The sequence below is a fragment of the Struthio camelus genome, chromosome 2 (assembly GCF_040807025.1).
Source record: "Struthio camelus isolate bStrCam1 chromosome 2, bStrCam1.hap1, whole genome shotgun sequence".
Lineage (NCBI taxonomy): Eukaryota > Metazoa > Chordata > Aves > Struthioniformes > Struthionidae > Struthio > Struthio camelus.
The window spans coordinates 6,568,754-6,712,450 of NC_090943.1; the positions used below are offsets into that span (position 1 = coordinate 6,568,754).

The following is a 143,697-nucleotide window of genomic DNA, read 5'->3' on the forward strand; positions in this document are numbered from 1 at the left end:
TCTGGGTGCTCGTGGAGATGATAGCATTTAGCATGTGGTTAGGGAGCACCCTGATGTTCACTACAGCGCAAACTGCACTGCAGAGCCCTTCCTGCTGCCAGCATCATCTGGAGGAGCCGGGTCACCCAGCCCAGCCTGGGTCCTTGCCAGCTCCCAGCAAAGCTCCAGGCCTGAGAGTCTCCAAGAGGCTGGCACGTTTGGTATCTGTGTAATACCCCAGGAGAGGAAAGCCTCACTCCCCTGGATGGCCCAGGCTGGGAATCCTGCTGTTGACTCAGCCCTGGGGAATGAATAGTGCTGCTTCAGACTTTAGAAACTCTCTCTAGCAAAAACCCAGCGCTGATGGGCTCTGGAGAGAGCTGCTGCAACAAGGAAGTGCATGGTGGCAAATGCACAGGCAAGTGATCTGATTCTTCTCATAGCAATCCCTCCCACCCAGGACCGGAACATCATCTTTCATCTCCTTCTACCAAGACCACCATCGTCTGGGCTGAAGCTGGCATAAGGAGCAGGTCGGACAGTTTGACACTGGGACAGCCCCAAGCAAGGAGCACAGCTTTTTGATATGCTGCAGGCCCCGGCGCTCTGGAGACTGCCTTAACAGGGATGAGAGTAGCTGTACAGTTTGCTGGCTGGGGAGAAGGGAAAGGCCATCAGAAAGGAAGTGATCAATGGAGGTAACTTGTCACACACACACAAAAAAGTAACTTGGCTGTTCTTCTTGTTTGTCATTAATTGCATCCATGGCTGTTACAGACCTGGTCTCAGGGTAGCTTTGAAGCTGAATGCCAACTTGAAAGGGTACTTCAGACAAGTTCAGGGATGCTGGGCCACGCAGCATGTTTTGACCACGTGTGCGTGGGGATGGAGGATTTGGGAAGAAAACAGCTTCTAGTCTCCAATGCATGTTCCTTAGGTAGCAAACACAATATGCCACGGCCAGAAGACGTTGCCCACGTGGCTTTATATGGCTAGTATTAAAATACACCAGGGAAGGGAGCTTTTGCCTGAAAATCTGCATAGATTTTATGCAGCTGGTGTGGCAACAGGAAAACTGGGCTAGGAGGGGCTAGCAGACATTGTTAAATGTCTAGTTAGGCTGATTCCAGAGGGGTGCGTCCTCAGATGCAGTCAGAGCACGGTTCATTCATCCTAACGTAGACATCTGAAAAACGGCAACTGAGCCATGTCCTTTCAAGTGTGAGCTTTTTCTCCATTGAGTATAAAGTGAGTTGAGAGTGACTGGCTCAGTGGTAGCAGCTGACATGTAAACATCTAAAACTGAGAGATGGAGCTCATCCAAACCAACTGCAACGTAGTGCAGAGACAGCTAAGCTTACGTTTAACTGACCATTGTGGACAATGGCAGAGGCCTGATGCAGCTGCGAGGTACTCTTTGGCCCAGGGAGAGTATGGCACAAAGGCAGCGTCGGATATTTTGTGATAAGTCCTGCTGCTAGGTCCTGGAGGAGCTAACTCAGTGGGGCACCTCCAGAGATACTCTCCTCCATTAACCCAAGCTGGGGATTCGTAGGACATCAACAGGAGCAGTTTTCTGCCCCTAACTATTTGAGCTCACAATTAAGACAAGATAACTGACTATCTGGTTGCTTTGAACTAGGCAAAATCCTAGCTCGGGAATAACAGTGGTTTAAATGCCAGAGCCCTCCAGCCAGTTATAACCACCTTTCTGCTGTTCTCCCCGTCCTGCCCCACTCATGGTTTGTGTGAGCACTCCTCATCTGCTCCAGTGCAAAGTCATCCAGCCTCACTCACATAAAGTTGGATTGGGCCAAGTCCCCTGATTTTTGCACTGTGAAGGGGGCTTACATGTCCTTTCAGCATGGCTCATGCAGACCTACTGCTGAAAGAAGACGGAGAGGGGCCCTTGCCCCCCTGAGAGCAGAGGCTGAGCCTGTTGGGTGATGGCTAGTGCCAGCCTAAGGGGGGAGCTGAATGAAGATCCTGCCTTTAGGATCATCAAAAGGAGCCAACCAACAAAGCAAATGTTTGATCTTAGTAGCCAGGACTTGCATGAGAAAAGTGGTGCCAGTCAATGGTTGCTGCATCCCCAGGAAAGATGAGACTTCTGCTTCCAGCTAAATATTTTTATTTCACTCTTCCATCATTCACCAGCTGGAGGGACCCAGATCCATTTCAGAGCACCCTAGGCTCTATGGGTCCCCATGTCCCTCTTTCCTTGCCATTAGGAACTATCAGAGCCCACATGGTGGCACTGCGACCCAGCGTCCTGGACTGTCACTATTGCTCTCCAAGGGGGCAGGTTGTGATGGGCAGCTGCTGGGTGCTGGGAGGCACAAATCTGGCAGCTGGCCTGATAGACGACAGCTCAGCCCTATCTACACAGGCCCTGAGCCATGCTCAGCAGCATGGTAGCTAGCAGGACTCTCATTGTCATGCTTGCCAGGCCTTTGTTTCACCGTGACACCAACCTCTCTAGGGTTTGGCTTTGCCTCCATCAATGTTGCCAGTGCAAGAGTCACTTCTTCTTCATGCCGCAGGTGACAAAAGGCACCTGCTGGATTCAGCGGCTGATCAGGTCATGTGCCCTGCTCCTTCAGCTGCCACTATGAGATGGGAGTTAGCTTGAGGAGGATGAAGGTCCTACCCACCAAATAACCAGAGGGCCAAGCAATTTTCAGAGAGAACGAGAGGGTCTCTGTGGACAATCCTTGCTCCATCACTCAGAGGATCCGCCATCATACTCTGCCCGTGACTGGAACCAGCATTGTTCTGCATCTCTGGGTCCAGCTTGGAGTCCGTGGTGAAACTCTTCAATCATATGCAGGAGCAGTGAGACCAAATCCAATGATCCCATGAGCCACTCTAACAGAACAATGGCTGGCCCCAGCGTTCAGCCTCAGCCAGATGTCCTCACACATTATGTATGGCCACCAGCTGATTTTTCAGATAAAGACAGCAGTGTTTCAAAAAATTCTGTGCCCTGGGAGAAATCAGCTGCTTTCTACCCCTGGGCTTGGCGTCCCCAGACTGCCACCCCCTTCCCCCAGGGAGATGTTCTGATGGGGCTCCCCTTCACCGCCCTACTGTCTGTTGAGGAGCAATTCTTTGTCCTTGTCGTGTTCTCAGTCGCTCCACCGTAGACATCTGTAGCAACAAAGGGGCTGTTTGCAGTTGGGCTGGCTTCGGGAGGCAGTGACTAATAGATCACCTGACACTGAAGCCGGGGACCTTTTGCAACTTCTGCAGCAGATAGGACTACAGATCATTCCAGACGAATGGAGCCCTAAGTAGTTACAATTCATATGAATTAATCAAGCTGTTCTCTGCCATGTACATCACTTAAATCACTAAAGCGCTCCTACTGGCATCACTTGGTGGCGGTCTATTTTCATGGCAGGGAGCCTTTCTGTAGTGCAGCGGAGAGCTCTCTTCCACCCTCCCATCCTAACTCAGGACGGAGAGAGGAATGTTAAGTGAAGGTGCTGACTTAGTGTATGCTGTATTTCTCCTCCTGCCGCCCTGCCGTGCTTACCCCGCAGAGCTCGGAATAAGCTCTTGTGCAAAGCATACCATTAGCACTTCGTGCAGAAAAGCCAGGGAATGCAGCTAAATAGAGACCAAGCTGCCTCCAAAGAAAAATCCCAACAAAAACAACACCCTCTCCCGTCCAGTTGTCGTAGGATATATTGTTAAGTGTGAGGTGGAAAGAATAGAGAGTGTGTGTGGGGGGGGTACCTCTTCCTATACCTTGGTGTGAGGAAGCAACCTGGCAGGAGGGTAGATTTTCCTTTTACCAGCAACTTCCGCTAAAATGGAGAGAGCTGCAGGGATGTTTGTGCGCAGAGTTGAGGCAGCAACATGAAGCAAAGATATGCAGGACTTGTTTTTGCCCATAGCCCTTTCCAGCCCTTTCCTCTTTCTCATCTCAAGTCAGCCTTGTTTGTAAGGAGCATGCTGTCACTACCAGGGATAGCTCTGGATCCCTCCAAAACGCTGACCTGACTGTCTCTTCAAGCCTAGGTGAGCTGGAAGTCACCCTAAGATCAGCTTTGCAGGTAAGTTGTTCCATGAGACTCAAGTGTTAGTTGTAGCCCCAGCAAAGCAAAGAGGAGGTCATTCAGCTGTCCATCCTTTCAGGGCAGGTTGAGCCGAGGTCCATCTCTTCCTGCTTGTCCCAGGGCAGCGTTCCTGAAGACCAGCCTGTATGGGCTGTGCTCAGCCCCCTGCATTGTCCCCAGCTGCAGGTCTCTCCCGCTGCTTATTGCTGTGTAGCAATACAGGTCTTAAGTTTTATCAGCGACTGCAGGAAAATGGGAATGCCCCAGTGCTTAGTCTGTTGTTATTGGGGAGATCACAACACAGTGCAGAGGGACCGAAGATACTCAGGGGTGCACTGCCACAGAATGACCACCTCCCAGTCATTCTGGAAACCCCCGGCAAAATACAAATGGCCACCCTCATACCCCCAGTGCTGTGTTACTGGGAGATCACCAACCTCATGACCAAGCAATCAGATGGACTGTGGGTCCACTCCTTAATTCTGTTCAGTGCAAAATCACCTAGATTTCCTTGGTTACTTTGGGTGGCTGCTTAAGGTAACCCAGGAGATGTTGTTAAAGACACACATGTGATGCAGTCCAGGTGTCAGCTGTGAGGTTCAGCACCCTTCTGTGGAGCGGGTAGCCAACTGTATAGTTGATAACACTTTAATGCCTCCCAGCTATGTGTGCACACAAACATCTATCTCTGCCTGATCTATTCTGCATCTCAAAGATCTAAATCCTTGGGAAAGGCATTGCATTAACGTGAGTATATTATTTCTGGTCCTCAAGATATTTCTGAGGTCTTTGCTCAGCTCTAAATGGTGCAGAATAAAAATACCTTTAGATGCCAGTGTGGGAGGCTCTTCATAATCTCCTGAGAAAGATCTTATCCTGCAACCTAATGGCAGCATCAGAAGCATTCCCAAGCATCAGACCCTTGATCCTGCAGTGAAAGTTGCACAAGATGCATCTATATGCAAGACCCAAGGTGTCCTTCAGGGTGACACATACTTTGCCACAAAAGGCTTTAAATCTTTAGTGGGAAAGTGCACTTTGTTCCTCTCTGCATGCACAGTAAAAGGCTTTAAATAATAGCTGTTCATGTGGCCCTGAAAGAGGTTGCCATGTGGCTGAACTCTATAAATCTGGGCATTTGCTGAATTGACTTTGCCAAGAAACATGCTACAGCTGAAAAATGAGCTGCAGAGATAAGGTAGTGGTGACTTGCAAATGTCATGATGTTGCTGCTCTGCAGAGAGTTTTGTTCCACATTTAAAAATCAGATGAAAGCCCACCAGACTGGATAGGAGGCTTTTGGGTGGCTAAAAGAATGGCTGGATGAAGCCCAACCTCTCTCAGTATGTCAGAACAGGATAGGCTTTGACTCAGTCACTGGGAGAGGAGAAGAGCTGAATTATTTATCATCCACTATCCCAGTCAACTGCCATGATTCCAATCTCTCTTGCTGGTTGGTCTGAGAGCAGAGGGTGGCTGTTGTCTCATTTCCAAAACTGATAAACATGACTTTTTTTTTTTTTCTTGATCTGCTGGTGTAATTAAACTGCTCTTGTTTTGCCAGTAGCATTCCCTTATGCAACGCTGTCTGTACCAGTATATCTTTATTCAGGAACAAGCAAACCTCTAAATGGCTCCTTTTTTGTTGTTGTTTTTTAACTACAATATTTATTCATAGGAGGAAGCAAGTCAATAACTAGGGGAGTTTAAATTTGAGTCTTCCCTTTTGAAGACACAATTTCCCAAGTAAATGAGCACTAAGAGCCATCCAGTGCGTTGGCTCTGTTTGCAATCCAACAATGAGCAGCCTCCCCATGCACCTCTGAAGCCAAAGGAGCGGCTGCGCACCTAGATGTCTACATGAGGACAACTGTATTGAAGCCGTCGGCTTCTACGTTTGGTGAGCTGAACAGTCCTGACTTCATTGATGGTACTGACTATATCTGCATTTACTATACTGTGAACTTTACTTGCAGGTGGACACATATATTTGGGTACCCAAATGTAAGTGTCTTAACCTGGGAGCTGATGGGTGCTGCCATTAGTGCTTTGAGGCAGACCGTCTGTCCTGCTCCTTTGCTTCCTGGCCCTCAGGTGATGCTGAGGGTACAACCCAAGCACATCTTCTGGAGAGGTTTTCCTTGGTACTAGACACTCCAGAATCGCCTGTATCCTGAGCTTGATTCACAGTTGCTCCTGGCACAAGAGTATGGGTTTAGGCAAGAAAACAGGAGACCTTAGTAATTATATGAGTAAACCGATGTCCCCACTGAAGTCAACTGGCAAGAAACAGTCCATGTGCATTTTATTAAATTCCGCCAGCATCCAAAGCAGGTAGTTGCAAACTGCCTTTTGGGAATGGATCTTTCCCAGGAATTTTTTGGGACAGCGCTCATTGATGTGAACCTAAATACGCTAGGGACTGTGCTAATGTTCTAAAAGTAGGGCTCATCAAGATCCAGTAGCAGGGAACATTTCCTGACACTAATTTACTAGCACAGATGTGGCCAGAAGTGGAAAGAGCCCTATCTTTTCCTCCCCTTCTGCTTGGCATGTCCTCCATTTCATATCCACAGAGGAGCTATTCAAGTTCTAGTTCACTTCTTTTCTATCTCTCATGTGATGTGGTAGAATATTTACAATTTCATTTCCTTATGTCCTTCTATCTGCATATAGCTCCTGAATGCAAACTGTGTATATTTTTCAGTTAGACAAAATGAAACTTTTCCAATAGAAGACTACGAGAAAAAAAAACTTGGAAGAATCTGCCAAGAAGGCATGCAATCAGCATGGAAATGATGCAAACTCACAGCCAGGTATTTTAACTGCTAGTTCTTTCTTTCAGTGCTATTTGAACCCCTTGGCATGAAAAGGTACATACAAGTTGGATACATATAACTTTTTAACCAATGATGTGGTGCATGTTTGCAGCTCTGAGACCATAGCCCGTTAGTGTTCCCTGAAACCTCCATCCTTGGTCCATGAACAGGCACATTCTGGAAACCAAACAGTGATGGACCAGGAAGCTGAGAGTGAAGGTAGTGCAGGGCAAACTGTTTATCTTGAGTGGGAAAAAGGGAGATCCTGTAATGTAGAAAAAAGCCCCTCCATCTATTTTCCAGGATTTCAGACGGTTTAGGACATGGTTCTAAGTCTCTCTGTTCAATGATAGATTCACAGCATGTGACCGTTTTTTAAACGCTTAGTGGATGATTTTAGCAGCCAAAATGTGCCCAATGTTCCAGTAAAATAACCTTCTTCATTTCCAGCCAGAACCTTTTATTTCTCTATAAATATTGACAGGAAGGGTGACTCAAATGATAACCGTATCCAGGTTTCTTCACCACGGTATTACTGCTTTGGATCCAACTGTGGTCACTTCTTGCCATCACATTGTTTTTATTTTTGTAGCAAAAAATGTGGTGGGCCAGGCATGCTTCTTACACATTATCATATTATCAGTGAGCCAGGAGTTGGTGCGACAGTACAGAGTTCTTTGAGTTCCCTTTAACTGAATATGTTGGCTTTTAGACTTCAGAAAAATGCTCTATTATGGTTGGGCATCTTTTTATAGAAATTGTTGCATTTATTTGTGCTAATTGTTTTTCTCCCCTGTGATGTGGAAATCTTGAAAATATTCATGCTCATGGCTACAGAGTTCTGCTAATAAACTGGATTTATTGAGTCTTAACTTACACCATCTCTCTCCTTCGTTTTCACAAATACTAAGAGACTACCGTCGTGTAGGAGTGGAAAGTTACTTCTGTGTATGTTTGTGAGACCATTCACAAGAGGAACCTGATTTACAAATAACCTTCACAGCAAGCATTGCTGTCAAAACGGGGCTGTATATCAGTTTCTGTCTTTTCCTTCCCGCATGGTATACAACAGACCCAGTCCCGGTTTCCAGTGAGATCACTTACATGAAGTGAAGAAGATGCAACGCGAGACAGCCTGAAGGGCCCAGGGACATGCTGGGAGAGAGGATGTGTTTTTCCAGAGGTTTCCTTGCAAATTCGAGTTGCTGTTAATTGACATTTCCAAATAAAAAGGAAAAGAGTCATCAGAATATTGCCATCCAGATACAGTGTGGATATATTAGCGACGCCAGGGCCGCTCCAGAGACAGAACTACTCTGTGCAAGGACCATGTCTGTACAACGCTGATCAGCTGGATGAAAGATGGTTTCAGTCTACACGGCCACCACCTTCCCTTGTGGTTTTGGAGGAGAACTTAAATAGATTGTTTTTCTACAGGAAAGGTGTTTGCTACAGGGCTGCCCTCCCCTTCCCCCTTCCCCTTCCCACGAACATATTTAGCTCTAAATCTTCAGGCCGTGATGAGTGACAGTTGTGTTTTGTGGCCAAACAGCTTCCCTCTTTCAAATGAAACAACTTTTGAAAACAAAGCACAACAGGAAAAAGCTGGCCTTTTCAGGGCAGGTCTTCCAAGACCACCGCTTCTTTCTCTCCTGTACCTCTGACAACAGGACACAATTATGCCTATAGCAAAGGTCCAAGTCGTCGTTACTCAGAATAACCTTCTCTCTTTCTCACCTTCAATAGCTTTGTTTCTGGTTTAGAAAGGAAACAGGGTGTGCGAAAGGCTGAAAATGCTATATTTCAAGTGGCCTAATGCAACATATATTTGAGTATCAAACTCGATGTCCAGTAGATCTTATTATTTCTATCCTCCTACACAACACGGAACAGACACCTCTAGTCCAGAAATCTTTGCATCAGTTGTTTAACATCTGGTTGAACCACAACATTTTGTGTCGGAACATATCAGTCTTCATTTAAAGCCTTTGCGTGATGGAGAATGCTCTGTATGTATAGATATATTGTTGCAACGGTTCATCACCTTTGCCACTGGGAGATGTGTACATAATTTCTAGCCTGAATTGACTGGATTCATCTTACCTAAATGGAGGTGTTTACAGAGCAGCCGTCTGCTTCAGGATGAGAGGCATCTCACCCTACAGTCCATTGACTGTATTGGCTAGATATTTGTTGACAACACAGGGGCCTGGCGTAACTAAACTGAGATGTAGTTCTCTACACTTAGTCATATGAATCCTGCTTGTCATGCCTAACTGCAACTTAATTGCTAGCTGTTGTTAGCCCCTTTTCTACTGCCCATCATCAGAAATCTCTGCCCCCACATAGCAGTTGCAGCCCAGAATCAAGTCATTTCTTATTTTCCTGGATAAACTGAAGGGATTGAGCTTTTTAATTCTTTTCCAGAACTGTCATGACTGGAGTTTTTCCCTGAATTCTTGCTGATTTAGAAACATCCTTTGTGAAGAAAAGATTCCTGGACTGGTCCTGCTAGTGTGCAGGTAGGGCAATGTGCACTGCCCCGGACACCACCTAAATTTTTCCCCCTTATTACACACACAGATTTAATGCACCATACTGGGAACTCATGTTGTTTCTGCACCCTTTGGATAAGTCGTGACTGCCTAGATCCTTTCCAGGAACAATCCTCTCCCCCATCCTTCAGTGCAATATATATTGACCTCACACTGAGCTGGATCGTTCATACAAGCCTCAGTCTGCCAAGTAGTCTTCATTGGTCTATGTAGTTATCTGATATCCTGTTTCTTTTCTACCTGTTTACTTAATGTTGCCAACACCTTGAATCAGAAATGATTCATTTTTAAGCCTTTCCTTGCATTCTTGCTCAAGTCACCAAGAGAAGGGGCCCAAGGATAAATCCTACCTTCTGTAAGTACTCCCGAGGAATAAAAAAATCACCAGTTTAAATGAACTGTTGTGATCTATCACAAACCAGTTCCCTACTTCAATACAAATCATATTCGCTGCATGGATATGGGTGCTGTCACATGTGACGGAACTGAATAACTACTGGAGTCTGAGCACTTTATGACAACAACTACTTTTATCTTCTGGCTTTATGATTTCACTCTTGAACTGACTGATGATACTTCTAAGATTGTTTTAATCCCACACCTTCATGTTAATTGTGTCCCCAGCTTTTACTTCTTGCCTAGGTGCCCTCAGCACTGGTGTCTCCACAACTTTACTTGGGATCAGTGTCAGCCTGACCAACCTAGAGCTACTACATGTTCACATTCAGGTGCTGCAAAAGACTAAGGTTTGCTAGACTCTCTCATCCTGTGGAGGATATATTATTCATTATGGACAAACATACAAGCCTCAGGGCCAAACTAAAATTACTGTACGATGAGCCCTATTCAACAAAGTGTGTAAGCCAATGGAGCCTTTAAATAGAAGGACTCTGCAGGGGATTTCATGGAGCATAACACTGCGCGGGCAGGAACAGCAGGGTTCATCTCACACAGCCCTAGATGTGTCCAGCAGTAGATGTCTGTGGCTTAGCTGTGCTTCTCACTGGACAGAAAAAGGCACTTCTATATGTTTATTCAAGACATGTTCTGGTATCAAAGCCTGAAAGTAAACTTGCATCATACAAGCATTGTTAGCACATCTTTTCGTTGGAGAAAAGAATGTAAGAGCAGGCATAGATCCATCTAGTCCCGTGTCTCTGGCAGTGGCCAAAAGTGAAGTTCTAAGGAACGATGTTAAAAATAGAGCAATCCAGGATGATACTTCTCCACAGTGTTCTCCCAGTCGTCTCCATGTGCCGCCCAGAGACTTCCCGAGGTGGACTGATTTCTATGTTCGTAGTGACAACACCTAATATTTTATAATTTATCCTTTTATCTCACAGGAACTTGTGCGGTTTCCTCTTGAACTTCTATACACTTCTGGTATGCACAGTGTCCTGTGACAAGGTGATCCACAGCTCAGCTCCACATGGGTGAAAAACTTCCTCCTGCTTGTTTCGAACCCATCTCCTGCTTCTTCCATTTGATGCCCCCTAATTCTTGTCCTGGAAGAAACTATGATCAGTTCTTATTTGCCTTCCCTATTTCCTTTATGTTTTACTTTGTGGCTGCTTCTGGACAGGCAAAAAGCCAGGCTGAAAGCCAGGCTGAAGCAAAAGGACTTGACTGTGAAGGGAATTTGATATGTCCACATGTTCTGCTATCCTTCAGAGACAGTCCACAGAGGAGACCAGAAGAGGAAGGATTAATTTGCACTCTCCCTTCCCCCCCGCCCCAGCCCACTGCCCATGTGTAGACATTTGCCCCAGAGTGTGTCTAATATCCTCCAGTCATACTCTACCGGACCAGGTTGTTTTGACAGAGAGACTCATATGAAGCAAGCGGCAAAAGCCATGCAGTGAGAAAATAAAAAAGCTTTTCAGGGTCCCCACACTGAGTATCTGCTGCATAACACACACAAACAACCACAGATCCTATCAAGCTGGCCCGTTCACTGAGTGGTGCATGGCTGTCCTCTTCTATCAGCAATGTGCAAACAGCAGTTGTTGGGATTATAGATTGCTTTATTTTGATAAGTAATCTCCAGATCTCTGCACAGCAAAAGGTCATGAATTCTTGACTTCTTAATAAGAAACATGGCTGCAAACGTTACTGTGCAAACAGAGCCGAAAGCTCTGGTGACTTTAGCATGCTGCTCCAAATGGGGGAGCTGCAATGAGACTAGCTCTGGAACAACGAAAGTCTTGGTGACATCCAAGTTTGTTTCTTCTCCAAGAATGGCACATGCAGATTCCCGGGGAGAAATTCATGTGCTCTAACAGTGGATGCTCTAACCGTGGTGGGAAGGCTGGGAGCTGTTGCCACCTTTTACCTGTGAAATCCAGGAGGTAATCTTCCCCTCTGCTTTCTGAGATCTCTAGTTTGTGTCTTCTGTGTCAGCTGCAGCTGGATCGAGATGAAATGCAGGGCAAGGGCAAGCACTTTAGTGTCTTGGCATTTTGAGGGTTGATTTGACAGGAGATGCTAAACTTTTAGCTCCAGTTTGCAGTAAGCCACGCCGTGGAGATGAATTAGCGTTTATAGAATGTGTTAGAAAAGATCTATGAAGATTTAGGGCCACTCCCAGTTGTCCTGTAAGGAGGATGGCTTGGATGTAATACTAGTTAGCTTCAGAGAGCAGTATCTGGTGTGCTGGAAAGATTCCCATTGACTATTGAGTGGTCTGGGGCAGGCCTAGCGATCTCCCGAGAGCAGTTGGGGTAATTCCGTGGGATAAGTTGCAGAAGGGCGTCTGAGGACTCTCCATTACTCAGCTTGCCTTTTTTACCAGCATCCCTGAACAAAAGGAAAAAAAAAAAAGGAAGATGTTAAATGGCACGTGTGCAGCCAGAAGTGCAGATCCCTGGAAAGGGAAGCTGGCTGTGAAGAGGTACAGCTAGGGTAGAGGAGAAGGGCAGAGGAGTCATTGATCCAAGCCTGATCCTCTGTAGGACAAACAAAGTCTGGCCTAGAAGCCCATTATCACCTCACCACAGCAGCTCCTTACCTGGGTAGGAAATGCAATTCAGAGGTGATTACACCAGAGTAGCAGTTAGGCAGCAGTATTAAAAAGGAAAAATATACTCAGGAAAACCAAAGCTTTGGAAAGTTTCAGGCTGAGTCCGTCTTGCTGTCCCACTAACCATTGCTCCATAGGGGGCAAGGAGGCTCAGCCTGCCCTAACTCTGGCCCATCCTGGCATGGTCTCCATGCTAAGTATGCAAGTTTTCCTCCTCCTCTGGAGTGATGTCTGGTGGAGCAGCACCTGGTCTGTCTCCTGGCTCCTTTGGCAAAGCTGTCTAGCTGCCTAATGACTCAGCCTCAGAAGCAAGTCCTTGTCCTAGGTGTTTCCTTCTTTTATAGGCAGCGTTAGCAACAAGAACTTGATCGAATCCCCATCTCTCTTATAAAGCCTAATTTAATGCCTAGCATTTCTCAAGAGCAGTTACTGTTGATGGCTCTTAAACTTTCTTTTGTAATGTTAAAAGATTTACAGGGTTCACATCCATATGTTCAAATGGCAATAATATTTGAGCTGAAGATCAGTTCAAGTCAAGACTCAGATTCAGATTCTTTTTGACACTATGAAACATGTTTTCTTCATGAGCTGGAATGAAAAATAAATATTTTTGTCATTAGGCAGAGGTAAGCTTACCTCAGGATATTTTTCTTTTGGAATTTAGACAGCTTTAGTGCAAATTCTGGAATTTTGTTTTGAAATGTATTCTGCTATTGATGTATATTATACGTATGTTATTTTATTATATCTCAACCTTAATGGCATCGATCTCTTAATTTTTGTTTCGGGAAACGTTCAGGAAATTTTTTTACTGTAAAAGAAGCTATGTTTCAGTTAGTCCAAAGCAGCTGATTCTCCTAGGAATTCTTTCATGGAAGAGCAAAGAACCATGAGGAAAAGGGCTGTGTGTTGTTTAAAATGTTCCTCTTTGGAAAAACACACTTCCACGTCTGTGTGCGTGTACGTGTACGGATCTACGCAAGGTGTCTGTCATGCATGGGCCTAGGTGTGATCGGAGGAGAGCTAACAACTGCAGATCTGCTGCAGATTTTAGATTTTGCATGGATTCCTGTTGGAACTAAGCACTAGCCCAGGATGGCGTGTTTTTTCATTCGTTTGCTTATGTCACAACGCCTTTTTCCCCAGAGAGCAGTGGGGCGAGCAGAGAAGAGTTACCGTGGTGAGCAGTGAGGACACGCAGCAGCTTTCAACAAAACATGGCCAACTCTTTCTCCCCAAACATACCAGATTGCAGATAAGTCAGAAAGGGGAATCTGAGGAGCCAGATGCTCAGTTTCTTTGCATGGCTGCGAACACCGGCTGTTTGGCCTTGGGTGCATCACTCCTCTCTCTGTGCTTTGGTTGATAACGTTGCTTCAGAAGCGCTCCATATGCCGGAGGAGGAAGAGAGATGGGGATTTAAGCATGCCTTAGCATGGCTGCAGACCCTGGCAGCCAGTCCCATATGTCCCTGCTGGAAATACCAACTTACCTTGCGTTCTTCCAGGCTGTAGCTCTTGTTGGAGTCTGAAACTCACCAGAAAAAGAGGCAGAAAAGAAAAAACTAAGTAACCTTATTTTTAAAACAAGGCAAAACGATGATTGTCTCTCCTGATTGATGCTGACTTCCCAGTGACTGCTCCCTGCCCCCTCCCCGGTACAGCCCCCTGCGAGCTGTCAGATCAGACTAGATGATGCTTAGAGACGGAGGGGAAGAAAAGAAAAAGAGAGAAAGAATTTCACCAGCCAGCTTACGATATTCTCGTGTGAGGCGGGGGGGGGCTGGTGTCAGATATTGTACCACTCCCTCAGGAGCCAAACCATGGCCCCAGATAGGAACAATTCTTTAACAACGGCACAAGCTGAGCGCCTGTAAGTTTGTATTTGAATTAGAGCATGAGTGGGGAGCTGGCAGAAAACAGGAGGGGGAGCGGGGAGTGGCAGATAATTTATGAGTAAGATCTTCAAAAGAGCTCTGTTCCCATTCAGGACAATGGGAGCTACTGGGGGCTTCGCATACTCTTACCAATCTGGTCACGTAAGCACAAACTCCCTGATTTGGTTTATGAAGAATACCCTTCAGTTTGACACTGACCTCTAAAACAAATAGAGTATTACGGAGCGCTGATGCCCCATTCATCACTGGGTGACAATGGGAGCCAGGGCCCGCAAGTGAACAGCATTTCATTCAGGCACAGACTGAATCACTCCTAAACACTCATTGCATCCCCACTGGTACCAGCTCCGTGCTGCCATGCGGGTGCACGTCTGTGCCCATCTGCAGCGGTGGGGGCTGCATGCTCCCGGGAAGCCTCACGATGCTGGAGCGGGAACAGGGGAACCCATTCCCTTCCTTGGATGAACGCAGCTGCTCCCGCCGAACAGCACGCTGTCACGCTGCACTGCAGTGCAGGCTGGCTGGGACAACCCAGTAAGAGCTAGGGGATAGGAGGGAAGGGCAGGTCCAGGCCACCAGCTCCCCCAGAAGTGTCCTACTTTCCAGGTTGCATATCCTCACTCTGGGCTAAGTCACAGGGCAATGTTTTTTTGGAGTGAAAAAGATGCCTGAGAGGCTGTGGAGACAGCGTCCCTCTGTGCAGTAGTAGAGGAAACTAAGAACTGGGATCAGGGAAATGACCACCAGAAGTGAGCGCAATACAGCTGCGGTGAAGGACAATGGAGGACAAGGAGACAGGAGAACAGTGATGGGCAGCGGGGCTTGAGGCATAGCCAGGCACGCCATGCCACTGCCAGAGGGTTATACACCTGCAGACAGACCACAGTAGGGGGCACTAACAGCTCCATAACCAACTTTGGTGGCTTCCCTGTTGCACCCAGCAGCTCCAGGATGAGTTTCCCCTAGATATTTCTGCTGCCCACAGCTGTCTCTGCTGCTATGCCTGAACACAGTGATGGAGGAGAGGGCTCGTTACAGGAGAAAAACCAGTGTCAGAGGCTTCAAAGGTGCAAGGAGCCATTTGACGGACCCCTATAGAGAACAGGGGCAGTGGAAAGCTTTATTCCCCGTCCGTAGCCAGGCTGGTCTGCGTGCTAAAGCATGAAGCTGCATATGCTCACTTTGGGTTTTTTTTTCACTCACATTCTCCATCAGTGGTTAATTCCTCACAAACGGGCCTTGGAGTATCTGGTAATTGCATTTGCTGGCCACATACCTAGATCACAAAAGCCATCACAGTTCTACATATGTTCTTCACGAGAACCTCTGCAAAGGACCAAAGTGAATATGCAACCAGTCACTTTCATGTGCAGATATTTGCATGAAGTGTGCAATTACTGAGATTCCTGTATATGTACAGATGTGTGTGTGTGTGTGTGTGCGTGTGTGTTCACACTTTTAACAAGCCCAATTTTTTCTAGGCAGGCATCAGGCTTGAGAGAAATGCTCCCACACATTTTTGGAGGGTGTTGTTTCAGGGACTAATCCTGCCAGTGACTTGCCTTTCTGAGAAAGTGGTCTTGCACTGGTGCCTGAAAGATTGTTATGTGCAACATTATCTTTCAACAGACATCTGTGTTAACAACTGAAATGAAATGATGGCACATTAAAAACTTTACAGCGCTGTTGCAAAACACTTGCCAAAAAAACCCTGAGCTGCTGCTGTAGGTTACTCTGAATTATGCCTGAAAATAGCATATCCAATGTTACTTGGAAGCAGACACAAGGTCTCTAGCAAATCTAATTATCTCCTGGAAAATAAAACACCAATTCCTGCGTGAAAGGCTCAGGGGTGAGTGTAGTCATTGTCCCAGCATTTGGAGGAATAATACATGGATTTGTGATTTCTGTAGGTCGTGAAATCACAGTGCCCTTGCCAAATGTACAGTTGTCTGATCATGTGAAGATCACCCACCTAATGTTGGCTTGGCCTGCAAGGGATCTCAAATACAGCAAGCAAGGGCAGCATTGTGAGAATTCATGTCTTGATTTCCCAGCTCACTGCTCAGAGATGGACAGTTTTACAAGTATGACATGACTCAGAGGTAGGCTTGTCCTCACCTAACACGAGTCATTTAGTCCACCCTAGTTGTTGCAGCACTTGTGATATTGGTAGGTGAAACCAGTATCTTCCTGCTCCTCTGAGCTGTTTGCGGGACGTATCTGTCTCCAGAGATGGTACAGTGAGGCTGGGTGGCAAGTTCAGCTGGCTGGAGGTAGGGGAGACAGGACGCTGGGATCCCTGGGGATGTCCATCAAATAAAATGATGAAAGGATGGCTCTCTTTTTTAGTAAGAATGTAAGAATAGCCATGCTGAGTCAGACGAAGCCCCGTGTCCTCTCTCCTACAGTGGCAAAGTGTGTCTTGCCTAGGCTGAGACGTAAAACAGGGTAAATGCCTATTTGTCTGAGTGCTCTCTTAAGTCCCAGCCACTTCCCCGAGCCAAATACGGTTTCTGCATATTTACTAGGCTGTCATGGGATTTCTCTTTCATAATTTGTCTAGGGTCTCCTGGTTCTAAGCGGACTCTCATCTACCCCTTCCTATGACAAGGCATACCATAGCGTTACTACCCATTGCGTGAAGACCCATCTCCCTTGGCTTGTTCTGAACCTGGATTCTCCTATGTTCATCCGATCTTCCTAAAAGCACGTTTGTTGTGCCCCAAAAATCTGTCTGAAGATGGAAAGACATCTGATGAATCCGGGCAAATGGGATTGTGTTTAAAAGTGTCTGTGGTTAATCACGTAGGGAGCAGACCTACAGGATTTCCTGAAGAACTTCCAGAAAGGTATTCATGCAACTAAGATTTGCACTGTCTTCTGGAGATGCCTGTTGGCTCCAGCAGGAACCTAAGGTGATTATTATCTCAGGCCAGGCAGCAGGAACTGATATATAGTGGGATGGACCTAGTCCTTCATGTTCAGAGGTACCGGTTGGTTTAGAGAACCTGATCAGTGAATACTCAGACCTATGGGAATACATACTAAGATGTGTCATTGTATAACAAAGGTATGCAAAAAAACATGCAAAGATTTGCATGAATTCCTGTTTCAGTTGAGTTTATGTGTGGATCAGCTCTATAGAAGCTGAAAGGACACTGGATGGACGTAGACCACTGCTGAAATGAATGCAAGGCATCCAGCACATATTCCAGCACATTACAGGCTCTTTGAACTGATCAGCCTGCAGGCTGAGTATGGCAACATCTCAGGGCTAGGAGGAGAGGACCCAGGACTTACAAAAAGCCTGTGATATGTTGCAACGGCAATTGGGAACAAGACAAGACATGTACAACACCTGAAAGGACACTGTGTACCTGTACTTTGGCAATGGAATCCGGCCACAGCTATGACAGATGACATGAGTGGAATTCAGCTCTAAGGCTGTAACATCTGCATGAAGATGTCTATATGCACGTGGAGATCTAGGGCAGAAGTGTCTATTTGACAATGACTGTAAGCCATTCGAAATGCCTTGCAGCACCCCACCTGGGCCACAGCTGCCCCCCCTAGGAGACAGGGATGTCCCACAGCCTTGTGTCATATCTGCTAGCCCTGTGCAGGCCTCAGATACATCCAGTCTCTGATCGGAAATGGCACTAGCTGCAAGTTTCTGGGATTTGAATTTCACCTCGTGTCAGTGGAGTTCAGAGATGGCTTAGCTGGTGTCTACCTTGGGATGAGCTGAACAGCTCACTGTGAGCTTCTTGGCTGTACTGGCTCTTCTCTCACTGCAAGGGGAGTTTAGGCACCATCTCACATGTAGATGCATAGGTATAGGTGCCTAAATTTAATCTGTGAATACCTTAATCTGTGAGAGTTGTTGCTAGTCTCAGCAGTAGCAAGAACCATGAGCTCCACCTTCAGAGGTGATAGCAACACATATAGCTCACAGCTGGGGCAAAGCTGCACCAGAGAGGACACAATACCTCGGGGAAGGGGATTTCATACTGGGGCTTGTGAACACTTTGTGCTTAACAGATCACCCACTTTGCAGACATACCTCCAAAAAGAGTTTCAACCACAAAACCCAGAGAAGGTTCCTAATTCACTTTGCCCTTTCAAAATCTCACGCAAAAAGCACATATTGTACTACACTAGCCAAAATTTTATTTCCCAGAGGTTTCCTGAGGTTTTTATGATAAACTGTGCTAAGAAGAACCCTAGTGGGAAAGATGGGGTCTGGCCGAGTGAATTGGCAAACCACTGCTGTCCTTGCAGGCTTTGCTATCAACACCTATGGGAGCGAGACTTCTCCTCCAAACACCTAATGTGTGTCAAGACTCCAGCTGATGAGCGCGACCTGGTAACATGGTGGAGGGCAACACTGTCTCTGTGGTGAATATTCAGAATGTTATGCTTTTACAAAATTCAGAGTATTGTCTGATGTTCTCTGACTTGAGCCCAGAAGTTCATGCAATCCAAACTGTCTGCTAAGGGGCTTGCAAATGCTGTATTTGTTTGCTCTGTGTCATGTGTATGTTTTACACTCACTCTTTGCTGATAGTGTGTCCGGACCATCTCCTGGCCTCTGACCTATTTTATATTAACAAAGCCGTGGCTTCAAACTTAATCCCTTGACAAAATTTCTTGAGTCCTCCTATTTTTTGGCTTGTGCACCAAAGGCTCAGTTTAACCTTTTGCAATAACGAAACACTCCCTGGGATAATGCCTGAAGTCTCCGCCTGGTTAGCAATTATTTAAATACTCTGTTATGAATAGGATCAAAGCCTTCTCTTATTGAAACACTTCATTCCTGATGCCAGAAGTTGTCACCGCATGACAAATGGATTGCCTGTTCTCTTCTCACAAGTGTGCTCTAACCAGACAGGGCTGGGCAGCCTGTGGGACAGGGAGTTTAATTAATAACAATATTTAATTTCTACAATGAAACACTTAGAGCAGAATGAATATTGCAGCAGCCGCTGCGGTGCAGACAACGCATCTGCCTCCAGTCGCGAGCGTAAAGCAACCGGGCGCTCGTGAAGAACGACTCCATCAGCAAAAAGCGGCGCCGCGTGTACCACGTCGTGCCTAAGTGTGAGCTCAATCACAAACGTCTCCGAGAGTTGCCTGAAATATTTCAGTCAGGTCAATTTTTCTCAGTTACTTAGCAGCGCAAGTGTCATAGTTCCTCCAGCTGATAGTAGCTATGGAAACCGTGACATCACCGCAGACATAGCGATACATAAAAATTCAAATGGCTGGGGACTGGTTGCTAGGAGAGCTCAGCTCAGGAAAGTCATTGGGCAGGCAGCCAAGGGACTGGAGTCTGCTGAACATGCTGTACTTTACCCTGGTGATTTCGCCCCCCTCCCCCTTTTTCCCTTTTCACATGCAAACCTTTCCCCCCCCTCCTTCTCTATATTCACTCTTAAATTATCTCAGAAATTTCAACAATGGACTAATGAGCTGGTATAATAGCCACCCATTACCACAATGTGTGCAGGGTCATGAAAGAAAACCACATACTGTACTTGCAAGCAAAGAAAAGCCACCATCAGCCGTCTTCTGAGCGCTCAGGTTATTATAAACCTGCATTTTGGATCACTTTTGGACAAAGATTTTCCACTAAACTTTATGTATATATAATTTAACGGAAAATCTCTGACCAAAAATCATCAGAAATGAAGGTAATTTGAACCCAGGACTGGGAGTAACCTCTGTAGTGAGTAAAACCTCATATTGAAACCAGCCTGAATTTGAGAAGTAGAGTGATTTCCAACAGTCTGAGTCACAACTGTTTTCTGAAGAGCTGGAGCTTCTCAGCTGGCAGTTTTGTACCACTGGTGGTCAAGGGAAACAAGTGAGGCGAGTCTCATAGTGAATGGTGTTGGTTTTGTTTAGACCAAAATTGTTTTATTAGACCAAAATAGTTAGAAAATACAACAGCCAAGTTTTCAGGTATGCAAACCCTTCTGCAGTCTCTGAGAAGATTTGATGAAGCAGCTTGTATGTTCCTTCCAGTGTTGTTGGTTGGCCTAATACAGCATCTTGCACACGGATCTGGTTACATGCAGGTACGTGCATCTCACCTACTGGTAACTTCAATAAACACACACCTAAGATGTCCATGCTTCTATGCAATAGATCTAGGTAGGGGTCCAGGTTTAAATTTGTGTTCGTGTGTGCATGTATATAAATACATACATACACATATAAATTTATTTTTTTCTCCAGAAAGAAGTGTAACTTGCAGAGAAAGTTGCCCAGGTAAATTTCCACGTGACCACCCAAGCACAAATGAATGAGGAGATCTTAATAAAGGCAATATTCATACTGAATGAGGTTGGTAACTGACCAAACAGTGAAGTCACATTTGGGAGCTTAAAGCCTAGGAATTACTCATTGAAATTATTTGGTTAATTGATAGAGGGTTTTTTTCCCAGAAACTGGATGTGCAAAATTGTTAAGAGTGTAAACTGAGAAGGAAATAGGAAAAAAAAATTGTTGAATAACTTATTTATTAAGAAAGCCTGGTTCTTGAGAAATACATAAACACTCAGCACACCCCAGCCATCCACATCAACCCAGACACAACCTGCGGGTGCACATGAACATCACATGAAAATGAAAATAGTTTCATTTATGTAAAGTGTGTTGTGACTTCTTGAACAGCTAGTGTATTCTACCCCTGAGGTAACTGCAATTTAACTTACTGACATTTGTTGAGTATACAAGATAATGTATTTTAAAGGCTGAGGAATTCTTGACCAAGAGAAGAAAAGTCAAAAAGAAGTATTCTGTTATGAAAGGACATTTACCATTAGTGTAGTGCACCAATTAATGTGCATTTCACTTCCTTCCCTGTATTCAGACCCCACTCAAGGAGCTTTCCTTGTCCTGCTGCAGCAGATCCTGCTTGCTTGGCTTTACAGATTCCCTAGTTCACTGAACCGAGTGTTAAATCTCCACGGATTTGGATACCTTGTTCACACATTGACACCTGAACCCGGACATCTTCATTTGCTGTTATGACTCTCACCATTGCTGAAAACTGCCTCCAACAGGACTGCACACTACTGCCCCTCCAGGAGCTGCACAGCACCATTACGATGCTGGTTTACTGACACATTTCTGGTTCAACATATCAACCATAATGGAGGAAGAATAAATATGAGCAGGATCAGACCTGGTTTGGAGAACTTTTGTAACCAAAAAACTTCTCAAGCACCCCACTGCAAGAGGTCATGCTGTGCAATAGGGTGCCAGGCAGAGATGTCCAAGCTAGCAGTGCTATCTGGAGACATGTCCCAGCAGCCGAGGCACCTGGGAATAGTCCTGGGTCCTGGACTCAGCTGAGGCACAGCAACATACTGAATAATCTAGATGGGTCAGGGCCCTGGAGCCACGTTGCTCCATCTACTTAGGGGACCCCTCTACTTAGAGGACCTCTACTAGGCTCTCCTGCATAATGCACGGCGTGTATGTGATCTTAGTTTCCATGTCCCTAAACTGAACTGGCACTGAAGAGCAAGTGAAGGGCTTTATGTTCTGGCCATTGCTGATTCCCGGGTCAATCAGTGCCTCTAGCTAAAATATATGAGTTGCAGATATCTTTCATCCGCACACTGTATCACTTGAACTCTGATAAAAGCTGGTTAGCACCAATGCTCCATGAACTTTTCCATTTATTATGAAGATACTACATTTGTTGGTACATTGAGCAATATTATTCCAACTATTCCATTGATTTCCTATAAGCTTTGGATCACATTCCCAAAAACTGGGTAGGACACATAGTGATGAATCTGGAAGGAAGCTGGAAACACATGGTTACCCCTGGTTTAAACAAACGTTTTCTTGTACAAACTGTGGCAGTAGAGGCAATTGGTGATTTTCTGCTCTGGGGTCCCCTGCAGGACTAAATTATTCAAAATAAGACGGAAGATTGTACAGATATAATTGCAAGCTTTGGGTCACTTGATCAGGATAAGGACAGAGATAATGGTGCATCCAAGGCATATGTGAAGAGGCATGTAGATCTGGGAGGGATCTGAAATAAGAGACTTCAGATTCCTGTGGACCATCCAGACTACTCCATCAATGCAACAGGGTGGAAAGTTGATTTAAATTGCCTGCACTAAGGCGAAAGTCATGGCAATATAAAACCGAGCTAGTTAAGTCATCAGTGTGCTAACAGCATCTTATGAGATGTGCTCGGTACAAGTGCAAGTGTAACTGAGGGCAGCGTGGAGAAGGTTATAATATGCCATGGAGGTTGTAGCTCCAACCTGATTATCACTGGTTGTGCTGTCCTCTGAGATCAAAGTGAGTCTGACAGTCATGGAAATAGGGAACTGGGTCTAGACTGGCCATGGGTAGGCCGAGTTGTATGTTCACTGGGTATCTTCTCATCAGTTCGTATTGTTTCTGCATCACTTTTTGGAAAGAAGTTGAGAAAGACTTGAAAATCGTTGCCGTTCTTTTTCCAGTGCAGGCAATAGTACATTTGCCGTCATCTTCCAGTGGCAGGAAGAATAAACAATCCAGGTTCTGAGCTAGAGTGAAGATTTTCAATTGAACTTCACAGACTTCCCTTTGCTCAACGTAGTGCTTCTAGTGCATTGAGCACGGTCAACCTAACAACATTTTTTTCCCCTGCTTAAGTTGATGGTTGCAAGGGTAACTCTCTTCCAGTTTGGCTGAAAGGCATGTGTATCTCTGTAGGACCAAACTACTGTTTGTCTAGCTTATCTTTAGGGGACGTGAAATATTTTGGACAAGCCGCTACCTATTCGACTGCCGTTTCTGCATAATGACTAAGAATTATTCTTTAGGTATGTTGATGGAAAACAAAAAAATTTAACCACCAGCATCTTCTAATTAGCATAGCTGTAACAGGATTTGAACTTGCCTCCTCTAAAATAAGGTAGCCATTTTACTATCCATCAGGATACAGAATCTTTGGCTACCTTCCAAGGGGATTTAAAGGCATTAAATTAGCTACAGGAGGGTTCCACTATTGTTCCCTAAATGTAATGGGAATGGATTGAAATTTACAAAGGGAAAAAGGTAATAACTTAAAAATTGAACATAAGGGCTATAAGGTCCAAAATGGGTTCCCTTGGATTGTCATACAAAACTTCATGAAAAGTGGAGCTCCTGCTGTTTTATGCTTTTCTCGAATGACTAAAAAAGGTTGTTTAAAGGTGATTTTTTTTTTTTTTTTTTTTGCAAATTAATTGCTTGTGGCTTTCTTGGATCTTACAGCATATAAAGAAGGCCTCACTGTGGTTTCCAATGACTATGTCATGAAGTTCCCCCCCCCCCCTTCTTTTCTCACCAAAATCATACACATAAATAGAAGTGTTGGTGAAGATGTTGAGAGAGCTGTTAATGCCCCAGGTCTGTCAGGTCTTAAGCACGTAGGGTACAAATCATACCTGGCTCCAGTCTCCTGCCCAGATTTCATGCATTTGCCCCTTTTTCACACATCCCATGGCCACATGAAGACACTTGGCCCAGTACGTATTATGTTCCCAAGCCACGTGAGCTCTGTGGGTTGCAGGGACGTGATGCTTTGATCTACTAGTGTGAGCTGGGCTGGTAAAGAAAAAGTGTCTTCTCCCAGGGGTCCTTTTAGACCAGAAAAAGCATTATCCTCTTCCATTTTCCGCCCCTGGCCACAAAATGGGAACGATCCACTGTGGCCTTTGTGGCATCGTAAAGTGTGTTTTACTTCAGGAGCTGGTAGGGCCCAGGGTTTGCTGGTTTTATTGTATTGGTGCCAAAGCATAGCTTTACCAGGTCCATGTGATGGAGTTGAACCTTCCCCATGCCAGATCACATGGGCAGGCAGGCCTGGCACATGGAGGCTCCAGCTCCAGCACGGCTCCATAGCTTCCTGCCTTTGTTGGTAGCCCCAGAACCGGTAGTTTGGCTGATCGCTCAGCAGGCACCTGAGACAACGAGCTGCAAAGGATGGGAGCTACCAAGGGCATTTAGCCTCTCTTGTCTTCTCCACCAGGAAATCCAAGGATGCAACTAAAGTGAAATCCCAGCAATCATCTCAGCTGCCAGCGCAGAAACGCCGCAGTGCCCAGTAACTCCTTGCTGGGGATCCAGGTCAAAAGAAAGCGCTAATCTTGGTGTATTTCTCTTGCAACTAGATTTTTCTTTCTGAATTTTAGCCCTTTCACTCCAGATAACTCCCTTTCCAAAACACATGCCGCTCTCGTCTTTTCCAGCTATGTGATCTCATTCATCACCTCCCTCCCTTCCTCTGCAAGATAACAATTTGTTATTGTTGTTATTATTATTATTAGCTTCACATCATTACAACATCCCTTCTGCGTTTGTTCTGACTTTTGCCGTTCTTGTCAAATAAGCAGTTGAATTATGCTACGTCCTAGGTCTCGCCCGTCTCTCTCGCTATTTCTCTTTATTCAGCCCTCCTCACTGGCTTTCTTCATTCCTCTAAACCTTGCTTTGTTCAAACTGAATTGCCTCCTACTTCTTCACTCCTGGTCTGATTTTGATGATGTAATATAAAACCCAGGTCTCCTGGGGTGGCTAAACTGATATGAAGAGCACCATACTAGTTTATTGGTGAGAGTGCTTGTGGAATGCCTGTGGGGAAAAAGGAGTTATGCAGGCAACTGCTGCTGTGGCTTCAATAGTGCATCAGGCCCCAGGAGAATTTTTGAAGGGTATAGTAATTTAAGGCTTATAGGAAAGCAGAAAAGAGCAAGATGGGTTTACTAAAGGTAAACCTCAGAGCTTACTTGCATAAGATAAGGATGTTTACAGAAAAGTTGTGCATTGGAGCTAATCTCTTTGGGCACAGGTGTATTTGCTGTTCTGAAGGATACTGTGAGATGCCAACATTAATCTGGTTATCCATGGCCAGTACTGGGCTAAGTCTTCTACTCCCGTAAAAAAAAGGTGGATGAGGGGAGCTGAGTAAGGAATACGGAGCTTTTTCTCAGTGTATGTAAAGTCTTTGTTCTGCTGTTTGGCAGGGACAGAGTTTCATCTTGTTGAGCAACCTTCTGCAAATGGGCTGTTTAAAAATATGTGTTCTTCTCAACAAAAATTTGAATGATTTTCATTTTCGGCTTAAATTCCAAGAGGAGGAAAGAACAGATACAAATATGTTATTAATTACTATGTTGCTGCCATATATCAACATATATCTAAATGGCACAATCCAAGCTGAAATTTCAAAAGTAGGTCATTTCTTAACACAGAAGAAAACAAACTGCTTTTGGGAAGTTTCAACCAGATCTCTTGGTCTCTGGCACAAGGACTTGGTATTTGCAGAGAGCAAAGGGTGTGAAGTTGGCACACTTTCCAAAGAAAACTGCTGGCAGTTGGCAGGGCTGGAGATGTGCTCTGCAACAGACTCTTTACTCATCAAAGACGAGCTTCTACCATTTACTCCCCCGGCTCATAAATCATTAGCTGTAGATGGGTGGAGGGGAAGGAATATGTTTTAGCTTTTAGCAGAACCTTTATGGGGAAATTATCAGTCAGATAAGAAATGGCAGAGGATCAGATTAAAGGCTGTATTCAGAAGACTTTCAACGGCATTGCAGTTCAAAAGAGCAATTCGGACACCGTGCTAGTACAACCTCCCCACCCCATCCCCCATGCAGGCTGGGGAGAAGGGTTTGTGTCTTAGATCCTCTAATTCAGTATTTAACAGCACTTGCTTTTCTCTATTGACTGGGTAGAGAACCAGCACGTGGTAGCCTTATCTAACAGCACGTCCCAGTTGCTCATTGCTTTCTTGAATTTTGATCCCATACTCTGAGAGTAAGTGATCTGGACCATTTACTTCGATGAGCCAAGTGGTAGGAGACTCAGTGTGATCCAGAACAAGATGAGTCCAACCTGGAAATCGGTAGACACAGATTTTCTTCTGGTGTCTCCCAAGGGCCATTTGGGCTGCCTTTTCACCTCCCTTTCTCCAGTTTCCCCAACAGTAGTGAGAAGTGCAATGCTCCCAAGACACTTTCATATGTAACAGGGACACAGGGAAAAAAGTCTCCCCATAGTCATGTCGATTTGACATGGGTGCTATGTCATGTCACCAGCAGCAGGTGAGTAGACATAGTGAAGCCATCAGCCTATCCCCTTGCATTTAAATCGTCCCTCTCCCAACACCTTCACATGGGCCTTTTCCAAACTCACGTTACTGGTGTGAAACTCAGGGAAAGCAGCAGTTTTTGGAGAGAAAGCCTGGGATGATTTCACTTTGAAAAGTGTTTCAATCAGCAGCCAAATAGACTTTTACTGAGTATTCAGCATTTTCCTTTTCAAACAGAAATAAATGGCAAAATTCCCATGATCTTCAAAGGGAAAATGCTGCCTGGAGTCCTTATGTAATGTATTACTATTAGATGGAAGTACTTTCTGGGCTCTGGTTTTGGTGAGATTCAGAGTTTTATTTTTAACTGCTATGCTTTATTCTATTTTATTTTGGCCTTGCAAAAGTCTTTTCAGGGAAAGAAGTAAAATCTGGTCCAGGATAGTTTAAACTATGCTTCTATCCATAGTAGGAAAATGCAGAGATTTGGATCAAACCATGCTTCTGAACACAGAGCAGGGAAAGGATGGGTGGTGATGAACGGAGCTAGATTTGCAGCACTGATTCTGATTTTGGAAATAATCCCCTCCAAATGTTGCAGTTTGAATCTCTCCTAAAAGTCAGAGGTGAGTTTGCTTGGGAAGAAGCAAGCGAGAGAAAATCTAAAGACTAAAGACTGCATGTGATGATTAGCTGAAGACATCCTGGGAGGAAGGGGGAATGCAGGCGACTGCAGTGCTATCTGGTATGGCAGCAGCTGCAGATGATGTGGTAAGGGGCTGGCTGAGCAGCAACTTGTGTGATCAGGTCTGAATCCAGCTCTCACGAAACCACCAGTTCATGACTGCCAGGTTGCCTGACGACCAGCGTGCAAGTGAGGGACCTGTGGGCGCTCCAGGAGCCAACAGCTGCATCCATAGCTGGCTGCCTTCCCCCAGGTCATTCTCACCTGGTTATATATTTCATTGCAAACTTGAACTGCAGACCAAGATCCTCGAAGGGGATGCCAGCAACTGTGGGCTGATTTATGAGCTGCTGTCAGATACAGTACAATAGAAGGAGGTTTGCAAGCTTCCCGGGGAGACCAGGTGGCTCTGAGGAAACCTGAAGAAGCCTCTCTAAGTCAGGACTGTTGGTGGTAAGTGCCCTTGGCTAGTTACAGCTTGGGAAATTGTACTTTCTGCAGCTGAACATCTGAAGGAACCTGAGACCGGGAGGAAGTGGATGGGAGGTGATTCTTCACGACCCCGTCTCTAAGAGACAGGAGCTAGATTGCTGGGGGCAAGTTATTCCTTCATTGTCTGAACATTAACAACAGCAGTGTTGTAGCTGGCCCAGTAGTTCGAGTTAGGAGCTGTGACCATGTTCAACCGTATGAATAGAAAACAAAGAAATCACGTGCATTTTGAGACACAGGGGTAAATACAGTGAACAGATGTGAGAAGGAAGGTGAAAAGAAATGCTGCGATAGCTCCTCCCACTTTCCTTTGAAGCACCTGTTTTAAAAGTAGTGCACGATCTGAGAACCACTCTAACATAGCAATTTCTTTGTGCATGGCCCAACATTAACTCGCTTCCCCGGGTCAGCAGTCCAGGAGGAGTATGTGCAGTGTGCAAAGCAGAGGAAGGGGCAGAAGCCCCATGCTTGGATCTCCGCTTAAGTCTTTCTAGAGCAGAACAGATATCTGGTGCCACGCATCTTGGGCACCCTCATAACCGGAGAAGAGATGCTCACCGCTCATCTCACCCTGAATCTAAAACAGTTTGGATGAACAGTGTCCTAAAAGGGCCTGTTTCTCTTTACTGACTACAGTGATGGGTCAGAAAGCCCAGCTGTGAGTATGTATATTGCAGACGTTGCTCTGGATGAATAAACCCTACCCCCTCGTCCCTGAACACTTCTCAGGCAGTCAGTGCCAGAATTACGGTTTCTCAAAGTCTGCTGAAATACTCCAGACCAGTTTTGCAAACAGAGTGGGCAGATGCCGTTCAGCTGAAAGACTACACGGCAGCATTTGTGGCGAAGAGTCACCATGCTAGAAGCAGCTTTCTTGGCTCATTGCAACCCTGATATTAGAGATAGCAAAGTCGTAGTCACAGCTCTGACATTGCAAATAGCAAGGTCACACCCACAACCTGCAAATCTATTCACATCACATCAGGAACTTTACTTAGACCACCATGAGAGCTCTCTTTTTATATAGCTTGGCTTATAAACTTTTTTAATTTGTTGCCCAGCTTACAAAAGAGATTTCAGTTCTTGTCTGTACTCTGAAGGCAGTTTGAAATGGGCTGCTATGCTAATCAAAGGCCACTTTGCTTCAGTTCTCCGAAAGCTCTGGAATCAGATGGGTTTATTCGAGCTGGAAGTGGAAAACAGTCTCTTTTAAATATCTGGGGCTGTTTGGATTTGGAGTTGCTGTCCCTAAGAAGAGGGACGGACACAGCCAGTGATGCCATGAGCCTAAATATTGCCTCTTTCCTCACGGAAGGCTCAGGGACATGGTTCGTGACCCTCCAGGGAGAGCTCAGCACAGACCTCCAGCACAAGCCATTGCCAGCACCTGAGCACTTTAGTCTCTGTCTTTCTCTGTTGGCAGAGAAGTATCCAATGATGTTTTAAGTCATGAGATGGCTGTAATACTCATAGGAAGCCTGGTAGCGAAGCTGTCTTTTTCTTGGTCTCCCTCCCTCCCTCCCTCTTTTTTTACCTTGCAATTCAAAAAGGCCCAGATCTTACCCACACGGACCCAGGCACCAATCTGTGCCCAGGTGGTCACACCGGGGTCTAACCTAAGGGCACACAAACACCTACCCTGGGGCGCTGGTACACAGAAACGTGCAGGGAAGGGGGCTAAGCGTGGCTGAGCCATGCCAACTGACAAGCAAGCCCAAACAGCCAGGTGTCCCCGGGCTCAGCACGTCCCCGCAGCAAAGGAGACGCTGCTCCGCCACCCTGCAGCCCCGTTGCAGAGCAGCTGGGCTCGCTGTCGGCGGAGGAGGCTGGCACGTTCCCCCGCCGTGTGCCGCGCAGGAGGCGGGCCAGGGGGGCTCCGGGGGTCGAGCCGTCCCGCTGCTAGGCGGGCTGGCTCTCGGTTCACGTGGAGCCAGGGCTGGCTCTCACGGGGTCCCTGCCACCCGGCATGCGCCCCCGGCTGCCCTGCCCGCTGTTGGCAGGGCCTCCCTGGGGCTGGCTGCCACCGTCTGCCGCTAATAGGATCAAGGCTCAGGGAGGGAGCCGGGTCTGCTGCTGGAGCACCAGCCCCGTGTTTCTGCGCCTGAGGAAGAGCAGGCTCATTGCAGGGCATGTGAGAGAGCAACCCGAGTACAGGGCTGGACACAAAGCAGCTCAGGAGGGAGGGCAAGCAGCCAAGCTCTCCCCGGGTCCTAGGCGCCTTTCGCCATGCGTTGGCCTCTGGATCTGCTCCACGCCATCCTTAAAGAAAAAGCCCTGCTTGAAGAGGTTTGCACGGGGCTGCGAGTGAAGCATAGCTCCTCCTTGGCCCCCTGCCCGCTGCTGAGTTAGGACTGTGAGTCAGGGAGCAGGGAAATGAAGCCAGGGGATGTTGTAATGCTACAGGGGAGGTCTGTGCCCCGGAGCCTTCCTCATGTATGAGTGGTGGTGGGACGTGGCTTTTATAGGCTGAGGGGAGAAATGCCCCCACCCCAAAACCCTGCCATGCTCCTGGAGGCTTGGGAGTCCCTGCCATGGATGCTCTCTGGACAGGGAACACCGACCCAGGGCGCAGTTCAGGGCTGCCTGTATCCCAGGGCTCTGGCACCAATGCTCAGGCTGGCTTCCCCGCTGGGTTTGGGGAGGTGTGCAGGGAAGCAGCCGGGAAGGGTGGCGCTGGCAACCTGTGTGAGCCACCCCTGTGCTCAGCCTTCCCTTCCCTGCTGAAATGGGTCCCCCGACCTCACCTGGCTCCCTGGCTGCAAACCCCTTCCTCATGGCTTCTCCTGCCTCCACTTCTCAGGCGAACAGGCGGTCTCTCGTAGAAAACGCCTGCCGATTCTGGGATGCTAACAGTAGCTCATATGCCCTTACATCATCTGGTCAACGTCATGTGGTCCTACTGAGCGAACACGTAGACCTGCTGGATGGTGTGAGCCCTTGGCTGAGTTCAGTAGCCACCCTCCACAGGATAGCTTTGGAGAGGAGTAGGGGCAGAGGCGTTTCAAGACACACAGCTACAAAGCCAGGGCCTAGTTGTGAAAACCAGCCGTTGGCTGCTGTAAATGGGACCAGATGGAGAACCTCAGAGCAGCTGGGAATCAGCCTCTTTTAGCAGATGCCTGTCTGTGCCCTCGCTCCTGGGACTGCTAGGTAATGGGGAAAGCTAGCCATGTTGGGGGGGGCATTTTTGGGGGAGCTAATTAAACACATCTTGGCCTGCTTTGTGCAACCAGGGCAGAGTGCATTAAGGCAGAGCAAGGGACCAAGAGGTGAGACCCACCTACCACAAAGTATGTGACAAATGCAGAGCTGCTCCCAGTGCGATCAGGAAGCTTGGTTCTGCATGAGATTCAGGAATAACCTGCACAGGGTGTTCTGCAGGCATGAATTCAACCCAAGTGAGGCTGTTAAGGTACCAAATCAAACCCAAACATCTGGGGTACAGAGAGGCTCTAAAACACACCAACTCTGCCTTATTTAAGCTCCACAGTCCCTGTCCTCTTCAGGATGCTCCCTTTTCCATTTACAGTGAATGCTGCACTGCCCTCTTGAAATTGCATAAAACCAAGAGAAGGCAAGGATGCCGGCATCTGCTTGGATAATTTGGCTGACTGAACATGACTTTGATTCATTTATTTTCTGAGAGGAAAATATTTGGCTCAACTGGAGGCTAATTCCCTTCCTCTCCTGAGATTGCCTGTAATAGCTAAATCTCAGCTCGCTCATTCGCTCCTATACCTCTGGAAACAATTTAATCAATTCCTTGTTTATAAAATGCCTATGTTTGTGGACAGTTGACAAAATAAAACCTGTCTTCTGTTTTCCTGCCAGATCTCAGCAGCGTTAGAATTTGAGGTGAATTTTCACTTTATTCTTTGTATGTTCTTTTCTCACTCTCTAGCTGCAGCAAAGATGCAACTTCAGAGAAATAGGAAATGAAGTCCAGGACTAAATATACCACTCACTCTAAGGAATACAGGTCGTGATCTAAGTCCATTTTTTTCATTGCTAGTCTTTTATCCATAATGAGTGGAAATCCTGAATCCAAATACACCTGATGTTTCAGAAGCTCGTATCTGGAGCTGGATTTGAAAACCGCAGCACGCACCAGTCTCTGTCACAGGTACAGGGCCTAAATCTCTGCCTTGATATCCGTTCTTCGGATATCTAACAACCCTCCACTGCCAATATCTCTTCAGGGAAGATTCATTTCCTTTGGCCTCAGCCACCTGACCACGTGGACCACCGAAGCTCTTTAGGCTGAGAAGCAGGATGGCATGAAACAAACCTTCTCTGCAGGAAGGCTTTCTCCGACCTATTTTAGATGGCTATTTTGTGTGAGACAAATCACCAGAACCTCAATGACATTAACGAGAGATGAGGACAGCTTGCTTTCTTGAAGGCTACCAAAATATAGCCCAGCTTCTGCAGGACCGGGGACAGTCATCTTGGGCAAATACAGCTCAGCAGTAGCACCAGTTTTGGCTGTCCCAGTCAAGCTTTGGCCCTTTACCTTCACAGACAGATATTCAAGGCTTCGGTGTCACAGGAGAACTACCGCTCTGTCATAATTCTTCCTAGAAAGAAGTACTGATTTTGAAAATAAAAATGGGTGCACAAGCAAAGCTATTTTGGCACAACCATGATGCTTTTAGTTCACATCCTCTGCTTGTTTGAAATAACAGCCTCATGTAGACAAGCCCTAAATTCTGCCAAAAAATCAAGTAAATCTCTACATTTCTTAATCCTTATTGTACAAAGCTTGCTGTTGGCTTTATGATTCTGGCATTTCAGTACCTTGAGTTAACTGGTAGCTAGTAACATCCAGGTATTTGTTTTCTGGAGGTAAATTTGTGTATGTATGTCCGCTTGCAGGACCTAGACTACAGGTAAGAGCAGTCTACGGCAGGTTTTGCTAACCTGTGTGTTATGATTGCTAGAAGGGGTTGTGAAACAGCTCAAATGGATGGGTGCGGATTAGAAGAAACCGTTTTACCAAGCAGCAACATTGTTCCTCCTGCATGGGAAATGAGAAGGGCCTCATTTTTTGGTTGCAAGAGGTCACACCAGCCGGGGAACTGCTAGGTGCCTTTAACTCAGTCCCTGCACCACAGGCGAGTGCTTCACCCCCGCAGCCGCAGCTCTCGACACCTCCTGCCCCAGCCTGGGAACCAGTCCCAGAGCGAGAAAGTTTGAGAAATGCTGATACATTTAAAAAAAATGCAGTGAAGAGAAGCCTTATCTTCAGGCTGACATAACATGTAGCTATTTCTATGCTGGCATACCTAATGTTTATGTGTAATCTAAGGTAAACACACCGCAGAGGGAAGGCCGTGCAGCTTCAGTGAGTGGTAAACTTAGCAAAGCCAGCTCCAAAGAGGGGATAATCTTTCGCTTGTCTAGTTTATCCTGAAAGAAAATGAAACTCACTTGTTCCCACTGCATGTTTACATTTATGCACATCGGTTCTCAGCAGTGCAAAGTTCAACTTTTTTTCTGTAGTGCAAACCAGGCTGTAAAGACGTCCACTTGTTTTTGCTGCTTTCTCGAATTGAAATGATTTTGTTACAAATTATCTTTTCCAAAGGATCATTTCCAGGTGAGTTGTGTTGTGAATGATATGAGAAGTTGAGGTCTGTAATGCAGGGCAAGAAGGAGGGACTTTATTTCTATTTCTTGTGCACATTCATGGCACGACCTGTTTTGGGTGGAAGCAGGAAAATTCTGCTACATCTCAGAATTAGGGAATATTCAGTTTATGCTGCAGTCAGTGCAACCACACAACACCCCTCCCTGATCGCAAGGGAGAGCTATTATTTCTACGAGACAGGTGGACAAATAGAAAAAAAGTGTTCAGAACTGAGCCAAGTTTGAAGCCCTATCAAACCCACAGCTAAAAGGTGCCTCTGATATGGAGACCAAAAATATAATGGAGAAAAAATGACCATGCTTATGACCAATTCACTGGGTTTATACACAGAAAGGTGATGCTGTAGGTACAAGTATTATCTTTAATATAACTGTAACTGTATCAGTTGGAAGATTTACAGGTGGCTACATCTGTTGACTAATCATTTATGAAAACATATATTCATAACTTCATATTCCTTTACTAACTATTAAAGGGCCTGTCACGTAAACTGTTCCTGGAGAAAGAATCCTCAGCTTTCATTAAAGAATAAGATGATGGGATTTTTGTTGTTTTTTCTCTTGCAAAAGAGGGTCTGGATGGTACAAACCTCACTGATGCAGGGGAAAATAAGATACAGGTAAGCTTTCTGCAATCAGGAGCTGGTAGGACCCACGTCACACAGCCGTCCTTTCTCCTGCCCTCTCGGTTCTCACCCTCCCAAAACTTAACAGTCAGTGACACAGTGAGGCTTTGCGGGCTACGCTCAGCGTTCACTTTGTCGTGGTTTCTGAGCCAAACCAGTGAGATGTGATTACCGCTCACAGCAGTGCGTAGGGTGAGGTGAAAGGACTGATGAGGAAAAACTGCCTGGCATCTTCGATGCTCTCTGCTTAGGGCTGTTGGAGCAGCTCCCACCGTCGAGCATCTGGCCCTTGACCAGCACAGCTGAAGCAACTCAGCAAATGAGCTTCCTTGGAAGATTTGCAGGGGCTCCAGACTCTGATGACGCCACTACAAGGCTATTTCTTCTTGTAGTGTAGTAAAAGTTGGGAGCTTCTTCTGACTGCTAGACATCATACAAAGGGAAACAAGCCATAAGCAAATATTTCCTTTTTAAGAGCTGATTCCACATATGTAGGGCACTCTGGGGCTGCGGGGGTGGAATATGTTTTCCCCTCTTGGTTTTTCCTCATCCCTAATCTCTCTTTCCTCTTCAACATTTCCTTGCTCTCCGTGGTTACTCTATACAAACAATTTCCCTGCTGACATGGTCAATGCAAAAATGCCATAAATATGCACTGCAGATGCAATGTATTACTCACCCATGGAGTGAGTCATCTGGAGCAAGTCAGTAAGGAGCCATACTGGGGCCTGTGAGTCAGCAAGGGTAGTTTTTTTGTTTTTGTTTTTTTTTTTTTTGAACTCACACCTACAGGGAGTGTAAGCACATCCCAGTGCCTTTTGTGGAAACCCAGGGAGCCCTGCATGGGTGGCCCTGATGTTTGATTCAGGAGATTACTAGAAATTAGGGCAGGAAAGGCCGTCAATTTTCCTGGTGGCAATGGTGGAAGGAGAGGGCTTGTGGAATAAGAGGGTGGCCACTGTGGTCAGATGTGGGATTTGAACTTGAGCCTTCATAAAGCGAAAGTCCAACCCGCATCCACTCAAACCAGAAGGAGCATCGGGAAGCCAAGCAGATCTTAGCACCTGAAGGGGGGCAGATGCACCAGGCTGCATGACACAGAGGGACGGCCATACAGGTGACGTCTCATTTCTGAGACAGAAAGCAGGCTTCATACGGTGAGTCCAGGTACCGTGCATTTTCTTGTGCGGCCGACCTTAACTCAGCCGCAGCCCAGCAGTGTCCTGAGTCCATAAAGTTTCAACATTCTTAGGAACACAGAATCACAGGATGGTGCAGGTTGAAAGGGACCTCTGGAGATCATCTAGTCCAAACCCCTTGCTCAAGCAGGGTCCTCTAGAGCACATTGCCCAGGATCACGTCCAGGTGGGTTTTGAGTATCTCCAGCGAAGGAGACTCCACAGCCTCTCTGGGCAACCTGTTCCAGTGCTCTGTCACCCTCACAGGAAAGAAGTTGTTCCTCAGGTTCAGACGGAACTTCCTGTGTTTTGGTTTGTGCCTGTTGCCTCTTGTCCTGTTGCTGGGCACCACGGAGAAGAGTCTGGCCCCATCCTCTAGACACCTTGCCTTCAGATATTTATACACATTGATCAGATCGCCTCCTAGCCTTCTCTTCTCCAGGCTGAACAGGCCCAGCTCTCTCAGCCTTTCTTCATAGGAGAGATGCTCCAAGATGCTCGGAAGTATCCTGTAGTCACCTGTTGGTGTGGCCTGTTGATTCCCAGATATTAGCTCATCATTAACAAGAATTCAGGGATCCCCCTGCAAAGTGATTAGGTTTTCAAGGTAATAGGTTAAAGCGAATTGTACTTAACACTATAACCAATCAACATAGTGGGCAAATAAAGACTAATACAATGCAGGTATGACATGGGAAAGTCATGTGTAGCAAATGTGATTACAGAATAGAAACAAACTCAAATGAAAATGAGGAAAGATAGATACTCACAATCTAAAGGGAAGTTTATTAAAAGAAAAAAAAAATAGGGAAATTACCTACTAGAGCAGAAATCTAGCCTAAGCTTGGTAAGTAATTTTCATGCCAGGCTAGGGTACCTGCAGATGGAAGCCATTGTATGAATGTGAACTTGGCGACAGGGATGCAATTGGTGTGTTGGATCCCTCTTTTATTTTTTTAACAAACAATATAAACTATTCTAATCTAGCTGAAGCAGCTGGCTGCGGTCGTACCATTTTATCTTAATCCCAATAAGGTAAAATTTAAGTCTACTGGCTCCATGGCACTTAAACTGTTTCTCTTAGCCCTTCGCCTGGGAAAAATCCCAAATGCTTCTTACCTTCAGCATTTCCAGATTCTTTAGCTACTACCTGGCCTAACTAATGCTACATTTGCCTAAGCTATCTATAATCATTCAGATATGCTAAACTACAACTTGTATCTTACACTATCTCCAAAGCTTATCACCTACTATTTCCTAGAAGATCTAATGATAAGTGCTATACTGAGGACTACTGGAAGAGTTAGGCAAAAATCATTTGTCTGCAGCGAGTAAAGAACTTTTGGGTAATCACTTGTAGATTGGTCTAAGCATACCTGGTCCCACTTGTGCTCAAGCCGTCCCATTTACTGAGCAAAGCTGGGCCAGCGCTGGGATGCTCAGGGTACTTGGTTCCCTTGTGCTCCGAGAGCACAGCAGTTCAGGTCTACCTTTATACAGGTTCCTCTGTTGCCAAAGAGGTCAATTTGTGGATCTGACTTTGAGCATGAACTAGGATCCAGGCTTAACTAGGGGTATCGTCTCCATCCCAAGAATATTTCCCTGTCCAAGGGAGCGTTCACCCTAGCAAGTGAGTAAGTAGTGAGGTGCCTCAGGGTCATGGTGCCTCCTGAACTTGGCCGCAGCTTGCTGCACTGTAGCCTCCTTTGCAGTGAAGAGTTATCTCCAAATCTATACTGTCAGGCTCCAAAAAGGGCTGGGTCACAGCCTGTTATATGGAAGAGAGAAAGTTAGATGATCCCTTACGTGCCGTGAAATGTTCCATGAAACTTTGTAAGTGATAGAATATGAACCTCCTTTAAATAGACTTCCTCTGACTGCCTGGGGCCTGCAATTCTCATTAAGCTTGCCTATTTTGACGAACAAGGGATTCTTAGAGGGTGTCGCTCCTCTTCTCTCTTCTGCTTAAATCCCTCCTTTGCTTCTCCTCTGTGCTGTGTCTTGGCTGTTGCGGTGATATGTGTGTGGCTCTCTTCTTAAATCCCACTATCAGAGCAGCTGCTTTAGTTCCCAGACCAACTGCACCTTGCTGTGGTTCCCTTCTCCGATATCCTGGCTCCTCTTTGCATTGCAGGCAGTGGTGCCTTCAGAAAACCCACTCCGAGCTGGTGGAATGCCTCACAGGCTTCAGAAGCAGAGCCCTTTTGTCAGGCTTTTTGCAGCAGGGAGAGTAATAAACATCAGAGGAAAGCAGAGCTGCTGCCAAAGATAATTCAGTACAGTAGAGCATGAGTTTGTTTTTTGCGGTGTTCTCCAGAGGGCAATTAGCAGTCTGAGGAGATGGTAAGTGGACATGGCTGCAAAAGGAAGGCCCAGTGTGTGAAATCAGCAGGGATGAGAAGAGAAAAAGCCCGTGGGAAGGGCACCCAGTGGGAAGGGTGCAGGTGTCCTTCAGACCACTGGCTGTCAACTTAGGGGCCATGGACTACTTCCAAGAGGTCCATGGAGAGTAGCTAAAAAATGCACATTAGTAGACTTTATTTTTCTTTGGGGTAGTCTAGGGCACAGCTGGAAAATGTAATGAGGTCCTTGCGCTGTAAAATGGAGTCCACACAGCCTGCTCCTGGCTAAGAAGGGGAGCCTGGGGGCAGTTTTGACACAGGCTATTCTGGAGGGGAGACATGCTGTGCTGTGGAGCTGGTAGGACAAGACTTGTTCCAGAAGCCACCTTCACTTGACCGCAGCTATTTTCCTTGGGTGTCCAAGGCCATCAGAAAGGTTCGTTATAAACCTGGAACACCTTGTTTATGTCCTTCATTTTGCACAGAGTACTCAACCATTTCTGTAGCCTGAACACCTAGTTTGCAGGATGAATTGAGAGATCTGAAGAGGGAGCTGATTTGAAGGAGGAGAACAAGGCACAGAGAATCCCAAGCAAACCGGGCCACCTCCACAGGATATATTCCCCCCTACTATGAGGGTAAGAAACTACTGGAAGAGGATACTATTCGAGCAAGTTAGTTCTTTTCTCAGACAGTGATCTGGTGTGGAAAAACACTCGGTTTTAGTTTCCGTGTTATCCTGTGTGGTTAGTTACTTCTACTAGAGAATGTTCCTTTCCAGAGACAGGAGTAGGATTCAGAAAACTTCCTTTCCAGAATTATTGCTCCGTCTAGTAAGTAAATTGAGAATACAATGTGCTGTCCTCTGGTAATGTCTCTAGGAGATAATTGCTTGTCTCTACCATCAGTCCTTCATACTGTAGAGATCTGTGCTTTTGATCCGTAGATTTAGATTTTGCTCTAGACCTAAGGAATAGTCAGTACAGTTCCTTGTAAAAGAGCTTTTGTTCTTACGTTATTGATATTTTTTAAAGCTGGAGAAAGTCCAACGGAAAACAATAGTAATACTCCAAAGGTTGCAAATTTAAGCAACCTGGTGCTAGAAGCTGCCAGAATCCAGGCTATTAACGTGAGTTCAGTTTGATCTCCTGTTTTGATTTCTTTTTACAAGATCATGCACGTTTCAGTAGAGGGCCCCAACCTCATTCAGTGCACCAAGTGGACAGTGAATGAGGCAGAGTGCATCACAAAGCAAACATTTTCTCTTGTGATTAAGGCCCAGTACGGGTAAATTATGTTCTTGGCTTCACTACCACCTTTTGTTTGATGTTCAGTGAGTGAGATGATAGTATCATAATGGAAGTGTACAAGGCGGCTGAATTATGTTGACAGCCTGGCAGCATGAATTATGGCCTTCTCCATTGTAACTTTTTAGGACTGTACTTTGCAGCCTTAGTGTTCTCTCCATGAAGCTATGTCATAGCACTCATCATACTGGAGATCTGGGTAGATCACTCTTTTTTAGTGTTCTCAAAAGAAGACAGCATCCTCGTGATTGCTGGCTTGTGCAGCTCGTTGTGATAGTGCCTTTGTCCACTTGAGGGCGATATGACCCGATTCAGTACACACAAGAGGCAATTCAGCTTGAAATTAATATGCCAAAATTCCAACATCTAAGGCTGAGTGTCCACAAGGGATCTAGGCATCTGAATTCCCATTATAGTTGAGGAGATCTAGTCAATACAGCCAGTGGAGATTGGAGGGAGATTCAACTTTCTCTAAAGTAGACAAGCATTAACTAATTGTATGAACTGCACCCTACATTTGTTTTGACTATACTGGTTACGGACAGGACTCCCTACCCACCGTAGGTGCCTTGTGCCTTTGAGATGCCTTAGAGTCTCCCGTCTGGCCTCCAGCTGCTGCCCCAGAAGTATCTCGCATGGATCCTCTGTCACATCTGCCAGCTGTATACAAGTATCCTGGAGAACCTGAGGGCATCTTGAGTGGCATTGGATACCTACTGAACAATCACACCAGGACCCAGATCTCCATTGCCTCTGATAGGAGCTTAGACACTTAGCTCACATGTAGACAGAGGTATTCAGATGCCTACATTTAAAGGTCTTCTTTTTAAGCTAAATCCTGCTCAGGGTTATTATTGATATCATTACAGAAGAGAACAGTTATCTCTGAGTGAGTATGGAAGGGCAGGTTATCTGTTGTAAGGGAACTGCCTGCCCACCGCAGATAGACTGTAAGGAAGGCACTTTATGGGTCTGCATCACAGACCAACAGGAAGCCAGTGAAGATGACTGAAGAAACAGGTCATGCTGCACTGCCAGGTTGCATGGCCAGTTTTTGCTGCAAACTATATGGCAGCAGGGTTTTTTAAAGGCCTGCTTTTGCTTTATTGAGGTCCATCATGCTCCTTATAGCAAAAAATATATTCCAGGTTTCTGCTATCAAGCAATATACTTTTCCTTTATAATCCAGAAAAGCCACCCTGCACTACAGGAACATAGGAATATACGATGAATCCATGATTAATGTTAATTAATTCAGTCAAAATGTCCCCCCTTTAGTTAGGTCTAGTTTATCTGTCAGCCTGATCAGTATTTACATTTCTTACTTGCAGAAGGAATGAGAGAGACGTATTAAAGATGGAAACATTTAAGTCTGCTTAAAATGACATGAAACCAGATTAGTGCTACAGTGGCAACAGAAACAGACATTGCTAATTAGCAGCAGCTTAAAATATCTAGGCAACAATGACCTATAATGAAATAAATAGATCATCAGCATCCCTAAGAACAGGAAAAATATAGGGGCACCAAACATCCGTGCTAGAGGCCTGTCATGCTTCTTTCTAGAGCTTGCTTCCCATGGCCGTGTTCAGAGTGTTTACACACTCAGTTCCCTTATCAAAGTCAATTTTCACCTATAGCATTTGAATATTTCAAAGCAGAAGGTTGTATATGCTTTCTTTCTGGGAATAAACTCAATGTTGTTATGATGTGGTAAGAGTGGCACAGACAGTCCCTTCTTTATAGGTCCATAGGGAGGGGAAAAGAACAAGAACCAGGGCCTTGAGCAGACCTCAGACCCAGACCTACGTGTGCTTATCTCCTTGAAACCAGTTGAAATTTAGGCCTCTAAAGGGCACCTCGTCCCAAAATACCTCTGTGGATCTGTCCTCTTAGCCATTTCTGTGGGTCTGACCATCTTCTGATTGCCAGTCTAATAGCACTTTGGTGGTAACACACTTGGCTTGCTTTGGTAAAAAAGAAACTACAAGGCTTTCTTAGTAATTTGTTAATGAGTTTGTGGGTTAATAAAATAGCAAATGGCTCTTGGATCGTATGTTTCGTGTATGCCTCTATCTCAGCTCTCAGAGATGAAGCAGGTGACTCAGCTCCTGGAAGAGCCAACAAAGCTTGATATTATATGTCTCAATAACCTGGAGGAGAAAAGATAGTTAAGATAGATGAGGTACTGCTGTTCTTGTGGCCTTTGTTATGAGACAAAAATGATAGCAGAAAGGCATTAGTGAAGAAAAACAGGTTCCAATGAGGAATTTTGACAGTGTCCTGTGGGATCTCACCCCCACAGGATCCTTTGGAGGCCAAGCAGGACTCAAGAGAAGTGGATATTATCTGTCCTTGTCCAGCTAATGTGTGATACTCTGGTATCTGCCCATGCCAGCTTGTGTGGGCCCTTTCTCAGGCATGCAGATAGTGGGCAGTTGTGAATCTGTCCTTTCTGCCTCATGGGCTGGCTGACAGTGGTGCACACTTACAGAGGCAAACCCTTGCAAACACACATCACAGGGCTCCCCTACCTTTGCTGTGGTCTTGCGTTTACTCCCCACACATATAGCAATAGTTCTTCTTACCTGAGTCTCAGCAAAGCACCACGGTAAGCCCTGGCATGGTGACGACTGACCCTCCAGCCATCTGCTAGTAACAGCAGGAGCCTTCTGTCTGGCGCTTTGTATGAAGCACATGGTGACATTCTTGCAAAAGGGGCTTCTGCTAAGCAGGCTCCCGGCAGAAGACTGAATTTACAGCCTATGATGTCTTAAAAGCTTCCACTGCAGTGCTGAGGATAATGGGAATATATGTTCCCTCTGGCCTGCTTGCTGTGGATCTGGCATCTCGCCACCCGCAGGGGGGGTATTGGAAATTGGCAGATATTACAGAATTAAAAAAAAAAAAAAAAAACCCAAACACTCTAATTTTAAAGAGAGGAGAGCTAGGAACGGAAATGCCTTGGGCAGAGTTAGGCTACTTCCCTATCAAAGCCACCAGCTCCTTAATATTTAACACCAGTGAGAGCCAAGGATGAGGATACTGAGAAAGGGTGAGATTTTTCAAAGGCACCCAATTTCTAGTGATTTCCCCTGGGTACATTTTTCTAGTGAATATTCGGTTTGATGAGAAATGTGATTTTTGGTCATCCAGAAGAACATTTGCACATACAACCCAGAATCTCTAAACAGCTTCAGGTGGAAAACAAAATGTGGAGAGTGGATGGGAGGGGAGGTGACACCAACCCGTGCAATCAAAATCCAACATTCAGTACTGTGACTTCTACTAGAGTCAAAATACAGCGTTTTATTCTGTGTCCAAAGGAATGTTTGAGGTGTCTGGAGAAGAGAGGGCAAAAGGGGAAGCAGCTGTTTGCTGTCTTTAACTACTTAAAGAAGAGTTATAGAGAAGAGCTGCACAACAAAAGGAGAGGATGCAATAGGTGCAAGTTACTAAGGGAAATCCTTTTTGGATGTAAGGAAAGACTTTTTTCCCATGAGAGTAGTGAAGCAGTACAATAAGGGTTGAGACAAGCTAGGCAGCCTCTGCCTTTTGAGATAGCTAAAACTGAACTGAATAAAGCCCTGAACAACTCGACCTGACCTTAAAGATAGCCCTGCTTCTAGCAGGAGTTGGGGCTAGAGACCTCCAGAGGTCCCTTCTGATCTGAATTATTCTCCAGTTCTGTGAAGCTAAGATAGAGATTGCATAAAACGAAGAAAAAAAAAAAAGTTCCCCATTTTTTTCCACTTTACTCTCCTGTCAGCACAGTCCGGAGCTGGGGTTCTGGTGTGTCACCATACCTTTTGCTTTTAATGCCTCTGGCCCATGCAGCTACTAATATCCATTTCAGCTGCTTTGCTTAATCAGTTAAGCTAGTTTGAAGTTGTTTCAGTCCGCAGTGATGCTCTGTTTATTCTTCCCACAGCACCTTATCAAGCTGGATCAGTGCATTCAGACAAGAATGGCTCATAATATTAGCCAGGTCATATACACTGTTTCCTCAAATTATGGCCCAGCAGCACTCTCTGTCCTGTCCTTTGTCTCTGGGGTCTCTGTGGTCTCCACCTCGATGTTTCTTCTGTGAAGTAGTGGATGATTCTTTGTGACTGCTCAGAAGTTTTTTGTGGCAGGATCAGTGTTTGCCTTGTGCTTTGAAGATGCTAGTTGGTAATATCCCACATGAACTTCTGCAATATGGACAGACATTCCTGCCCTGGTCATCCTGGCACCATATGAAGGCTGCTCCCACAGATCACCAGACCTTCGGCTTACAGTCACGTGAGGGGAAGGCTTTCATGTACATGACTGTTTCAGCTATTTTGTTCCTATCAAAAGCCTATAACAGGCCAGTCTATCCTGACATGTGAATTTTTGAAGAAAAAGGGTACAATGAGGCTGGAAAACAGTGGAACAGCTCCTGAACAAGCACCTCTGCCAGGCAGGAGATGCTCAAGTAACAGGACCCAGCCATGACCATGTGGCCGGTATGTGCTCATAACACGACAATGCTCCATCTGCGCACAGCCAAATGGAAGGAGAAAACCTTTTATAGTCAGGTGGAAGCTGCTCTGCTTGCTGAAGCCATGGAGAGGGAAGCGAGATCACGCGACGAATGACGAACATGCCTCCTTTGCCAGATCCACCACAAGCAGCTGTGTGCTGCAGGAATTCAAGTCCCAACTGCTCTGACACTTTGCAACATGCTGGACCAAATTATCCGCTGAGGCAAATGGTGCTCAGCTCCAGTGAAATTATGCCGGGGGCGAATTTTGACTTATCATCCATGGAGGGCAGCAGGAGAAGGCAGATGTTCTTATCTGATTTGAGCCAGATCGCACATATCTGGCAATCGCTGTGGTAATGTATAATCTTGGGCCAAGCCAAGAAACCTGATCTCATGCTGGGGCCTCCAGCTGTTGCTGCATTACAGTCATAAAACCTGCTTCATGCACCTGCTTGTGTAATACAGTTCCACTGGGGGAAACAGCCTTCCTGACCATCCCTGGAGATCAGTTTTGCCCCGAAGAATGAAGTTTGCTAGCACTTGTAATTGTAGCTAATATGATTAGCACTGGCTGCCTACTTTTGCAGGTTTGTTCGCATGCTTCCAGCATTTGAAGTATCATTTTTCAGCCATAGAAGTGTCTTCTTCAGTGTTCAGTGAATGATAGATCCACAGAGAGAAGCAAGCCATGAGAAGCAAGCCATACCTTTCTGCATGAGGCACTCCCACGCTAGGCAAGGCATCCAGGACTGGGTCTTGTAATACCCTGAGCTGCAATAGGAATATAGCTAGGGCACACTGTAAGGATCTTTTTCTCTATTCATCCCCTAGGAACACACTAGGAGACACAACTGTTGCTTGCAAAAGCAAGAATGACCTTTCAAGAAAACTTTGTGAAAAATAGCCAAGTGAAGGTCCCCACACAGGCCATGATGACCATGATCACTGTGTAGCTCTTAAGGACTGTCCTCATCAGGACAGAATCTGATTCCCTGTGATCGTCAAGGCAAGCAAGAGTGGGCTCAGGACCAAGCAGAGGAAGATTTCTATCCTGCTGTCACGTTTTCCTTCTTCCTTTTTCCTGAATCCATAGGAATGTTTCCCCAACACAGCAACATAAAAGCGAATATGATACTGTAATTTCCTGCGGAGAGACAGCTGTAAGTCAATTACTGGCTACCTTTAAGCCAAGAAAAAAGTCCCTGAATTTAAAAGGAGAGACGTTAAGAAAGTTCTGTAGGGGTAGAACCCACAAATAAAAGAATGAACATGTTTTGTACAGTTTCTTTTTAAGCCATAGAAGAGCATTGCTGAGCAGGAATGGAGCTTTCGCTGTGATTCACTGGTTAATTCAAAAACTCCAGGGGAAAGGTATCCTCCGCTAATAAATGACAAAGGACCTATTCCCCTCCTCTTCTCACAGCTTGCACTGAAGTCAAAGCAGATGTGGTGACCCACAACTCGCTGCAGCAAACCAGCACGTGACCCAGGGTCCGGTCTAGAGACTGTACAATCGTTCCATGTCCATGCGCTCTCCAAGAGCTGTAAGAAGTCTATTCCCCAGCAGAGCTTTCAGCTGGTCTGTCTGCTACAGGTTCTCCTACCCCCCGCAGTGGCCTATATTAAGTAATATAATGGACATCTGCTGTCTGTGGTTCATTTTCTTTCACGCCCTCCCCAAGCAGACACCAAGCCGGCAGGAAGTTCAGTTCCCTTGTGTTGTTTTCGATCTCCCTCAGGCAGAAAGGTGGAAAAAAGGCCCCCGTGTTACACCTAGCAGTTCCTTTTAGAAGCATATTGTAAATATTTGGTACGAAAGCCTTCTGGATTCACTCAAAATTGGCCTCTGCCAGTGCAGACAAAGACACACACACCAGCCGGTGTTTCATTTAACTCTGCATCTTAGCCCCTTCCTAACTCTGCAGTGGCTTACAGCCATGAGAGGTGACCCCAAGCCATCCAAAGCCAGTCAGTGGACTTTCCCATTGGAGTCAGTGGGGTCAAGCTGGGCCCAGAGTCCCTCAGTATCTAAATATGTGACAAGCACTATTAATGCATTCGCACTGTTAACACCTGGGTGAGATGGACTGTGCTGCTTTCCTGCCTTTGGCAGTGAGCCATGGCCCCACACAGATGATGAACTCCAAAATGTTTAAATATTTTGTAGCAAGAACAAAACCCCAAATCTCCCTGCCTGGGTCACTAACCCGCTGAAAACAATCCATACCTCTAGGATTCCCACACCCCACCTCCATACAGTCAAAAATATATTGCTCTTTCTCTGAGAAGAAGACCTGGACACAGCTTCTTACCAGATACGGGAGGACTATCGTGATACTGGTTTGAACAACAGAACTGGCCTCCTATAACCTGGATCCAGTCCAAGGGTCTCAGGCTGTGCCATTCTTACCAGCATGTAAAGACAGAGGAAGCAGATCAGGGTATAAGCGCCATGCCTCTTTGACAACCATCTTCAATCCCCCCGCTACCCTCCAGATAGCTTCTTTTCCTTCTTGTTGCCTTTCCCTTTGGTGAACTTGCAGACCTACCTTGTACCTCGTCAGGCCTTCGTATTGTCTGTTTCTCTGTCTGTGTAGCATCAAAAGACTTTCCTATAAGTGCTTGCAATGCAATAAGAGTGCTGCTTCCTGCAGCACAATTGATTTCACTGTCACTGATGTAGAGAAGCAACAAGAAGTCTCATAGCAGCAATAACCTAGCAAAGAGGAGGGGCAATTTCCAAGCAATGGAGTTCCTCGAAGTTTCTGGTCAAAGTGTCGTGGCTGTTCCGCTGAAAGGCTGGAGAATAAAAGGCTGTAACCATTACAGAGTAGGATAATTTAAAGTTGTAATTCCTAGGACTGTAGCTGGATGATCAGACAGGGGCTGCTGAAGAGCTGTGAGAAGAGGTGAACTGACCTAGAGATCAGCTCTGTGAGGAGGCAGCATGGGTAAGCGCTGGGAAAGCTGAGGTGGTCTGCAGTAATTTTGTCTATCTCCTCCAAGATGCCTTGGTTCTACACAAAGGACATGACTTGTGGTTGCAGTTTGAGACATAGCTGCCATGGCGGGGATCAGAGCTACAGGGGTGAGCAGATGCTTTGGTAGCTCTGTTACAGCATTAGTGGGCTGGCCTTTTAGGAGCTGCTCCAAACTCATGTGCCTCCAGCCTCATGAGAGCAGCAGAGAAGGTTACAAGTATCAGCTACATCCAGACTGCTGAACTGCGCAGGTCCAGCGTATGGACACACATGGCACCCCGAGACTGTCCGTACTGCTAGACTGCGAGCACAGCCCCTGGCATGGGGCTACTAGCATCTTCCAAGTGATGCTCGTACTCAGTTTGGGCTTTAGCACAGGCCAGAGGCATTCGCAACAGGAAGCAGTGATGTGGCCAGCCTGTTTGAACGGCAAGAACATTTTTGCAGCATAGATGCAAATTGTGCTATGCCTAATGTCCTCAGGGCAGCCAGGAAGGTGCCAGGGGTGCAGTTCGCTTTGCTGCCCAATCAGGGCTGGAAGTCAGGGAACTCCTGGCTGTTCAGCATGTGCACAAGCCACTCCATGTACTGGCCTCCTAGATATCTGTGTATTCATTTACAGCCACCTCCGAACTCTCCCCGACTGCTGTTAGGTTAACAAATGCACTCCTTAGCCCTGCAGACGCTCAGAAAATGCAGACTAGGTGGGATCTGGGCTGGGAAATAGCAGCAGTGCACATTACATTGCTATGCTTATCTCCTGCAATTTGGGACTCTTTTCTGATACTTCTGTTTTGTCCTGATCTAAATATCTTGACACTAGTGTAGCCCCATGGCTCTCAAGAACTGCCATCACTTGAACAGCACTTTGCAAAAATACAAGCTGTGAAATTTCCTCATACTGTCTGAGGTTGCTTGGGAAAAAACACAGAGGAACTGCTGCTGGCTACCACATTACAGCATGACAACGGAGCTGTGTGCAGGTTGGCTTTTTGGTGTTACTATAGAGTTAAAATTGATGGATGATAGGGCTAACAAAATAAAAGAAGGTTCTTGAGTGCACTGCCCGGGAAACAGGAAATTCTTCATGGGCGAGCGCGCAGAGGTGAACAAAGCGTTAAACCCTGGCAGAGCAGCTGCCGCTGACCTTCTGGTCCCAGCACCGCTAAACAAAGCTCCTGTTACAGCTGAACTTTAGTACCAACTTCTGCCGCCCCAGGGATCCTCGCAAAAGTACATGCCGAGCTGTAGTTAGCACGGTGTTGCTCACTGGGGAAGGGCAGAGGAGAGGGAATGGCAGGCCAGTGAAGCCCAAATGTCCTCTCCCGGAGCTCTCTTGGAAGCTCTCCTCTGCTGTGGTCAGCTCTTGACAGCGGCTGGGAGGCCATTGCCCGCAGTAAGGACCTGGTGAGATTGCTGTTCCTTGGCTGCGCTCCCGTTTGCACCGTCCCGGCGTGCTGGCATCCACCTCCTTCTTGTGTGCGCATGCCCAGGTCCTCTCTGCTTGAGATTTTTAGGTGTTTTTGTAGTGCTCAGCACTATGCAAACAAGGAATACAGCCAGGGAGAGGGAGCAGGCCTCCAAATGCTGACCCATCACTAACATGAAGGGCTGTCCTGGGTTAGAGCAGAGGGTCACCTTGCCTGGTATCTTGTCCCCAGCAGCAACTGGTATCACCTGCTTTGGGAAGACTGTAAGACTGGGGATCTAATACTCCTGCAGTTTAGGACTCCCAGTTTAGGAGGGTGCATCTAGATCAAGGTGTTCAGTAGCATCTGGTAGATGCATCATCCATGAATTTTTCTACTTCCAGTTAGACTTTTGTCCTTCACAACATCCTGCAGCAATGAGTTCCAGGGATGAATCACGTGCGCTGGGAAAACATGCATCCTTTTATGTTTAAAATGTGCTTAGTAGTAAATTTACTGAGTGTTCCTGGCTCCTCTGGCATTGGAAATGGTGAATAGCTGATTAATATCCATCTTCTGCTCCCTGTGCATGATTTTACAGTCTCTCATACCATATTCTCAGAGAAGTCTTTCATTTCAGAGGAAGCACCCAAGTCTATTCAGTCTCCTCTCACACAGGACCTTCCGTAACTCATCCTCAATCCCAACTCCCGTCGTACGCTACTTCTGCAGGAAGCAAGATTTGAGGCGTTTCCCTGCAGAGGACTTCACAGGTGTAATCCAGTCTCTTAGCATGACATAAAGATGAACATTTTGAAAAAAAGGCACTTCTAACCCTCCACTGGGGCTCATGCTGGAATTATACCCCACAGAAAAATATGCACTGTCAGTCATCCCCAGACCTGTACATCATCTACTTTTTGCTGCTCCAATCGGAAGCTCTTGTGCGCCTTGGCCTTACCCACCCCCACTCCCCGCCTGTTGCCTTTACACCAGCAGGAGAGCGAGGGAGGAGGGAGATGGAAATGTGATTGCTGAAGGTGGTTATCCCTCCCCACGTTCTGAGGTGTGCCAGCATTTGCTGGATTTGTCTTGGAAAGCAAGTGGGACAGCCATCAGAGCCTTATCTGAGGGATATATAATGCATTTAATAATATAACATATATATATATATATATATATATATATATATATATATATATATAGTAATATAAGAAATAAGTCAATAGGTGTGTATTTAGACTTTAAAATCAGATTAGTGTTGCTAATACCATAGTTTCCAGGGCCCCAGGAAACCTGGGAGCCCAGAATTGAAAGAGCTTTATTGCTGAGGAGCAGGGAGAGTCTTCAGGCTTTCTGGTTTCCAGCCCAGTGGTAAGAAGTATCCTAAAGTGGCTGAGCTCCCACAGGCAGGACTTGCAGGCTCTTGTGAACAAAAGGACATGCAAATTGCCATATCTGATCATTCTGGGCATATAAAACTGTGTCTTGACATGGCTAGTAGCTCCAAGAAAGCTATGAGAAACCAGGGATGTATACCTTGCTCCTTCACCTGAGAATTTCTCCGCGCTTCTAGCAAGCAATGTTTAGGGACTCACCCCCTTGGAGGTAGGAAAACCCCTAGATCACACCTCCTCACCATTCTGCCAGGAAAGCCAGAAATAAGTTAGTTTGTTGTAAATTTGTTAAAACTATATGTTTTGGTTTGAACCAAACTGCCTTCTGTGAAAACTAGCTTCATCAGACCTAACCTGCCTTCTTTGAGCAGCATTTACTTCTCAGGGTGTCTTTTCACCTTCCAAAGGTGATCCAAACTGATCTATGCCTCAGGATGATCCTAGGTTGGAGCAGGACCCAAACTTGGAAATCGCTGTGGTTACACCACAGGTGAAACGAGCAATTTCTGCTTTGCAAAAAGTATTTGTGGTTGAGGCCATAAAGTATGGTGCAAGGAGATGCACCATTGCACAGAAGGTCACTATGGGCATTTGAAGGCTGTGAGGCATTTCCTACGTGCTGAGAAAGGCTTGAAAGCCCAGTGCAGGCATGCTGAGAAAGGCGTGAAAGCCCAGCGCAGGCGCTACTGGACGGTTTAAATCCCCAAAATTTAAGCTAAGAACCCAACATTTCTTGGTTTCAGAAACCTGCTCTGTGTATGTGTGTGTGTGTGTGTGTGTGTGTGTGTGTGTGTGTGTGTGTGTTGGGGGGGACTGGTGTTGTTAGCAACAACACTGACAGCATTAACATTCAGGGAGCCACCATGGCCCAGGATTTCGTTTGCATTTACATTGATAACTTCTCATCCTGGATAAGGGTTTTTAGGTGCTGTAGAACAAAGAATGGGACTACCTTACTCCAAGGAACATTTGGTCAAAGCTCAAGGGCCCTGATGATGGTTATTCTCTTGCCACACCTACCTGCTCCTGTCCCTTCCTCCTGAACCTCTGTCTTTAACCACCTGAGATGTCAGTGTTAACTAACTAGGGGATAAGTGGCTGTGACATGATTAGCTCAGCACATCCAGAGACTTTGGTGACCCTCTGCTGCTACCCGCCCCCATTCCTTCCTGAATCGTTATTTTTTGAGAGAAGGTGCTGGGAGCAGAGGTAGAGCAGACGTTTGGAGAGGTCCCTGGAGCACACGAAGCCTTTCCTCCGTGGGTGTCTGTCAGGAGAAATCACTGCAGCTGTCTGGAAGATTTTGTGCCTCCCCCTGCTAGATCTATGCGTAACTGATAACAGACTGGTGCAATGGGTTCATGGGTAACCGGGATGCAGTGGGAGTCATTCTGGCAGATTTTAGCCTGGGTCAGGAGGGTTTGCAGGATTTGCAGGCTTGGTTGTGCCATTGTCAGTACTTATCAGGAGCTGCAATTCTGGTGTCAGTGGCAGCAGTGGCCAAGTTTCCAATCTGGTTGATGCCATGGAAAGCTGCCAGGACCGAGTCCTCACCCGGGACCGCCGGGAATGTGCTTGGGGCCTGGCTCATCGCTATTTCACACCACCCACGGGCCACCCTCTGCTCTCTCCCCTCTTCTCCTGTCCTGCCTCTCAGCTGACATACCGCTTGTTTTGCAAGTGCAGACGATTCCGCATGGTGGTAGCAACTGAATCCTTGGGTGTCCCTGCCTACGGGCATCCATCTGTAAAACTGGCACAAGAAATGTTTGCCAGCTTCTCAGGGCCATCGCTGCAAATTGAAAAACGTGTTCGGAGGCTGCCAGACAGCCACGCAGAGTTGCTCCGTGGTGCCCTGCTGAGGTGTTGCGGCACAGTCAGCTCTGTGCTAGGCACTGGGTTTTTTTATCTTTTTACGGCACTCTTCTAAATCGCTAGTCTGGTGCCCTGTGCAATACACACGTGACAAAAAAAGGGAGGAAAACAACATACCGAGGAGACAAACCTCCACCCTCCACAGTTGCTTTGGACACCCTGAATTACCAGAAGACACATGACAAGCAGAAGAGAGGATGGAGTAGCAGAGGTCCATTAATGATTCCCTACCCCCAGCATATGGCAAATTAAAATTTCTAATTAAGGCACCGTGGGGGTGAAGAAAGGAAGCTCTTGGCCGAAAGTCCCTGTCCTTTTCTTGTATTTCCTTCGATAGCTTTATAAATTTCCCCCCTAAATTAACTAATTAATATCACCTAATCAGTTAATAGAATTAGCTAATTAGATTGCTTAATGGAATTTCTGAAGAGGAGATTTAGAAGCTCTTAAGGAGACTTTAATCACTTTTTATCTGGGAAGCAGAGCACCAGTGTCTGTGTTCATTCAGCAACTTAGAGCAATCACTGTTATCAGCAGAACATTTCTGAAAATCACTAATCGGGCTTCATTCTGCTCCATCCAGAGTTGCAGCTACAATTGTTCCAGCTTAAAGGTCAGGCTGAGCCTTGCTGGCTTGCCCCTCTAGCTTGCTCTTGCCTGCATCTGATCTCATCAAAAACCCAGCACTCCGAAGCGCTTGACATAATATTATGAATAAAATAAACTCTGGGGGAGAGCACTGCAAAGGTAACCAATCCCCCTGAAGGATGTAGAGCAGTTGCTAGCCCGTGGCGTTTTCTCAGCTTGTTTGCTGATGGTGTGCTTAAGTGGCGGTGAGTGATAGCAAATCACTCCCCCTACCACTGCAGCAGTTGTATTCACGGAGGTCAAAGTTTTCTCCCCATCCCCTACACACACACACACACACACACACACACACTGCCAACTGCTCCTGATAGCAAGACTGCAGTGGGGGAGAAATGTCTGCGCTGAGAAAAACACAGCGCTGTCAGGAGCCAGGTGAGTTTATGCCTGCTGTGTGTGCTGTGGACATGCACGACTTGCAACTGCCACCAAGCTGACGCTCTCTAGGAAGCCAGGGCTGAGATGCAGCTCCAGCAAATGGTTATTTGTTTAAGGCTGGCAGGTGGAGTGGGCTGAGAGTAGGGGCTGGGCTTGCAATGGTGTCCAGCCACAGGTAAGCTGATCTTGCTGGGATATCCTCAGCTATCCTGACTTTGGGCATCGTATCTCGCTGCTGAGGGAGTTAAAAGACTGAAGAGCTTATGCCTACTCTCTGGGAAACCATATGAGATGCAGAGATGCCTGGGATCCAAGGTTAGCCCAAGCCTTTCACCAAGCCCGGCATGAAGAACTGGGGAAAAGAACTGGTCTAGGACACCCTGGAGTTTTTCCCCCTTCACACCAGCAGCCAGATCCTGAATGACCTGCAGAGCTCCTTTGGGTTGCTGGAGTTGGACTGATGTCTCCCAGCCCAGCCATATGCAGGGATGGGAAGGGAAGCATGGATCTGCTCTCCACACATCACTAATGGGATACTTAGTCCTGGTTTGGGTCAGGGAGTAGTCCAGTATCGCTCAACCTGGCTGTCTGGCAGGATCACTCTTACTCGCTGCTTGTAAAAGGCAGTCGTACAATTGTCCCCACCAAGCAAACTGTGTCTGCCCTGGAGCAAAAATCAGATTGGCACAGCCTGCTACTATCTCTGATAGACGTTTAATCCAGCCCTGGTTTTTGACACTCTGACCCGTGATGGCAGAGGCAGTCAAAGGCTGCGCCATTCCTCATGGTTGCTGCTAGATCGATTGTGTGATCTTTTGTTCTCACTTTGTGAGTGCAGTGTGAAGCAGGAGCATGACTCGGTATCAGCCCTCGCCGTGGTAGTTACCCTCTGTCTCTCTGTCGTCTGGGCGTGCATGAGCTGATTAAATAATTGCATTGCATTAGACTCCTCATAAAATGAAGAGTTCCAGGAACCCCTATAAAGGTGAGTGTTTTTCAACAGTTATCGAGAAGGTCTCCTTCTCCATGGCTATCTTTATTGCATTTTAGCTAGTAGCTAGCATGGCTGCCTGGCTGCAGCTTGCACAGTGGAGCTGATAGATACGACTGGGATGAATGCCAAGACAACTGGATTTGCTCATGCTGCCATGGGGGCTGCAGAATGAGCCCATGCAGCGCCTACGTCCAGGGAAAGCTGGAATGACAGTGAATGAGGGTGATGGGCAACCTTCAAACTTACCAAACTTGTTTTCCTTCAGCGTAAGAACGAAAATAAGGTTTCTGAAGTATTCTCTGAGATGAGTGACATCTTCCTGAGTGGGAAATGCTCAAGTGTCTGCCCTTCCTGATGGTTCAGAGGGCAGCTTTATCACAGACTGTCCCAGAACAGGGACTCAGACTGTAACCCTGGCAGGTCTGAAGGTCTGGGAGTTGTCTGAGATAGCCTACCGTCTAGTCACAGACATCTAACTGCAGAAGATGCTCCCATAGCTGCCTTGCCTTGTCAACAGCAAGAAGGAAGCCTTTCCAAAGCCTTGGTCAGGTTCCTGCTGTGAGCCACCATCAGGAAGAGCCTGCCTGCCTGCACTGGCTGTGCAGGGGCCAGTACAGGTTGATCTACCTAAGTCAGACACCTGAGTCTCCCTCTCCTGCCCCTCTTGGGCTAACAGAGTCATTCTGAGGAAATTTTCACCAAAATCAACCCCTCTGAAAAAGTGCACTGTGCTGGGACTTAATCGTCAGCTATATAACAGCATATTCTCTTAATAAAAAAGTCTAGGCAATTTCGCAGGGAATTTGCCCCCCACCCTTTTTTTTCCTCCTCTTTGCCTGTGGATTTCCTGTGAACAAGCTAAGACCTCTAGATTTCCTCAGCGTCTGGAATTTTTCTGCTATTAACTTTCACAAACCATTTCAGCCTGGGGATCGCCTGCAAGCCCAGCCCACGCAGTTATTTCGTTGGAGATGGGATATTCTGTTCCATGCAGTTGTTCTCCTTTCAGGCTGAAGAATGGCTGAACTGAACTGTTTTCAGGCTATGAGACAAAACCCCATGAGCCTGGTTTCAAAACCTTGAATTTTTACATCAGATGAATAAGCAATTCGAAGGGTCTTACAGTGAGGTTTATGGAAAAATTAGGTCTCTCCAGTGTAGACATCTGCATCTAACGTCACCATTGTCCTCCGTGGAGAAAACCGGGATATTAAATAGTGTAATTTGCCTCTTAGTCGGGAGAAGTAGATAGAAGCCAAAGAATGGACCGCAAAAAGGGATTCCAGGGGGAGCAGCACAGACTTACACAGTGATACTGGAGCCACCTAAATGTTACGGAGTCTCAGCTTTGAGCCTCTGGTTGCTCACAGACTTCCCTTGACAGCAGTGAGGAGAACACTGTCTGAGAGACTCCAGTCTCCAAGACCTGGGGCTTGGAGGGACACTCTGAGACTGAGGGGACTGGGCCATCCTTCTCTGATTAACTACCTATAACGTTGAAAATCAGTGTCCTGTGCTCACACCAGTACACCTTATAGTATTGCCAGCACACTGCAGACCTGTTAGTGTCATTAAGAATTGTTGGGGTTTTAGGGTGAAGACATCCGTTCATGTTGTCAGAAGTGAGTCATGTCCCCGTTGCCATAAAGGTTTTACAATGTTACTAAAATGGTTCCCACTCCCTTCAAGGCTTCACAGCCCACAGATATCACCCATGGCATGGAAAGGGGGAGCAAAAGGTTTTCTTGGCACTAATGTTAGCCCAAAGAGTTAAGGTTATTTTCTGGTGATGGCACTGGTTTCCCTGGCATGGAAGTGGCGAGATGGTTGGACAGCATTTACCACTGAGGATCCCTAGCCTTGTGTGGAGCCTGATGGGCAGACAGTTTCACGTCATACAACAACAGGCCGTAACCCATGAGTTAGGTTTTCCAGCACTCTGCACATAGATAAACCTCATCCATTTTTAAAAGCTGATGAATACAAGCAGACAGAAGATTTTGCCAAGTATCACAGTGCAAGTGGGATACAATCACCTAAACATGGGTGTTCAGTGCCATTTTAGATGCTCTCTAGTATGTCTGGGACATCCTCACAGGACTGGCAGAGATGCCCAAGGCCTAGTGGAGTTTTGTGATCTTCTGGAGCAAGAGCTGGAGACAAGGCCAGGGCACAAAGCACAAATGGCATGAGACACTACGTGTGAGGAACCAAATCCCATCCGGGGCATGGCTGAGAGAGGTGAGGTGTCAGGGAGTCCTGACCACTAAATTTATGTTCAGGTTCTTGGGAATCTCCTTGCCTCTTACGGTGTTTCTGGGATGAGGCTTGACCAAGCGTGTGGTGTGCCAGTGTGGACAGTGTGTCTCATCAGCTGCACTCAGCTGAGCACATAGCTTGCAAACCTGCCGCTGAAACCATGCCCTTCCACCGCCAATACTGTATGCAAGCACCTTAGGAGGAAAGTCAGCACTGATCTTACAGCTCAGACATGTAAGTCTCTGCGTTTCCTAGTGTTTATTGTCCTCTTTTTTGTAGGAAGGCTTTGTTTTTCTTGCAGGACAGCAGTCAAAAGAAGTGCCTAAAAGATACTTGCTTTTTTCCCCTGGGCACTTGGAGCAGGGGCAGCACTGTATGCAGGTGCCTGCTGCCATAACGCTCCCTCCGTCAGCAGATGCTGTGCTACCAGTGTGATTATGGGGACCATATGGCACCAAAGCAGCATTGCTGTTCCAGTAACTACGCTTAACCCTTTGGACGGCATTTTCTCCTAGGCCAGGTAACATGATATGCTTGGATGGCTGCACTGGGGCAGACCAACACAGCTTCTTGTCTTTGACAATGGTCCCCAGCAGATGCCTGCGGAAGAGGGGAGAAATATAGGAAACCTAAAGTGGTTCTTTCACATCTCTACTGTCCCAGTGCTTAGAAATTGGTTCATTAGTACTCCCCTGATCCAGAGCTGCGTCCACACCTTTGCGTTTTGGATCCCCTGATGGACTTTGAGGAATGTGCCTAGTTTGTATAACTCCTCCAGTTGTATATAGCCGCTTGTACCTTGGCTTGGGAGTTTGTGAAAGCAATGGGAAGATCATTCCTTCTGGCTCTCTGTGGAGATTTCTTAGCCAGCCAGGTGGGTTCCTGTTATACTCTCTTGGCAATAGCAGAATGTATTTCACTAGGAGTACCAAAATATTGCTGGAAAATTAGACTGCAAACAATAAAATGTGACAAAAATGCTTAAGAGCTTTTTGTATTAGACCAGACCAAGTCTCCCTCTAGCTCTATAGCCCATCCCTAGATATTACCAACAGCAGATATATAGAGAAAAGCAGAAGAACAGGAAAAGGATATATAATATTTCCACAGGACACTTTTCAAGGCTTTAGCAATTTGTGCTGTGGAGCCTTTCTGAGGCAATGTCTTTAGATGTAATAACTCCTGATTTTTTTTTTTTTTCAGGACCTTATCTACTTCCTTTATCAGGCCTCATGGATTTCTAGCATCTACACCATCCTGCAGTAAGGAACCCACAGCTCAACTGCATTTTGTGCAAAAAACTGCATCCTTTTATTTGTTTAAACTTTCTGCCAGCTAGTTAAACTTGGTGGCCCCTAACTCTTGTACTTGTAGAGACAAGTGGTCCTTGTTTACCTTCTTTGTGCCACGCATGAGATTTTGCCATACCTCTGACTCATATCTCTGCCTTGTCCTGGTTGACTTTCAAAGGCGGAAGACTCCTAGCCTATTTGATCATTGTACAGTGTGTTGCACAGAGGCTATTCCATACCTGTGTGATATTTGTCCATTCCAGATGTTTCATCTTCAACAATTTTTGTGATATTCAAATATTCAGCATATTTGTGATAACAAACTTGATATAAACATCTACAAAAATTTGTATTATATGATCATATCGGAGAGAGTGGTGGAGATGGAGAACGAGGTGGGCATATAGGTGCAGTGAACAGAGCTGTGGAGATTTTGACTAAAGTGTTAACCTCTAAATAATGTCTCATATTTGTACAAATTTTCTAAGAAAACAACAATTTTTCTTATTCAAAATACCTCTTAAATTGAATATCCTAAGCAGGTCTGGTTTACTGTTAAAAGTCTTGCTCAGCGGTTGTATTCTGGTCTTGGATAAAATGATCAATATTGAAAAGCTAAAACATTACTATACTGACCATTCCTTCAGTGTGTCCATTGTCACAGGGTCCTGCATGCCTTGAATGTGCAAACAATTTCTGATTTCCAAAACTGCAAGCTTATGTTAACTTTCCCTTAGCTGGGTCACTAGCAAAGCTGTGTAAACAAATGACCTGTAACCATAATCTTCTTCAGTTCCTGCTATTGATTTCACTCTGATATTTTCCTGCCGAATATTAACACATCCTTTTCCTTCAGAAATGGAGAAACTTTTGAATGCTTCTCAGATGGGGTAAGTCAGGGGAGACTGAAACCAGTCTGCTAGTACCTTTTTCATGATGGTAGGCTGGGGTTGAAGAAGACAATCATGCTGATATGGTATATGCAGCTTCTTCAAGGGATTTCACCTATGAACACATGATATTTTGATTTTTAAACCTTCAATTCTACAGTATCAGTGGGGCAACAGCTAGGAGGACCAGTTCACTGCTGTATCTTGAAAGCTGTTCATGCAAAGATGCCAATGAGCGGAGCTATTTTGAAGTGCCTTCCCTAGAGGCTGGTCTTGCTGTAACAATGTTTAAGGTTTTGTATAAGTCATTTGGCAGTGATATAGAACATATAGGGGTAAAGAACCTTTTATGGTGTTACAGATGACACAGAAATTTGCAGGCTAGCAAATAAGGAAGATATGGGTTACTCAAGCTGAGTGATATGGATCGTGTACTTAACTGGTCATGGTTCAGCAGGATGCTTTTAGTCCAGCTAAATTGAAGGGAATCCCTTTGGGAATGAAGAATGCAAGGCTGTGCTTACGAAAAAGCAGGCTTCGTATTTGAAAGCCGTGACTTGGAGAATGACTTCAGGGTCATCTGTGATAACCTCTCAAGATGAGCTCTTATTGTATTGTTGTGGGGAAAAAAAGAAAAAAAAAAGGAAAATCTTCAGATCTGTTAAAAAGGTAGGTAGTGTCAATGGGCACTGGGAGACTACAGCATCGGTAGGGCTGCTGTGCTGAGTCCCAGCGCGTCAGAACACAAGCAGGATGAAGAGTTCAGAGGGATACCTAGAGCTTGACAACAGTATTTGGAAAACAGATAAATTCAACCTCAAAGGCAACTGCAGCTCCCTAGAGCTGGAGGTAATTGAACATTGGGCTGTCTGGAGAAAAGTGGTGGACTCTCGGGGGAGTGAGGTTAGCTTCAGAGCTTACATTTTAGTTCAGCTTTGAGGAGATCTTATTTATATCAGGTGGAGATGGAGGACCAGTGAGTGGCCTCTCAGATTAGTGAGGCTCTGCATGTGATCCACCTTTTTTCCCGCTTCTCCTCAGGGCTTATGGCCCATACCTAGTAAGATAAAACCAGTGAGCTTCAGGCCATCGTAAAGTGTGCCAGGAAGGACTCCTTTACATCTCTGTTATTTAATTGGCATCTAGGTCTATTTTTGGGTTATTTCATTTTGCTCTGAAGCCCTGGAGGTCGGCCTGGTAGCAGCTGGCCTGAGCTGGCACCCGAGGCGAAGCTCTGGGTGTCTGTCTTGCTTCTTGGTCTCACCCACAGGCTGTATGGGTCACAGGATCTGGGATCAGGGAGGCGTCTTCTCCCAGATCTGACTACGGGGTCCTTCAGGGTTTCAGCCATTTATGCCGTAACGCAAGATGTGTCACGGAGCTTGGGCATATCTATCCTAAGCCACCCTTGAGCCCAGCAGACATGGGAGCTACATGATGTTTCACATTCCACGTCTGCTGCATGCATGGATCTACTTCCACTCTCTGAGGGTTGAAATATCTGGCACAAAAAAAAGTCTTTGGGTTTCTTAAAGAGAAATCAGGCTGCTACGTGCTGGCCTGTGATACACAGGAGGCCGGCTAGAGGAACCAGCGCTCCTTTCCGCCAGCAATTCTTGCTGCCTACATCTATGTGCAGAGGTATGCATACTTTTTTCCCTGCTTATTTTCCCTTCAAATTCTTGGAAGCGCACAATTTATACAGGCAGAAGCTGGTTGCCTTTTACTTCTCCCACAAAACAAAAGGGGAAGAGAGAGACAGAGTTGCACATATAAAGAAAAAGCTCTAGAAGAACAACCTTACAGCTGACAGCTCAGACAGGGTCTCCCCCAGGGAAAGGAACACATTGTATTAACTGTGATACACTAAGGAGCCTTGCGCATACATCACTTTCCCAAATGTTTTTAAAAGTTCATTAACTTCCAGTGGAAAGTTGTGGCTGCATCAGTTGCCTTGGAGCCATTTTCGTCGACTCTTGGCCCTGGCTGGGGAATACTTTGTTGATTTAGACGGGTCTATTAGAAAGTGTAAGTCTGCTGGGATATATAAAAGGCAAAGCTTTACTCTCCTGAACATTTCCTTAGTGCAGCACTTTCAAAATGCACGGGAAGCAAGCTTTGAACGCCTTGCTGCTTTTTAACTGCTGGACTTCAGCTTGAATGTTTCAACTTGGTTAGTAACCTGTAAATGACACCAATAAAAAGGAATCTGAAAGAGGTGGGAGGAGAGCAAGAAACGGATGCGATACATCCAGCATTTCTACTGCTTAGAGCTTAGGGCTTTGGGCACGGGAACCGGAGGCTGAGACGTCGCACCTGGCCGCTTGCCTTGGTCCTCAGCAAAGTCATGGGGGTGACTGTTGTCTGCCTGCCTTTGGCTGGCTGGACCTGTTCTTGGAGGTGGCTCTCTCCGTATCACGATTTTAGGTGCCTTTTTAGGGAGATCTGGTTCATCAGTTAATTAGACACTTGGGTTAAGCAGACTAGTGCATCCTCTGACTCCCTGGTGCCTCATCTTTAAAATGGGCGCAGTAACTTTGCCCTTCGGCAAGTGGTGAGCTCAGGAGTAAATGAAGTGCAAGAGGGCCTGCCTGCCCCTGTGATAGGCAGGGCATGGCACATCCTTGCAGCTTTTGGGGAGACCAAAACCGACCCCTCTCCCATACCTCACCCACAAATAATTGTATTTTCTTTCCCCCCCCCCCCATTTTATTTTTCCTATTTTATTTTCATGGAACCTACCCAAAATTTTCTTCAGATGCTGTATTCTCCCTTCCTGTCTATTCTCTCTTCCTCCAATTTGGCAGTGGTAACATTAGGAAATGGAGCAGATATTAAAAAAAAAAGGAAGGAGATAGTCAAGCTGTCATCTTTATTTGAAACAAGAACAATACAAAATATTTGCTAAATGTATTTATCTCTTCTTCTTCTTCTTCTCAATCAGATCAAATATTGCTTGGAAGCCAAAGAGAAACTGCTGTATTTTTCTGGCTCTGACATATGTTGTATCCCGTTAAGCCTAATACATATTTATTTAAAATATTAATGCAGTTGACTGAGCGCTGCCTGCTGATAAGCATGTTCATTGGAGACTTTTGTGCACATTGTCTTCTGTTCCTCTCTGAGCCTTGCTCAGGGGCTTTGTTGGAAGGAGAAATATACTGGAGAGTAAAGGTTTGCTTCCTACCCTATAGGAATTTTTTAATTACCATTTTGACCGAGAACAAGTTTAACTGGCTCTTCAGCCACAGACTGTAAGGTCATTGCTATCACAAACCATAAAGAAGATACAAAAATGAGGTAATAAAGTATATGGGCTGTGTATGTCTGGCAATTTAACATTATTCTTGTAACCCTGTGAGTCACCTGTGACTAATTTAAAAATGCTGATGCACTTAGATGAAAGCCACAGTAAACCACCTAAATCAGAGTCTGAGAGCTGTAAACACTGGGGGTGGGGAGAAGGAAGGAGACGAGGAGCGGATCCAAGCTTTTATCTGAAAAGATGCAATCAAGATGTGCCTTCAGCCAGCGGTTCACGGATCCTGAGAAATTGCCTGCTTTGCACAAGCGTCCTAATGTGCTGTTTATCTGCCACATTCCTGTGTGGTGCCTGAGTGTTCTTCTGCCAGGGACAGGCGCTAAAGCAGGCTGACTTTGGAGGGGTTGTGGAGGAGAGCACCACCACCCCATTCTTGCTGGGTGGAAAAATCACTGCAGGACCCTTGTGGCCAGCTCCCATGCCGGGGACCATTGCTGGGCTGGTAATACCCAGTGCCGGAGCGTGGAGTGCTGAGCTGCGCATGGGTCAGCATCCGCCAGGAGGACAGCCACCGGCTGAAGCCGTTTGACCGTAAATGAAGGAATGGCCGGAGACGTGAGTAGCTAGCTCTGCGAAACTGCTTCCAGCCCCCTGTGCGGCTGAGGGGTGCTGCCTGCTTTGAAAGTGGAGTATCGCTCTTCTGCTTTTTCCCCCTGTCCTTCACTAGCAGCTGTTTATTTGTTTTTCAGCAGCCAGTACCAAGGGGCTGGAGGTGGAGGAGCCCTTTCCTGTGGGTAGGCAGTATCTTCAGGCTGGATCCCTGAAGGGGTGAATGTCATTTGGCACTGGCTGCACGGCATCCCTTGGGTCCTCCTTGCCCCTTCTGCCGCGGGGACCGAGCCCTCAGACAGCTCACGAAGTCATTCCTTCGTGATAAAGCTGGTGCAGATCAGTTCGGCCCTGACCCTGTTTGCCCAGTCCTCCCCCCGAGGTGTATGTCCGCGCTCCTTGCCTGGCAGAGCGTCAGACAAACAACTCACCCTGGGGTGGGCTGGTTCAGGGAACTAAACCAGCAGGAAACTATTTGCTTGTTTGGGAAGTTTCCTGCTGGCTTAGCTCTCTGAAGTAGCTCCCCATGGGGTGAGGGCACGTGTTTTGAGAGGGAAATGGGGATGTCCAGCCAGGCTCCGGGCATTGAGTGAGATCTGTGGTGGTGCCAGACATCTCCCTGACATCTGGGAGACACTATCCTCTCTTCTCCACGGGGGAAGCAACAAGACATTTTGCCAGACAGTGCTAAATATTTTGTTTCTGTGCTGAACGGGCCTCCTGAGGCATCAGAGGGGCATTTTTGGCTATAACACTTCAGTTATTTTCTACCCTGAAACTCAAGATTTCCAAGGATAGATGTCATTTTCAGCGTAGCTCTCATCTGAAGGCAGACATCTCCCATAATATCATAACTTTAGCTTTGTCATTTGGATCCAGCTGAGAGGAACCCCATTCTGGAGCTTTTCTTGGGGGAAAATGAGGTGAGTTTCTGCCAAAGAAAGAAGGCTAGGAAAGGAAAGCAGATATATAATCATGGGGGCTGGGGAAATGAAGGAAATAGTGATGGTCGATAGATATTGATCCTCCTCTTCTGTGCACTCAGTCGCTGCAGGATGGAGAAGAAAAGTCTATTGTTCATTCTAGGAAGGTGCAGAAGGCGGGTTGTGCTCAGCGGCCCGAGGAACAGACGGGCCAGAGGTGTCCTTTTCGTGCTGTGTCTGGCGCAGCAGAGGGCTGACCCACAGCTGGAGCGGGTGAGTGCTGAGGAAGGGACGTTCCCATGCTGCACAGCAAGAAAACCATGTTCTTGGTGCCCTGTAACACCCTTCCCCATAGCATGGGGCCCAAAGCATTGCTGATAACCAAGAGCCAAGAGGGGAGTCTCCGAAAGGTAACCTCAAGCAGCGTTACCCAGGCATTGTGTGACTGACAGGGTTGCCCAGCCCCCCAGGGCACGTGCCCTGTGATTTTGGAGGCCAGGCCGTGTTGGCTGGAGGTAATGGTGCAGGTTTTCCACGATCACCTTCACCCTGCAGATGCATCTGCCCCAGCTGTGCCCTGTGTAGAGCAGGATGCACAAGCCAGGGGGTTTCCGGCAGAAGGAAAGTGGGAGAAGCTTGCAGGACTGCCCCCAGGAGATGTGAAGGGCTGAAGGACAATACAGACGAGATGCTGGAGGATGAGCCATCAAGGTTTCTCCAGAAGACCTATCAGGACAAGTACGAGAACACTGGACCTCTGTTAGAGGTCCTCCTGGTCTCTGCGGACAGGGCTATCACCTGAATAAGACATCCTCTCTTATTCACTCCTTTGACACAGCCATGAGGCAGCCCAATCCATCATGCTGCCTCTGGACGGGGGATCTGGAAATGCCAGTTCCACTCCCGGCTCTGACACCGGCCTCTGGTATGACCTAGGGTGAGTCATTTCACCTCTCCATGCTTCTGTTTCTACTCAGTGCTTCTCCTCCTCTGCTGATCGTGCGTGCCCTTTGCTGGCAGTGCTGCCTCTTGCGTGCTTGTTCAACACGTAGCACAACGGGCCACTGCAACCCACTGTGACCTTCAGCCTCCACTGCAATGCAAGTAGTAAGGACTTGTCTCAGGCAGCCTTTACAGGAAAGGCCGTGGTATCAAACATGCAAGTTTATTATTTTAATACCGTCCCTGGAAATGGGATTTCTGTCAATGGAAGCAGTTGCAGCATCTCAGTTTCATTCTGATACAGTGTGAAAAAGGTGACTTGGGAGCAAGCATACTTGAATGTCTTCACAGAATAATAAAATCTGGCATAAGCTAGACAGGTCTGAGGGAAAGATTTCAACATTTTTGACATAAATGGTAACATTTTCAGCTAAAACATCAACAATTTACAAATGGTGGTTTGGAGAAAAAAAAGAACAAGATGTTTCCTTTGACTTTTCTTGGTGAAAAACAGGAGAATGTCATTGAAAGTCATGTTTCTGAGCCAAAAATTATATTCTGATAGAATCCCATATTTCAATAAGAAATATCTCTTGGTTGTAAGGCATTGACCTGTTCTGTTCCTCCCTGAACCCAATGAGAAGTTCTGTGCAAAAACAGAGGAAGAGACACTATGCCTATTCCAAGCAGCTTCCTACCATGCAGGCAAATTCTTATCTCTTGCTTTTGATTTCTTTGCTCTGCAACAGGCATTTTGAGAAATGGAAGCAAAGCCTAGGAGCAAAATTGCCCTGTATGTGCCTTTCTGACATGTAATCAATTGTCTGCTCCCTGACTATGGACAAGCTGCTTTAATATGTCCATGAAGTCCTTCACTTTATCGGGCAGGGCAGTAGCATCTCTGAAATTTAGAGCTGGCCAGCAATAATAGAGGGAAACAAAGCAAATGAATATAGCCACCCTTCCCCAAAGTAACTCATTGTTCAGTCTGTATTCATAGAAGAGCCTTGTGTTGTGTTTTTCAGTCTCTGGCTAGCTTGCAAACTGTTTCCTAGAGTTTACTCAAAATGTGTGAAGAGTGGAATTTGGTTAGGGAAAAGGTTAGGCAGTGCTTAGTAATGAGGTGCTACTGAATAGTATTTTTTGGCAGAAATTTTGGAAGAAAACCTAACAAAACGAGGGGCCGAGTCCTTTTCTTTTCATTAGATCAGTGACTGCCTGAATCATCCATAAGCATTTAACAGCCTGATTCTATGGGTAGCTGTGATACAGACACCACCTGGTTCAAAGGAAGAGCACTTGGGAGTCCTTGTTTATCTTATTAAAGCATGCCTGAGATGCTCTCATAGACCTGTCAGGAAAAACCTTCCTAGGGCACAAACACAGACCTGATCTAACCTTGGAGTTTTAAAACATTCATTCAAGTAGAATTAAATTGCAACAGCTCTAATGTGCTTTGTGAGCCTCTTGTTTGAAATCCAAGCTGGGGAGCACTTTGCACAGGTTTATATCCATGGCCAACATGCACAGACTGAGCTTGGCTGAAGCAAACCAGCAGGAGACCTGGAGAGGGTGGACATCAGGCAGCTTGGTAGGACCCCTTCAAATTCCTTCTAGCATGGCTTTGGGTGGAAAGGCCGTGGCGGGAGGACAGCAGTGTTTGAGGTGGCCTAAGACACAAGCTTATTCCGGTTTCTTCTCATCCTGTCTCCAAATCCGCAGTCTGCCATAGGAACGATCAGTTTCTCCTTTGAAAATGATGAGAAGCAGCCAAACTGTTTCCCTGTTCTTCCCTTTAACAATGGTAATTAGACAGCATTTCTCTGCTGTGCTTTTTATTCTTTGTTCCTTTGTTTCTTCCCCTGCTCCCCCTTCATTTGTGTGTTTCAAGGAGACTAGCTGGAGAGGCTATTTCACCAAAGGAGGTGAGCTGGAGACCTCACCCATGCAAACTTTCCTTTGCAAGAGACCCCAGTGCAGCTGGAGTTCTGACTAGATTAAAGAAATATATTATGGGGATTTTTTAATTTCCCTGTGTGGAGCCAGGAGATGAAGCGCCACCACAAGAGGAGTTTGCCAGGGGCAGTGAGTAGATGAGAATGTCAAGTCCAGTGAGAAACTACTCAGAAGTACTAGAGTAGCATTTTTATTCGAAAGGAGTTCTCATCTTCAGCATTCACGGCTCTAGGCTCTGAGCTGGAGTATAAAATGAGATCCCCAGGGTCCTACCAACAGGACAACATCTAAAGAGTCCCACTCAATTACCATCTTAAGGCTGTTGTCATTCCCAATCTTATTGCATTCTCTGGCGTGACAGGAATGAAACATTAGGATGTGAGTACCTCCCCATGCGGTGCATTAATTGAAGCTGTGCATTGGGCTCTGCTGCCAGGTGGTAGGCAGCTGCTGTAAGGGGCTGGTGAGGAGCAGCTTGAGCTGCCGGATGGCGGGATGCTGCATGACAGTCCCTGCCTTCATGCACACTTCTGTTACTGACTGGTCCCTGCAGACCTGTGTCATTTCCCATCACCTGTGCTGTGGGCCCCCCTCCAGGGCTGGAAAAAATAGCGTTGGCACATTTAGGACCAGATAGTGTAAAATGACGGGAAAACATGGAAGAGTAATCCTGCACTGGTGGGGAGATTGCATGTGTGAGCTAATCCTCTGGTTCCTCTGAGATTACTCTGCTGCTGGGTATTCAGCTTCTGGAAGCTGCTGCTATTGCAGTCCTCTTCCTGCTCAGCTCACTGTGTTATCCATCATCTTTGGGCAGCTACAGCAACATATGCAAAAGGTTTTTTCTCTTAGGCCCTGAGTTTGTAGCACTTTGCTTTTCACAACCATCACCTTCTTGATGGAAAATATTTTTCAGAAGCAGTGACATAACTCAGATCCTAAATGCCATTTCCCAGTGGAACTTGGGAGCCTACACATCACTTCAGGCAGAATTCAGAGGGAATTAGTTTTGTCTGGGCCCTCGTCAGAAGGGCTGGACATCACCACAGTCCTTGCACGCAAGGCTGCCATGGCCAGCTCTAGATCTGTGCAAGGGCACAGCCAACAGGATCCAGTGGTTGTGATTTAGATTGCATGAATCTGAGACAATCACTCACGAAAATAACATTTAAGAGCCAAAGTCATGAAGTGCGCATTTTACCCAGGTAGTTCCAGCATCAATGGCTTCAGATTTATGAGAAATAGAAAGTCAATGTCATTTCTTCCCATTCTCTTTGCTGCACTAAGAGCATCGCCATGTCGGATGTACTGAGATTAATATCCTAGCAGACATCCTAGAAGAATCCCCAGGTGAATAAGTCCAAAATAGAGCAAAGAACTATGCCAGAGGGTTTTCATATGTTTTCAACTCATGATATCTTCTAATTGTTCAGTGAAAAAATTTAGCTTTCAAAACATTAAGGGAGTTACATTTTTAGTATTCTCTATCACATATATAAATATAGATATAAATAAATAAATAAATAAATATAAATATAAATATAAATATAAATATAAATATAAATATATATATATATGCATGCATATGTCTCTAAATGTCTGTTTGTCCTGATGATTTTGACCAAATTTGGCAGAAGAGTTCCATAGTCTCCTCCTAAATGTTCTGAGAAGAAGAAAGCCTGAAATGTGCTTTCCCACCTTACTGTCGCTAGAGGATCCACATGGATGAGGCTCCTAATGCATGCCCCGAAGTGGGACCAACACTCACCTTTTCAAATATGCATCTTTCAAGCTTACCTCCTTCTGCACCAAAATCCTGGCACACAGATGCATAGGAAACCAGGATTCCTCAATTTCCACATCCTGCCAGACCTTCAGGGTGTGTCTAACAGTTGGGATATTTGAAACCCAAGATGACCTAACGGCTCAAACCTCTGTCACACGACAAAATGTCAGAGTGCTTTGATGTTGCTCCATCCTTCTCATTGCACTGGTTAACCTGAATTATCTTGTTTGAGAATGATGCCTTTTATCTGGTTGTCACACGCATGCTTACTGTGAAAAATAGCAAACCCTAAGACTCGCTAAGATTTCTCTAGTAAAAAAGTAAAGGCCTTTGATGAGAATTTAGGAAGGTCACTTATCTTAATTTTCCAGAGGTGACAGTGTGCATTCAGAGGGCCCACTGGAAAAATATGCTTGGCAGGCACCCATAAAGGCAGAGAACTAAGGGAAACAGAGCAGCTAAGGAGAGAAGAGAGAGTTTCTGGGGAAAGACAAGAAGGGGCCAGGTGCGTCTTCACTGCGCAGTCCCTCCCCTTCAGGACCGGCACTGCAGTTGAACCTAAGGGTCTCTCCTTAAAGCAGCAAACAGGCTGAGAACTGGAAGGGTATGAATGAGGCCGTGGTCGAATTGTCAGGCTACTTCCACAGCTTGGTGTCACAGGTACCTCACTGTTGATGAGCACTGTGAGCAGCCGTTCCTTCACCAGACCCTTCTTGACGTGGCTCCTGTGCCCTTACTATCGTCTTATGGCTCCATCACTGGTTGGTTCCTGAGTGTTGGGCTAGTACAAAGCTTTTGGATGGTTAAGCGCTTCAGGAAGGAGTGAGACCAGCTCCAGCAGCACTGTGCAATTCCCAGCCGGCAGAGTGACCCCAGCGCTAACCAGCACAGACATCTTGCATCCGTTACACCCACCATGAGAGACTTCAAACACAACCAGAACAAGTCTTTCCTCACATAAAACCTACTCTGGTGGGCTCTGTTTGGTAGAGATGGTGCAATTGTAAGAATCACAGCAGAAGACCCCAGGCAGAAGTAACCCTCAGTTCTAAACCCCCACTTCTAAATAAATCCACTATCTCTTCCTACAGCTGGTGGGACCTGACATGGGACCTGCCAGCATTTATGCAAGGGCTGCAGATAGCATGGCATGACATGCACCTCTAGACAGTACACAGACAGTGAGTGGGTGCGGTGGATGGAAGGAGGAGTCATGCAATGAAGAATATTTCCAGGTTGTCTGTTCCTGCAGGTGGGGAAGAGGGTGCTGCTGAAGGCAGGATGGGTATCCTTTGCTTGCCATCCTTGTTGGCATATTGTGGATGTGTTCACAGCTGTTTTCCCTTTTCCCTTGCGAAAGCTCCAGCTCCAGCACTCAGGAGAAGTGCACTCTCCTAGGGAGGTTATTGGAAATCTTAGGGAAGGGACTGGACATGGCCATGCCTGCTGCTCTAAGAAGAGGCACACAGCAATGTGATCCCAGCCTGTGTCACTACCAGTAACATGTGGTCACATAAGCCAAACTGCTTTTGTTCATAACAGGCCTCTACTTGCTGGCTCCAGAAGCTCCCTTGCACTGACTGGTGTGTAAGGAGGCCCCCTTCACCTCTCCCTCCACCCCCCCCCCCGCCCCAGCCCTCCCCTCGCTTCCCCCCTTCGAGACGTCACAGACAAAGAGACGTTTCCACCAGAACAGTCTCTTGTCTGCTCTCTCATGGTCTCTGTAGGACCCTAATAGATACCAGCTCCTTCGGTCCCAGGAGAAAAATGCCAGCCCCGTGGGGATAATGCAAAGACCGTGGGGTTGACCCCAGGTGGCAAAAGGATCTGGGGACTCTTTGCTCCAGGATGCTGTCTTTCCCATCCCTGCATCTCTTCTCCCTCATCCCCACGGCAAGCTGTGGTCCTTCCCAGCAGTGCAGGATTCTCAAAGCAAAACAATTTGAGTTTCTTTTTCTCTCCCAATCAAAGGACTGCCGTGCACACGTACTCTCACAGCAGAGTGCCCTGTCGAAGGCTGCTTGGCTCTAGCCGTAAAGCAATTTAGCAGTCTGCCATCTTAAACCATCTAATGACAACTCTTCAAGCAATTGGAAAATTGCTGCCTTCAGTAAACTCTCCAGCTGAATGAGAGCCGCCGTGTGGCTCCTTCAACCTCTTGGCAGGGCTTGGTGCTCACAAGAAAAGTCAGGCTGCTCTCCCTGTGCCTGGCATGGCATTAACTCAAAGGCAGGATGCAAAGAGTGGATTGAAGAACGTCCGAGGTTACATCTGTGCTCTTAAATAAAACAGGCTGGGGCTCGCTCCCTGGCATGGGCACTAACCGGCACAGTTTGCATGTCCAGCATGACTCTTCCTCCTCAGAACAGGGTGGCTGCATTCAAACTGCCCATCAGGGAGGTGTCCTTGGCCCACACGTTGGACTGCGCTTGGGCTCTGAGTGAGTGCTTGGTGGCCAGGGACTGTGCCTGGTTTGGCGGTTTGCAAGGCATGTCAGTCCTATGTCCTGGTTTACCAAAGCAGGTGACGTCTGGGTGTCTACACGCTGGCTCTCATGGTCTACCATGTTTGGTGTGTGCAGATGTGGCTCCCTGCTGCTCTGCCGGAGGAGGGGGCCAAGCAGTACATGTGGGTTACCTAACGTTTGCCTTGTGTGGAGGTCCCAGTTGAGGTGATAGGGCTATGCGAATGCATGGGAAGGATGTATCCTGCCCTTGCCATCGAAGCGGTAGGAAGGAGTAAAAGGGTATGAGAGAGGCCACGACACAAGTGGGGAAATGAGAACTGGGGGATCCAGCAGCTCCTCAGATCTGAGTAACTGCATCTGACCACATAGCTGACCCGCTTCGAGCAGGACACTGAACAGCCACTTCTAGCCTGAACAATCCTGTGATCCTATAGACCGGAATAGGAGGGGGGTCCCATGCCTGGACCCACCCAGCAGTGAGGTCATGGCACTCTCAGCTCAGAGAATAGGTTGTCTGTGGGATCAGATCTTTGTCTGACAAGGCCACCTGAATGGCCACAGACTTGTTTCTCCACACCCTCCATGACAGCATTGCTGAATGTTGTCATTTTGATATGGAAACACAGCACCTTGTAAATTAGCCAGAAATTTCTCACTCCCCTACAGTCAACTATATGTCAGCTAACATATATACATATATGTATACATATATGTATACATATATACATATATACAGCTAACTATATGTCTTTCAAAAAAACCTTTTCTTATGTCTGAGGTGCTGGTTTATGTCTTTTCCTCTGTCATCAATGACGAGAAATCAGTTTCTGATTTTGAAACCAATTTTTTCTCCTAAACTGCTTAAGAGCAAATGCGCAGCATAAAAAATAACATGGAATCTGAACGATAAAATCAGTATGACTGATATCTCACAGAAAAAAAGAGCCTTTTTGTGTAAATATTGTTGGATTGTTATGGATCAGAAAGCATCCGTGGATTCTTTATCCTGTATGGACAGTCCGTAGAAATACACATACACACAGTGGGCTACAAACTCACTGTACGTGGTTATGAAAGCTAGGATTTGGGTCTCAACCCACCTCTTGTTGAAGCTGTTAAAAACTCTCACCTGACAGGATTGTGATCCTCTGTCACTATCAAGATGGACCAAAGTCAGAGAAAGGCTTTGCAGTCATCGGCTGCCTGTTAAGACAGAGAAAGAAGAGCAGAGCTGGAGATCCTGGATACCTGACCGGGTAGACCCGTGGCCAACGTTTGGAGTGAGCTGGAAGAGTACGTTACGTGGCCATAAGGGGCTGAGTTATGCTTTGCTAAGAGCTGGAGGCTGGCTGAGGAGAGATGGGGCAGGCAAGGCCAGGGTTATCTCATCTCAAAGGAAGCTGTCAGTGAAGCTGTCAGAGTACACACACTTCCCAAAAGTAGGCTAAATCTGGCCAAAGAGATTATGTTTTTTGACACATCCAAACCTGTCTAGGAAGCTGACAGCATTCTTGCCTGAGGAAAGAAAAAACGGATAAAAGACACAGTACATTATGAAGGCGTCCAGGGGTTCTTGGGAAGACAGGAGCGATGTGAGGGTGAGGTTTCAGCACTTGGCTGAGATGAAGGTGGCTGCTCTGCTGCACCACTTGCCATGCTTTTGGGCCGATCCCAGCATGGCCTGGCAGTCCCTTGCTGCATCACCCCAGCCACGCAGAAAATCATCCTCATTGTTGGGACTGGAAGCATATTTCCAGGGCTCAGAGTGGTCACATCCTTCCCCCAAACAGCCAGGGCTAGCCCTGGAAAAAGGGAGCTGGAAGAGTGGGACATCTCCTACCTTGAGCTGGGGAAGCTGGACGCAGAGCTAAAACCAGAGCAGAGATCACACCTGGGTGGCACAAGTGGTGTGTGGAGAATCTGTTCTGGCAGGTTGGTTTAGCTGAAGATAATGAGGATAAACTCAGCAGAGCTCCACACAAGAAGAGAGGAGAGGACAGAGCAGAAATGATGTTGATTGCCGATGGCTTGGTGCACTCACAAATCCACCCAAAGTACCTCGACCAAAGCACCTCACCTCCACCGGTGTATGTCAGGATTGACTTCTTGTATACAGGCCCCCGGTCTGCCAGGGGTGCAAACCCATTGGGTAGCACCCCTCCCGCCACGGCAGCCCTCTTCACGCTGGGTGGAGGGTTCCTGCAGGCCACCGCAGCCAGAGCCCGAGGCCTGAGCCCAAGGGTGGTTTTGGCTCCAGCTCGGCCTGCTCTGGCTTGGACTCCACCAGGCGAATTCCTGGCCTGATACTGTAGCCAGATGATCTTGCAATTTGGGAAGCCAGTTGATTGCACAGCCCCACTCGAGTGTTATCTCCCGAGCCAGCTCTAGGGACGAGCAGAAACTGAAGCTGGGCCAAGGCCAGCGAGACCAGCATTGGGCTGAGTGTGCATCTCTGCAACACTTGGAGCTTTGGCTTTTATCTGTATTTCTTTATAGCTTATCATGTTTGCACTAGGGTTCCACAGATAACAATCTATTAACAGTAAAGTGAATTAGATCACTGCCTGGTTATTTCACTCAGCTGAGGCCAAGCTGCTCTTGTCCATTCAGGAAATTTGTGTTCCTTTATTCTCTCTGTGCATGAAAGCATGTCACTCTAATTACCTCCCGTCTAATTCAGCCTGAGCAACTCCGAAATGTTTGCAAGGCAGGAGGGGAGCTATAACCTCATTAGAGCACGTTATCGTATGAGATCAGACACTGGCTGGGGCTTATTGTGATGAGCCGTTCACAGATGTTTTCTGTTGAAACTACAAAAGGGGAAGAGGACGCTGAAGGCAGAGTTGCGGGGACTTAAAATAACCCACTCCAGCAGCAAGTATCGCAGGCAGGTGCACAACATCGCTGGCTGCTCTTCGCTCAGTCTGCGAGGAAAGCCGGGGAGAGCTGGCCTGATGCGTGCCGGGACACAACACCCTTGTCGCCAGTCAATAACAGATAACAACTTTGAGACGCTGTGGTTTAATACTCTTGAAATGGCCCGTTCCTCCTCAAACCTCTGCAACGAGGCAACATTTTTCAAATGCTTAAGTGGATGCGTGCCAAAGCAAACAGACCCTTTCTGGAGGCAGGTAAACTCCTGGCCCAGCAGTGAGTGGAACGGGCCGATGGAGAGCAGCAGGATGGGTTTGGGGTGTGAAGGAGCCTCGCTCTTATGTGCTGATCCCTTTCCTGACATGTCTGGGGTATCCCATCAGGAACTGCCTAGCAAGTTATTTTATTTTTTTTCCCCCTATTTCATGGGGGAAAATGAGTGCAGCTCACCCGCTGTATGGGTGCTTTCAACTTATAAGCAGTGCATTTTCTTGTGTGTAGACAGCCATGAGCATTTAAGAAACTCCACTGAGCAGCTTCCAGATGAACCTAAATCTCTTTATCTGTGTCAGAATAAACCTAAATGATCCCTTTTATTATTAGCTGCTGGAGAAGAACTGAAGCCATTAATGTTTAATAAAGCCTGTGCCCATAAGCAGCTAACGGCTGCTGTGCGTGCCAGGCCCATCTGGCAAAGGCCCATATCCTACCCTGCCATGAGTACCTAGGCAGATTCTGGCAATTCGTTGATGAAAGTAATTTAATGGAAGCTTAACCTAAGTCACCAGCACAGAAATGTGCCCAGGGAAGAAGGTTGCTAGGAGCAAAGGTGTTAACATAGAGCCCTTCCAGCCGTGGTCTCCCTCTCCTTCCCAGCCCAGCAGCATTGTCTCCCCTAATTGGTGAAACTGAAGACCTACTGGTCTTGGTCTTGGTGGCTGTGTAGTTCCTAGGACCTCCTCCTCCATGCAGGCTCAGTCTACAGGCAACAGCAGTGAGATCATTTTCAAAGAGCCCGTGCAGATCTCTTGAGCCTGAGGAAGTCTCCATGCGGTTCAGCCTCATCCTCTGCTCCTAAGCTGTGGTAACAGTTTTTCGTGGTTTCTGTCCTGTCTGGTCTTGATGTTACGGTCCTGAACCCAGAGGAAAGTCACAGCCTTGGACCTCCAAGAGTAGGTAGATGTCTCATCGCTGGGGGAACAGACAAGCGTGGACTCCCCTTGATCGTCACCATCAGACCTAGTGTGACCTGGTATGGTCCCAACATTTCATACAGCCAGCCCACACCCTACGGCACTAGCGCGTGGGTCTTCCCATACTGGCCATTCAAGGAAAGTCATGAGGTCATGAGAAGTCATGACGAAAGTCATGAGGCTTGGCTACAATATTTAACATTGGCACTCCTAACCCTGTCCTGTAAGAGGTGCTATTACACTCGCACCATACCTCATACCTGCCTCAGACCTGTGGTGGGGCTGCCCCACACAGAGCTGCTACAAATCAAAACGTCACCTGCTCACCAATTCAGCAGCTTTTTAACTTAATACCCATTTTGACCCCTGATCTTTGTGAAGGTGGCTGAACCTAAGGCAAACAAAGCCAGCATACGCTGACACAAACACCAAGTCTCTTCCTCATCCCCATTCAGGTGTACCGTGACGTGGTTTCACTCTCAGTGAATGCTGAAGTGAAATGCTGAAGGTCCTGATCCAAAGCCCTCTGAAATCAAAGGAAGGTTTGGCATTTTTTCCACCCCCCCTTGACTTCTATTGCTTTTGATGACACTGATATACAGCAATTGCTAGCGAGTGAGAGCTGATCAGAATTGGGTGGCAGCCAGACAGTCTAGCCGAGCATCCACACACAGAGACATGCTTTAGCAACGCTTTCAGACAGATTTGGCTTCAAACCAGAGGTCTCATTCATCTCTTGACCATAGTCCAAGCTGAAGTCCTGGCTCTAAACACACCTAAAAATTGAGGAACAAAGCACAGAGCATGATAAACCAACCTACCAGCTGCTGTGCCTTTGTGTACACCCATTCCCCTCTGACAGAGGTATGCAGGGGACACCAATGATAAAGTCACAGGCAACTTTCTGCCTGAGCTGTGGTACATATTGGCGAAGACACCATCTTCTACCAGCAGTTTTCTCCCTTAGAAACCTCTGGGCCAGTTGCCACAGTTTCAAATTTGGAGCCAGTCACAAGATTGGTTTAATATTCAGGTAATGATCTTCTCTACCAGTATGGCTCAAGGGTTTTTCTAGCATTCTGGGTGCGGGGGGCTACAGTTTTCATCTTTCTCTTGAGGCCAGGAAAGCCAGTATAGGTTTGGATTTTTTTTTTTTTTTGTTTCCTTTCTTTTTTAACGAAAGCTGAATTTTCCACTGGATACTTTGCCTTTAGGCCTAAGTAAACCCCCAGATGCTGGGAAAGCTGGCAACACAGCTTCTGGCACCATAGGCCCAAGTGCCTCAGAGATGGCGAAGCTAATGAGGCCTTGGGATAGAGGATGGTCAGACTTGAGCTGGAGCAGGCACGTAGGTCTTAACCCCGAGAACCGAGTAGAAATCATCCAACTGCTTCCTGCTGTGGTGTGTGGAAAGCTGAGGGGTCCACTATCTTCCAGGACAGCTGCTGTGCCTGCTCACACATCAATATATACGATAAATACAAGCGTTAGAGGAGCATGGGCCCAGGGGAGTGTCATGCACCCGTGACCTCTGCAGGAGGATGGTATTTGGAGCAGAACAGGAAAGGCTGTGCACGTGTGCGCAAGCACCCACACCCCCACACACTGGCAGTGAGCAGAGAGCTGCTTCAACACAGGAAAAGAGAGAAGTCTGCTCTGATGGACATATCAAAGCCCAGAAATGGGTGAGGGAGAATTCCCAGAGGCAGGACAAAAGGTGACTTTTGCAGCAGCAGAGTCACTGGGTCTGTCCCATTCCCTCAGTCTCTGTGCTGGCTGGCTAAGATGTTGCAAAGCTGTCTTCCCATCTAGCGCTCTTGCACTGCTTCAGCCCAGCACGTGTACAGGACGGGTTCCAGCAACAGAGAGCCAAGAGACGTTTGCAAATACGAGGCTTAAAAAAAAGCTAACCCTCTCCCAAACTCCTCTGGCCACTCCGGGAGCAGAGGCCACAAGGTGATGGAGGACAGATGGCAAGGAGGGCAAAAGCCTGTTTAACCCAGGGGAGCCAAGTGAAACGCAAGGGTGCTGAAGGCATGTCCCTCTTACAGTTGTGGAGTGATTTATTGAAAGCTTAAACAAGGAATTGCCTGGCACTTTTTGTTTCCGTGGTACCATAAAAAATGGATGGGAAGTGACTGGGCTGTCTTGTAGTTTGAATGTTTCATTGGCATGTCATGGAAATCTCCAGAGGATGCCTTGAGGGCATGAGAACTGGCTGATGGAATGTGCTAGTTTGTTAATTTAATAGGGTACAGCGTTTTCCCTTAACACCGCACATGCAAATCAGGGTGGTGAATCAGGTCAGCGCCTCTCCCCCATGCTGGGAGTGCTGGGACCCTGATCTCAGGAGGCATCTCCTATGGGATGCTGAGATCCCCCAGCCCTGCTTGCAGCACCCAGCCGGATCAGCCTGTGAGAGAGGTTTTCAACTCCAAAGTACGTAGAGGGAAATGAGAAGCAGTATTTCTGTGGTGTAAAAGCCAGTCTGAATAATGCGATAGTATGCAAGGCAATACCAGCTCAGCTGTCTGTGAGGGAACAGATCAATGTATATATTGATAGGAGTATAAAAAAGTGCAAGAGGTATGTGGTTCATTGGGGACTTTATCAATGAATCCTTCCAGACTATTAAGGAAAAGTTCTAAAAGATTTATGTTGGATTAGTAAAATTACTGTAGTATTTTTAAACCAAGCTACAGAATTCTATGGTCAGGGCATGATTTTCTCTTGAAGGGCAAAAGATGGACTTACAAATTCCACAGAAACAATCTTATTCTCTAGTAAATTCTATTTACAATTTTAGAGTCCTTTCTATAAATCTTTATTATTTTGATCTCCATCAAATTCCCTCAATGTTCCCAAATGGAAACTGACAAAACTTACATAAATATTATGTGTGAATGCATGCACGTGTGTGTGAATGCATCCTAAAATTCAATGAACAGATCTTTGCCTCGCTTGTTACTAGAGGTGAGTCCAGTTCTTCCACAGAGCTGAATGACTTAAGTCCCATTCTGGGAAGGGTTCAGTCCTGTCACAGATACTGCTTCTTCAGGGGACAGACATAATCCGAAACTAATTGAACTCAGTGGAGCTCTGCTCATTTAGACCAGCCAAATACATTTGAGCTAGCTGAGTTACCCCGTCCTGTTTCCCTGATGCTGCCAGGACAGTATCCCAGCTGTAGCTTTGCTCTGAAATACCAGGGACATCTGGAATCTGTGTCCCTGAGCGAGTATCATCGCGCACTTCCTGAGGCTTAAGCGGCCATCCTGCAAGGTTGTAGGGTGCCACCGAGCATGGGCTTCATGTCAGCAGCTTCCTTGTGTGGTGGTGGTGGGGACCCCCAATGCTGGCAGTGACGTGCTTTGACTGTTCATCTGATGGCTTTCCACTAGTGTTCATTTCCCAGAGTGCATGGTTTGGTTTCAGGTTCTTTGCCCTACGCCGGATCCCAACTGCTCCACCAGATAGGGAAGAAATTGCCATTAAGCTGCAGAGGTAACCTCTCATGGTACTTTTGTTTTGTGGCGAGGAGGACATAGTGAGGGAAATTACTAGCTTCTATTGAAATCTCAGTGCCTGATCCTGTAATTGATATGTGGGCAAAGCTCCCTTTGAAATCAGGTGGGCTTTTGTTTCCAGCTGTACAAAAGCATACGCCTTGTGGATCCATAAACAGATTTTTTTTTTTTTTGAACTCCATCAACCTTCTCTCTGTCACTCCATCTGTTCCCAAAAGAAGTCGGGGGGGATAAACATGAAGTGAAAATGTTTTCTGGAAAAAAAAGGGAAGTATGGTCATGAAAATCTGACTGAAGTTCATTCCCAAACTATTCAGTACCAGCTGCACAGCAGGAGAGTGGATCCAAGTGGACAGTTGCAGCAGTCGTGTTTGATCTCCCAGGGAACTGCACCAGTGCCAATTCCTGCAGCAGTACCAGTAGCTTGCAGCTAAACAAGACTGCTCCTCAGAGGTGGACTGGTCTTAATATAATGACTAGATGATGAAGAACCTACCACACCCCTTTCTAACCAGTGATTAAGTAAGTCCCTTTGGTGCAGCATTTACCTCATCTGACCTCCAGCCTGTGCTTCCCTACGGCTACATCTATATTGCAGTGGGTAACTGTGGGCTTGACTTTGCAGAGCTGAGTATCTCTGTTCCTCCTGGCTGCTGAGGGAGATGTCTCCATCCTGTGCCCAAGTTTTCCAGCCTAAGCAGCCATGTGCCTGCTCCATAATTTTTGTCTAAGCCTAGAAGGAAGGTCAGGCTTCACCTACAGCAAGAACTACCTGATGCTTCTGCTCAGAGCACAGGGATCTGGGTTCCTCTCACTACGCAGTCCATCTGTCTGGAAATTAGCTCCATTCCTGTTTCAGAAGACTAATCCCTTAACAAAGCCCTCCTTCATGTGAGGAAGACCAGTGGGATGAGGACTCCATCTGAACATTTTACCTGACACTTCTGTGGGGCTTGAAAATTAAGTTCTGGTAGTACTTCAAAACATCTGCATTTCTCCTCACTTCCTTCTTTCAGCCCTAAGCAGGAGTACCAAGGTGAAGAAACAGGTCATTTCTGGGGTATTTCCAACCCCAGCTAAAACCAGGACACGCGAAAGCCCAGGCTGAACTGCAAATGGACATCCAGACCGTGCAAAGCCTATTCAGACCTGAACCAACTGCCTGATACTTTTGGAGTTCCTCTGACATTCTTCCTACTCAAGGATGACAATCTGCTTAGGGACAGGGACCATCTATCTGGAATGGAGTATGGATATAAGCAAATAGATTTCAAATCATCCTGCCAGCCACCTTTCAGTGACCCCAGGATGTTTCATACAGGCTGTAAAATAAGAGCAGTTAGCCTGACATGTTGTTCCAGCTACTGCTCCCTCAGATACCTGTGTAAAGCTTTTTCTGGCCTGTTTGCGCTATGTTCTTGTGCATTAAGTGGAGATGGAAGCACAAATCTATAAAGGTGTTGTTATGGCAGCTCTTTCAGCAGCATCACTGCAGCATGATTGTATTACAGCCCTTAGCATACTATGAGCAAGAAGCTTCAGTACAGCCATGGAGACAGATGGCTAAAGTAACTGAAAAACCTAGCTGCATCAAACATGCTATCCAGCAAGTACTCATCAGGATCCTACGGAAAGTGCAGCCAATCTGCACCTGCAAGTCCATACATATGTCCCATCAAGCATTCTCATCCATTTCCTTAGAGTGACAGCAAATCCACAGCCATCTTTTCTCCCGTGTTCACGTCTCTTCCAGAGTGTTTAAGAAGGATGTATGGCATCCTGCTGCTAACCATTCCCATAATGTGTCCTGCTCAGCATCCTCCCCAATATACATCACTGACCTCTGCTGTATGATGGATACCAGACCAAAGGAATTAACCATTCTTCTGTTCTTACTTAGTTAGGAAGCAATAACCTTTCAGTGCTCCCTAATGTACCAGATATGTCAGAGCATCCCACTGTGACTTCAAAGGAATGTCATAGGAATAGGAAGCACAGAAGCAGCAGCGAGGCAATTAATGATACGATCTTGTAGAGCAGTTCCCCTCTTCCACTTCCTAATGCCACTTAGTGTGTTTCCATTAATGTTAAACCATGTGTTAAAAGTGATTGGACATTGAGAAATGAAGTCTCTCCTAGAAAGAACTGGATACCGCTGTACTGTGAATTTACAGCAAAGTCAGGCAGAAGAGCAGAAACCAGCACTAGGACAGGATCTGAAACCTGCAGAGGGTTCCCTTTGGGGAACGAGCAGCAGTATAACCAACTTTCCTCTTGCATGAATATCTCCCACCCAACTCAGTTTACCTGATCTTAATTACAAGAGGAGCAAACGCTCTGCCTGGGATCCTGCTCTTGCTATGCAGTCAAGGCCATTGGCAAGACAAACGTGCACAGTTCCATGAGCAATGGAAAAAAAATAAAGTCTGATTTGCCTTAAATATTACCCATAACAAAAAACACAGTTTCTCTCTGGCAAGAGAGAGTCTACTAGTTCAGGGTCTGTGTGGCCATCACCTGAACAAATACTGTGTGCTCTGCTGACAGGGGAAATACAGGGATGATTTATGCTGCAAGGGACCTATTTGCAGGCCCTTCTAAGCCCTTCCAAGCTCCTGCCCTGCCACGCTGCACTGCTGCTTTATGCCTAGTGCGTGTTCCCCTTTCATCATGTCTAGGAGCATTTCAGTGCGTCTTTCTCTAGGAGGAGATTTCACCTGACACCTCAACAAGCTAAAGTGGGGCAGGGAAGAGGACAGGACCCACCTCAGCTGTCTCGCTGTCATGCCCTGGGTTTGGCCTAACAGCCAAGCAGTGACCGATAGGAACGTCACAGCGCAGGAATGCCCAGGCAGCGGTGGCGATGGCCTTGCCTGGGGTGAAGTCTGGGCCTCACGCTCACTTTTGTGAATCACTTTGATATTGGCTTAAATATCTCTGGGGACACATTGCTCCCCGTATGACGTGAAAAGGTGGAATGATCAGTGCCTGGTTGGTTATGGGCAGCCGGTTCCTCCTTGTGCGGCTGCACTTGCCTGGATGGAGGATGTTCTCCTACTGTCTGTGGGAAGGGAGTGAGGAGTGAGACCTAATTACAACAGTCACATCCAGACTGTGTTAGTCCATTTAGACCGAGGATCTGAACTCATGCCGGCATTAGCAGTACGCAAAACCTAGAAGCCTGCTTCCACTGCCTGCCTTTCTCTGTTATTTATTGCTCTGATGTATAAAGGCTCTACAGGCTTTAAGCAGACAAGGAAAAATCTGGCCAGCAAGCCACTGCACAGGGTGAATGTAACTGGGGCAGTAAAGCACCTTCGCGCTTCCCCTGGGGCAGAGGGTTGGCGACGGTGGGAACAGGTCCCTGCGTCGCATGTTGGGGCAGAGAACGCCGATTCCTTCTGTGGGAGCCCTTGTATTTCTGTGCAAAAAACAACCCGAAGGGTTTGTTTGCAGAAAAAAGGAGAAAAGGATTATCTTCCTCCCTCCTCGTGGCTTTTTTTCCGAAAGTGCTTCAGGGCAGGAGCTGCCTGGTTGTTTGTACTCCAGCTCAAAGGGTGCCGGAGGTCTGCTGCTCCTCGCCGGGGCAGCACAGCAGCTGCTACGTTAGCAGGGCCTGTTTGACCGTTTTCTCCGTCTGTTCCATGCAGGCAGCCCTGAATCCAACATCGAGCCAGCAACAGTGCCTGCTTGCAAGTGGGAAGGAAGAGAAGATGGAGTGGGGGAAGAAATGGAGGAAGATTTCTCTCTGGAAGAGAAACTGTAAACAAGAAAGGTGCATTTCCCCCGAAGCCTTTTTTGCCAGCATGCAGGAGGCAAAGCTCTTTCTCCTCCTTGTGCAGGTGTTCAGTGAGTCTCACGGCTCACACAACAGATTTCGGCTTGTGGCTCCTTCTGCTCATCTCCTTTTTCTCCCTAATGTGCCCTCCATACTCAGCTTTTCATTTTTTGCGTCTCCGTCTCTAATTATCTTTTCTCTCCTGCTGCTTCTGATGAATTGCTCCAGTTTTTCATATCTTTGGGGCTCTGCAGCTTCTTGGGGAGCTAGGCTAGAGAGTTATATTTTTCATCCCTCTCAGTCATTACAAAAGACAGTCCTCTCAGATGAGGACGTTCATTAAACTGATTTGGGAAGCTTGGTCTGTCTTCACTGTGTGTGTTTGCGTAAGCATGGAGAAAGTAATTAAAATGCACAGGAAATGGAGACCGGAATTACAAGAAAGGCTGGCCCTAACCTTAGGGATATGGGGGTAAGGTACTCATTTTGTTTTTAATGGGCATCTCCATCACTGGAATCATAAGACACGGATGTGAGTTTCCTTTCCTCCTTCACTCCAGTGTCTTTGCACATGTGAAAAGGGTGTGTGAAAGACACAGGTGATGATTACCTGCATGCAGAACTGTGTCCCCTAAACTCCTCAGTTTACTGGAAGATCCTGACCTGTAACAAATCATTAATGCAGATACGGTGGGGGAAGTAAGGGTACTTATTTGCCCTCTGTATTTGGAAGTCTTTACGATTCCCAGGTCCCAACTTCTCTCTGCAGCCAGGCAAGCTTGAAAAATATTTTTTAACACAAAAGCTGAGATTAATCTGACTCCAGAAGATGATGGTTTAAGGGAGAGAAGTATGTAGAATATGAAAAACACAGAGATAACAGTGCCAGGATTGGCTTTTTATGCTGCTAATGGGGCAAGCAAACAATCTAGGAGATATATATTGCAAGGAGAGGGCAAGGAGTGGGGTGGTTTCAGTGGGGAGGTCAGCTCACAATGAAAGCATAGCTCTGGGGGCCGTGAAATCTCAGTCCTTTTTTTCACCTCTTCCACAGCCCCTCTAAGTCAGGAGTAAGTTACCTCCTCCTTATGCTTGTCCTCAGTAAAAGTCTGTTATCACTTTTACTCATTGTCTTCTTCATTTATTGACCTTGAAATGCCTCAAGGCAGGGCCTGCTTTTGCTGTGTGCGGTTCCTGATACCCAGCAGGCCCAAATGAGCCTTTGAGCGGCGCTGCGACTGCTTCGAAGCTATGCAGTAGCTAGTAGCAGAAAATTTGGTTTGTTCAGATGCCTCTGAGGTCTCTGCTTGCTCTCCGAGTGGAAATGGCCATTGTTTAAACAAGGCTGTGGTAGGCAAGCAAGGCCCAGGAGGCAGGACACATTCAGTCCGGCCTGATGCCACTCTAATGTGCCTAATTGGCTTGGAGCTTGTGTCTGCAGGTGAGCAGCTCTGCAGACATGTGCCTAGCAGAAGAAGCACGTTCGCTTCAAGGCTCTGCAAATAAATTGGCTGCCTTGGGCAGAGTTTCAGGCTGACGCTGAGATATGAAGCCAGAGCAACCTGAGGTATGCTTTGGAGATTCATGGCCTGCTGAAGACCATGAAAAGGATTCTACTGGCTAGAATCTCATGGTTCCTGCTCTGTAATGCAGCTGCCCTTCACCGTTTCTGACTGTGAAGGTTTTCCATTAGACCAGCATTGCTGCCTCTCCCCTTTGCCAGACCCTTGCAGCAGCCATAGATACTACTAGACCTGGCTGTGGCCAGCAGGTAGGATCCCAGAGCAGAGGAGAGGCATTGGTGGGGCACTGCGAAGAGTCAAAAAGATCAAGTTTCTTTCTCAGTGTGACTTCGTGTGTTTTGCATCAGCCCTTTTGGCTGGGACCCCCTTGCTGATGAAGTCACAGCAGTGCACTATCACTATCCCTGCATGCTCTGCATGTGCCTCCCTCAAATATCAGAGGTAGACTTTGAGAGCGGGATTCAGCTGACTGTATATAGACAGCTACACATCAGGCTAATCAGTGGAAACACAGTAAGCAGTGTCCAGGGTTCATCTCTTCCTAAAAGAGACATCTCCTTGGGGTTGGAGATCTTCTCCATCCATATAGGGTGTATAGATCATGCCCGCTAAATGCCTCACACTCTGTGTTGCCTATTAAGGCAGCTGGGATGACTGGCTCATATGGAGACATCGAAGCTGAAGGTGTCTAAAGTTAGGCTGCCTTACAGGGTAGGCAAGATATTGGGGTCTGAAATGGCAAGGCTGGGCTTGTAGAGCAGCTGTTTTGAGACCCTGCAGCAACGGGAACCCCTAAGCAGGCAAGTACAGTGCAACATGCACAAATGCTCCTTTTCCAGCTCCTTTCTCTCTCCTTGAGAGAGAAAACGTGTGTGTGCGTATGAGAAAGAGAGAGCAAGAGCCAGAAAGAGATACATGGCAAGAGGGAGGGTGGGAAGCAGGAAGGGATGATTTAGTACTGTTCACAAGGTATGTCCTGTACTTGCCTCTTCTCCAAGGTCTTGGCACCAGCACATTTCTCTGCAGAGGAGCCAGAGGTGCGTTCCTCCAAAGTGATACTCTATCAAACAGGAAAGCCATTTACTTTCTGCTGGCTCTGCAGATTTTCAGTGCCTGCAACTGCAGACCTAAAAGTTTATCTTAGCAGAGGAATTTATATGGGGCTGTGAGATGGGCTCGTGTTATATGGCTCTAAGTAGTTACACGAAGCCTCTGTGGGCTAATAAAACGGTATTAATTGTATTGCTAAGGTTGCATTTTAAACATTAAATTATGGATGCCTTGATAGCGTCGTGAAAGCCAGCATCTTGACATGACCTAACCATTATCTATGGAAATGGCTAAAATGCCTTTTTACAATATACTCTGGCTGATTTAACTCTTTGAGGCGACTCGTCACATTAAATTATTTCCTCAGGCAGAGGGAGAGCAGGGACACTTTTCCTCTCTCTTTCCCCATCGCCAGCATCCCTGCTCTTTTCTTGCATTGTTCCCCAACTACCTTTTACCTGTCCAGCATCATTTAGCCCAGAAATAGCAGGTATTACATCACAATTTCTGCTTCTGTGATCTGAATGAAGTGTCAGAAAAAATTGTTTGGCTGGGTGTCAGCCGCTTCTTTCCTCTTCCACTAGTTTAAAGGGGATGTTGCTTTAAAAATGGGGAAAGGAGGCCTTGGTTCTCCTGCTTAGTTCATTGACAGTGGGGTAAAATCACCCTGAGACCACTGTGTACCCCGAGGCATTTCCCAGGGAAGCGCAGAATGATTGCTCCCATTATACAGCTGGAGAAAGGAAGAGTTGGTTTTCTGATCACAGGCTACATTTGCTGCCTTGACTTTATTTCCTCTGACTCTAAAGGGAGCCTGGGGATGAGCTCTGAGGTGGCCAGCAACATTTAGCCAGATGAACGCATGAAAAACGGCATGTTTGATGTCAGGATCAGACTGTCATAGACACCCTGAGCCCCAAACCAACGATCTCCTGGTGCCCAGGCCCAGGCCCAGGCATGTACTAAGAGTCCCGTAAAAGGAGGAGGTTTGCAAGCATCCTTCCTCTTCTCCTCCACCTTCACCTATGGGGCAAAGATGCTGATGCCACCCTTCTCTTGCTAGATGCAGCTCCCTTTTCCCCTTACCTGTCTGACACATTGTGGCCAGGCAGGGAACTTGTTTTTCGTTCCATAGCAGCTGTCTTCTGAGCCCTAAACCTATCCTGGGTGGTTTTGGGGAACTGACATTCCCCCAAGAGCTACTGTCTGGGAGTGGGATCCAGACTAGACAGGGAGTCAGGGCCAGCTTGTTCTCTCTCCATCCCTGACCCTGTCCCAGGTCTCTTTGAGCCATGGTCCACAAGCACTGTTCCTCTTTCAAGTACGGGTGTAAAAATTTAGGTGCCTAAATCCTCCCTATCCTGTGGGACTGGAGAGAATGGCCTGAATTTCAAAGTCACTTAGCACCCAGGTGGTCGACTGGCAGTAGTGGGATAAAGCCTCAAGGTCTTCTGTGAGTTATGGTTTAATGTTCTTTGACAGTACATTCTTCAGAGGGGAATGGGATTTGTGGGATAAGGCGTAGTGCTGGGAATCGGGGGATCCAGCGTAGTTCATCACCTGGTGGTGATGGACTTCATCTCGTGATTTTGAGGAAACTCAGTCTAGGAAATAGGTGATACCTGGGAAACTCAATATCAAGTGATGTGAGGTCTATGCATAGAAAGCAAAGGGAAAGGGCCAAGAATAATCCATAGAGCCATTTTATGCTTGGTTCAGGCAGGTACTTCACACGCTCTTCCCCATTTTGTCCCAGGTGCAAAATATCACCATGCATTGGCATCTCTGATGGTGCAAAACAGAGGCCAGGCAAGGCTACCCTGGACACAGCTGCCAAGGAAACCCCCAACATACCGTGGGGGCTGCGCAAGGTCTGTAGGTCTGACAGCCTTGGCTCTCAGCCCGAGGAGGAAACCAGAGGGGGAATTCACTGGCCCCTGCTAATCTAATTAGAGGGGTCAGCCCCAACGGCCAATTCTAACACAGCAAATGTCAGCAGCAACTCTTCCCTCAGTGGCTGTTTGAGGGTAGGGGGCAGAGCTGGCAGCGAAGCCCTTCAGGGCTGAAAACCACGTGTGCTGCTGAGAAGAAAACTAATAAGACTAATAAGAATTTAGGCTCAGTTGTTTGTTTGTTTGCTTGTTTATTTTAAAGGGGATTTGTAAATTCACCTTGTAATCTGAGAAGTTTACAGTGAAGGTGTCTTGACTAGCTCAGGAGTAGGTATCCCCACTGTGTCAGATGAGCCGCACCCTGAATTCCTCTATCCCCTGCATTGCCTACCCTGATGTTTTCCCTGTTTATTTTTTCCAGCAGCAAGACGCAGGTCCCTGACGGATTCTGTGGTGGGAGACTGCCCGATGGCGTGCTCCCAGGCGGCCCCCAGCTGTGCGAGGTGCAGCTGGCTGGTGGGGCAGCCGTGGGAGACCTCGCAGCGCCTGGCGTCCCACGCTTGACTTGTGAGACTTGGCAGCTCAGTGTTTGCAAAGCTGGAGCTCTGCTGCTCTGATGTTTCCCCTGATGACACCGGTGGAGCAGATAGTGTCCCTGTGCAATGCTGCTCTGGGCTCTGCGGGGTCTCCATGAGCCATGGGATCTCGTCCCTGCCCCGTCACTGCTTCTTCAGCCCCTCTACGCTCAGGGAAAGCATGCACGCATTGGCAAATGCGTAGCCGAAATGCAGAGCTCTGCTGCACACTCCGTGTCGATGGCTCACGCGGTGCACGCATCTTCTGCCCACAGTGGTTGTGTGAAAACCCTAGTCAGAATTAAACAAAATAGATAAAAGGCTAAATGCCTGCTGTGTGGTGACCTTGAATTTTATACTAATAAGGCCACTTGATTTTTATTTTTTTTCCAAAGGAAAAAAACCCCTTTTATAGGTTGCAGTCCCCTGACAGCATTTTGACATTAGAGACCCATCATGCTTCTTGTGTTATGGAGTGCTAATTTATCTTAGAAGCCAGGAGCAGCTGCTCATGTTACAAGTGGGAATTTCTTCTCTTTATTTTCCTGGATATTGCTCTCCTGAACTTTGGTTCAAGGGTTGATTTAAGTGGATCTGCATTACAGGCTGATGAGATATTTCCAGTGAATGAAATAACTAAATGTGGCATGTTTAATGTCTTTGGTGGATCCAGCTCACTAGTCAGTTCTGACCACTTTAATAAGCCCTACTTTGCAGAGCTTAAAATCTGAGGGCTGGGTTTACATGCTATAAAGTGCACCCAGTGATGTTATGCTGACAAAAAATATAGATATGAATCTAATCATACCTATGCTCCTGGCAGCCCCCAAAGATCCCTGTCACCAAGTAGGTGCTCTAGGAAGCCGAACTGTGACACGAGTTAGCCCAGAAGAGAAGACTCCTAGAAATAGGGCATGAGTGCCTCACAAAGTCAATAGTCACTCGAAAATGAAAAGGAAAAAGTGACTGGAAATCCTGCCACAAATATGCAGAGGAGAAGTTATGGGACAGTGCTTTGTACAACTTTTAAACTTGATTAAAAAGTTTAAGAAGGTCAAGATTTCTTGGGAAGCTTCTCTTCTTGGGTCATTGAGGTGCCATCCAGATGCTGGAGGGATAGAGGAAGACTGCATATGCAGAAAGATCAGATGTTTCTTTAAGTGGAGCTTCTTCTACTCTCCTAAATAGCTTGCAAAACTCAGAGCTTCTCTGCTCTCTCCCCTTCCTCAGACCTTCACCAGTCCTTCAATCAACCTGACATCCAGCTCTGCGTGTCTGGGACCTGCAACCCTTTGGTAAACAGGCCCAGAAACTGCGGGCTTTGGGGTTTCAATGTCTGGTTTGACTCAGATCAGGAGTCCTGCTCCGGGAACGTGCTCCTGAAGCGAGAGCGCTGTTCACAGCACCGCGGTGTTACCTGGCTCATCGTCCATGCGGTCTGCACAGAGGCTGTTAGTCTGGCGCTAGTCTGGAGCAAGCCAGCTGGCCTTCCTGGTTGGGAAACTGGTGCATGACTGAAGCCTGGTCCGAGCCCAAGCTCCGCTGGTCCATGCAGCCTGGTTATGTTGAGCCAAGCCAGCTGGCTCTGGGAACACCACCATGAACTGAGGCACAGCTCGTAACGGCAGGGAAACACAACGCAAAAAGGCTAAAATCCCCCTTGACCAGCATTTTGTTAGAGAGCAAGGATCAGTTCTTCCAAAGATTAAGGCAGCTTCTTGCTCTGCTCCTGCTGTTGCATCCCAAAGAGATGAAAGGAAAACTTCTGACAAAAAACTACGCTGGAATATGGCCTTAGATTTTCTGGTAAGCTTTGGAGTCTGTTTCTTGCTGAGAGAGGTTGCTGCAACAGTACGTGAACCAAAACACCAATGCAGCGTTTGCACAAAGAGCTGAGAAATGAAACCCCTACTCTGCACACAGCTCTATTCCCCAGGTCCCAGGCTGACGGAGTGGGCTTGGCTGATCTTTACAGCACCAGTCGCCTTCTGTTCTCAAGGTCTGCTATCCCTTCTCGGCTTTCTTTTTGTTCTCAGGACCACCAGGATACAGACAAGTGCAAAGCTAGCCCCTGTCCTACCTCTGCAGCAGTGGTCTCCACCTCGCTTGGCAGAGGCTTCAGACCTTAAAAGCAATCCAGAATTTCTTGCTACCATTTCCTCTTTTTGCAGAAGCCTGTGACTTGCTCAGGAACCCCAGCAGATATCCATCAACACCACTTCCTTTCCAGCTGGCATTTGCTGGGTATCTCTGCTGGTGGATAGTGAGCCGTTAATCATTCCCACAGACAGGTTCACAGGCAGGTGATCAGCTTCTTGGCTTTTCAGCAGCAGTCAGTTCATGCGTTTTTATGACCAATGTCTTTAATACCTCCTTTTCAGGTGAGGGCTTGCAATACCTTCGTGAAAGGTTGGTTTAAATGAGCATCTGTGTGAGTACATGCGTTGTGCCTTTGTATCAGCACACAACTGCTAGTACGTGACTAGTGACAACAAGAGAAAATCACTCTTGTCAATGGGTGACCATCTGAATATTTAGGAGGTTGGTTTGGAGCGGCATCTGAGAGTTCAGATGCTTCTCTGAAGCTTAGCCAAACTCCTTTGGCTTGGAAAGTGAGCTGGGAAGTGTAATGAGATTAGGCTGTCGAGTGAGATTTACGGTTCATCTTTCTTCCAGCTGGGTCAAAAATACCACAAGTGCAGCCTCTCTGAGAGTGCATGGGTGCCTCTGCTCTCAGAGGAAATCAGGGAGTGATGCCAGTGGGAAGGGTAGGTGGGGTTTCCTTTTAAGTCAACTGATGATTGTTGGTTTTGGGGTCAGTTTGGCTTGTGCTTCAGGCCCATCTGTAGCTGGGGCCATCCACATGTTGCTTGCACCCCCATGCTGATGCTGCTGGGGACAGGAGTCACCCTGAGCCCTGGCAGTGGAAGGACCCCTTGGGGGGATTCTGCAAGTCTGGGGGGACAGTGCCTTAATCCTGCTGCTCATCGCTGCAGCCGTGAGACGGGTTCACAAGCTCCTTATATGAACGAGACTTTGCCTCCAGCGTTCAAGGGATTTCCTAGCTGCTTTGTCCACTACGCTTCCACCTCGGATAAAGCGGCTGTGGCACGTGGCGACCCTAGCCTGCCGAAATGCTGTAGCTGGCAACTTCCATCCTCTTTCCATTCATGCTTAAAACTCTGAGTTAGCAAAGACTTGCTATTCTAAAACTGCTCAAGACTGAGAGAGGGTAAGGCTCCATCACATGAACAGCACAATTACCTGCAAAGAAAAGAAAGCAGTTCCTACCAGACGGTCAGTGGTGGGGGGCTGGAGAAAGTCATCTCAGTTGTCCAGCCAGAGCTGGAAAAGGGCCTGTTTCCCTAAGCCGCCTCAGACTGTACAACAGGAGACCTTTCAGGACATTTGCATCATGCCACAACCTCTGTCTACGTGAATCAAATCAAACACTAGGAATTGTGCAGAAACAGAGAATAAAGCAGAAAATGTCATTATAGTGCTATACATTTCCCTGGTGCATCCACATAGGGCCATAGGATAATTCAGATTGGAAGGGAACTCAGGATGCCACCTTGAATAGTGTGTACCATTTTGTCCCAATAGCATCAAAAGGAAATAGGATTATTGGATAAGTTCAAAGAAAAGTAGTAAGGTTAACTGATGATCTGGAAGGAGAGATTAAATTCTTTAGTTTGGAAAAGAAATGACCAAGGAAAGATACTAGGGAAGTCTAGAAATGTCTGAGGGACAACTGACTGCTCATTGTCTTGTACTATAGAAGAATTAGGGCACCAAACAAAGCTAGCAGGCAGCAGGTTCAAAAACAACATCCTCACATGGGCTCGCTCTGAGGTGCAGATGCAGCTATGCTCCCCTGAGGCATGGTTCAAACAGCCACCAAGCTCACGGTGGGCCACCAAGCTGACCTTCAAGCTCAGCTGAGGAGAAGGCCTTAGGCTCACTGTGGCTTTCACACAGTGGCCAGAAAGGGTTTGTCCTTGACTTTCTGTGGGACTGTGAGCAGCTTCACCCCTCTGATGGTAGCAGCTTCACCCCTCTGATGGTGAGCTGTCTGGCGCAGGCACTCCCCAGGTCTCTTCCTGGTCTCTCCATCATGATGAATGCCATGTAATCACAAAGAATTGCCATTATCAGGTACTGGGTTGTTTTTTAACCCCCGCATTGGAGACTTGTAAGGAAAAATGCTAGTATAGAATTATACCAACACGTACAACCGGTATTTAGTTACAAAATAAGCCAGTAAGCACTGAAGTCAGCAGATACCGGCAACTGCCATACGTCAAGAGTATCAGCCATCATCACAACCCACAGACATACCTAGGAAATTCAATCACATCTCTTCCTGGTGGTCCAAGGGACCCAGTTTTCATCACCACCTAGATTGTTTGTTTAAGTTCATAGTGCCCTGAGAAGGAATCACACTGAACTCTGCTTTCCTGTGGATTTTTGTCTTGTAGGGTGACTTTCCTGATGCCCAATGAGATGCAAACCCTGAAAGCAACTTCTCTCAGTGGGTGTTACTGGCCTAAAGTGGATTCTCTGGGGGCTAATAAGAGATGAGCTCAGGGTTGTCTCCTTCATCCGGATACTTATTCTCAGGAAACTGGTGGGGGACTGCCAATGAGGCCGCTAGCTCTCTGTTGAACTTGATTCAGAGACAGGCAGACACAGAGAACGTGGCTACACAAGCTGCATTTCCTGAAGAAATCAGTCTAGGAACCTTTCATTACAAACTCTCCTTTCAGGCTTTGCAAGCATTTTTTAGTCCCATTAAGTGGATAGCGTAAGTCGCTTTTCACTTGTTCTCCTTGTCAGTGCTAGTACTAGCATGACTTACAGTGAAATGGTTTATAGCCACAACAATGTCTGAGTTACAGATCATTCACTTTTATAGCATGCTGTGGGAGGAGGAAGCTTTTCTCCTTAAAAACAATCATTCCTCTTAATAAGCACACCAAGCAAGACAGGGAGGGAACATAGCACTGCTGGGAAGGTCTCCCGACAAGACCCAAATAGAGGAGTGATGGACAGGGAGAGGGGGGAAATACATGTGCATATGCTTTCGTCCTTGGGAAGGAGATGCCTGTGCTGGTGTAGCCCCAGTTTTGGCGTCTGGGGCACAAGGGGATGTAAATTCCCCATCCTGGTGGAGTCTCAGGTGTTGTGATTGTCACACGCATTTGAACCGTTTCTTCCTTCGCCTTCAGGAGAGGGACAGGAGGATGTGACAAAAGACTCCTTTTCTTGGATATTCTAGTTTCTGGACATATTTTGCCCAACTCTTTTTTTCTTTTTCCCTTCTTTTTTTTTTTTTTTTGGCTAAAGCAAAGCAGCAAGGGTGCTATGGAATGACAATTTTTTTCCAAAAGAATCATCCCCTAAACTCAAAATAGCCCGAATTAACATTCTTTCAAATAAATGCTTGTGATTTTTCAGCTTGACACAGCTTTGCTTTTCAATATGTATTTTACTTCTGGGTTTTTTAATGGGATTTTTCTAACACGGTGCTCAAAAATACAAACTCTTCTTTTGTCTCCAGACAACATTTTTGAAATTCTGGATTTACTGAAAATCTCCCAACCTTTGCTTTTCACAGCACAAGGAAAGGAAGCTTTTTGAAAATTTGAAGTTGCCGCCAGCCTGCAAAATTGGGTGTGTGAGCAGCTGCAGCTATCAATTGTGTCTTCAGCAGCTGGGAGCAAAGGCTGTAAGTCAGCTTGAGCCTCATCTGTCATTACGTAATAGTATTTTTTCTGTTTTAAGGGAGTTTTGGCATTCTTGTGTTTTTCAGATTGTCCTTATCTCGGCCAAGCAAATTTTGGGGCCAAACCAGGCCTTTCTCAGCTGGCACTGAGCGGGTGCTCAGCTGCCCGTGCTTCACCTGAAATCCTTTCTCTACCTGCAGCAAGATGTCGACAATCCCAGCAAATGTCACCCAGAGGGTCTGTTCTTGGGGCCACTGGATTGTTCCTTTCTGCCCTGGGTCTGTCATTATTTCACAGCGGGACTGTAGCGCTGAAGGGCAGCTCATGAAAGCAATACTACGGGAGGTCAGGAATTTGCATCTCTGAAGCAGCAGAAGCATCCATGCCACCTTTTTTTCTCTTTGTCTCTTTGTCTCTTTTCTCTTTTCTTTCTTTTTCTTGGTTTTTGCTTTTTGCCTTTTTCCTATTTCCTTTCTTTTCCTATTTCTTTTCCTTTCTTTTTCCTTTTTCCTATCCTCTCCTCTTCCCTTTTCCTCTTCCTTTTCCTCTCTCCTTCCTTTCTTTGCTTCTTTCTTCCTTTCTTTTTTCTTTTTCTTCCTCTCTCTTCCTTCCTCTTTGCCTCTCTCTTTCTCTCCTCTTCCTCTTTCCTTTTCTCTCTCTCTTTCACTGCTCCTTTCTCTTTTTTTCTCCCACAGCCCAGTAAGCTGTACCCCACCAGCTCTCAGCTCTCACTGCAGCCCTTCCCTAGGCACCAGGGAGCTTTGGATGGGCCCCTCAGGTAGGCAGCACCTCCGAGCTCACTTGCAAGCAGCGGAGCATTTTAATTGCGCATTTCACATAAACACCGTGGCTCTGCTCCTCGTGGGAACAGGGGAGCACAAGGGGAGCACTGATGTGTAAGGGAAGAAATTATCCCAGGGACTGAAGAGCCTTGCTCCATTTCACGCCTTCCTCAGGAGATTGGCCTCCCTCAGATGGCCGGGAGGGAATTCCTGGAGAAACCTTCCCTCTTCCCTCCCTTGCCCAGAGGGCATTCGAGGAGCCGTCCATCCCCCTCACTGTCCCTTCCCCAGCGCTCCCCCTCAAAATCCTGCACCATCGTGGCATCTCGCTCCTGCTTGTGCGTTCGGGGCACAGAGGTGGTTCAGCGACGCTAGGTGAAAACAGCAGCATGCGCTTTTCCGTGATGGCTTGGAAGGCGGCTGGCGAACTAATTTAATATAGCTTGGTCTCAGTTCTTTTAATTATGTCTTTATGGTCTTTTAATTAGCCAGAATCCTACTAATTTAAACCACGCTTGTTCGGAGAGACTTCTGCTTAGCAGCTGTTCTCACTCAGAGCTTTCCCCGGGTTCGAGAGAGGAGCCTGGGATGTTTGCTTCTCCCCTTCAGGCTGTTTTTCTTTTTTTGCTGCTTCAGCAAAAGGTTTCAGAGCAGAAACGGTTCCTCTGAGATGGAGGAACGTGACTTACAAATAATTATTTGTGTCTGGAACCTGTTTACTGGGCTTCAAACAATAAAGGAAAACAAATCTATGGTACTTCCTTTTGCATACAGCATAACTCCAGCTTTCCCTCAAACAGGTCAGGGATTAAAAAATTTGAGGAACAGGCTGACAAGCTCATCTAAAAGACAGCACTCAGCCAAGATATGAAGAGTCTCAGCCACCAGACTAACTTCCGGGGGCAGCTGCTGGAAAGAGCGCTCCAGGCATTGCTATTTTATAACCATTGCACCCGAGACCACCAGCCACAAACCAGAGCTGGGTCCATGGAAAGCAAAAAGGGGCTTCCCTGGTGCATAGGACAAGTTAAAACATCAGTTCACAGGGGACATGTGAGCTTCTTCAGCCCCACTTCCAGCCTGCCCAACAGGGCTTGAGCACTGGTCTCCTCCGAGACATGACACCGAACCCATTTTATCAATTTTATCACTGAGCTTCAGGAAAAAAAAAAGGCTTGCAAAAAATGCAGCTTTCTGCGTTGCCGGCAACTGGTGCTTGCAGCTGCGGTGGTGATGCAGCGCTCCCGGTCTCACTGGTTGCCCCAGGAGAGCTGCAGGGCTGGGAAATGCAAGGCCTGCAGGATCACCCGGCTGCTCCTCAACCACCAGCAGCGCCCGTCGGCTGCCTGTGACTCAGCTCAGCTCCCAGTAAATGCAGGGTGTTGTCCAGCTTTGAATTTTAACAGCCTCCCTCCTCCCCTAAAAAAAGGAAAAATAAAAGAAAGACTGTGCAACAGCTGTGAGGGATTATTAGCGTGTATTGTGCTGTCCTGCACTGCAAGAATAAAGTACGCTTTAAAGCTGAGTACAGGTATTATTGATCGCATTTAATTACTCTACGTCCCATCACAGGCGAGGGCTGCAATGTGCCAGGCATCATACAAACACGTTCGGAAGACGATCCCTGCTAAAAAAAGGCCGACCATCGAAGTGCAAGGCAAGAGATGGCAAGTGGGAGCCAGCCTGTTTTTCTTCTTTAGTAATTCCTCCAAAACATTAGGCTTTTAAAAGCAAATATTAAGAATGGCCCATGGAATCGAAATCCGTCACAGCAAGGCAAGCAGATAGCCCTGCTCTTGCTGTAAGTCAGGAGGGAGATGGGAAGAAAAGGGAGAGCCAAGGGGGGAAAACGTCGTCGTCATGTGGCTCATTATCGTGACTGTTTTGGTTACCGTCTAAGTTTATAGCCCAGGCTCCATGATACTATAAGAGCTCATTAATTTAGAGGCTTCATTGGTGAGTCAAATGCAATTAAGAATAACCAAAGAAATGTCATCACAAAATATACTTCCTGAATTTCTTTTTGGAGTTATAGTATCATTGTAATTATTTGTGGTATAAATTTGCAGTGTTTCTCCAAGCAGGCTGTGGTCATTCTTGCAGAAAGATGGAGCCTTTGTGGTAAGAGAACTGGCTCCAAGCACCGCTGCGAGCTCTGGGCTGGTCTCTGCTGGTGTTTTATGATTAGGAGGCAGTTTAGCGAAGTGCAGATAAGGACTGAGGCTGGATTTTGAGCACAGGAAAAATAACTGACCTGGGTGACTCTACGCCGCAGGCTGTTGTGGAGGTTACGGAGTACAGCTGGACCCAGGTATAGACAAATTTATGGGTGACAAGAATCCAGCAGTGGTTCTTGAACTCGTCTGGACACTGATTTGACATAGGAAGTTGCTAAACTGCTGATTATTAGAAAATAACTCAAAGGCTGGCCCACTTTGTATGTATCCTTATGCCTTTTCCTAAGCAGCCCCTGCCTGTCACTGTGAGTACCTGGAGAAACGAGTGTTCAGGCTTAGGACGGCAGGTCCAGCAGGCAGATGTAGAGGAAGAGCAGAGCAGCCGGCCCTTTGCTGTATGACTAAGAGAAATCACAGAACGAAGGACAGAGGTGAAGGGAACAGACCTCTCCTCCCCGCAAGCCCGCACTCCAGAAAGCAGCCCACACCATAAAGAGGCAGGGACAGTTCGGTGGGAAGGGTACTCCAAAAATTTCCACTGACCTCTTTCTCAAAGGATGATCATTTTTTTGACTAAGTGCATGTTGGGAAACCACGTACTTGGTGCTGCAGTGAGACGATGCTGTAAGAGGGGACCCATCTTCGAGAAATATGTGCTCCGCGAGCTGAGCTCCGCTAAAGGTCACTCAACGATGGGCTGAAGGAAGGAGTCTGGCTTGTTTTAGAGCAAGGCTGGGAAGAAAAGACTTGTCAAGCCTCTGACTCTCTGCTCTGCGTTGGTTAAGTCCATTAACCAACTTGCCCCATTTAAATGCAGTATATGCCTCAGTAACAGACTAAACACAACCTCCTCTTTCTAGCCGTGATAAGCTCTGGTGGAAGCCAAAGCTACAAGTGGCCTTGGCTGTTTGCTACCCACCAAGGATGGGATTTTTAGCCAAGGAGCCAAGGAGGGTTAGATGCCCAAGGACCCTGACTCATGTTGACCTCTCTGCTTGCAAAGGCACCTCTGGTCATGAAGTGCCCTCAGGAGTTCCCAGGGTGAGGGGTGTTTGTCCTTTGAAGCCTTCTTCCTTTCTCTTGCGTGGGCTGAGTTTTGCCAGCTGCTGTCATCAGTCAAATTTATAGTTTTCCCAGAAATTCGAGGCCAAGGAGGTGGCAACACAAGCACCCTTCCACACACCGGGTGGGAAGATTCACACCTCTGTGATGGTGTTGTGTTTTCTCAGGTCTTTTGGTGGTGCATCCTTCAAATTCCTCCTGAAAGCACGAGCCTACCTGCAGGAAGGAAACATGTTGTCCGCGCACAGGAATTAAGCTGATTGTCTTCCATTAATTGTCTCACAGTGATGGCAAAAAGCCTTGGAGAAGATTGCTATTGCTATTACTAATAATCTTAATAACAGTTCTCTGGGTCATGGTAGTACCTGAGGTCTCAGAGTCTCCATTGATTGCTGCAAGGGCATTTAATGAAAGATCGCCATGCCCTGATAAGCATCCGGTGTGATCTGTAAAAAACAGGAATATTATGTTCCTAAGATCAAAACTAATATATCTGTAGGGACTTTTCCCAGTAACCCTGAAACTAGGGCACCAGTGGAGCAAGCCTCCTTCTCCCAGCATGACTCAAAGCCCCTTCCTCAGCCAGCCAAGCACCAAAATGCCTTTTCTTTTCCACTGCATCAGTAAGCCAGGGGTGCCTAGTGCTTCTTGCTGTGACCTGTAGAGGGAACTGTGCAATATAGCAAAAGGGTCCAAAATAGTCTGGTGTGTCCCCTTCCAGGAAACAGTGTTTCTCACCCATCCCCTCCATCCTTAACAAACCTCACATTTTCCACTCGTATAATATGATCTCAGGTGGGCCCTTGCTGTGCAGCAGTGCACACATATGCTGGCCAGGAGCAACAACCAGGAGGTGGACTCCGTCTCTAAAACACCATGCAATTCTTCTTCTTTTTTATTGCAAAACAGCTAGTTGGAGGAATTTGTTTCATTATTTTGACTCACAATTTCTCGCTTTTTTGGGGGCTGCCAGTAACAAGTTAGGAAAAGGCTGCTTCCACCCATCATATAAGTGCCAGACTTCCTGGGCCTCTGTCCAAGCGTTTCTGGAGAGAGCACAGGGCTGTGTACGGCTGCGGTCTGGGCCCTGTTTTATTGTCTCTTATAGCACTGAAATAAAATGACTCAGGAGATGGTGAAGCCAGACAAGCCTTCCTCAACCCCATGGCTGAGCTGCGTCGAGACAGTGAGCTTGCTGCCCTTGCTGCTCCATCCTGCACGTGACTCTTCTTGCTCCTTAGCCAGAGATGACAGTTCAAGACCCATCAGCAAAAGCCAGTGAGCAAAAAGCCAGCAGCCAGCACATGGCCTTGCAGATGTGCCCGTCTCCTCCTGACTGCCTGGCACAGAACTTGGTGTTTCTTGTTTCTGCCCAGGTCACGTGAGGCACGGGGAAGGCAGGGAGCTGGGAAGATTTTCTGTCAAAGTCATCCTCAGCTCTGCTAAGCCATCCTTAGCTCTGTGGATATTTTCTGATCATACAAGATACCCCTGCTGTAAAGTTTTGGGGTGTTTAGCTGATGCAGTCACATATGGCCTCACTCAAAACCCCTTGAAAGCAACAGAAGGATCTGGGTAACGCTGGACAAGTGGTTGTTTAAATCTACCTTTCTCCTAACTCTGGTATTTTGGAGGAAATGAGAGCAGAGCCAGGACTGACTGGTGTCAAGGTCTGTAGTCACCCTCACCCCCCCCCCCCCGGCCACCAAAGACCCTCAATTCACATTTCTCCCTAAGAGAAACTCCTGCAGGTCCTGAAAACGCAAACCTCCCAGGACTAGGATAACATGTTGCTGGGGTGAATGCATATCCCCCTTGCCTGCCTTCCCCTTCCTGCCCCTGGAAAAAAACTTCAGTATTTATTTTGCAGCACCTACCTGATTAAAAAAGAAGACAAACTGAGTTTTAAGAACTGCAGTTTTGACATTTACCTGGAGGACCCCAGCCAGGATCTTGGGCACCTTGTAAGGTAGGGCCAAGGCACCTTGTTTTGGGGAGCCAGTCAGCCTGCCAAGGCAGGTAACAAACCAGTGTGGCCTCGCAGGGATTTCTAACTCAAGCAGCAGCTCCATCCCTGTTTGTGCGGTGGATAGCAAAGCTCTGTCCTGTGCCATGGATGCACCACTGTCTCTCTCAAGAGCCTTCTCCAGCTGGCTGGGGCCTTGACAGACAACAGAGCCAACTTTTATCCAGCCCATTTTCAGGACAGAAGCAGAGGTGAAGTGTCAATTTTTGCTGCTGCTCTTTACCTCTCCAAAGGGAATAGCATCTCTTGTTGACATTAAAGGCAACCGAGCAAAAGGGCATGTATATAGGCCAGACTTTATATAATTATATAGGGAGAAAAAGTGGGATGTCTCTTTGTAGAGGCTGGGAAGGTTCCACTGAAAAAACTAGGTTAGACTGAAAAAAAGAAAGAGCCTCTGTAACCCAGAAATAGCTGGGAGGTTTAAGTATAATTTTCCAGAACTGTGTTATTATGGTGCTAATTCAGATCTGAGAAAGAAATGTAGGTAAAGGTCTCTCAAGGTCAGAAGAAGAAACAAATCACACCCACAGCTTCCTTCTCATAACAATTTCTTGCCCTGAGTGAACAACCTCCATTCACACCAGGCTGGTTCTGCACGGGGTGGAGGAGAGGATTTGTATTTAATTGATTGATAGATTAATTAATTCGTTCATTTAGAAACAAGGCAATTTTTTAGAGTTGCTTGGAGCACATCCCTTCTCTTGGAAGGTGAGCTGTGGGACCAAGCAAAGACAAGATGTCTCGTGTGTCCTGGGAGCGGATGCTGGGGCAGTGCTGCTGGGGGTGGAGAGCTTGGGTGAGGGAGCAAGGAGCAGTGATTGCAGATGGGGACCCTATAGCCTTCCCTGAGACACCGAGCAATGGAACAGATAGGGTCAAGCCAACCTTCTCCCCTGGGCTGACCAACAAGCTCAGAGAAAGGGCTTCATTCTGACGCTTATTGTTATTTGAATTTAATTTGTATAATAAATTTAATAAATAAATAAACAAATTTGCTAATAAATCTTAACTGCATTCATGAACTGACAGTGTGTAAAGTGCCGCACAAAAAAAAAGGCTCCTGTCCCTAGGAGGGAACAACATCAAAACTACGTCAGACCTCATCATTCCCAAAATCCTGCACTTGCTGACAACAAAGTGGCTTTAGCCATCGATGGCTCTGTACTATTGTGGGAGGTGGTTGCCTCTATTTAAACATCAGTGATGCAAGGAAGGAGGAGAAAGTCAGTGCAACTATTTTTCCGGGGAGGTGCCTTTTCCTTCCCCACCCAAAAAGTGCTTGTTCGAGCAAATGCTAAGGAGCTGGGCAAAATAAACCTGGACCTGCCCGACCTTGGGATGGCCCCTTGGCCTCAGCCCGGGGATGCGAGCAAGAGCAGAGTCAAGAAAGTCTTGGCCCGTTTCAAAATATTGAGGAGCTGCATGTAGTTATTCATCCTGTATTTAATAAAGGCGACTCATCTGTTGTCTGGGAGGTTTTGCTGAGCATGCCGTTGGTAAATCTAGGGATGCTTTCCCGCTCTGATGTGTTTTATTCCCACGTGATTCACTTCACCAAAGAGAAAATGTGGTGCTCAAGTTTGCAGAGAGCCCAGCAGAAATAGCTGAATTATTGGGGGGGGGGGGGGGGAAGGGGGCGGGGAGGTGCAGATAAAGCCCTATGTGTTTTGCAGGGTTCAGGAAAGAGAAAAGCTGATGTCCAGCTGAGATGGAGAGAAATTCAGAGCTCTCAGTCCAGGGTTCAGAGCAGGATACTTCAGCGTTAGAAACAGCTGACACAGTTTTGAGGGATTTTTATCTTTCGGCCAACCTAATCTGGGCTTTATTCTTCCTTTAAATCATTTTTTTTTCCCCTGACACTTGAATAGTTTTTAGCCTGATTGATTGCCTTGGGGAATTGGAGCCTGTGCAGTCATCAGCTGTCCTGAGGAAGAACCGTGGGGCTGGGGCGATGGGGATGGGGCATCAGGGAGAGGTGTGAGGGCAGGAGCGGGCTGTCATACAACTCCACCGTGATATCCAGAGCCAGAAGAAACCATCCTGCAGCCGCCCACAGAAACACTCAGTTTTTAATTGCTTTTCTTTTTGGGCTCCCTCTTCTGTGCCTGGGTTTCAGCAGCACTGCCAAGTCCACCAATTTCCCCAGCCAAGGCTGCGGGCTCCAAAGGGCTAAATAGTCTCGAGCAGCGCTTCTCACTTGTAACTGCTGCTGGGAGCCAAAACTCTCCCCCTTCTGGTTTTTATCCTGAAAGAGATGACAGGTAGTAACACTTTTCTTTCGCTGTGTTTTACTGAGATGAGTTTAAATCCCAGCCCTACAGATTTTTGACTAGGGGAGCTCAGGCCTTGCCCTGTTACGACTGTGCGTAGGGGAGGTATTGAGGTGAAATCTCTCTCTTTGCAAAACTGAGCGAGGCCCAGGCTAGATATGGGGTGGATATGGGGTAAGAACTAAATTCGTAGAGACTGACAAAATCTCAACTTTTGAAGAAAAAAATCTAAATCTCCAGACCTCACAGTGCCATTTTCACTTTGCCATTTACACTGCAGGTGTTAAAAGGTGAAAAAAGATTTGCCCAGGCTGATGCAGAATAGGATACGCTGGCTGGCACAAGAGGAGATCTAACACAAAATGAAGCCAGGGATACCACCAAGGGCAGCTGTTATGGTGGGAAATCAAGCAAAGATCACCAGTCTACAAAACATTTCTCTAGATTTTGCCCTCTTGTTGTCACCCCATGCTGGAACAGGAGCCAGGGAGTGTGCAGAGGCAGGTGAGTGAGCGGCGTTGCCTGAGCTGGGGAAGAGGCAGGAAGGAGACTAAGTCTTTAACTTAACGTAACACAGAGCCCTTAAAGCAGTGGCTGTTTTGTCATCTGGGAGCAAGATAGCTGAAACCTCCAGGCAGAGGTTGTGCTCTTAGTGTTTCATACTCAAGAAAAGTTAGCTCACGCAAGATAAAAGTTCACTTTGATCTTCTTCGGATGGGGTTTACTGCAAAGTCCCTTGGCTGATAATTTACTGAAACTAGTTTATTCTTCAGTGGGGAAGGGTGGAAACTGGAGGAAACAGAGCAATTTGGCTAGTGGCAAACTGCTCATTTTAAGAGATGTGTCTTAGGGCCAATATCACAGTCCGCTTGGTCAGGTGGAGAAGAGACTGTTCTTCTTTTTTCTTGCCTCCTTTGCAAAATATATCCGTGTCTGAAATCGTTCAGTGTCAGGGATCTGTCTAGAAACCCTTTGTTATCTCTTTACTAATCATGTCTGGATGAGGCCAACCTGGAGCTTGCTTCATCTCACAAAAGACTAAACAAACATTCTGGCTCCCAGTGATGCAATTCCAAGTTGATTTTTCCAGTTACTCAACTTCTCTCTCCCTACGCATAATGTGCTGAACTTTGAAATAAATGCCTCTCTCAGCAATTTCAGCAATTTATGTCAAGAAAATCTGGATGCGTCAAAGTGAGAGATAATGTTTTCTGACACAGCGCAGGAATAAAGCTGCAGCAGTACATGTAGCTCCCGAACCTCCACCTCAGCTCTGCTTCTGACAAGGTCCATGACCAAGGGCAAGGTATTTGAGCTGTCTATGCCTCGATTTCTGTGGCTGAGGAGAAGGGGAGCATGATATTTATCCCAAGCAAAGGACGCAGGAGGATATCATACCTGTAGTGCTGATGGAAACTATCTGTGGAGGGAAGGAAATGTGGACACTGCTGTTTCTGCAGAGAGGATCTTTTACTCCCAATTTGTGCTAAAAAATGCAGCATATAAAGAAGTGTTGCTGATTATTCCTAAGAATCAGCAACATCCATTGCACTCTGAGAGCCTTTTCCCTATGCTATTTCTGCTCTCTTGGCTGCTTTCCAACACGGGTCATTACCTCCTGCCTTTTGCAATTGCCCCTGCTGCTTCTTTTGGATACAGCCTCCTCCTTCCCCACCCAAAATGGCTGTACAGAGTTGCAGAGAGCTTGGGGGACTCAACCCCCAGGGAGGCTGAGTGCTCTTCTGGGAGCTGAGGGCATTCAGGTCTTCGTGAGAGTAGCTCCCAGCTTGAGGAACCGGACCCAGGGCTCTCATTTTTATGCAAATATCTCTCCTAATGAGAAGCAGCTCTGCCTCCGAACCCCTAGGTAAGAATCCCACAAGCCTAACAGGGTTTATAATGCAGAACATCCTTGTGATTTATCTAAAAGGAAGGGAAATGCAGGAAACAAACAGGGCCTTGGGGTTGCATTTTTTTCCCCCAAAAAGGCTGAGGTTGATGAGCGCATCCCTTAGGCCTGTATATCTAGGCTGTGACTCTTCACGGCAAGAAAAGCTGGGACATGTGAGTCTTAGGTATCTTGCAGGAGACAAAATTGCCCCACTTTGGCTATCTGTTACCCCCAAGGCAAATTGCCTGCTGGTTTGACCAGAGATGGAGCTGCCAGGGCAGGACCGTGAGATGCCCAAGTGTAAAGACAGGGCTTGATCTGACCACTGTTCCCCATGCAGGAAACACCTCAAGCACTGCAGGGCGGGGAGGATCTCCCACCTTCACTGCTGCTGAGCACTGCCTTGGAGAGGCTCAGTTCCAGGCCTGGGAACTACTGCCGAGGCCAGCCTGAGTCTCCACTACTCAACACCTCAAGAGAGCAAGATCTGCCTTGAATTTTAGACGTTTGTGTTTAAAAACACAGACTTTGGCAAGGTTCCAGGTCCCCTGAACCGGTACAAGAACTCAGCCGCTCTGCACTTTTCTACAGTACTTTATAGAGCCTTCTTTAAGACTTCATCTGACCAACCTGCCTTGTAACCCTGTTATCCTCACAACAACGTTGCAGTGTAGGGAAGTGCTATCTCTTTTTTCACTCATAAGCAGGGAGACTGAAGTGTGGAAGAGCTATAGAATTCCATTGCATTCACCCAAACAGTCTTTGGCAGAGCAGAAACCTCACACACCTCTTACCAAGTCTTAGGTTACCATCCAGAGGAATAAATGGTTGTCCGGAAGGCAAAATATAGTGGCCTTTGGCTTCCCATAGATGAATGTCACATTATTCAGGTGACACCTTCCTTGTGGCTGAGGCCTCTTTTGGTCCTTGGCCCAAGGCAAGGCTCTTGAGATATCTTCAGGCCAGTAGTGTTTTGCTCTCTCCTTTCATTTTGGAGTCAGAAGGAAATAGCTCACCTGGAGGTTTGCTCCCCAGGTCCTGCTGCAATCGAGACATCTACTCCGAGTGCCGTCAGGAGACCAGCACGTCTGCCTTCGCTTTCTGAAGCTCAGCTGCAAGTCAGAGCTGCTGATATAAGCTGAAGTGACCTAAGCCAACCACAGCCAGCACTTCCACAGCTTCATCCAGTATCTACAGATCTAAGGACAAGCTCCCTTTCAGCATTCATACCACCATCCCGACTTCTTTAAAAAGCTTTTTCTCCTCTACCTGCTCCTGTAACCATCAAAGGAAATTTTAAACCGTCCTCCTAAATCACAGAAGCATTTTTAAAGTGCTGCGCTGGGCACGAACGCAGTGCTTAAAATTAGAGGTTTAGTGAGCATTGCATTGGAAAAGGAAGGTTTGGACAGGCTTGCTCCTTCCTTCTGCTTGTCCTTGCTTCTCTTGATCTTTAACTGGATGTTGTCCATCTCTGGACCAAACTTTCCTCTCTCTCTCTCAGAATGCACCTTAAGTAAGTTGATATATGTGTGATGTGTGCTAATGCTTAAGCTGCATAGTAACACATGTGACATGCACTCTCTCACTACCAATATCAGTATGAAGCACACAAAACACACCTGAGTGTTTGTGATCTCACACAGCTTTGGGCTGGGAAGCTCCAAAGGGGAGATCTCCTGTCCCGGTCAGGCAGGAGATGAGGTGGCCTGTGGATCTCACCTACCCCTTGGGTCAACGGAGAGGGATGGAGAGAGCTCTCCTGCTGGTGGTTTATCTGCCTCATGACATGGCAGGAATTTCTCTGAGAAAGTGCTTGTGCAGTAATTTCCATGATGTGCGAGTGTAGTTCCTCGCCAGTATAACACTTGGGTTGTAGTCAGCAGGAGACATCCGGAAAAACACCAACTTGTCCCCCAGGAATAACTAAGAGAAATGTGGTGAGGATTTTTTTTTCCTGTGGGTGCTCTATGGGAAATTCCCTGGAGCTAGCACACAACTCGAGCTTTCCATACGTCTGGATGACTTTTCCCTACTGCTTGGAGCAGGCCCTGGATCCACGGCGCAAAATGCAGCCTGCAGTTCCCAAAAAGCCCTGTGTGCTTCTGCAGGCTGTGGCAAAGGCCATTCTCCAGGAGCCCTGACTGCAGGTGAACTCCTGACACAGCTCGTCCTCAGCCAAATACTGGGAGATGTTAGAGCCCGTGTGATTTCCACCCTGAGGGGAGTGCATGGAGCACTGTCCTGGGCTGCTACTGTCACCTCTGCCTTGGTATCACAATGTCTGGGATCCCCTTAGCACTGCCTTACCCTCATGGCTGGGAACAGCTATGCCGGAAAGGGGCCTGGGGATAGCCAACCGGAGGATTAAAATGCAAGGAAAGCGAAGGGAGCATTTGGGATGCAGTGCATATGTGGATTTGAATAAATCCTTCCTTCCTTTGCAGGCAAAGTGTCCCTTTCCCTGTCCTCCTGTCCACAGTGCGGTTATTTGGCCAAAGCCCATGTCTGGTCCAGGAGGTAAGCCCTGTTTCAGCACTGGGGGTAACGAGATTAACGTGAAGTTGCAGCACATACAAGACTCCAGTGGGAGCAACCCACTTTCAGGAAGGTGTGGGCTCCTCTGCCTCTGCTGTTTGCTGCTCAGAAGTGGCTTGGGAATGGGGCACGCGTCCCCCAGCGACTGTGCAAAGCGTTCAGACAACCCAGCAGGAAAGGCGTGTGTTGCTACCGACGACTCTCTGCAAAGCGGGGAGAGCTGGGTGCCGCTGCGTCAAAGCCCCGGCGGGGCCTGGGCCAGGGCTCCCGTGAATGCCTCCGAGCTAGCAGAGCACGAAGGGCACCTGGTGCATGGAGACACACATCACGCGCCACCCTGTCCTGCTGCTCTCAACCCGCACTCGTACGGCTTTCTCCTGCCGGGCGCGTTAATGTGGGGGTCAGAGGCGCCAACTCCCCGCTACAGCTCACCCTGGCAGAAGAGCTGGAACTGAAACCAACTGGAAATCACGCAGTGGGAGGCTTTTCAGTGAGTTCACTGGGTTTGGATCAGGCCTTGATGAGAAGTCATTTGCTCGAGATCCAAGGAATGTCGTTAGTGCAAGGAGCAGAGTCCGGCATCAGCACTTGCTTGGATATCTGTGGCACAGTGAGGGGTTTTCTAAGTTGGTCTGTAAGAGCTTTGGATTTAGTGCACTTGATACCAGATATGAGAAAAAAAGAGACTAGGAAAAGGGAAATAAATATTAGAGAAAATTTCTGCTCAGCAACTCTGGAAGCACTTATGTCTATTTCAGTCTCTTACGCTAATTCTTATTCAGTTGTAGCAATGCCAGTAATCTATTCTTCCTTTTTTTTTTTTTTTTTTTTCAGGAGAGAGGATGTAAAATCTTCCACCCCTTTCCTGCTGCCTCTCGGACATGCCTTGGAGCAGGCTCTTCGCTGAAGGTGTTGGCGTTGCTAACTAGGTCTGCGCCCCAGTGTCGTGCAGGATGAGGCTGCCCGTGCTCACTGCATGTCTCAGAGCCATTCCCCCAGGACATTTTGCCGCCCGGTCTCCTTGTCAAGCCAGGGACTCTGCCAGCGAAAGCACGGAGGAGCATTTATAAATGCCCTTGCTGGACATGCAAGTCTTAAGGGACTGGGGCAAGCGGCCAGGTAGGATGCAGCCAGGGGCCCATTCTCATCTGATTTGGTGTGGTCAAGACCTCTGAGTTTGTACTGCCAATCTAATCGTCCTCCCCTGAGTCTTTCTGACCTTGCATGAGCTAAGGCAATGCCTGAGTAACTATATCCCTCCCTTCTTGTCCTCAGACCCAGTTTATGGACTCTCCCCAAACATCATGATATAAACTAAGGCAAGTGGAGATAGCCTTCAGAGGCAAAGTGTAGCTGTAGACCCTGAAGTGACCCATGGCTGTGAGGGCTTGGATGAACCCCATCAAGAATGCACAGGGTCTGTTTGTAACGATGACACCTGACCTACAGCAGTAACACAGAATGGGAATTTCTCCAGAGGTCGAGAGGATCTGGCTGTTTCATTTTTAGCCCTTTGTCTATCAGTAGCATATCAATAGCATATGCTTGGAAGGATAAAGAAGAACTTGAATTGTTTAGCACAGAGCTGGAATGAAATGCTGATTTTCCCCAAACTCCTTTTTTTCACAGCTTGAGAGAAAGCTCCTGGTCCTTCAAGTTAGACCTAGTCCATCATCACTGCATCCTCTGGACTCAGATATAGCTGCCTCTGCTTTTGGTGATAGAAGACAGCTCTCTCCCATGGCCATCATGTCCTGCAGGATGGAGAAGGGACCTGGAAAACAAATGCAGGAGTTCACTTGAGGCCAATTCCTCAGGGTCCCTTCTCACTCAGGTATTACATCAGCATCATGCTCTAGGTTTGTTCAGACCTTAAACATTGGAAATCTGTCCATTTTAAATATTAAAAATGGAAAGTAACTGTGAGCACGTCCCTATATCCTGCCTAATCATTTCAGAGTTATGGAGGAGGGGAAAGTCTTAACATGGTGGAACAGAAAGCTCTCTAATAGATTTTTGCCATTTAGATGATTCCCCTGATTTGCTAATTCATTTTTTCCCTTAATTTTCCCCTCTTACACATTGGGAACTCCCCTGGAAACACTCTAACCCAGTCCCACTCTCCCTTTTGTGTTTTTAGCGTGCATAGCTGTAGAGAGCTATTGCTTTCCTCCTGCTTGCTGATGGAAAGAGCAGCACTGAGCGGACAGGACCCCTTGGCTTCACTCCTCAGGCTCTGACGGCACAGCAGCTAGACAGAGGGAATGGATGAGCTGAGGGAAGTGCACTTCCCATTTGAGCTTTCTCTCAAGCCCAGATTATTGTCCCTTGTTCCTTTTCCATCTGTGCTGCTCAAAATGAATGAATCAAAGCAGAAAAGCCAGCTAAAGAGAGTCACCTCTCTGAATTCGAACCTGTCACATGTTGTGGTCTCAGGTTGCTCCTGGTGTAGCCTCAGCCTGGCTTTTCCACCACCCAGGGCCAAGGACTTACGGATGTGCTCTCATCTGGCAGCATTTCACATGCTGCTTTCTGAATGCAAAGCAGCAGTCTGATAGCTTTATTGACGCTAGCTAAATATATAGCCCAGCTAACAGACTTTTCCAGGCAAAATTGCAATGCCTAGTAGCAGTTGGAGCTGCTCAGCCCTTCCCAGTGGGCACACAGCCTCTCTAGAGCAGAGCCTTGCACAGAAGGTTCTGCAAGGAAGAGGGGCATTTCAATAGGATTATTTTGGTGAACGCTTCCCTCCTGCTTCCTTTCTATAGAAAGTGGATCTGGTTCTTCTGAGGCATCCCAGCCGCACATGTTGGCCACTTTACAGCAGCCACGAAGATTAAATCCAGCTCTTCCTGCACTAAAAACACAGGCCCTTTATCATCCAAATGAATCCTGACTTTCCTTAAGAAGACATACTACAGGGCTGGTAAAACACAGACGAGCCACATGGAGTCCATCCAGGTCATGGCTGTGTTTTACACACACAAACACACCAGCTACAAAGTCACTAAAATTTTCCCACTGGCTGATTTCCTTCGGAAATTAGTCTGTCACCTGCTCTCATCCCTGGGCTTTAGTATTCCTAACGGGAATCCTGAGAGTCCTGTTATGAGCAAATTTTACAAGAGAAGCTACTGCTCAAAGTGAAAGAAGACTGTTAGGTAAAGGCAACAGACTCCGATTAAAGCAAACAATATTAATCAGCCCGAACGCCGCAGCCCGTTTAGCAAGGCTGCTGCTGCCGCTTTTTTTTATGAAGTCGTTTGAGTGGGCTTTTTCTGTGTGTGCCTTTTTAATGTCAGTGCATGTGTTTCGAAACCACAACAGTTTTGTTCTTGACAACAGATGGTGAGTGGGGGCTCTTTCAAGCCAGCTGCAACAAGAACCTGGCCAGAGCGCTAACTGCTGGGGCAGATTCTCCCACCTGCAAAGGCTATATCCTTTCCCTCATCGAGCAGCGAAGGAGGCCCAGCCCTGCTGCAAAATAAGGGCAAAATAAAGGCCTACCCTGCAAAACAGGGTCCTGCTGGTGACAAGGAGAACTCAGCGTGGCTGCAGGTTAAAGGGCAAACTCCTGGCATGGGAAGCATCAGATGTGCCAGGAGCGAGTGGAGAGCACAAGGGCAGAGGAGAGAATGCGCGCCATGGACACAAATGCAATCTCCTGGTCGGGACCTCAAGCTGATGTGAAATTGCTCTTACTGGAGTGGCAGCAAGCCCTATTTAGCTACGGAGAAAGCCCCTGGGCAGTGAGGTCCAGATGCCAAAGAGCATATAGTGTGGTGCAGCCTGCAGGGACGAGGTGAGCATCGCTGGTTGGATCCACTGGTTCCTCCGTGGAGGCCAGGGAGGGCGTTTTGGGGCAGCATGGCATCACAGCAAAGACTGCAGCACAGGGCTCTGTTCTTGAACTCTACATGAAGAGTGACAAGTGGATCTCACTCACCTCGTGTGGGATGTAGGAGGAAAAGAAAGCCCCTTGGACAGGAGGAACTGGGGACAAACATGGCTTGAAGGGGAATGATGGTGCTTCAGTGGAGTAGAAGCTTGGGTTGACGTGCAGGACTGCTGCTGACAGCTGACTTAGCAGCGAAACCAGGCCTGAGGTCTGATGAACACTGTCTCCAGACCCAGGCAGGCACTGTCCTTCCTTGCACCTTGGTTTCTCACCAGCTCAGTGCAGCCCATGCCCCCAGATCTGTCACATCTCAAACTACGAGAAGGACTTGGACTGCTGTCCCTTGCAGTGCTCTCCTTCCCACTCCCCCTGCGTCACAGCTCTGTCTTCCCTGTGAGCCCCTGGGGGCCTGTGCTTGGCCCCAAGCACCACGGAGGTGAGGAGAAACTGCCATGCAGGGACACAATGAGGAGAGAAAGAGGAGGCCTTGCTCAAGACCACAAGCAGTTGTGATCCCGATAGCTCCGCTTCACCGGGACATATCCTGCATTACAGTGAGCATCTCGGTTAGGAGCTTAGCATCTCAGGTGCCACTGAGAGACACAGAAAAAGACTGGCCCCTGCAAACAGCAATTCAGAGCCTGGAGCTCAGCCTCCTGCAGAGGGGTTTCTCCCCTTCCATGAGCTACAAGGAGAGCCTGTGGTGACCACGCTTTGAGCTTGGTTCCCTCTGTTAAGTACTTATATTACATGGATAAATCAGACCCATGGCTTGTAAAGGGGACCCTAAAACATCTCCTGAAACTTCGTGTTGAGAGAGCAAGGAGAACAGATCTCAAGAGAGACCAATAGTAGCAAACTACTTATTTAGCCCCATTCGCAAAGACCTTTCTTCAGTCAAGCTTCTCTCCTTTAAAGAAGTTTCAGTCAAGCAAAACTTTATACTAGACAGCCTTGGGGAGGCCAGGAAGTTCTGCAAATACAATATGTTAGGATTAACAACCATGTTCATCAATAACAGGTAATGTGACCTGACATGTATTGATTCGGCAGTGCAGCGTCACTTTTGTTTAGTATGTAGGTCACTCAAACGCAAGTACTCCAAATAAGCGTGCAGACCGCGCCGTCTGAGCTGCAGGTACAGCGCGAACCTTCTGCAGGCTGCCCGCCTGGATCACAGCCCACAGAGTGCTCCTGGCTCACAGACTCAGCCTGCACCTTTCATCTTCAGCAACAACTTGCCTTCATTACTGTCCAGCACTAATGACATTTCCATAAGGCCTGGTGTTTGGGGTAGGGTAGTTTCACGTTATTCAGAACTGTGCAAGCATAAGGCTGTCATATGTCTGTTTTTTCCCCTTGACTTGAAGTCTTCCTCTTCGCTCTTGCCCAAGTAGATTTTTTCTTAGCTTGGCCTGGTTCTGGGGAAAGGGGAAGGTGGAGCTCCCTCTCTCCCTCCTTCCGCACACACATACAGCGGATGATCTCCTCCTGCCCCATGAAGAACAGTGGAACATTCATCTCGCACTCTTTTTTTACCACTGACGAGAGGTCAGTGCAAAATACATCCCACGTTGTGGTTTCACCTTTGGAAAGAGTCCGCCTGTGCATCTACCTCCACCACTTGCAGTCTGGTGGAGATGCAGACTTTAGGAACCACCTCTTGTTCTGGGATTTCTATTAAACCACCTTGCTGTACCATTTTTCTTTCCAATTCATTCCCCTCTCTCAAACCACAACCACCTTCAAGCCAGCTTACAAGGGAAGAGGAACTCATGTTGACATTTTCTCTTTCTCTTGTGGTTCCTCAAATGATTAATAAAGAATCTGGGACTCATGTACTTCCTGCTAAGGAAAAACCAAAATAAGACCACAGGGAAGTTCCCTGGGTTCCATCTTGCAAAGTTTTTACCGGATCGTCCCATAAGTGGGGACCCCAGGAGCTGTCACCTGACTAAAGAAAACTGGATACTCTCCTCCGTTCAAAGAGATTGTCAGGAAGCAGCTGTGTTTCAAATAGCAGAAGCAATAATAGAAATACCAATTTTATTCAGTCTGTTTTAGAGCCAGCCAGAAAACAGGATAAATTTTTCATGACAAGTTTTGCAAAGAAATGTGGTGGTTTAAGATTTGATTTTCCACTGGGGGGGGATGGTGGAAATTAGTCGTTTGAAACAGTTCAACAGCTCAGACATTGTTTAACTCATATATAACCTTCCCGAAACGCTACAGACGCCCATGGAAAGGAGCGGTAAATCCAGCCTGGACTGCTGTAAAAAAAATCTTGTGTTTTGCAGCCTGGTTTCACAAAGCTTTCTGTTCAAGGCCCCCAGGGTATTAGCTCCGGGGCTGCGAACAGACACGAGACTCTGCAGACGAATGCCTTGCTAGAGCAGTTGGGCTCTGGGTCTAGAAGAAATCGCAGTTTAGGACTGACAGTGCTTCGTTTCATCAAGCCATATTCTCAATGCCCATTATTTATATTATGCCTGACCCAAGCTGGGTCAAGACTTAGAACCCAGGAGAGCAAAAAGGCATGGCTTGTCCAGACTTTACTTGCTCTAAGCAATGCGGATGAGAGCATTATCAGTTCCCCTTACAGCATTTTATGGTATCATCGTAAGGCTGAAGGAAAGACCTGTTACAGCTGTGATCTGTGAACTGTGGACAGCGAGCAGCTCATTACCATCCTCATTAAATTCACTGCTGAATGGTGATAATAATATTAGCGATTAACAACATTAGTGATATTTTAATACTAGAAATTCAAGAATCAGACGTTGGTCCTCTCCCAGATGGTAGGACTGGCTTAAAAATTAGGAAACCTGAATGTTGGTGCTTTTAAGCTTTTCTCTACAAAATCAAGGGTTAGAAATCTTTAAAAAAAAAGGAAAGCAAAGATTCCAAGATCAGGGCAATGGCAAAAGTCCAAGCCCTGGCATTTTAGGAGCACTGAATCCTTCCACAAAAACGATCATCTGCGAGAAACACAGGATTCCCTGGATGTGGTCTTGATAACAGGATGCTCCGGTCGGTGGTGTATGTTGTCACAGAAGCTGTTTGTTAAATGGAGGGTAGCTCCTCAGGGACGAGTGTCAGTGCTATGTGTGTGCACAGTGTGTCTGAGGTAAAGCAGCTAAGCACTTTTATCCACTGTGATTAGCTCATCTGGAAACAAAGAAAGAATGGCCATGCCATTTAAGGCTCCAAAAGGAAATGCTAAAATTCAAAGGCAAACACTGGCTTTGGGATAAGGCTGCAGGGCTGAACTGAAATCTCTTACGCACGCCGCTCTAGTACGTCTGTAATACTGGAATGGCTCAGAGAGCAAAGCTGCTGACTTTCCTAAGTGTTTGCAGCTCAGGCTGTGGGGGAAAATCCTTTCCATGCTCCAGCTTTCCTGTGCCAAGGAAAAAGATGTCAGCGTCCCACAGTTCTTCCCTATTGGAAGATTTCTCCGTTCTGACCTGTGGGAAGGGACATTGTCTTCCAGCAAGTCCCCTGGCATGGGAAAAGGGAAGGGATGGTGGCAAAAGCAGAGTGAGAGCCTCTGGGTAGGGCTGCAGAGATCCAGGGTGGCACTGAGGTCTCATGGGTGGCCCCGAAACGCTGCCACAGCTGACGGGAACTGCTGAGCTGTTCTGCACAGATTGTCGAAATGGCATCCAGGGTGCAGAACCTGGGTGCTGAGGAGGCCCCGTTTGGCACCTCAGTCCTGGCACCATGCGAAGATACCACGCTGAATAGCTGTTGCTGAATATCCCGGGTGATGATGAATAAGAAAACCTGAAGTAGCACGACACAGATGAGCATGGTCTCGTTCAAAGCACTTGCACAGCCCACTGCCCCTCTGCCTGACATGGCCTGCATTACCACTTGGGGCTCCCAACCTCAAAAAACAAAAATTCACAACATACTGAGAGCAGAAAATAAGGGGGAAAGAGTGAGGCTGTATTTAAAACCTTTCAAACTTAGCATCATTATTGAGAATGAGGGATGCTGGCTTTGACTGAGGGGGCCTGGGAGGAGGGGATGCATGGGTGGATGGATAGACGGATGGATGGAGGAATCAAACCAAATTGTGGGGATTAATCAAACCAAATTCCCGCCATTTATTTGGGAAAATGGTTCCTCTGAGGCTGTATTGCCCCGTGAACCTCACATCATTGATTTGTTTTTCAGCCATTCGGGCTTGCATCTGAAGGGCCTGAGGATTAGAGGAAACCTTAGCATTTCACCCCAGTACCCTCCTGGTTACGAACTCTTCGTAACCATCATTTTCAAGTGATTCTCACTGTCCCTTGTAAAACAGAAAATTGTATTAACCCAGCTTTTATAGGGAAGGTGAACATACAAGATGATTTTTCTTATTACTGCTGTTCTTTCTGTCGCAATAGCTTCCACAAGCATCAGGGTCTCCTGGTGCCGCGTGTTACATAAACGCACTCTGAAGAAAGATGCTGGCCTTAGGTGACCTCCTCAGGGCTGCCAAGGGAGCTGCGACCAGAGCTGAGATGAGGATACAGTGGTTCTCAGCTCCCAGTCCCGGATTCTCTTTATTAAATGACACCTCATCGTTACAATAATGAGATCATCCCTGCTATTTAATTACATTCTCCATGTTGCTACAAATCCTCTGTGTAGCAATCTGAGCACTTGCTTTCTAAGGTTAGCAGGAACAGGGAGATATGTTTCCTGCCTCGCTGTAAGATGAATATCACTTAGGTCTGGCCTGACATCAGCTTTTTCCAATTGCAGCCCTGGAAAACCTGAACTCACATGGCTGCCGATGCTTTGAGCAGCCAGAGTGCCAATACTCACCTCCTCCTTCAAAGATTTAGATGTAGACTGAATTTTGTAATCCCATGGGCCTTCTCTAAAGACAGCTCATAGCAGCAAAGCTAAATCTTTGCAGCATCAAGGATATTGAGAGCACATGCTATTTGCTTGCTGCAAAGCCTGAGCAAAGATCTACAGGGTCTAGCTGGCCAAGGGGGTATGGATGTGTCGAGAACTGACTCTTTACTTACCTCTCTTTAGCTTTGTGATACTCTTGCCTCCATTTCTTAAATCACTTATTGCATACGAAAAATGGGGTCTGACGAGCCTTGAAAACGAAATGACTTGATGCGTCAGCTGGAACTGCTAAAGCTGGCACAGGGCCGGGGAAGTCACACGCAGCATGATGCCTCCAGCACCTCAGGGTGGCAGAAGGTGCCCCCAGGGAGACAGCTCTCTCCTGGTGCGGGTAGTGCTGAGGCAGAGTCTGGCCACCGTTTTACAGCCTGTCGTTAGCTGCTGACACACGGGGGAAAATAAGGACTCCAGCAGAAGCGTTCGTCACCAGGAATCTGGCCAGGCTTGTTGGCAGAGCTGCGCCCCGCCACTGCCTCGGCCGGCGGGGTCAGGCACAGCGGTGGCAGCACTGAGGAGCTCGGGGAGAGACTCCCCCCCACCACCACCTCCACCACGAACTGTCCTGCAAAACCGGAGCGCAGGAGGACGACAGCCCGAAACGCCTCCTTGCTCACAGCTCCAGGCTGCTCCCAGAGCTGCTTGTGTTTCCGCACTTCTCCCAGGGACGACTCAGGTTACATAGTCCGCAGCCTCTTCAGCCCGAGGCAGGAGTTGAGATGGCAGTGTCTCCGGGTATGAGGAAAACGCAGGACGTGCGAGTCTCAGCACAGCTCGTGCTTGCCAGCCCCGGGTACCAGGGTACTGGCACTTCCCGGTGTAGCGTGTGCTTATCTTGGCAATGCCCCCTTGGAAAGACTGGTTTCCCCAGTTTTGCAGCCCAGGTACTGAGCAGATTGTGCTTGATGGTCCTGCAGAAGATTTTGTCAAAGGAAGACTTTAAACTCAGGTTGGGGAGATCTCCTAAACTACAGGCTTATGTCCTCCCAGCCTCCCTTCCTGGCTCCTCTCAGTTCTCCCATGTCAGACAATGAGGTCTCACACCTTTTTGCGTTCCTCTTCAAGATGCTTTTCGTTATACGGCGTGTGAGAAATGAGCTGGCACAGACAACTCTGTGTCCTGTGTGTTTATTTTTCATCTCTTTGCTGTGCCAGCCTGGGCGCTGGAGCTTGCTGTGTCTGAACAGATGCCCCAACTTCTCTCCCTTGCCACTTTTCAACACTTCATTACAACTTTGTTCCGTGCTGTCAGAAACGAGCCCATAACTCCCCAAGGCAGGGCTGAGTACCTGGGCAGATGGGGAGGGTCTAGCATACTTTCTAGTACTGAAACAATTAACAGTTAAGTAATTAATCGAGTCTGTGGCTTTCCACTGGCACGTGAAACATTTTGCAATGGCTGGGATCAGAATAGGATCTTCTCCTACAGTTAAGTCTAGAGTAATAATCCTGGAAGACGGAAAAAAAAAAATAAAACAGAGACAATCCTTGCTAAATCCCTGGGAGATGGGGGGGACTTCCCATCAGACAGACAGATGCTGCCTTTCCTCCAGACATCTGGCAAATGACGCTTCGATGCTGATGGTGAGAAATGTTCTTGACTTGCTCTTGCTGGATGACAAACCACTGCTATCTAAGACAGTGATTTTGCCATGTCTTTCTTCCCCACTGTAACTAGGGGATTAGGAACGGTCTCGTACGGGGAGAGAAACGGTGCTGATCAACTCCAATTGGCAGTGCTAGAGGGGGAAATATAGTCTTCTTCATATTCCCATTAAATCTACACCTGATCTAATCGCTCAACCCCTTTGCTTCCTCTCATCAGCTTATGAATTTGAGCCCTATGGTGGGTTCAAGCTGCAGCAGTGACTTTAACACATATGAAATTAGCATTGTGCTGGAAAAGGAGGATGTCAAATGCCAAGCTAGTACTGGTGTGTCCTGCTTCTGTCGATTATAGTGTTGATTATATAAAGAAGACATCAAGGGATGGGCTTTGCTCACCACCAACTCCTGTCTCGACCCAGGTAAGCAGATGCTCAGGGTCTGAGAGTGACATGGAGGACTGGTGGGCTGGAGGAGAGGCCGGCTTGGGCGCCTTTCTTCAGACACTATCATGCTGCAGTGGAGGAAAACAGCAACACCCAAAGGAAACACATCTCCACTGAGAGCTTCACACTGCTTTACACAAAGGTGCTTTGGGGACTTTGCTTTGCCAGTCTCCTGGCTAGGGAGACACTCAATAGCACAGAGATAAACACCAATTATAGCAAATTGGACTTTTTTTTCCCCTCATGCAGAAAGAAGCAGAAATAAAGAAAAAAAAAGACATAATATTTTGTTTAACATCCTTCCCCCCTCCCTCCAGCCTCAATAGGGAAAAGGGGACAGTGAGTTTTGCACATAAGCAAATAGAAAGCCTGCCTTTGACCCAAGTAGGATGCCCTGTTTGTTTATGAAAATCCCTGTTTTGCTAAGACATCTTGTCCCATTAGCAATCAAAGACAGAAAAGTTGGTGGAACATTTCCAGCCAGTTCAAGTAAATCCTGAGTTTAGATGCCCTAGCAGAATAAATACGCTGAAGCCTGTCAGACACTCTGATACTAAGATAATATGGCCGTGTAATGCCTCAAACAGACAGGTTAACTCGAAGTCCAGAGTTTAAAATGTGTTTGACTTTAGTGCAATAAAATCAGAAAGGAAGCAAGAAACCTGAAACAGTACCACAATCATTAACCCATAGTGCTGCTGCAATGAATATCATATTTGTGTGCCTAAATGAAACTAAACTCCTCAGGGCAGTCTTTCACATACCTGTAAAGCACTGTCTGGACGTATAGCACTCTGTAAACAAATAATATGTAGAAATAACAGTTAATAAAATACACTGGATGGTGGGGTGATTAGACAGGATTGCTGCTGACAGTAAATCAGAGATCTGATTTATGTCTTCGAGGTTATTCTGGGAAATATTATACCATAGTTTTGTCATCCTGTTGCCATGTTTTTCTGATTATTTGTATATACTTCTGGTGAGTAACGTGGGCACTATTCAAACACACTACAGACTTGAAGTCAGAAGAGAGTGTTATGGTCTTGCTCGGGCTTCTGTAATTTCTCGCCAAACTAGTGGTTTTCTATTTGTGGTCTGGGAGTAACCGTGGGTGTAAAGACTATTTCAGAAGTGTTTGTAAAGGTGACTAAGAACAGAAAAGGGAACCTTTTCAGAGGTGTCCAGAAGCCACTGGCCTAGCAAGTATCTCCTCGGAAAATAGCCAAACCTATTTCAAAGATGTCCAGAAGTAGAGCCTTGCTTGTGTTCATTACCACAATCTGCTTGCATCTTGCCTTCCATTTGGACTTCTCTCTCTCCAGGAATCCGTATGTCCTTCTGGTTTGGTCTGTCCGACGAGAGGTTTGTGCTGTCAGAGAGGTGCTGTTCTAGAGAAGTGGCTTGTAGCTGGTGGCCCTTGAATGCCTGGCAGGCCAAGGATTGCTGCTGAGGCTTTCATGGAAAGGGACTAGGAAAAGGAAACCAACTGCTAACAGGCTGAAAACTGCCAGTCTCTGCACTTCTAAGGGATAATTCACAGGGGTCATAAATAAAGAAAGGTGGAAAACCTCTGTCTGAAACAAACAAAAGACTTGAGCTTATGCGAAGTCACCTTGTGAGGCAGATGCAGTAGTTTACAACTCACGCCTTTCTAAACTCTTTCCAAATTTGCAAGTTCTATTTAAAAGGCCAGGTGACAGAACCAGGTGTAATACTTCAGTTATGGCTCAGTAAAGCTGCCTACAGAGGCAGGAAGAGCTTGCATCCCCTCATTGACAAGTCCACTCCTTGTACATTGACAGAGCACACAAGGTCTCCTGACCACAACATCCCACTATAAGCTCATGCCCTGCTGACCACCACCAGGACATCAGGAGCTTTCACAGAGCTTTCAACCTGCGATGTAGAAGAACAAATGTTCCTGGAATTCTGGCTTCCCTTTGGCTTTACTAAGATATATATTGTCCAATGAATTCAACTTCACAGCTGGTCTGATTTTTTCTACCCCTACTCTTCTTCATCCTCCCACTGATCATAGTAGTATCACCTGACATAGGTGATCTAGATCCTAGAGTCATTCCAGTCTGCCCCGCACAATTGCAGGCAATGCTATGGTCCGCAGCAGCTATCAAGCAGCTGCTGCAGCTTCCCCACACATTGCAAGCCACACTTGCTTCCCACCATCAATAATGGACTCCAGACTAAGAGGAGAAGACCAAAAGTCATATTTCTAATATGCTAATGAAAGAGAGTAAAAGAGATCCCACTGTCCTAGGATCTTCTACTAGCCAGAGGGAAGTTAAAGGAAATTCCTAGAAGACATTGGGATGAAGACCACAAAGGAAGATAAAAAAGCTCAACAGTCCTTGCCAATGTGACTCCCTTTCCTGACCCCACATCTGAAGATTTATTTAGTCCAGGGGCTGTGAACAAGCTACATTGACCAGGCACCTGAGATATTGTAATATCGTTGTAATCACCAGTAATCCCACTCGAACCCTGTCTTTAGCTGCTCCTCTTTGTCCATGTATCCGATACAGATTTCTAGTGCAGGCAGGCTCTGAAGAAGCAGCACTTTGTCTGGAATTCTGCATAAGGACAGGAGATGGTCTGTCAAAGCTCAGAGCAGGATAAAGCAGGTGGGTTGGGAGGCAGGTCCACAGACTGCCTGTATTATTAAGTGCCTATTTAGACAGCTGTTACACTGCCCTCCGAGCTGAACGGTTCAAGGGATGGGACTCACCCGACTAAAGAAGATGTCAATAAGGTAGACATATGCATCTAAGCTCGGGATCCTCTACTCAGGTTGCTCTTACTGGACATCTAATCAATACGATCAATGGGCTCTAGGGAGTGATTCATCTTAGCCTAAAGAAGACATCTGCAACAGATAAGATGAATTGTGCCTGCGTATGCCTGTTTCTGTCCATTGACTATGAAGGGGACCTTGAGGGACTATCACACCTGAGGACATGTCTGACATTAGATTGGCTGAATACCTTCCTCAAGAGTTTCTTAGCAAGCTTCACTTTCTAACCCCAGGTTCATCCCTGTGCTGTCAGCTGGTCCTTTCCATAAACCCTTTCATCAGAGTCTGCAGGTCTCTTGCCTCCACTACTCCACTTGAAAGGCTCCAAAGCCAACCAACACGTCATTCATGAGACTATTAAAAAAAAAAAAAAAACCGACCTTCTTTTTTCCACTTATGTCTCACTTCTGTTTTGCTAGGCTAAGCAAACCGAACAATTTCAGTCTCCTGTCATCAGACACTGCAGCCAGCTTTTGCTGCACCTGCTCCAGTATAAAGTTGCATTGTGACACTTCCCATCAGCGATGATGTTTAGAGATCTCTATCAAGGCAGGTGTTCAGCAAATGGTCTCTTTGTAGGGGGAGTACTCCACTCTGCTGATTGCTAGCACAAGATTTGTACAACACAGTTACACAAGGCTTTGCAGCTTAAGGCTCTGCAAGGGGTGAATATAATCTTCTCCTGAGCCTGAAAGTCTATTTTCAAAATATTGTCATTTATCTGCATAGTCCAGTGTGTGGAAGCAGGTTGCAATACAAAATATTCCTGCTCACTAAAAGAAGTTGGGAGGGGGGCACCTTAGTCTACCTCTTCAGTAGTGTGCCTGAGCACAACCACCATAACAAGCATGATGCCAAATCCCAAATAGATATATGCTCCTGAAAACTGCTATATCAGTAACTAGGCAGGTGGAAACTGGAGCTGGACAACGGGCAGAGACCGTTTCACAAAAGAGATTGAAGTTAGACATGCTTGATCTTGCTACTGTGCCCCCATTTAAATGAAGAAAGTGGTTCTTTCTCTGCCTCCTTCCTGGCATTGCTCTGAGACTCATTCTGGCTAAAGTATGCCTTCACCATATGACTTAGAGTGATGTAGAAGTGTCAGGTCACCAGGATTATAAAATGTCTTCTAGAAATTGGTTTGATCCTGTCTATATTTAGCTACTGCATTTAACTATTAGAAAAGATCATCGTAACAGCATTAGTAAAATGACAGGTAGGCAGAAATCTGCATCCTTAGCTAGATTGATTCCCCACACACACCTCCTCTCCCAAACTACTCAGCTACATTTAAAATCCTAGATCTGAGCTTTGTAGATTGACTTTCATATTTGCTCACAGCTAAAGAGCTAAAAAGCCTTGGTTTTAAGAAAATGGGCATGATATAGCATCTCCTTGAGTAACGGGAGATTGGCAGTCGGCCCCAACAATTCCATGGCTCCTAATCTTTGACATCTCATGGGCCACATTTATTTGTTACTGATGGAAAAAAGGCACTTTTTTTACCCACTAGACTTCTGCGGCACAGAGACGGATTAACCTCAGCCATTTTTCGTTTGATTGTGCCTGTAGCTCAGCATCTTCTGCAGCTTGCACATGCGGAGGCTGGTTTATTGTATGGAGCCAAACGGGTTCCAAAGATAAGCTTGTTCAGAGGAATGTCCTTCTCTGATCCTGTTCTTCCACCAGTGGCACGCTAATAAAATAAACTCTGCTGTGCACGGGCCATGTGTGCAGAGTCCGTCTCCCGGATGTGGAATTCCTGTGCCTCGCCAACTTTCCCCTAAAGCTTCATTATTCCAATAAATCATGGACCTGAGTTATGGGGTTCTGTTTGGTGGGGGCTGCTTTTAATTGCAGTTTTAGGAACTGTGGGAAAGCAGAATTAATGCCATATGTTTTTTAGGCTTTCGGACCAGTCACAGGGTCTCGCTTTCAATTTTGGCTGGGATTCAAACATCACAGTGAATTTTCAGGTTCCTCTGTGTCAAGTCACAGCAAGAGGGGGAAGGGGAGGAGGAAAGATGGTGGTGGGGAGCAATAGGGGATGAGGGAGAGTACTGTTGTGTGGTGGTGTGTTGCTGGGGTGCAGAGGCAGACAGAAATGCAAGAGTGCTTCCAGAGGCAAGGCGAAGCACTCCAGGTAAAATCGCTCTCCTTTCTGGCCTTCAGCACAGACAGGCAAGGTTGAAACCTGTGAAAAGGAAACATAGTGAAAAGAGGAATGGAGCGCTCAGTATTATCATGTTTCTTAGGGCTTTTTCCTGGCCACTGATTTCTCTCACATTGCTCCTTTCACTGATTTGTCTTCCCCTCACGCTCCCTGTGATGAACGATGTGGTGCCTTCCCCATTCCTCCCCCCAGGAGGAATGTTGTTAGGGTGTGCTGTGGGAATGCACTTATCAAGGATGAGCTTGGAGAAGTTTTCTCTGAGCTTTGGAAGTTCAAGATAGGTCTTGAACTCTTCTGGTCCAAGCCACAGTGACCTGGGAGACGGTCTCTCCAGGAGGATCCATCTTGGTTTCTACTGGAGACCATGAGGACTTTCTGAGAGGACAGATTTCATCCAAATGCAAATCCCCTGCAAGGGAATGGGGGAGCCTACCAAATCCTCTCTACTTTACTGGCATCAGGGCATCAGCAGGGCCATTCTGGGCCCATGACCTGTGTCAGTCCATAATATTCAATTGCCAGTCCAACGCATGCTTCCCTCCTGGAGACACAGATGCACAGCACTGACTTCCCTGATTAAGCACTCTCAGCCTTGGGAGGAAATGATGGGTGTCCTGACTACGTGGACACTAGCACCTGGACCAAGGGTGCTTGGGTTTTCTTCTCGGTTTGCTATACATTTTGCATGTTGCCTTGCCCAAGCCACTTACATTCCTGTGCCTCAGTTTCTCTTCAAACGGAGATCTACTGCGGTAACTGGGCCCCGGAGACCATCAGGGAGCAGGAGATAAACAGAGCTGGAAGGGACCTTGAGGTTTTGTCTGTGTTAGTGATTTCAGTAGGGCCGTAGCACTGTTTCAAGCACTGTCTCACAGTCCCACATCAGTTCACTAGTAGCGTGGTCCTGGGCACAGTTTCTGTTCCTGGATGAGTAGGGCTCTCCCAGAATGTGGTTCTGGGGACTGCATGGACTGGAGACCCCCCCACCCCCCTCCAAAAAGTATGGGCAAGACTGCTGTATGTGAGGGAGACTTAGCAGTAAAGGACAAGCTGTGCCAGGCTGGGAGACCCAAACTAAACCCTGTCCTGTTTTGTCTACTAGTTCTGATAAAATCTGAAAGGTTGTCTGGTTCATCCTCATGCCTCAGAGCTCCTGCTCTACCTATATCCTTCCTAACTAATGTTTCTCCAGCTGGTTCTTGGAGCTGTCATGAAGCCACCGTAACGTCCCCTTCCCCGAGGGAGACAACTGACCTAGGAAGTGGGCAGTCACAGCTGAGACAGGGCAGATCCTGCATGAATATACAGTAAGGGACCATTTCTTCCCTGCAGGACGCCTAACTCAGTACAGGAAAAGGGCACATGGGGGACGGAAAATACCATTATTCCCTTCTCGCAGCTCTGAGCAGCTAAGTCACTGAAAAGACACCCAAGACGGTTTTAACAGAGCAGAGTACATTCTAGTCCCCCTGAGTCCTGGGCACCGTTAAAACCACCAGAACATCCCACCACTCTCCAAATCACTGCTCCAAACTTCCTTTTACTCACAGGCCTTTTCATCTTTAATCATACACCAGAGCACAAGGAGCACTTCTATGTGAAAAGCCATGCCCTTTGGGAAAAGGTCAGTGTGTCCTGGTTCATGCCTAATCCTTGCCCTGCAGTGTGGAAAGCACTTGCCCATGGAGTGGGAGGAACAGAGCCTGAGACAGCCCAAGCAGACGGCCTTCCCTTGCCAGTGAGGTATATTTGCGGCTCAGCAGCTGAGCCAGGGCACTCAGCTCTCCCCCACAACATGCTGTTGCTGACCCCCTTAGACACCCTCTGGCTTTATGAGAACCAGTAAGAAATACTCCAAGCTGGTTGGGTCAGAGCTTGCTCTCTCCTCCGCCCTGCCTCGAATGCACACACTCTGCTTAAGGACTGAGCAATGGCAAGAAAGTCATATTAAAACCAAACGAGACCCAGACACATCGTCCTTCCCTGCCACGCCTTGGCTTTTTGCTCTAGGACAGCACTAGCTAGCTGTAATGTACCAGTACGTGTCAGAGGGGTTTCCAGCTTCATCTCTTCATCCCAGTCCTCTGACAGCTGCCCTCTGTCCTTCGGGGATCCTTTTCCCTCCTCTAGTTTTCCTGACAGTCTGAAGCACTTCAGACATGGGGTGAAACACAAAAGATGGAGTGTGAGCTCTCTGCTTGGACACAGTGGGAGCGGAAGACATGGGTGAAATAACCCTTCCAAGAGGGACAAATGTGGGAAGAGCAGTGCTTGGGGTATCAAAAATATTGTCCCACAGAGCAACGTGGACCACAGCTCCTGTTGAGACAGCATTGTGTCCAGTTCCCTCTGTACCTGTCATGTCTGAGTATGGGGTCATGACAGATATTATGAATCCTCTGTTTAGAGGGGACATAACCGTGCCCAGCAGTCCAGGTGAACACCAGCCATGTGGCAACTCATCACATCCTCAATCTCATCACATTTGCAGACTCAGCACACTTAGCCACAGGCTGGCAGTTGCAGATCTTCATGACACGCTTGCTGAGGCTGACAAGGTGTCATTTTCTCCTTATCAATGCCAAACCAGGACTCAGCTGTCCCTATTGTAGACGATGAAGGTGATGAAACTGCGACCTCCTGAACGTCTGGTCCAGGGATGCACCAAAATGCCTCTCCCCTCCAAACTTTGCCCATTGCATACACAGCAGTTGCTTCATCCACCACTGAGACAAGTTCATCTCTGAAAAAGAAGTGATGGCTTTTTATAAGCTCCCGACAGCGTGGGACCCCAGCCAGTCAAGGGAATTGAATGGTGAGCACTGGTTCCACCTGGGCACGGAGGTCCAACGGTGGAGAGGCACCCTCTTTCTTTATTGCCTGTTGTTGGAAGCTGCAAAAAGACTTTGCCATGTTGGGACTCCATCATGAACGGCACATTTCCCTCCTCGCCCTCATTCTGAACTGATTTGTTTTAGCTTTAAAGCATCCTGAAAACAACTTGAGATGTATAGCCAGCGGTGGTGAGGGGAGACACAACTCTTGTGCAGATGGGGACCCATCTAGCACATGTGGCCAGGGAACCATTGTTTGAGAGATGACTACATATGACAATTAGTCACCAGTGTGACTCCAGTCAAGCCAGATGTAATAATTAGCTAGCGCATTTGCTAATATGGTATGAGGAGGAAGGATCTGGTAGCTGACAAAACTTTGATGGGGAAAAATATGTGTAACATCTCATAGCGGGTAGACAGAGTTTTCCAGGTCTGAGGACAATTTTACTCCTTCTGGATGCTGCCGTCAGGGCCACCTAAACAGCTCACTCTTAAATATATCCAGTAACCAAAAAACACCTGCATGTAATAAAAGAAGGAGTTGTGATGTGCGTTGAAAAGGGGTGTAAGGAATTTTTACCAGCTCTGAGTAAGTGTAAATACCTTATGACTTCTAGTTCTTGCCAATTATTGAAAGTCACTTTCTTTGCAGAGAAGTGAAAAATGTGCACCTCAGAGCTGCTCAACATTTTTGAGAAAATCATTCGTCTTAAAATGCAGTTTTATCGACATCTACACCATTCACAGGAATACATTAATTTTCATGTAAAGTTTTCAGTGAAACATTTAAATGAATTGCATTTCCTCAGTTTCATTTCAGCAACAGTGAAATGTTTTGGTGACATACAAAGATATTGTTTCAACTTGGTATGATTCATTTTGTATTGTTTCGCAATATTAATTGAAACATTTTCAATGTGTGTTATATTTTATTGTGCTGGGATTTATGCTGCCTGCCCATTTGTTATACTCAGTTTTGACATTATCAAAGTGAAATGTTTCAGTGGTGTCAGACTGAATGAGTTTTAAATCAAATATTTTAAAATTTTATAGTTTTGCTCAGATTCGGAATGATAAATAGAAAGCAAATGTGGACATTCCCTGGAGGACGGAAATTCTAATTTCCAGGCAACTCTGCCTCTGTGCTTAGAAGGGAATCATGTTGTCTGGACATTGAACCTGCAGCTTTGGAGCATTGGTCCTTTCCTCAGCTCCACCGCAGTCTTTCTGTGTGACCCTTGCCAAGTCACTGAGGACTTGACCATACTAGGAAAGGGACGGGAAAAGCTATCTACGTTTACCCCATGCACATGCATTTACTCCATATGCACGGCAAAATCATGTCTACTATGGGTATTTACACCTGGGGCAGTCACCTTGAGCATGGTTTGCAGGGGATTCATCCAACCCTTAGCAAAATGTCAGATGAAATCAGGTGAAATGTGCCTCCAAAGCACCTCTTAATTTATACTAACTGCAAAGGAGCCCAGGGTGAGCAGCTCAGCTGTAGCTGTCTAACATTACTATGATAAAGAAGAGCCACTGCCCTCCCTGTCTCTAGACCCCAGTTGCTACTGGAGGGAAAGGGGTTCCAGTCTGGTCCCCCACCCACGCTGCCGGGCAATGGGGACTCAATGTGTGTTACCGAGCGCAGTGTCCATCTGGTCTGGATACAGCCTCCACCTGTGTGAGAGGTGTCGCTTTTTCAGTTCACACCAAGAGTTCATTCCACAGTCACTTCCCTGCATAGAAAAGCCCTAATCTGCCTGCCTGCCCAATCTGTCATCTGTAAAACGAGGATTATACTAATGCTTCTTGTCTCTGCCTGGTCTATCTAGACATAACGGGGAGAATCTCTTTGTTTTTTCCTATGTTCAGTGCTGAGTACAAGGGATCTTTGATCTTGTTGAGCCCTCATTACAGCGCAGAATAATAGTCCCTTGGGTTTCCTGCAACCTCACATCATAGAAACAGCTTATTTTTGTGTGATCAAACATAGAACCATTTAAATGCTTACAAACATCTCCTCCCTTGCGAAATGGCTCATTTTTTCCCTATCAGTTTTCTTGATTAAACTGCATAGCCGATTTGCAGATCCATGCTATCATCAGCAAGATTTTCAACCTTTTATGGTAATACTGGACATGACTCTGAAGACGACTTCTCCTTGACACCTGGGACGAAACCCCCATCCATCTTGCGGGGAACAAGGTCCTAGCCAGGCAATAAGCAAATCTTCGCCATGTGCCCTGGAGATCGTCCCGTCTCTCATTCAGCAGGTCAGCAAACTGAGGAAGAGGTGTTAAGGCAGGAGCAACTGCTGGGACTATGGCTCCAGCCTTCCTCAGCCCACCACCGAGGCTGTCCGAAGGCCCCTGCTGCCTCTCTGGAGACAGCCGAGGGAGGGGAAAGAGGAAGAGCTGTCAAAGACAGATAACAAAGCAGTTTCAGTTGTGCATTTCAGTTCATTTCAAAGTCCTCTCTGTTTCTTTTTTGCAGCTCCTTTGTCCTGCTTTCCTGCAGGCCTAAGTCTTCTGCAGCACCATCTCACCTGGGATGTCCATCAGGGTCTGTTGCCCTGGGGATCAGCTCTTCCTCGCCTTCCACATTCGAGATGATGTGCTTGTAAATCTCTTTACTGGAAAGAGAAGTGTGATGGGTTACGTTCACTTTCCCTCCCAAATGCCCACATTACTTGAGCCAACGAAACCAAGGTGATGTTGCCACGCTGGGGAGTTGAACCTCAGACCTCCTGTGTGTTTTCTGACTTGTTTTGGCCAGCCATGCGATTCTTTGTGGTTTTTACCTGCTCCTTGAGCTTTTGTGAAACAAGAAAACAAAAGATTAAAAGCTCGAATAAAGTTGCAGCTGCTCAGCACTTACTCAGCCCTTAACACCAAAGGAGAGTGCAGACGGAGAGGGGAAGCGTGTGGCTTCTCTGTTCTGAGTCAACAGGGGAATCAAGGTGGCACAAGGGGCTGCTTCTCTCACCGACATGAAAATCAGCCAGATAGCATGGGCTCCTCATCTTTCAAAGTGATCAGGGCAGCAACCCCATCCCCCTTCCTTGCCCTTTGGGAAATCTCTCTTTGAGGTGGGAGGTGTCCTCCACTGTGTCCAGTAATATCTGCTCCGTTTCTGGGGTTTCTCCTCTTTGCGGCACTCCTTTCATGGGTGCATCAAAGCTGCTATTGAGTCAGGCCAAAGGCAGAAACGGGAATGAAATGGCATTTTCCAGCAGCCTGCTAACCAGTAGGCTCTCGTCCTTTTCACTTGGTGGATACTGGATGAGGCTCGAGCTGGATCAACAGCTCGGTAGAGGTTTAACTTCATCTATGATAGAGGTACAAATGGATTTCATGGAGAAATCTGAACATGGAAAGCTGGTGACAAAGTGCTCTTTGGGTTCATCAGTCCAGGGTGCAAATCAGGACAAAGCACAGACCTCATCCTGCTCTGTCACTCCCGGCTAGGAGTAATCCTCTTGTGAAATCAGTCCAAAAGGAGCAGCCAAGAGGCTAACCTCTCTTTGCACAAAATGTCTACCACAACCAGTCTGGCCTGGAAAGAAAATCAGAAGTCTGCCCCGAGATTACCTCCCAGCTCCTCTGGTTACCTGATGTTTAACACATATGTTTGACTACAAGAGCTCTCCCCACACTCCAGCAACCACCTAAAAAGCCCTATGAACAGCCTAAAGAGTCTTTATTGCCTCTGGAAATCTTCCCTTAATTTTCCTTGGAGGATTTTATACTGACAATCCATGAAGAATTTGACTTCTGCTTCTGAAGGATAAACTCTAACCAAATTTGCTCCAAAATGAACTTTTGAACTCCAGAATATCCAGCATTCCAAAATAAGTATTCAATGGGGACACTTATTTTGGAATTAAAATGATCCAGTTGTGTCAAAGACTGACTATCCCCAACAAGACCAAACTCTGTGTTTCAGAACAACGCACAACATTTGCCCTGGCAGGACAAACGGTGCAAAATACAAACACGTTTATTTTGGTGCAAAATTTGCATACAGCATCAAGGGCTGCAGCCCATTTACTGTATTACTTGGAGCAAATGACTTAATTTGCGGGCCTCCATTTCCTCTTTTCTAAAATGAGAGTGAGGCTACTTATGCATTTCTCGGCTTAAATAGTGCTTAGCAGGTGTAACAAGCCAGCACACACTTCAGCCGTGGGTTTATTCCTCCAGCTTCAGTGGGAAGTGAGCCAATGTCTTTGGAGGGCATCAAGCCCTCCCTCGCTCTGGATAGCTATGCACAGACATGGTAGCTGGTCATTTAAACTACATTAATAAACTACGGAAAGAAGCAGGCACCTACAGAGACAGATTTGCCTGCGTTATTTTCAACATCTATCTTCAGAAAAAATGAATCACACTAGTCGCCTTCGTATTTAACGTAACTGTGGGGTGCACGCATGATACAAATCCTGACTTCGGCCCATTAGCCTGGCTAGCGATGCCCCGTTGGCCTTGCAGCCCCAGCCGTAGCCTGGCCCTAGCAGTGGGTTATCTGGGTGCCAGCCACCCCCACGGTGGAGGCTAAACGATTAATGGTAAGCACGGAGTTAGATGCAGAGTGGACAGCAGCTGCTTCTTGCATCCTCCTTGCTGTGACGAGAGAGGCAATTTTGGGGGTGGGGGGGGGAGGGGGAGGAGACCGGACACTAAAATAGCACCAGAGAAACGGAGAGGAAACCACCTTCCCCAGCTAACAGGAAACCAAAATCAGACAAGGGTTAACTGGGCAGCACCAGCGCCGACTGTAAGCGGGAGGTTTAGGACTTACTTTATTGTTGTCATTAATTTCCTTCCTTTCACTTTCAGTAGATGAGCGTAAAGCGTTATTTACACTAGACACAGCTGTGCCCCACCAAAGTTTACCCTAAGAAATATTAAGAATAACAGAAAAAAAGCAGCTGAAGGGCCATGGATGATCCCCAGGGCTGACGTCAGCAAAGGCTTGTGCCATTTTTCCCCTTTGGAGCACGCTGTGACTATGCCATTTCTCTGAATCTTTGCTGTAGGGAGTCACCAGGAGGGACAGACCTCTCTCACTTTTTGGGACATGAGAAGTTAGTAATATGCCAGCTCTTCTTTGCTCACAGTTTTATTACAGAAATAGCTAGGAGAGCCTCAGCTTAAGTTGTTATTAGTAGGTTCCAGAGTTAATCAATGGGAGCAGGTTGTGCCCCTTGCTGCTCATTGCTGCTCAAATTGCCTGCAGACTCAGGAAGAAGGCTTTGCATCTGTTCTCATCTTTGCGTTACGGAGGCTTTTCTTCACTCAGCTAAGGGCTCGAGCCTCCCAGGGGCAGGGGGATGGAGGAACGCCTGCGTGACTCTGCCCAAACCACTCTCTTTCTTCATACATTATTTCCTTCCCTCCTGCTATTTGTCTGTCTTGGCTAATCAGATTAAAAGAACGTATTTCTTCGTGCGGATCCAAGGACGGGGAGGATCTGACCTCAGCCAGGGGGGCTCAAGACACAGACGCTGATTTGCGAGGAGAGGATGAGCTCCCCACATCCACCTCACTCCCGCTTTGCTCCTTGGACCTTGTTTATCTGAACGCCAGCTGAGTTTCCCAGGGAAACCTGGGACAAGGCGCTCGCCAGACACTCGTTCCTTTGTCCCGAGCCAACTGCATAGAGCTAGACCATTTCTGTGGAAAACCCAGTGTATTCCAGGGGCGTCGAGCACCTCTGGAGTGACGTCGGTGGGAACGGGCTTGCGGCAGAGGTTGGGAGCCTTGGGAGGAGCCAAGGCTCCTGGCAGATCCCAAAGTCAACGCCTCACTGCTACACGGCTTCCCTCCCAGCCAGGTTTCTGTGCAGCCGGCCAGAGGCTTTATTTATGGGCTGGGATGCTCAGCAGCGAAACGGTTAGAGCTCTTGGCATCAGGGGTCATAATTACCCTTCCAGGTTAACACCCATCGAGATGAATGGGAGCACACCCTATTCTGCGGGTGTTATTGTTGCCGTCTGCCTGGCTGCAGACTCAAAGGGGAGAGTTTGTCTTGGTTTGCAACCAAAAAGGCTGGAAACCGCCTCTCTCTTTCTTTTTTTTTCTTCCTTTTTTTTTCTCAGTAAAAGGAAAAGGGAAGATTTGCTTTTGCAGATTTGTGAGGTGGAGAATGTGGGGGAATGGAGATGCCATATAGTTTGGGCCTGATGGTGCTGAACCCCCATAACATCTTCTGAGAGCAGGCGGGGGATGACGTGCTGCGGGAAGTGGGCTCCTGTGTTCAGTCCAGTCCCCACCGGTGGCAGGGGAAAGTCACTGTTATCTTTTCCTCATATCTGAGAAGCAGCCGAATTTAATAAGCTGCTGGAGCTGCTAAATCCCAGGAGTTCCTGGAGTTCCCCACGTTGCTGGTTGCCTAAGCGGTGCATCCCAGGGTCCCAGTCAGCATTTGGGTGCTGGATACTTTAGTCTCTGCTTCCCAGTCTGGCGTATGACACTGATCCCAGCTCCCGCTAAGATCGCACGCGGCAATGCACAATCCGCGCAGCCGCCAAAGATGAAACCAGCCGGGGCGTGGGTGAGAGCCCAGAGGTCGTGCTTGCAGTAGGAGACCTTCACCAAGCAGCCCGCTGGGACGTGGTTATGCTGGCACCGTGTTTTGCGTCGGGATAACAAACTCACCCCAGGGGCTCACACGCGCAGAAAAGGGTTCGGCGGGAGAAGCAGCACAGCAGCAGCCCTCCAGGGAGGATGCGCCTTTGCCGTTGCAGGAGACCTGTTGCTGGTATAGTCTGAAGCAGCTCCCAGGATAGAATATACTGCCTTGGCGCAAAGGATTTCCTGACTAACATGATGTGCAGATTTTGCAGGGGACTAAAGGCCTATAATGCCCCTCACCCTGCTTGCAGCGTCATTAGGGTGCACCTAACCCAGCCTACGTAACAAAAAGTGGGCAAAAAATTGTTTTGTTCCTCTCCCTTGCAGCTACTTTCCCCCTAGGGTGCAAACGAGAGTTGCGAATTCCCATGCGCCAGGGGGTGTTTGCAGGAACAATTATGCTGGTTAGGGTCTTAGGGGTATTTTCATCCCTGCTTTTAAGTGCAATAAAACAAGCTTCAGGTGCTTGGAGCTCAGTAGGAGCAGCCCTAAGGCCTTAAGGCGGTCGGCTTTTCATACCCTCCGAGCGCCTCTGTTTTTGTTTGTGTAACTAAGGCCTCCCGCGGATGCCAGGAGGATGCTCTCTGCGTGCGCAGTACAAGACAGACCCACGTGTATGCACAAACATGCCTCTGCACCCTGTAAAATCACCCCTTGCGCACCGCCGCCGGGGCGCATGGGTCCAAAATCATGAGGCAAATCCCCATCTCCACAAGATAAAAACCAAACCCACTTATGACATTTTTATTTGCCACCTTCTTTATGATTATCCGTAATTATGAAGGCTTCAAAAGTACTTGAAATAAATTCCCATGAAGACAATCAGGTAAAATCATTGACTTCTAGGAGGTTTGGCTTGAAAGGAAAAAAATACATAACAGGGTAGGATTGTCCAAGGAATTGTGAAAGCTGCCAGCGCCGAGCAGCCTTTCTGCAGAAACGAAACTGCCTCTGCACAGTACGCCTTGTGTAAACACCTTGGTGGCCCAGAGAGCAAGGGAGTTAAGTAAAATCACATGATCTGTTATAAAACCCTAAGGAATAGGATATGAACTGAGGATATGAACTGTGAGCGGAGGATAATGTCGACTCATAAGACAAAAGGGAAGAGAAACTCGGCTGCAAAGAAATCCACACGCAAGCGAAGCCCTTATTTAAGGTGCTGCTCCACAGCCCTCAGACTGTGACACGATGCCCCGGTTCCCGGTTGCATCTCAAAGGAGCAGTGTATGCAGATAAAACATGCAGAAACCCCCCTGCTTCCCACCTTTTCACATCAAACGAAGGGGTTTTGCCAGGCGGAGAGCTTGGTGTACTTATAACCAGAGCCGTAAATGAAAATCCGCCTAGCACGTCCTTGGGGGGCTGCCACTATTTTTGCCTGGGGATGGTCGTGTCGCGTTGTGTTTCTTTTCCCTGGTTCAGCTGGAAGTCAAACAGGCTTATGCTAAAGCAGAAGATGATGCTCCATTCGAGTATGAACTGCTACTTGAATATTCGTGGGCTGTTCGGTGGCCTGCAGGAAAACAACCCAAGACCAACTGGTGCAAATATCCATGCAGAAAAGCACGGCGATAAAGCCTGCACCCTCTGCCACGGTAAAAATGCCGGTGCCTGAGATTTGTGCAAGCGCCACACTCTGAACCCAAGCCGTTGCACCCAGCCTCGTTCGCCGGCTAGGAGCGCAGCGAGGAGCGGCGCCGGGAGATACCAGCGCTGCGGCAATCCGGCTCTCGGGCGCCCGCGCTCCGCAACAGCCAATTTTCCGCCTTTCTCCGCGGTGTCTTGCCTTGTGCTGAGCTCCGCTGCAGGGTGTCTCAAAGAATACTGCAGAGAGCTCAAAGCAAGGCACAGATACACGTCCGCAGCCTCCCCTACGGGCAGCCTTGCCCTGTAACAGAGGCTTTCTCTGCTCTCTTAATATTTACAGACGGCAGATTTGGTCAGACACTAATGATCACCTTTCTTGCTTAACACGACTTCCTTCTCCTACCCATCTGCGGTGCTCGTACCCCTGTCTCTCAGCTGTGTAGATTTGCTGAAAAGCAGAACTGCACAAATAACTGATAGGGGTGAGGGGTAGCCAAAGCGGAAAAAATAAATGTATTTGCCATGGGCTAACCAGAAACGAACATTTTCCAGTTGGGGCGGAGGGGAGAAATCAAGACATCAATGAAATAACTTCATTTCAGTCCAAGCGAGCACTTTTTTGGCCAAGGTGATCTTTATCTGCTTTCATAAGTCGCACAGATCATTTGTTAATATGAGAGAAACTTCAAAGAAAAATAAGATATTTTATTAAAAAATAGCAAAGGTTTTTTTTACCCCCCTTGGGTATAATTTCCTGGAATTGCTTTCAGTCAGCGAAACGTTGCAGTCAGGCCCATCTGCGTATTTTAGAAAAAAAATTGTCCTTTTCTGTCTCACACCTTCTTTGGCCGGTGACTGAACTGTATCCTCACCCATTTCATCTCCTTTCCTTGCTTCCTCCTTTTCTCCAGGAACAAATGTGAACATCCGGCCTTTTTTTCTCCGTGTCTAACGTGTTATCTGATCCATGCTCTCTTAGTCCTGACCTCCCCTTCCTCCAGCTGACCTTCCTATCGCACCGCCGATATCCATTTATCTCCTCCTCCCTAAACCACCTCTTCCCGTTTTCTTTCGCATAGCCACGAATCGTGGAGCTGGAGCAGCACCAGGGAGGCAGCGTGTGCTGCAGGAATAAGAGGGAATAAGGGATGAATCCACACCAAGTCGTACAGAGCTGGGAGCCAAGCCCTGCTGCAATATTCCTCAGGTGACATTCGCTCCCTGATAACCTGCACCAAACCTCTGGATCCTGCATCTTCAAATTGTGAGCATGAAGCCAGCAGATCCAGCGTGGCACAGCGTTCACTCATGAGATGTTAAATTAACGAGGTGCCTCCAAGACACTTGTGGTGTCCCCTTTCCAAAAGCTGGGTGCTGAGCCCAAGGCAGCAGGGCACTGCCCTCCAGGTCCCCACGCACCCTGGCACAAGCAATAAGGCATCTCCTGGCCTCCGTGGGCTTCCTGCGCAGCAAGCATCTAAGGATGGCACGAGGCCAAAGCTGTGTTGTAACTGAGACTTGGTGCTCGTATGGACTGTATCTGGTCACGTCCTGCAGGCAGAAATTGCTAATAAAAGCCAGTGCGGTCTTTGGAGGGTGACTTTGTCATCAAACAAGACACAAAAAAGGATCTGAATATTCCTTCTCTCCCCACCAGCTCTTTTGTTCACAGCTTGCTGCCACCCTCACTGTCGTAAAAGAGCAGAGCAGTAGGACGTCTAGCTTTCATCAAGCACATGGTAAGGGATTCAGCGCTCATCCCTTAATATGTCTATAGGGTTAAATTTTTAAAGGCACCATTTTTACTCTCGTCTTCTCAATCCAAACTCCCATTAAGCCCAGACAAACCAGGCATGTATTACATAATCCCTGACCATCACTTACCCAGAGCTGCTTGCTCAATAGGTGAAGGAGTTGCGCAGATGAGCCCACCACTGACCTAACCCACCGCCTTGGAGCTTCCAGAGAGGCTGCCACAAATGGGGAGCACCAGCTGGCGTTGCAGATATGCGGCAGTGCACGAGGGTTTTGTGATGCTGGGGACTGTGCGGCACCGGTGCTGGGGTTCCCCCACACGCAGGGAATCTCCAGGCACGGAGAGCTGCCACAGCAGTCTGGTGCCACCACCTTCTCAGATAGCCAAGCCTGGTAAAATGAGATGATACAAAAGAGGAACCCGTGGGCTTGCTGGGGAAATGGTGGCCACGGAGAATAGTTTCTGTTTTGTCTAAATTTTCCGCGGAAAAACTCCACCTTTCAGAGAAATTCTGTGTGCAAGCTTGTTGCGGAAAAATGTATCTATGTACATATAAACATACATACGCACAATTATACAAAACATAAACACATCTCTGTGTATGTGTATACACACATCTATATGTATGTATGCATATACACATATTTTGATTTGAGGCATTCAGTATCTATTTTATGGTGATAATTTTTTCCAATTTAAAGTGAATTTCTCTGCAAAAAAATTATTAAAAATTTAAATCCTTAAATTCCCCTAAGTGAAAACCCAGTTTCCAATCACTGGCTAAGCAACCCAGAGGAGAGAAGTCCACTAGCATGGATGCGACAGAAGAGTTATCAGCAAGCATGCACTCACAGGTGAGACCACATAGTTTGCCGTTCATTCTCAGACCAATTGCCTGAATGGAATAAACAGGATCAGCAAAAGATTTTTTTGGCCTAAGTGCATCTATGTCAGGGCTTTTAGTTATGTTGGTGAACGGCGTAAGCCTCGCTAGTATCACTAGCAAGCGCGCGTTGCTGTCTGGCTCAGCTCCAGAGAAGGTCTCCCTGGATCACCAAACAACAGGTGACTGTGGTATGTCCTGGCCTGGCTTCTTGACTTCAGGAGGTTGCAGGTCTCCCAGGCTCCCCAGCCCCTTTCTGGGCTGTGCTTTCCAGAAATGGGACTTTGTGGGGTAGATGCATCGGCCAGCCTTGGTGAACATCCCAAGTTTATTGTCTCTCTGTGCTAAGGTCATGCAGCAGCGGGACCAAGCAAGCGCACACACTTCGCAGGAGCTCACAGTACAATCACTCTTTACAGCACAAGAAATAAACAGCTGCACAGACAAAACCCATGCAACATCTGCAGGCACTTCCCTGCCTGAGTCTTTCTTACATTCTGCTGACTTTAGTCATACACTCAAAAAATGTCCCATAACTCTGTCCTACACGGGGCTTCTCTTCCAAACCATTCACTTTCCCTCACCCTCTTCTAAGAAAGCTTTCTTTTTCCTACACTGGTTCTTCGATTTAAAGGATGTCTGGGTTATAAAAATCCTGCCTCTTTGTTCTTTCTTCTACACAAATTTCCTTTTAAGTGGCTGGAGAGACCTTGATTTCTCTAAGTGCCAGAACCCTTTGTCAGGTTGGCTCTGTGATCAGGCTCCTCAGTCAAGCTAAAACCCTTGCCAAGCTTTCCCACATTTAGCGAACAGCCCCTTTGAGATGAGTCTTGAAAAACTGGCTTCTCCTCAGCAGTAGCTATCTCTTTGTCCAACAGAGCTCCATTTGAATGGATAATCATCAAAGTTTAACAAGCTGCTTTTGTGAGCTTTATTCCAGGTGGAAGGATTTTTCTTGTGGGCTTTGGCTCAAAAGTATGTAGGCAAGAAGGGAAAGCAGAGAGCTGTGTACCTCAAACAGAGTTTGCTGCCTGATACCTAAGCTCTTCCAAATACATTGCAGCTATAATTTAGATGAGATGCAGATGGAGGCCAGGGTGGCACCCCTGTCCTCTGGTAGCTGCTTAGTGCTTGAAAGGGACATAGAGAGACACAGCAGCAAACCAGTGAATCAAGGCTTGAGAAAGATTTTGGCTTGTCTGGTGCCTGGAAGATTCATGCTGTTACAACTTCACCTTTGCCCATACCCCCTCCTCTCCATGCCTCCACTCCTGCACTGAGAAAACAGGCCAGAGTCCATCTGGCGGGTACTGCATTTCTGCTCTATTTCTTACCCTTCCACAAGCAGAAGAGTCTTAACTATGAGCCTGTTACCAGAGAGAAGAAGCTTTTTGATCCAGTGTTTACTTACCTTGGAACAGGCTCAGCCTACCCTCTCCCAGAGGTCCACAAACACTGGCCATCTAAGAAAAATGACGTCAATCAAACATTGTTTGACTTTTTGGATGGCTGATGTTTCTGATATGTCTGCGGATAAGGGAGCTGGCTCTAGTAATTAGAGGAGGGGAAGAAAAAAGAATAATTAGAGGAGGGGAAGTCACTGCACTTCCCATCCATGGAGGCACAAAGTCCCAATTACTTCAGGGTTGACCTCTGCAGAGGTGCGAGAGGAGCAAAGACGGCTCCTTTAGCTGAGCTCTTGCTGGAGAATTACGGAGGGGGTTCAAGACTGATAGCTGTGCTGTCAAGATAAATTATTTGCCAGAAAATCAGATCAGCTTTTTTTTGTTTGTTTCTTTCTTTCTGGGATAAGAATAGCTGCTAAATCAGCTAAAGTAAATAGCCGGCAATGGCTGGAAAAAATTCAAAGCTGCAGGCGTACTAGTGCCCTGCTGTAAAGCTCTGCCAGACATGTAAAAGAGGAGGTCAATACATGAGCAATGAAATTAAAAATGAATAAATTTCGAAGGGGCTGAATTATTGGTGTAAAACAGATGCTAGTGGTCACAGCAAGGTGATGGGGCCTTGCTTAGGCTTTCGGAAGGGGTTGTAAAAGTATGTATGGCCCGTCTTGGCCAAAGCCTAGTGATAGCTTTGGACAGCAAGGGAAAGAGCGCAGCTATATGAAGGTGTTTAGGTGCCTAATGGAACTAATTCGGAGTTAGTCACCTAAATGTTGCTAGGGGATCTGTCTGAAAGCCCCAAACCACGGGCTCATCCGGCCTCAGAAAGGGCGAGCTCTGGGCTTGCAGATAGCAAGGGGACAGATCTTATCCAAGCAGATGGCTTTCTTGTAGATTTTCCAGGGTTTTTCATTTCCGTGCCCTCTTGGCTTCACCAGCCCCAAAGGTGGAGTCCACAGCTTCCCTGTGGCACGAGCCTGCTGGAAGCACCCACTCTCACCATGGGCAACAGAGAACTGGTGCAGAGTCTGAGCGGGGCTCAGGCGGAGGTGGATCTCAGTCAGTTGAGCTGTTAGCAGGCATTTTTTTAGGCCAGACTGCAGGAGGAGGAGGAGGCTGGCTTTGTTACTGCCTTGTAGGACACCACATATGGTATTGGACCCAAAGGGGTATCCAGGCTTGAATTCTCAAAGTATCAAGGCAGCAAAGAGATGTTGGCTTAACATCTCAAAGAGAAAGGCAGAGTGGGAGGTAAATTAAGTGGAGCTGAGCCGGGAAAAGCACAACAGAGGGTGCTGAATTCTTGGAAATTAGGCCATAAAAACAGGTAGTGTTTGCTTGTTTTGTTCTTCAGAGAATAGTGAAGAAAGTAGCAAAACTACATCCTCATTCTGCAAAAGGTTTGAGCTGGTTTGCCAGCTGGGAAAGGATGTCTTCAGCAAAGCAGAGCTTAGCCAGCCTGTGGCTGTGGTCTAACAAACGCCTCCCAAAGTATGTCTGGAGGGGGGAAAAAAAAAAGAAAAAAAAAAAAAAGAAAAAAAAGAGAGTCTGGCTGCATTAGCACAGCCTGTTTGTGTTTGCTTGATGAAAATGCTCTAGCAAATCAGTTTTCTGGGAAGAACGTCTGCAGAGACCAACTCCTTCACCTGCAAATTTTGCTGCTTGTGTCCTTGGGGTTCAAGGTAATGAAGTCTGGCACTCGCGCTTTCCCTGGGGTAGAACCACAAGCCATTTTCATGCTCCTGCCCTCCCGGGGAGTGAGGGCATCCCTGAGAGGTTTGTGTTTGACCATTCCCAAGAACATAAGTCAGAGACACCAGCACTGACTTCCCTTGTGTCCATTTGTGTCTTGTAGTCAACCACGTTACCTCAGCACTTCTGGACTTTTATTGCTGTTACTGTACTGCTCTGCCTGGACTTACCAGCTAGTTTAGGGACCCCTATGTGATGCCCCTTTGGGAAACATAAACCAGGTCTCCTTCCAAGCCCTTCATGTGGAGGGTTTTGCATAGAGGGCTCCCCTTTGTGCCGTTGCGCACAGCTCCCAGGAGAGCTTGTCAGACTCAGGGATGCCACCTTTGATTTCTGACTTGAGTAGCCACCTTGACCATGGCAGTAGCCCTCTCTGTGTCCTCCAGTTGAATGGAGGTTTGTCTAAATTCAATAACTCCACTTTGCAGGCTTTATGACAACCATAATGGTCATCCCTGTCCTTCCTTGCGGGTTTAGATACGGAGGAATCAGATAAAAGCAGTGGCCTGATAGCCAAAACTGCTTTCTGTGTGATACCAATATTATAATACTCCACTGGTGTTATGAGACTGTGGGCCAAATTACGGTCTTGCTCTTCCCAGGAAGAGGAAGCGTATAGATTAGAGCCAGCAACTCATAGCTATCTTGTGCTCCACGAATCACTCCTAGTCCTATTAAATCAGTTTAATTGGACCTCTGTGGAACTTTTGGAGGTGCCAGGAGAAAAAAGCTAATTGCTATTTTTATCTGATTTTTATCCAAACAAAGCCAAAGGGACAGGCTGCAGAACCACGCACAGGATTAAAACCAGTTTGGCTGCTTTATCGCCACCACCTGAATGAATGAAGCACCTGGATGGAGAAGGCAGGTCCCAACAGACCAGAGTTAGACATTTGGCAGCGATCTCGAGGGCATCTCTCAGCAGTGGGATGGTTAGCACTCATAGGTATTTGAAGACAAAGCACTTCAATCATTGAACATAAAAGTCAGCAACGCCTGCTTCAGTGACTGCACCAGCGTCCTTACTTTCTCTCAGCACTATTTGCAGCTTTTGGGTACAGGCTGTGCAAGACAAGCAGCACTTAGAAGCAAGCGAATTACTCTGAGAAAACAAAAGGGTTTCTGGGCCTTCAGATTTTGCAGAATTTCTATTAGTATCCCCAAGGGATATTAATACACACAATTACACACAATTACACACAAATACACACAAAATACACACAATTAAGAGAGACATGGCACTCCTGGAGAGAGTCCAGCGGAGGGCTACCAAGATGATTAGAGGGCTGGAGCACATCTCCTATGAAGAAAGATTGCAAGAGCTGGGCCTGTTCAGCCTGGAGAAGAGAAGATGGAGAGGGGATCTCATCAACGTGTACAAGTATCTGAAGGGGGAGCGTCAAGAGGATGAGGCCAGCCTCTTCTCCGTGGTGCCCAGCGACAGGACAAGAGGCAACGGGCAGAAACTGAACCACAGGAAGTTCCATCTGAACCTGAGAAAGAACTTCTTCACTGTGAGGGTGACAGAGCATTGGAACAGGCTGCCCAGAGAGGTGGTGGAGTCTCCTTCGCTGGAGATATTCAAAAGCCGTCTGGATGTGATCCTGGGCAATATGCTCTAGGTGACCCTGCTTGAGCAGGGAGGTTGGACTAGATGATCTCCAGAGGTCCCTTCCAACCTAAACGATTCTGTGATTCTGTGATTCTGTGATTCTGTGATTACAGAAAACACACAATTTTGTGTTTTCTTGGGATAACACTGCTCTTGCTGTGCCAAGACCACTCAGGTCTTGTGCTCCTGCTCGCTCCCAAGCCATTAACATGGCAGTTAGCTAATACCTTCCCTTATCACATAATCCTTCTGATAAAGCATCTTTTTTAAGAGCAGGGAGGACTGGTGCCTGCGTCCCTCAGACCTGCCCCAGGAACAGAGGGGCAGCGAGGAGACAGGAGCTCTCTGCAGAAGAGGAGCAGCTGCCTTGTGGTGGAGCTGTAGCAGACGCAGCGCCATCTCACTCTGCACCACGACACAACTCTTGGATGCTTTGTCATCCCCAGGGTTGCACTACCTTGGGCTAAGTGCCTCAGCTCCTGAGTGCACAAGGAGGGCCAGATGCCTAAAATCCAGCACACTCAGCAGGGAGGCACACAACCTGGCTGCCAGGAGGTGCCGAGGAGAGGATGTGGCTCCAGCCCCATCCTTCTCTGGGACTCAGCATCTCACCCAGAGCTGCAGGCTCCCTGCTTGTCAGCCGGTGCAGCTGCCTCCCCTGGGGTGGGTGCCCAGGCCAGCTCTTTCTCACGGGAAAGGCAGAAGAGCCTCTTTCAAGAGCACAGTGATAAGAGCACTGACATTGGAGATCTGGAGTTTGCTCACTCTCCAGCCGGAGGGAACCGAAACCCTGTACCTCTGGCATGAAGATGGAAGTGAGGGTATGCTCAAGTCCTCCTCGCCCAGCCAATGATTTAATCAGCGGCCAAGGTTTGACGTTGGAGGGACCAGCGTGCAGGCAGATTCCCTCTTCTGCCCAGCAAGAAGCGAATCACTTCTGGCCAATGAGTGGTATCTGCAGCACCCGCAGGCTTTGGCTTCTCCTGGGGGGGACCACATAAGGGAGCTCGAGGTGCCCATGAAGGTGGTCTGCTTCCTTGGCATGCCTTGGGTTCATCCCTGATGGCGTGGAGAAGGGCAGAAGGCTGTGCCCAAACTGTAATGCTTTAGAAACCAAAGGCAGCTCTACACCCCTCCGTACTTCCGCAGCATCCTCCTCTTGTCTGCGCACAGATTTGTCCAGCCTGAACTGGAGGTGAGAATTAAATAGCTCCTCTGGCTTTGCCTGAAATTTATGGGGATTAAAGTTAATCAAAGACAGTGTGGCTGGGGGTTTTTAAAGTTTTTTGTTCCACTGAATTACATGACTCCTAAAAGATCTCTGGCATCAATAGGATATATTAACCCCAGTAACTTTGTTATTGTCCTAAGGGACTTGTTTTTACTCCCTGCTGCGAGATCCAAAGCTTAAAGTCAACAGAGACAGGTCTGTTGACTTCACTGCCCTTTATTAGCCTGATAGTGGAGCTTGTGACCATTGTCTTCAGAGCAGTTATAGAGAATTGGAGATAGAGAGAGAACAGAAAAAGCAACCAGTACAAGTGAGTACATGTAAAAATGTGCAAGCTTGTGTGTTTGTCCACGAATCCTCCTGGTAGTTTGTGTGCTTTGACAATCACAACGACCCATTGTTTTAAAAAGTTTGCTTTCCGACTGCTGCTTGAAAGATTAACGGGAACAACTCGCTAGTGAGTAGGGACAGGATACTAGGTGCATTAGCAAAAAAGTTCTGTGCTATCCTGCTATCCTATGGAAAGAGAGAGAGAGTGAAAGGAAAAAGAGAAATAGCCGTAATCCCCTAATCACTTATAGCCACAGTCACTAGCTAGCCAGCGTCTTCTTTAAACCAATGGCAATCCTTAAATTCAGGTCAAGATTTAATTGTTTTTTTTTTTTCCCCCCCCAAAAAATCCAACATTGTGCTAGTGGAAACTAAAGAGTTGCAGGCAATAAAAGGCTGTTCTGGGGATGGCTGGCGTGGAGGCTACAAGCGACAGCTGGCGGGTGTCTGATGGGGCTGCCCTTTCTAGCTACCATCTGGACTTTGCACAGGACAAGCAAAAATAAGCTACTTATACCTTAATAAGGAAAAATCCTGTAAAAATGGAATGGGGGATGTGGGCTCACTACGAGAAAGCTTCACAAACAAACCGGAGTGCAAACTCTACTCTGCTCAGGCGAAGCAGGGACTGCAGCTGGTGACCAAAGTCACCTAGATATTTCAGGGATGTTTGACCATTTTGTCCTTGATGTGCGGGTGGGGGTGAGTGGCCTTTAAAAAATAAATTAAGTTGGTTATTATTATTATTATTTAATCGTGGGACAGGCAGGAACAGCAATTCCTCCGAGGGCCTGATCCTTCCACCTAACGAAACCAAAAGGCAAAACTCTCCTTGCAGCCCATGGGATCGGGATTGTGGCCAGGGTTGGAAACAGAGGAGAATATAGCACAGGAGAGAAGCGCAGGGCTGACCCGTGTGCCCGATGCAGGCAGTGTGGTTACCTTCCCTTTGGCAGGAGGGCTGCACTGGGCTGGACCAGATTTTTCCTATTTTCCTCTCACTTCAGACAGAGTAAATTCACTCAGCCTGATTTTTCTGCACAGCCACTAGCCACTGCACTAGTCACATAAAGTTGGTATAAGTAGTTATTGAATTTGCCTTAACACCTGTCCCACTGCTGGCGTGATTTAAGCGGCCTTTAGGGCCCATTGGCCCAAGGGCAGAGTTGCTCTTGATTCACCCTGGTTTAAGGGAGAGGGGAGGGAAGTTACAGCAGCAACAGCACTGTGAGCGGTCAGCACAAAACTCAAGGCTTTGGCAGGCAAAACTTGCTGCAGATGCTTCGTATACCCCAGTGCCCACCAGCCCGCTCTCCCCTGCCGGCAGCGTCACCCCTGGGGCGGTGGGACGGACGGACGGACGGATAACCCGCCCGCGACACCCTCTTCCTGCGGGAATCCTCGGTGAGAAATTGCAGGTGGTCTCCAGGTCCCTGGGCTACCCAGGCGCGAGAAGGCAGGGGAGGGAGCGGCAGTCCCGTGGGATTGCCCAGGTGGGAAACGGGCTCAGCGGAGGGGAAGGAAGCCCGTGCCTGCAGCCCGGCCCGTTCCCCGTTTGCTCTTGGGAGCGACATCACCTGGGAGGTTATTTGCCAGTTCATACTGGTGCAACCCTTCTCCGTTTTTAGCACGTTTGCCCTCAAAGCCCTGCTCCGCATTAGCCTCTACATGCTGCCCTGTTGCAATTAAGTCGCAACTTCATTAAGATGTGGAGAAAGCAACGCGGGCAAATATTTCCCTCCTCGCAGCAGTGCTTAAGCCACGTTCCAGCCACTGTCTCAAGCATCCTATTAGCAGCTAATGTTACCAGTTATCTAAAGGCGACAGGCCGTAAACCCTCAGAGCGGGCAGGCAGATAACCAGTAACATTAGATGCTACTTAGAAAGCATTTTGTTCCCAATTAAAGCCAAAACATGTGCTAAGAGCTATTGAGGGAAAGTGCAGAGCATTTGATTTCCCTCTTTCGCTAGCTAGCGCACTCAAAGGAAGAGGTGACGAGTTTATGGAAATGGCTGCAATTTGCAGTCAAACGCGGCGCATACATGAATAGGAATTTGAAGCAAGGAGCCAAATGAGCAGTTTACTGCATGAATTTCCTTCAGCAACCCTGATGGAGCTTACACAAACCAATTAGCCCCTCTCTGAAGGAAAAACCCACCCCTTCGCAGTACCTTTTATTTCTTAATACAGATGTGTTTGTTTATTTTTTTAATTCTCCTCCATTTTCCTAGGGAAAAATGTACCCGAGATCCAGGGAATTTCTTATCCATGCTCTCGCATGGTTTTACCATGAGGTAAATTTATGGATGTCAAAAGGGCAGCTCCTGAGTTGTGCCAATGTCACAGAAATAGGAGCGTGGGCGGAAGGGTTGGTGGCTCTTGCTTAATGGAGCTACAAAAGATAGTATCAATTAGCAGCTGGAAAGACTCAACTTTTGCCGTTTGGAGGTATGGTAAAGCAGTCCAGGGACATAAGTTCAAGCTTGTCTGGTCACAAATAAAGGCGGCCCTTGGTGCCCCAGCCAGAAAGGGCCATTGGGCTGGGAAATCAAAGCATGTGGTTAAGGTGGACTTTTGAGATGGCCCTGAAAGATTGCATCTGCCTGAGGTTCAGGTAAAATGTATCATTTAGCCCTCGCATAGTGCTTCCTCTAGCACTATGTTAATAGCTCCAGGCTGCTCCTGATCTCAGGTGGCTGATGACCACCTCCTTATGGCAGTCTCAGGGCTTGGTTCTCCATCATTTTTTACCTCATGTTGGTATTTATGCTGCTGCTGCAAAAAAATCACACATTGAACATAACGGTGATAGCAAGCTGCTGTGATCAAGCTTGGCAGTGGGGGAAAGTCTTTCACCAGCGCAACTGCTTTGTGTATCTGTGTCAGCGGTTCATTGAAGTGAATATGGAATATGTCCTGTTTGTGGATTTAAGCTTTGCCTGCAGCCTCCATCCTTTCCTACACCTCAGATTTACCCCAGAAGGAGTGTGGAAGACAGACATTGAATTAACAGAGGGCTGAGAGAGAACCTCCTGGGCCCAAACTCACCTTTATGTGGTAGGAGTGGGTAGAAAGGGTTCAGCAAGTACTCAAAACTCTTAAATTAATTACTTGTTCTGCTTGTTTTTCCCTTAGTTCAACATCCAGGACCCTTTCTGGAGGGCTTTCTCTCCGTTCCCTCTGCTTGGGAGGCAGTACTGTTTTGCAGCAAGAAGAGACCTGATCGCTTGCACTGCACAGCCTCAGGGAGATGCTTAGACTAGCACAGCCCAGATGCCAATCTCAAATCTAGTTTCTGTGAATCCTTATACGCTTGGCTTCGAAACGGATCATCTGCTTAAACGGCCACCCCAGTGAGGCTCAGCGCTGCCCGGTGGCACAAGAGCTGGCTTGACCTGCTGTGGCCCCAGCGATACACCAAGGGAGCCCCTAATGCAGGAGTGTGGGCAGGAGGACATTCTCCTGTGCAAAGCTCCGACATGCCAGGGAGAGGTGCTTTTTCCACCTTGGTGCACATGACTTTATTAGCACTGGCAGCACATTAACGGGATGTAGGAGAGCTCTCGGTGGTGGCCAGACTCCCAGAGCAGGCATAGCTGGGCTGGGCAGCCATGAACCGCTCTCTTGAGTACCTCA

General features: G+C 47.1%; 4 long non-coding RNA genes across 5 annotated transcripts; 2 read left to right on the forward strand and 2 right to left on the reverse strand.

Annotated features, from left to right (window-relative positions):
* Window positions 1–33,595: 33,595 nt before the first annotated feature.
* Window positions 33,596–46,167, reverse strand: LOC138066264 (uncharacterized). Of its 2 annotated transcripts, XR_011139506.1 has the most exons (4): window positions 45,769–46,167; window positions 36,971–44,363; window positions 36,437–36,828; window positions 33,596–35,643 (listed from the first exon to the last, which is right to left on the reverse strand). It is a non-coding gene; the product is annotated as an uncharacterized lncRNA (long non-coding RNA). The 2 variants fall into 2 exon arrangements; XR_011139505.1 differs by having other exon boundaries at window positions 36,437–44,363.
* A 5,564-nt stretch (window positions 46,168–51,731) lies between these two features.
* Window positions 51,732–57,964, forward strand: LOC138066155 (uncharacterized). The gene is made up of 3 exons (XR_011139399.1): window positions 51,732–51,901; window positions 52,743–52,889; window positions 56,361–57,964. It is a non-coding gene; the product is annotated as an uncharacterized lncRNA (long non-coding RNA).
* A 2,864-nt stretch (window positions 57,965–60,828) lies between these two features.
* LOC138066265 (uncharacterized) lies at window positions 60,829–86,752 on the forward strand. Its single transcript, XR_011139507.1, has 3 exons — window positions 60,829–61,216; window positions 80,529–80,653; window positions 85,543–86,752. It is a non-coding gene; the product is annotated as an uncharacterized lncRNA (long non-coding RNA).
* Window positions 86,753–110,091: 23,339 nt separating this feature from the next.
* On the reverse strand, window positions 110,092–133,226 carry LOC138066266 (uncharacterized). The gene is made up of 3 exons (XR_011139508.1): window positions 132,978–133,226; window positions 113,103–120,046; window positions 110,092–111,858 (listed from the first exon to the last, which is right to left on the reverse strand). It is a non-coding gene; the product is annotated as an uncharacterized lncRNA (long non-coding RNA).
* Between the last annotated feature and the right edge of the window lie 10,471 nt (window positions 133,227–143,697).